The sequence below is a fragment of the Diabrotica undecimpunctata genome, chromosome 4 (assembly GCF_040954645.1).
Source record: "Diabrotica undecimpunctata isolate CICGRU chromosome 4, icDiaUnde3, whole genome shotgun sequence".
Classification (NCBI taxonomy): Eukaryota; Metazoa; Arthropoda; class Insecta; order Coleoptera; family Chrysomelidae; genus Diabrotica; species Diabrotica undecimpunctata.
Window position 1 is genome coordinate 4,087,826 of NC_092806.1, and position 144,179 is coordinate 4,232,004.

At 33.3% G+C, this 144,179-nt stretch overlaps 6 protein-coding genes across 9 annotated transcripts in view; 3 read left to right on the top strand and 3 right to left on the bottom strand.

Annotated features, from left to right (window-relative positions):
• The first annotated feature begins 6,009 nt into the window (after positions 1-6,009).
• On the top strand, positions 6,010-34,136 carry LOC140439056 (heparan-alpha-glucosaminide N-acetyltransferase-like). 2 transcript variants are annotated; one of them, XM_072528701.1, is made up of 10 exons: positions 6,010-6,158; positions 12,053-12,221; positions 16,385-16,640; positions 24,061-24,232; positions 26,604-26,808; positions 26,919-27,095; positions 27,405-27,514; positions 28,764-28,930; positions 29,683-29,869; positions 33,768-34,136. In XM_072528701.1, exons 2-10 carry the CDS (start codon positions 12,066-12,068, stop codon positions 34,084-34,086), a joined length of 1,749 nt encoding a protein of 582 aa, XP_072384802.1. In that variant the 5' UTR covers positions 6,010-6,158; positions 12,053-12,065; the 3' UTR covers positions 34,087-34,136. The 2 variants fall into 2 exon arrangements, with proteins under 2 accessions (XP_072384802.1, XP_072384801.1); XM_072528700.1 differs by lacking the exon at positions 6,010-6,158 and adding an exon at positions 10,752-10,901.
• Positions 34,137-42,364: 8,228 nt separating this feature from the next.
• Positions 42,365-71,396, top strand: crm (cramped chromatin regulator). Its single transcript, XM_072528702.1, has 5 exons — positions 42,365-43,212; positions 44,541-44,813; positions 45,092-45,506; positions 49,374-49,941; positions 62,528-71,396. The coding sequence occupies exons 1-5, from the start codon at positions 42,542-42,544 to the stop codon at positions 63,067-63,069; spliced, it is 2,469 nt and encodes an 822-aa protein (XP_072384803.1). The 5' UTR covers positions 42,365-42,541; the 3' UTR covers positions 63,070-71,396.
• On the bottom strand, positions 55,376-57,563 carry LOC140439058 (zinc finger BED domain-containing protein 5-like). The gene is made up of 2 exons (XM_072528703.1): positions 57,168-57,563; positions 55,376-57,102 (listed from the first exon to the last, which is right to left on the bottom strand). Exons 1-2 carry the CDS (start codon positions 57,214-57,216, stop codon positions 55,700-55,702), a joined length of 1,452 nt encoding a protein of 483 aa, XP_072384804.1. The 5' UTR covers positions 57,217-57,563; the 3' UTR covers positions 55,376-55,699.
• Positions 71,397-73,684: 2,288 nt separating the features above from the next.
• LOC140438095 (zinc transporter ZIP1-like) lies at positions 73,685-74,969 on the bottom strand. The gene is made up of 2 exons (XM_072527811.1): positions 74,873-74,969; positions 73,685-74,822 (listed from the first exon to the last, which is right to left on the bottom strand). The coding sequence occupies exons 1-2, from the start codon at positions 74,947-74,949 to the stop codon at positions 73,832-73,834; spliced, it is 1,068 nt and encodes a 355-aa protein (XP_072383912.1). The 5' UTR covers positions 74,950-74,969; the 3' UTR covers positions 73,685-73,831.
• A 3,677-nt stretch (positions 74,970-78,646) lies between these two features.
• Positions 78,647-94,300, bottom strand: LOC140439060 (zinc transporter ZIP3-like). 3 transcript variants are annotated; one of them, XM_072528706.1, is made up of 2 exons: positions 94,189-94,300; positions 78,647-79,742 (listed from the first exon to the last, which is right to left on the bottom strand). In XM_072528706.1, exon 2 carries the CDS (start codon positions 79,733-79,735, stop codon positions 78,689-78,691), a length of 1,047 nt encoding a protein of 348 aa, XP_072384807.1. In that variant the 5' UTR covers positions 79,736-79,742; positions 94,189-94,300; the 3' UTR covers positions 78,647-78,688. The 3 variants fall into 3 exon arrangements, with proteins under 3 accessions (XP_072384807.1, XP_072384806.1, XP_072384805.1); XM_072528705.1 differs by lacking the exon at positions 94,189-94,300 and adding an exon at positions 90,037-90,163; XM_072528704.1 differs by lacking the exon at positions 94,189-94,300 and adding an exon at positions 85,597-85,683.
• Positions 94,301-107,168: 12,868 nt separating this feature from the next.
• The window catches only part of LOC140439061 (zinc transporter ZIP1-like), a 78,468-nt gene continuing 41,457 nt past the window's right edge, over positions 107,169-144,179 (top strand). The window contains exon 1 of the mRNA XM_072528707.1: positions 107,169-107,429. The gene's annotated coding sequence lies outside the window, so the exon portion shown is untranslated. The remainder of the gene's footprint in view (positions 107,430-144,179) is intronic.

Here is a 144,179-nt window from a genome sequence, read left to right on the forward strand (position 1 = left end):
TTATCTTTCTATGTCTCTTCTTCTTCTTCTTCTTACGATGCGTATCCGTTCCGGATGTTGGCGATCAACATGGCTATCCTAACTTTGCTTGCTGCTATTCTGAATAGTCCGGTTGTCGATGTATTAAATCACTTTTTGAAGCCAAGATATTCTTCTTCTCCCTGGTCCTCTCTTTCCAAATACCTTGCCCTGAAGAATGAGTTGCAACAAGAATATATCTCTGTTCATTCCTCATAACATGGCCAAGACATTCTAGTTTGCGCTCTCGATTCTATGTCTAGATTTAATTAACTAGTCGAGCTCAAAGTTCATGCGATTTTCTATAGCCCTCAACTGCTCCTGGATAAGTCCTAAAATCTTTCTGATTACTTTCCTTTCAAAACTTTGCAGGATATCTTCAGGGTCCAAGTTTTACAAACGTAGGTCACAAGAGGTTTTATTAATGTTAAATGAGTTAGTTAAATTAGTCAATATAATTATATACATATATTCAGTAAAATCCTCCCATTTTCGAAAGTATTTTAAATAGAGTGTTGGGGCGCTTAAAAAAATCTAAAAAGATTTAGAAAGGGAGTTCTATTGACCACTAATGAACAAGATTTTTAAAAATTTTTAAAACAGTAGATTCATATATAGAATTATGAAGTATTCCCATTTTTGAAAGTAATTTTCACGGAACCTTAAAGTGCTATAAAAAAAAATTCAGGAAGAGTCGATTGATCACCAATTAGGTACCTTGATTTTTCTCAAATTTTTTGAAAGGGTATATTTTTCTGTAGAAACAGTTGAAAAATTAGTTTTAAAGACTTATTTTAGTATTCAAAGGAGTATTGGAGTACCAAAGTATACACCGGAGTATAAACAACAGTGAGATAATCCTCGCCTTGACTGATATTAAATTTTATGGATTTAAATTACAAATAAAGTTCATTTACAAAAATAAAACTTCACAAATAATTGTATTATTTTACATGCAATATGACTTTAAAAAAAGTTTGATTTAAAAACCTTAGGAAGGGCGTTCTGACACCTGTTTAGAGTTAAGGTTGGCGCCTTTTTTGAGCCAGTCCGCCACTGATAATAGATGATAACTGATATATTTTTAAAATCCACAAGGAATCTACGTTCCTGTATTTGGCTGTATACCATATATTAAAAAAATTTTTAAAAAAATCCTTTGTAAAAGGTATATATTTAAAAACCCAAATGGGCTGTGTTAGACAGAACGTTTTCGGAATACATCATTCCATCATCGGTGTCTAGGAGTACATGAATGTAGCCACTAAATATATGGGTAAAAACCCGTTAACAAATAATTAGTTACATTTGTTCGACATTATATCTTATAAATACTTATGATGTTAAAGTTTAAGTTAAAAAAAAAAAAAAAAAAAATTGATATATTTTTGATACAGTTCGATAATACTTTTGGATAAGTATAATTTTTTAAGCCCTTCTCTCTATTCGGATTGCCGAATATAGGCCTCTCCTAATTCTCGTCATTCATCTCTGTTATTTGTGAGACGTTTCCACATTGGTCCTGAAGTTCTTTCAACATCGTCGCTCCAGCGCATTTGCGGTCTTCCTCGTGGTATTTTGGCTTCATATGGCCGCCAATTCCCGATTTCTTTATTCCATCGGCCATCCTTAAGACTTTCGTTATGTCCAACCCATTTTCATTTCAGTTTAGGTGCCTGTTCCACAGTATCTTTTACTTTTGTTCTATTACGAATGTCTTCATTGGTTTTATGGTCTTTGAGTGAGATACCCAGCATCTATCGTTCCATAGCTCTCTGTGTTTTTCTGATCTCCATGTTTATTTTAGTGAATGTCCAGGTTTGAGCTCCATATGTAAGTACAGGTAAATTACAGGAATTAAACACTTTGGTTCACAGTCTTCCGAATGCTGCCCATCCCATTTTTACACGTCTGCTAACTTTGATAGTCCGATTTTCTTTGCTTACGTTGACATTTTGACCCAGATATGTATATTCATCTACGTGTTCTCTCTCTGTCCCTTGGATGTTTATCATAGGTTTATCAGCTTTGTTTGACATTAGTTTAGTTTTGCTAAAATTCATTTTCAGTCTTTTTTTAGGGATTCTGTGTGTAGCTCTTCAATCATCGTATTCAGTGCATTCCACGTGTCGGCTATTAGTACTACATCATCTGTGTATCTACGATGGTTCAAGTATCTTCCGTTAATAGGGATTCCCTTATTTTCCCAGTCAATTGACCTAAAGATATCTTCTAGGGCAGCTTTAAATAATTTTGGAGATGTTGTGTCTCCTTGTCTTACACTTCGGTTGATTTTTACTGGTATTGTTTCGATTCCATTACCCAACGTCACTATCATTTCAGCTTGTTCGTAAATATTATGCATTAATATTCTGTACCTGAAGTCGATCCGGTTATTGACTAATGCTTTTCTTATTGCCCACAGTTCTACATTATCAAAAGCTTTTCCATAATCTATAAAAGCCAGACATAATGGGAGATAGTATTCGTTAGTCTTTTCTATTAGGATTTTAGGATACCCTTTTCTAAATCCGGCTTGTTCTACTGGTTGATATCCGTCAAATTTAATTGTTAACCTGTTTATAATAATCTTTGTAAAGGTTTTGTAAAGTTGTAAAAGAAGTAAAATTGGTCGATAATTTTTCAGGTTCGTGGTGTCTCCCTTTTTGTGTATTGTTTTAGCAGTATTCCATTATTCGGGTATGTTGCCTTCGAATAGACATTTATTAAATAGTATTTTTAGATATGTGATGGCTTTTTCTCCGCCTTCCTTCACCATTTCTGCTAGGATTCCATCGCTTCCAGGAGCTTTATTCCTTTTTATTTCTTTTACTACCCTTTCTAATTCTTCGTGCCTTATTTGGAGCATCACTTTTGAGTTGTCATTTGTTATCTTCCTTTTTAATTTCTGCTTTGAGGAGTTAGGGGGATCGTTTCTGGGACAATACAGGTCGGCGTAGAACTTTTCAATTGAGTTTGCTATATCAGATTTACTTTTTTTTAGTTGTCCTTCTTCATTTTTAATGATTATTATATTTTTCATTCCTAGTTTCGGTTTGGTTTTGGTTCTATGCGGTCTTCTTGGTGTTTTTTAATGTCATCTTTTATCTGTTTTCTTATTGCTCGATTAAGTTCCTTGAAACCTGCAGTATCTCTTTTGTTTTATCTTAGATCTTTTCTTTGTTTCAGCATGTTTTGTGATTCTACACTTATTTTGGATTTTCGTTTATTGTTAGCGGTTGCAACTTCTGAGCTTGCATTTAATAGTTCTTTTGTTATGACTTTCGCGGGATTTAATTTGCTTTTATATTGTTCTGTATTAGATTTTAGTTTATCTGTGTCTATATTTCAAGTTTTTCTAAATTTATTTTTATTTTTATTATGTTTTATCTCTAATTTGGCTCTAACCATTCGGTGATTGCTACTTACTGACGCCGTATTTATTACTGTTACGTCCTGTATGATATCTGTTTTATTACACAGTATGTAATCTATTTCTTAACGAGTTAGTAAATGATACCTTCTAAACCGAAACTCATAATCAAGAATTATAAGTACAGAATTAGCAATGTATTAGTATATATTATAGTCATAGTCATAGTCATAGTCATCTTTATTGATCCTTTAAGACATTCAAAATAAATGTATAGGATACGTCACTACAGAATTTGGTATAAAAAACATTAATGTGTATAATACAATATTCACAGTGTAAAAAAAATTGACAAAACATAAAATATATAAAATAACATTTTTACAAGTAAAATATGAAGCTATTGCAGTTTGTCCTCAAGATATTCATTTATAGAATAATATGCTTTTCTTAAGAGTAAATCTTTAACATTTATTTTAAATTTAGAGATAAGTTGTATTTCTTTCACAGTTTTTGGCAAATGATTGTATAAGGTCAGTCCCATATATCTGAAGCAATTTTGAAATTTGGATGTTCTGTGTTTAGGAACTCGTAAAGATTCAGCACTTCTTGTATTGTAGTAGTGATTGTCTGAATTTACTGGAAATGAATTGATTTCCTCTTTGACATAAAGTAAACATTTATAGATATATAGGCAGTAGAAAGTTAAAATTTGATGTTTAATAAAAACTGGTTTACAAGACTGTTGATAATCCAAATTAAAAATTTTACAGATAATTTTTTTTTGGTTAATGAACAGTTTGTTACTATCTACTGAGTTCCCCCACAAAATTACATTGTAGCACATGTGGCTGTAAGCAAGGCTATAATAAACGTTCATTAATGCCGAGATTGGTAGTGTGTTTTTAATTCTAGATATAGCATAAAAAGCTTTATTCAATTTCATGTTCACTGAATTCACTTGCTCTGACCATTTGAGATTACAATCAATGAATACACCCAAAAACTTTGTAGAGTGAGTGGAAGATAACATATTGATTCTATCACGGATGGTTAAGATATAGTCATATTTAGATGAGTTGTATGAATGAAAATAAATAATTTGCGTCTTGTCAATGTTTAATATTAGTCTGTTGGTATTACACCAGCGTATAAAGCACTCAACAACAGTCTTCATTGTCATTTTTAATTCCTCTAGTGTACGTGCAGAGACTATTAACGAGGTATCATCAGCAAACATTGATATTATAAGTGCCCTTATGTGATCTGGTAGGTCATTAATAAAAATTAGGAATAATAATGGTCCCAGCACGGATCCCTGTGGTACTCCTTTATTTGTCGTGTATGGTTCTGAGCTTGATTCTTTCATCTTAAAAACACTCTTCCTGTCACTTAAGAAATTCATTATCCATTCTAGAAATATCCCTCTAAAACCAACATTATATAATTTATTGCGAATAAATGTTATGTCTAAGCAGTCAAAAGCACGTGATAGATCAAAAAATAGTCCTGCCACGTGGTTTCTACTATCTAATTCATCATAAATACGCTCAAACAAGCTGCATGCAGCCGTGAGTGTTGACTTTTTTGATCTAAAGCCGTGTTGGGTTGGAGTTAATAAATTGTATTCTTCTATAAAATTTAACATTCTGTTGTATACAACCTTCTCTATTACTTTTGAAATTATGCTAAGGACAGATACTGGTCTATAATTTGAAATATCATGAGGGTCATTCTTTTTGAAGATTGGAATAACTTTTGCCATTTTAAATATGGATGGAAATTGGCTGGTTGTTATTGAGAGATTAACTAAATGGGTTAAAGGAATCGATATATGATCACTTATCAGTTTTATTATTTTTACAGATATGTTATCAATACCAGTACTAGGCTTATTTTTTAGTTGATCGATTGTATTTTTTATTTCAATTGGAGTTACGGGTAAAAAGAAAAATGTTTTGTTACACATTTTTGAGGTAGTACAAGAAGAAGGTAACGATGTGCCAAAATGAGTTTGAAGATTGTATTCTGTAATTGTAGCAAAATATGAGGCAAACGAATTAGCAATATCACAAGACTTGGTAATAATTTTATTATATTATCATAATGTAGAATAATATCAGACCTGTTCTTTTGCCTACCAGTTTCACTGTTTACTAAATTCCAAATTGTTTTTGGTATATTGTAAGATTGATTAATTAAGTCACTATGAAAGTTTTTTTTAGTATTTATTAATAGAGAATTATATTCTTTTTTTGCCTGTTTATAGGTATCTTGAGACTCGAGACTCCCTATATTTTTTGCTATCCAGTGTAGATTTTTTAGTTTTTCACTAGCGTGTCTTACCTCATTATACCTCTATACATCAAGACTTTTACTACACACTGTATTATACTAGTATTCAAAAACTGTTATCGTTATATTAGCGATGACGATCGATTTAGTAACGAATTATCAGACACTTACGGCAGATGGTAAATGGACTTATTACATTATCTCGTGTCATATTAGTGTACATTAAATATGTAATTTATACATATTTCCAATTGGGTTAACGATGCACAAAACCACAAAACCGGTCCTGGTTATAATCAAAACCCAGCTACGTCACGGTACTTTCATTTCTTGTTATGCGTTGAGTGCCTCAACATGCTAAACATTTAAACAATTGGTAAATATGTTGTAAATATTTACAGTGTATATTGCAAATTAAAGATAAAATATAAAGAAAAAAATAAATATTTTATATTTGGTGACTATTTTTAAGGTAATATTTTTCTTTTAATTTTTAATTAATTTTTTAGTTAGTATGGCACGATCAAATAAATTTATAATAAATTATATTTGAACAAATAAAATATTATTCGATAAATGTGTAACAAATAGGGCATATAGCAGATATAATATTTTATTCATGTTAATCATTCATATTTTATTTTAAAAACTACTTAAATATTAAATTTTCTAAGGATCAAGGCTTGTTAGCAGGTTGCCTCCATTCTCTTTTATTTTGTACCCTAATATTCTAATTTCTAACTTTTCAACATTTTTATGCAGTGCTATCCGCCATTGTGTTCTGAACCATCCGCTTTAATGCTTTAAAGTGCTTTTCTCTGGCTTGGTACATTCTCTATACATTTTTATATATCTTTTGGGATCTAATTTAATCCGTTATCAAAGGATCGTTTAAATTTCCATTATTTCATTAGTTGGTCTTCTTTGTCACCTTCCATTGTTTTTCATGTATTATATTGCATTTCCTATATTCTGCGTAGTATTTTGCTATTCCATATTTCAATTTTCTTTTCTGGATTTTTTTATTATGGCCTATTTCGGCTAATTGAAATTTTCTGTAGTCGGAAATTGTTACTATTGAACCCTTTCACCACTTAATTTAGTTTTACATGTAAGGGACGGAAACTATTCAGTTTTATAATCAGAATAATTAATTTAAACAAATTATGTATACAATTAGTCGTAAAATTCACATTTGCCCGTTCTAAGGAGGTGGGAATTTTGTCTCTGAGCTGTAAGTTTCGAAAAATTGGATGAATTTTATAGCTATAAATTTCAACATAAAGTTTAAATTTTCGTTCAAAATTTGTTCAAATTTTACTTCTTAATGTTTATAAACAATGGAGATATGATTTTTTTTTTAAATAGTCCTTAACTTCGTTCCTATTGGTCATAGAAGGCTTTTTTTAATGTGAGTTTTTTTATCAGCTATCCAATGGTTTTACGTACAAGTCTGTAGCTTAAAAAATATAGAAGTTATTACAATTGTTTATCAGTAAAAAACATACCCCCTTTTCAAACGTTTATTTTGTAAATAATTTCGATGAAAACGCAACATGCATTTAACTTCTGAGATAGTTTAAGTCTTAAAGAATCATATGAAATTTGCTAAATGTGTCTAGCATCATTAATAGAGCAAGTTCAATATTTTAAATATTTACCCTGAGGGATAAACAAATTAAATAAATTTTAAACTATTTGACCGATCGGGGGGAAATTTCGCCAAATTTAAAAGAGAATTTTATTTTGTTATTTTATTTTGTTAAACATTTTATTCTGTCAATAAAATTTATAAATTAGTTAAAAAAACTGCTTTTTTGCAAGTATATCTGTAAATTATTTATCAATTTTAATTTAAAAAACGGGAATAAAAAAATATTCTTGATATAAAAAAATGATATAAATATTGTTTATGTAAAATATAAGGGAAAAAAATTAAAAAACCCAAATTGTGACCATAAATTATTGTTAAAAAAAACGCAATGTAAAAATACGAGTACTTTTTCATCTATTCGTCATCTAGTAACCCCCACCTATGTCTTAAAAGCTTCAGATATCTGCGAAAAATTAGATATATATATATATATATATATATATATATATACAAGGATTTCCACAGTTTTCACTGTATTCCTTCACTCAACCGTTTTCTCCAATTTTTCCTGTTTAGTCAGTCCCCTTCCTGTAGGTTTCTTCTACTCATTGCTTCGTCCACCTCATCTTCGGAAAGATCTTCGGGGTCTGCCTCTCTTTCTTCTTCCTATCGGGCTCCACTCTGTTATTCTATTTATCCACCGATTTTGGTCTGCTCTTCTGACATGTGCTCAAAAATTAGATTTTCTGTCTAAATCATAGGTCTAAATCATGATCTTTTGATCAGCCAAATCAATCCCTACCATATATCTATTGTAAAATACTATAGCTTCAGGCCAATCAAAAGTGCATTTTTCGCCTGTTTTTAGTTTTCTTTCAATCTGTGATAAAGATGGCTAGTGGCAGTTTGATAAAAGTAAAACTTCTTTAGTGTCCTGCCATCTAATTGCCATTACGCCTTTTACATTTACCAATGAATCAGATTCATCTCTAGATAGCTTCTTATCAATAAATTGTGGCGTATTCTTTCTGCGCTTCATGTATGTATCAACGTATGGAAATTCAAGATTATTCATGTAATTAACAGTGGTAAAAAAACTATCAGTACACAAACATACGTCTTTTGATTGAAGGGTTTGACATAGTGTCGCTAGCCCCTCTCTTCAAGAGTCCCCTCCAGTGCTATGAGTTTCTTACGGCAGTAGATGTTAAAGTCGTATAATATTTGATACCTCTCTTGATTGGTTTGTTTGAGAGATGATCGCCATTTAAATTTTACCATCGTCTCATCAATGGATTGGTAAGAAGATTCAAATCTTGCCTTTTGAAATCGTGTTTTTTAACAGTTTACGACGTCTTCTAAATTGGATGTTTTAGAATAATTTTGAGGTTTTGTAGGGTCAGTATAATACATTTTTGAAAGTAGGAAAATACACCGATCGATAGCATTTTTTATTATACTATTTGACAATGATTCATTGTTGGGCCAGTGATGAAAAAAACTCGGCACCCTGCTATAGGACATCACAAGAGTGCAGCCAAGTACTATCATAATTTCATACATCTCCTCGCAGTTAAGTATCAAATTCTTTTTTCCTTTTAACAGCTTTATACGTTTATTAGTACTATCAGCCATATGTGTAAACAAGGAAACTAGGAAATAATTTTAGAAACACATCTAGCTCAAAACACTGTCCGTTGAATTCCAAAAAATTGACACACTTCGTTTCCTTAGGCAATTTTCTTCTAGGTAAAAAATGTTTCGAATGTATTTTCCAAGTTACAACATGCGTGTTTACATTGGGACTCACCTCAGTAGCTTCACCACTCCCATTATTACCGTTTTCTTTGTTCATTAAATGGCGTTCATCATCGCTGCTTATATCTGCTTCTTCAGTACTGCTGTTACCTTCCTCCTCTTCGTCGCTCATTTGAACTCCTTCACTTCCATCTTCGCTTTCTCCAGGAATATAGTCATACTCATCAGATGCTGAAAATGGTTCTTCTTCAGAATCAGTTATATTATTTACAGCTTCTTTTAATTTATTTTTCACTAAGACGCCGATTTCGTCTCATATCTGAAAGAGAAAAAGTTTATTACTGATGGGTAATTTTGATCCCATATAAAATTACTGTACGGAACAAACGATCCCACTAGATTATTATTTGCTAAAATACTTGACACTTACATGTCACGCCAGTTTGGTGGGCGCTCTCACTTAGCGAGAGCGCCCACCAAAGTGGCAGTGACATGGCAGTGACATAGCACGAGCATGGCACTGGCGTAGCAGCTAGCGCACACTAAAGAAGTGTGACATTTAATACCGTTTTGGGTACACCCTTACCGGAAAGAGATGTTAGCGCATAGTGGATTTAATATATTTAAAGAATTAAATATGTATTCTGCAAAATTTCAATCCTTCTCCAAAATTCCGGACTTTCGTTGTCATAAATACCTGGAAATTTCTCAATGAGAAAAAACGAATATTAAATTCTGGGCTGCCTTCCATATTTAAATTTTTCAACAAACACATATACAAAATGCAAGTCACGTGGCAAAAAGTAGAACAAGCTCTATTTTTACGACGTGACTTAGCAAGCTGCATGACGCCACTGTCACTGTCATTTTGGTGTGCGCCAAATTATTCGTTTGCATTGGTTACATTTTAGTGAGAGTGCCCACCAAACTGGAGTGGCAAGTAGCAAATACAAGCGTCTAGCATGTTACTTAAAATGTAACCAATGAAAACGAATGATTTAGCACACACCAAAATGACAGTGACGTCATTAATTCTAATTATTTGTTTGCATTGGTTACATTTTAAACAACATGCTAGATGTGTGCTACTTGCTACTTGCCACTTGCCATGCCAGTTTGGTGGGCGCTCCCACAGGTTAGGAAATTCAATCATGTGATGACACCAGTGTTGCCTATTGACGAAAGTAGACTATAAATTACTTCATTTGTACGTAAAATCGGTTATATTTATATTCATCAGTAAACATGAACTAGCGGCCAGGAACTAAAGTCCCCCGCAATGGCGAAAGGGTTAATATAATTTCAATCTCTATTATTTGCGTATGTATATAGATCCGCTTAATCTCAAAAACCCTTGTATTAAACCTTTTACATAATGCACAATTGCACAATTAAATATGTGTGTCTTGCATTTAAGATTGACGTTAAAAAAACGTGAAAAAAACCGATACATTGTTTCAGTAGTATTGAAATGTCGTGTGGTCAGAGATCTGTTGAATTAATTCAAATAACCATAAAAATTATTATAATTAATAGTAGAAATCTTTCCTGGATTTCACATCTATAATCCATTCTATAATCTAGTACTTAAAAATAAAAAAATTTCACGGTTTTATAAAGCGATTACATTAAAAAACTTCAATAATCAAAGTCTAATCATTTTATCTGAGTATCATTGTTATTCTAATGTATTTACCGTTCATTATCAACGAAGACAAATTATTTATCAATCTTACTATTGATAAATTGACTATTCATAAAAAATTTAAGATTATAACAACGGTTTTTTCAATATCTATCTGTAATAATAATTACTGTTCCGTTTGTGCATCGTATGTTTCAATTATTTTAGTAATATTTAAGGTAAGAATTCATTGACATAAAATATTTTTAAAGAAATTGTTTCTTTCAACAATCGATTTTAATTATGTAAATATTTTTTTACCATGAGCTGATATAATTATAGTGGACGAGATGTAGGTTGTGGTAAGATTTATAAAATAGGCATAAAATAAAATGCATATCTTTACCGTGGCTCAGTGCTTACCAAAGTACCAAAGTATCTTGCGTAAACAAGTAATCACATGAATTAATTTTGTATGCCTACTAAAAAATGTACATTAATACATGTTTCCATACAATATTTATTAGTAATAAACTTTTCTGTTCTTACTGTATATAAGTATTTATATATTGATTTATGTAAAAACACATTTTGATACAATCCTGCTATTTTAAGGACATGGTCATCTCGCGTGGAGGTGATGTAAACTGGTCACCGAGATCGGACGATTTAACTCCGTTAGACTCTTCTTTATTGGGTTTTCTTAAGTCGCAGGTCGCATGTCTTCCATAGCCACCTCAAAGCCAATGTGAATCATGCCATAGATTAAATTTAGCCTGATTTATGCGCCAGAGTTATGGAAAATTGAACAGTTTGTATGAACGCCAACCAGCGGACACTTAATCGATGTTATTTTCCATAAAAAATTGCATAAAAACGTCTTTCAAACGAATAAAATTTTCTCACACTTTGTTTTAATTAAACTTAAAGGTAAAAAGCTTCCTCTTCTTCTTATATTAGACACTTTGGTCTTGTTTTCACCGGTTTTGAGCTTATATTTAAGCACCTTTGAATGGTCTTCCTAGTGATCTTCTGTCTGTTGGTTTCTAATTTCTTGAGATTCGAGCGATTCTCTCTCTACCCATTCTCATGCTCTCTATCAAGACTGATTCCATTCTCAACTTTACTATCTTCCCTAACATCATATGTCTTGTATGTTACAAAGATATCTTATTCGGTCGATCGGTATTTTATCTCTTAGTGTTTCCCATTTTTAACGTTCTTAATTCTGGAAGCAAAGATAGAAAGTGCTTGATTAAAAATTAATGTATTATATATATACATATATATATATATATATATATATATATATATATATATATATATATATATATATATATATAAATTACTTTATTACTATTTAAGTTGTAACCAAGATATGCATTTTCAGGTAGTCCAAGAAAATGAAATGGTGTTTTATAGATGACTATGATGTAAGTGACTACAGAGGATATAGTTTAGCCAATTTAACTTTGGATCAATATTATTTGAACATCGAAGTTGCTGAAGATATCGATAAAAACGTGTATTTATATACACTCAACAAAGAATGCTATCAGGTATTTAAAATTTTATACATTTACATGATTATTAGTATTTTTGATATACTTTCTTGAGATTCTTGCATTCAGGTATAATCTATTTATTTTATATATATTGAATATCTGGATTCTAATAAAACTATGAGAGAAATGCCCCAACAAATAGGTTGAGAATTCTAAAAATCGAATCTACGTCTTGAGATTGAGAACTGTTGAATTTAGAGAAATAAAAGCAAAAAAAAGAAAAAACAACGTAATTATCGGATTACAGAAAAACACTGAGGAAACAGAAGCTACACAGAAAGAAGAATTAAAAAAAAATAGGAAAGAAACGACAAAGAAAGCTCCTAGGAGCGTTGAAGTTAGTCCAGAAATGTTGAAAATATAAAAAAAAAATCAAAAGGATAACTATATGAAAGAGACTGAAAAGGAAACAAGTAATAAAACATCTGATAGAATCAACTAAAAGTATAACCGTTTTAAATTCGTTAAATCTGTATATGGAAATAATACATAAAATAAGAATATAAAATATGCAATCGCAACCATTTAAAATAACGCAAGGAGTTAGACAAGGAGGTAGCTTAAGCCCAATACTTTTTATAAATGTGATAGATGAGATAGTGAAAGAATGTATCAAAACTTTTAACAAATACTGTATAGAATGAAATAGAATGCAAATGGTAAATGCAAAGTGTTTTCTGTAAAATTAATGAGGTCGCTGGTTAAATGAAATTAAAATAATAATTGAAGAAAAAATGCAATATTTTGACTGTAAATAAATTAGCGAAAAACGCAAATATTAATTGTGAATAAATCACGAAAATTTGCTGGCTTTACTCATTACTGTCATCTGTACAAAGAATAAACTTACCTCTGAAATGTTGGTGTATTAATCGTGGTAGCCAGTGGAGTAGAGTTGTCTGTGTCCGTCGCGGCGCCATCTGAGGCACAAAAAAACGTAACCTATCAACTGGATACGTTTCGTTCGCTGTCTCGGTAGAAAGTGTTGTCTTGAGATGATCAAAAAATCTTCTGGCAGTTCCTGGGTGGTCTGTGGGACAAGTGCTCCCCCATAAATCAGCGCTATTCTATGGTGCTTTTGAATGGCGATAATCTTACTTAATGGTCACTGAAATATGATTCTTTACAGCGGTTTCTGTGTGCTGACCACATAATATCCAAAAACAACAAAAAATGTCAAAGTCTTTGAACTTAAAAACAGACTAAATGCGTTTAACCCAGTTTAACAATGCGATTTTACGAAATAACAGGAAACAATATATTTTAAAGCAAATAATGTACAATTAAATAGATCGTATTATAGTACAGTAAAAGACCAATATTAAATGTAAAATATGAAAATAAATACAACATACTTTCTTGCTCCAAAACGAATGTTATTAAGAACAGCTGAACGTATAAGTGTAAAGAATATACATGAAAAGATGGATATACTAAAAATATACTATAATAACTAAGTGAGAATAAAATATGGATTGACAAACAAGCAACGGTCATATTTTGACCACAGGACATTGTTGAATGCCATCTAAAGCTGAGCTCAAATTACCAGTGCTTACAATGCCATCACTTAAAAAGAATAGCGTCGATTTAGTAGAATTTTTCGACCTACTAAAATAGGAAGGCTGTATCAAACAGAATACCGTTGGCCTCCTTTATAAGAATTCCGTGGCGTGCGAAAAAACAAAAAGAACAACAGCGTCGAAATCTCGGCGTGGTGTCGCATTTCAGCAGAGAGTCCTTAACGACAGCCGGGGAGTAATAATATTTCGACGACCTCCACGACTAACACAATCAGAGAGATGATAAAACACGACTAACACAATCAGAGAGGTTTTCATTATAAGGCATATAATGCCGACTAGAGCGTGGTATCAGTTCTTATATGTGTTTAATACGATTGGCACTTTATGGGTAGAAAAATTAGCTCAAGGGAGCGCAATCGCCGAATCAGACCAAACATCGGAAGAAGAACCCTTTGACATATGTGACTAGATCAGCCAGCAATATGGCTGCCAAGAGCTCCAATCTTGTCGAATCAGAACAAGCATAAAAATTGGATGAGACTTGTTGACAAAAGTGACTAGATCAGTCAGCAGTATAGCTGCCAAGAGCTCTGATCTTGGAATATATGGTCTTGTGTGGAAATAACACTAGAAATGTAACACATATAAGTACAGAGGTCAGTTGTATCTGTTCAGATATTTCATCATCCCAGGATACATTGATTGCCACAACGGTTGTAGAAGACGTTTGAGTAGCAAAAAGACATGGAAAAATAAAAACAAGAGGATAAAAAAAATACGACTGATTTACAAACGAATAGCCCGCTTTGTACAAGATTTGTCAAAGGGACGAGAAGAATAAGAAAAGAAGTCAGTCGTAGGGTTCCATTTTATGCTCTCACCGTAACAATGGAAGGTTCCTCTTTGTCAACGAACAAGATGTCAAAATGTCTGAGCTAAAGCCTTGAAAATAAAAGAAGATGGTTGCTGACGTTGTTGATTTGTCTAGTGGAAAACCATCGAGCTTTAAAAGCTAAGCGAGTGCTCACTGCAGAAGGTGAGTAGATAAAAGAGAATTACTTGAAGCATGATTCTGACGGAAGGCCGTCGAGATGGTTGCTGGCATATTGCCTAGAGAAAGCTCAAAACAAAATTGCCTCCCCTTTTCTCACTTGCTCACTGCAGAAGGTGAGTAGATAAAAGACTTACTCTTGTAGAGGTTTTTTAAGAGAAATAAAACAAATAAGTATGTAGAAAAAGTCTTGAAGAGGTTTAGAAAAATCCGATCTCCAGAAAACTTCCAAAATTCCTTATTTACTTTAATTTGTCGATACGTTTGCTTTATATTGCAAATGAAATAACAACGAAAATATTGAAAATTAAGTAAAAAACGAGATGCCCTTTTAGGATCAGTATAAAAAGCGTCGATTAGCGACACACCTCGAACGTCATATAGATTGGCGTCGAAGCTAGTACGAATTTTGAAGAAAAGGAGATAAGAAGATAAAAAATAAAAATTCGTTTTTTTGAAATCTGTGTGTTTTTAATAAGAAGTAGTCGAATAAAAGTGTGTTTAAAATCGGATTCAGGAACCGGCATCATATGTTGGAAAGTAATAAAATCTTCCATGAATGCAACAAATTATGTCTCTTTGAGATTCGGGATTTTCCTGAAGCGGTTCTGTAGTATACAAAACGACGATGCATTAGAATAACTAATAAGTATCGAAAAGAAAAGGGAAAAAAGATAAATAAAGAGGATTTGGTTGTAAAAACGGTGGAATAATAGAAAATGGCCTGTTAACTTTCGGAAAATCAACAACTTTGACGACAGAAATATCCTTCACGGAAAAACTTTCCCACCTTACTTTCCCAAACACAGAGATATCCGTAATTGCAGATAACGTAGTACTATTTACCTAAACAGCATAAAGCTTGAAATACAATGTAAAAAATGGAACCCAGAATAAAAAAATACAACCCAAATGTAAATAAAAACAAAACACAGATAATAAAAATAACAAGGAAAAAAGGCACGGAAAACCTATTTGAAGTAGTGATAGATCATCAAAAAATAAAGTTTACTAACATACCAAATACCTGGCAAAAGTAATAAATAACAGAAAAAGCATCAAGGATTATTTCAGACACTAAATGAAGGACTCCTCAACTATAAAGAAATATCAAGAAAAACGAAGATGACAATATACGAAACAATATTTAAGCCAACGTTCATATATGGAGCAGAAAACTGAGAAATCGGAGAAAGGTAGACTGACTCAGAAATGAAGGAATAAAAGACAGACTTACAATTAAACCGTTATTACAATAAAGGAGAGAAAATTAGCATAGTTCGGTCATGTAACACGGTTGGACAATAACAGGCAAGTGGAAAGTACGAGGGAACCTAAACCAATAAGGAAAAAACAGAAGGGACAGACCAATAATTTCACACTTTCTTTTAGACCTTCCATATACCAATTATCTCAATCTTCTTCCATTTGTGATTAAGTATTTTCCTTGTGCTTGAAGATTCTATATAGGTGTGATTCTATATACTTCTGTTATTAATAACTACAGTACCTATATAAATATACAGTGATTTGTACTTGTTTATTTGGAAAAATGATTATTTACTTTTTTTATTTTGTAGTGTCCATATTTAATAACAAACTATTGCAAGGGTTCTGCTAAAGAATGTGACAATGATCTCACTAAGAATATATTTAGTACCGATGTTACCTTCAGATTGGCCACAGAACGGACAGAATATCTTCCGCAAGATCAAACTGAAAATGTTATATGTGATATAAAAGAAGAACTGGAAGAGTTCGGTGTATACAATGTAGATGTTAATAATTCTGGATGCTTTTTGGAGACATTAAAGGAGCCTGTTAATATTTATGCACGTAAGTAATTATATTGTAGCTGACATATTATAGAAGTAATTTTCGTCTTTAATATATACAAAAACTATACTTTTAAGAAAAAATTCAAATCAAATAAAAAATGAAGTTCGCAAAATCATAGTCTCTCCCTTAACCTTTATAAGTAGTAAAAATCTTTCTCTTACTACGTTTTTATCTTGAGATAGAACAATAAAAATCCCCTTCACGCATTGTGTAAGCGCCCTTTTAGTATTTTATACTAACACTACATTATCAGTATATTTATATTAAGTACCAGGAAATGTTACCCAGTAGTTTTCTTGTTTTCTATTATAACACTAATGAGAATAAATAAGGATTAAGCATCAAGCCCTGGTGCAATCTCTATTTCACATTAAATTTATCAGTCTCCCACATCTATGCTAACACTATAATTGACCACCTCAAACATTTTTGCTTCTATTTTCTTGACGTGGTTAGATAATTATGCCACTGTTCTTTAGATACGAGTTGGTAAGCTTCTTTTATCAACCGATCTACCGTTTTTTCTTTAAATCGACGTTGTTGAAGCCACATATCTTTTCCTTTGACTCCACACCATCTTAATCTGGTTCAGCTTGCATTGGTAAGGCGGCAGTCTCAAAATCTTATCGCCATATTTTTCCGCAATTGTTTCAATTTTGTACTTGTCGTATTCGTCTCTAAATGCGGCCGCAGTATCCAGTAATTCACTTTTAAGGTAATCTTCCTCGAACAAAATGTTATTTTCAATTAGCTAATCCTTGATTTGCCTTTTGCTCTACAATTTCTTCAGAAAATCAAGTTTGCCGGAGTGGTATGACACCTTATCCAAAACGACAACGTTTTCTTTGTCTTTCGGCAAGTTTGGAATTAACGTCTGCTCAAACCAATCTTTATATAGATCCCTGTCCATTTCGTCGTGTTATCAGCGGTTCCCTTCTTGACCAAGAAAGTTAAGTCAGCCCATGCCACAAAACCAGTTTCTCTTCCAGCATAAAGAAGAACAAACCGAGAACCTCTTTGGGTTGAAGCTTACAGTCCAGTAGAGAGCCCTTTTATGAAGGCATCTCGTGAATTCTTCATTGTTGTGTCCCTCCATTCCTTTTTGACTGAAGCACGGACGTTGGTCCAATACTTATCGGTATAAACAAGGTGTACATTATCCTTCTTCCTCAATGTCTTTATTTGTCTGAAGTACTTGTGTCTCCAGGATATGATATCTTTTTTTTTCCATCATTATCGAATCTTGACCTCTTTTAGCATACTCAAAACCCATATCATTTAGTAGCCCACGAAATGCGGTTTTTGAAAAAGCTGTTAGGTCTTCATCATTCTTCACTCTGTTCATTATGCTGTCAACAGCTGGTGGTATGTTTTCCAAAAAAAAAATCATGGGCAATTTTGCTTATTCGACATTTCACACCCTCATTGTAATTATTCTCACGTGAATTGGACTGGAATCTGTTTTTCTCATTTTTGAAGTTATACTTCTATACGCACGGTCGGCGTTGGAAATTTGCATGAGAGTGAATTTGTGAAACCATTACATATGTAAGATAATGAGTAAGAGAGAGACAGAGGATATATTTTCTCTCTCTTCCTCTCTCGAGAATAAAAATGTTCCTTTTGTATTATATATTTAATATTATATAGGTATATTATATATATAATATTGTATATATATATATATATATATATATATAATATTATATATAATATAATATGTATTAATATTATTATTTATGTGATGTGTTTTGTATTATTTAAAATTAAACGTTTATAATTATTTTAGCTTTTGTATTTCAAATTAATCACTGTTTTACAGAGAACTGTCAATTTTGAAATCCGTTATTGCCATGTCTAATTGGCAAATCCTTTACGTGTTTGGTTAATACGCTGGTGGTTGTGAGTTCGAATCCAATTATGAATTTCCTTTTTTATTTTTGAAATATTTAAAAACCTCACGTTAATCTTATTAAATATATGTAATATACGCAAAAAACATAAATTTTAAAATAAAATGAAAATTTACAACAAAATCCGAGTTGTTGGTTTTTTATTTTTATTTTCGTAAAGTAAGTTTTAAATATTGGTAGTTTTAAATACTTATGAATATTACATTTTAATTTATATTGTATTTTTATATTGAATTATGTTGCAGTGTATTTATTGTATTGTAATTTTTATATTAATAACAAAATAAACAATGAATTTTACTGCAGAGTGTGTGTAAAATTTATTTTGCATTCAACTCCTTTTATACATATATAAAAATAAAAATATATATTTTCATTAAAATATTGATACAATCCTTCATTTACTATACTCCTATTACAGGTTAAATGTTTATATACAGCAAAAGATGCACCATATACCTATATAACCAATTCTTTTTCTCTTTCTGCTCTCTCTTACCTATAGCATTACATATGTAATGATTGTGCAGATTGACTCCTATATAAATATTTAACGGCGAACGCGTGTATAGAAGTATAACTTCTACCGGCAGTCCCACTGGACTGCCACACCCGTTTTTTTTTACCGGTTTCAGTCCATCTTGCGATGCCATAAATTTTCGCCCTTTTGCAAATGTCATCGGAAGTCTATCGGAATTAGAGCATGGAGAAGAGTTGCCAGAGACAGGGGCGAATGGAGGATTGTTTCTGAAGAAGGCTTTGGCTCATAAAGAGCTGTAACGCCACTGATGATGATGATTGAAAATTAATAAATATATGTAGATAAGCTATCCACAATGAGTTTTTGATATATTTTACTTTATTTATACTTTTTTCTTCATGTTATTGTTTAGTTCGACAATGTAACTCTTTTATGTATACATCGATGATTAAAAATCATGCTTTAGTTGAAACAATAATAATGACAGTGTGCGGTAGTTTTCATCACATCTGGTAGTAGTTCCTTTTTTGTGTAGCGGTATATAAGTTGAGGTATACCAACCAGATGGCCATTTTCCTGAGTTCCAAACAGAGACACAGAGAGAATGGATAATATGTAATCCTTTGTTACCTATTAACTGTAGTATTTCACCTGGTATTGAATCAATGCATTGGGATTTATTTCTCTTTAATAATTTAATTGCATCTTTAACGCCAGCGAGTAAGACAGTAGGTTCTCTAGGGTAGTCAGAGGGCCACTGATTTTCTTCTGGTACCTCATTATTTTTATATAGCTCGCCACAGTAGTTTCACCATGTTTTCAAAATTTCGTCAGTATCGGTCTTTAGATTACCTTCCTTATCTATTACAGAGCACGTTAGAGATTTAAATTCTCTGGTAAGGAGTTTGATCTTCTAAAATAAATCCTTTAATTCATTTCGACAGCCATGCTCCTCTATCTCTCTAAATATTTGAGAGATGTAATCAGTTTTGTCTTTGCTGCACTATTTTCTGATTTCTTTTGATAACGCTATGTATTCATCGTTTGTTTCGTATCTTGTTTTATGTTCTTTTCTGTGTTGTATCGCAGTCCACGTATTATCGGATATCCACGGCTTACGATCCATGGAAACAGCTGCCTCACAGTCTTTTGCAGCCTCGATTACCTTATCTTTGAGATAGATCCAAGTGATCTCAGAGTCACTATATACTTAATTTAAATAAACAGCTTCTTCTAGGTTTTGTTGGAAGTCATTGATTTTTGATGGATTTGGAGACATGACTTTTAAGGGGTCTTCTTTTGGGGAATTTAAAACGAAGTGGAACGTTCAATGCTACGAGTTGATAATCGCTTCCACAGTCTGCGCCAGAATATGTTTTACAGTTGATGGCCGACGACTTCCATCTTGTTGATCTTCTTAGGATGTATATAGTGTATTTGATTTCTTGTTCGTTCATCTGGACTGCGCCATGTGTATAACCTCCGTGGATGATTTTGATAGAACGTGTTTGTAATTGTTACATGTTGTTCTTCACAGAACACCACTAGACGGTCGCAGTAGCGCACCTAGAATTTGTCTCTGGGGGGGGGGAGGTTTTGGTTGGCCACCAAAATTTTTTATGGGTTACCTCCATTTTGAGTCCTTAAAATATGTAAGTAACAGTGTCGGAATAGGGTCTGGGGGGGGGTTTAACCCCCAAAACCCCCCCTCGGTGCGCCACTGGACGGTCGCTATTCTCATATCTCTGTCCCAGTCCATTTTTGCCCAGCACTCCTTCAATATTTTCATTAGATGAACCTACTTTGGCGTTAAAGTAGGGTCATCAGCAGGGTTTATGAAGAACAACACTTGAGAAGAAAAATAAAACAACCTAATAACAACGTTTCTCGCTATATCTCAAGTCGTAAAATACTAGTCCTAGTTTACTATTTTATGTATTTGTTCCAATTTATTTTAAATGACCTAAATATTTGCGTATTGAAGATGTATCCTGGTTTATTATTGTTTATGCTCAAATACTCTGTTTAATATTGCGAACGACGTCATTATCTTCTATTTGTTGTACCAATATTTACGTAATGAGTTTCAAATGTATCGGACATACAGTTAATTCCCTATTAATTCTGAAAATCGCATACGTATCAAGATGGATTAGTTTCGCTATTAAATATTCGATTTGCATCAAAGGGATAAAATCCTTTTGAAGGGTAATTAAATGCGAATATAATCGATACTGTAATGTCGTGTAACAGTAATTGACTCTATAAACGGTTACAAACTCTTGTATATTGCATCAACATTTCTAAAGTAATTACTTGTTAGAAAATACGACGATGTAGTGAAAAATTCTTAGTCTAGCATAGAAGAAAATAAAATTTGTGAATCAAAATATTTTTTCCACGAGAAAAATAAGTTCCTGTAGCTGGCTGTATACCATGTATCACAAAAAATTTATTAAAATCCTTTATAAAAGGTATACAGTGTGTAAAAGCCAAATTGAATAAATTCATTATTTAGGTTACTGTACATATTAATAAAAAATCCCGAAACACTTCAAATTTAAATTATAACTTGACATTCTTTAACGTGAAAATGCAACCCCTACCTTTAACCCCCTTAGAATGACAGGTACAACCCCCAATTTTTAAAATAGGAAGTATAGGCTTGTGATATATCGTTTGAAAGGTCTTTTCATTCTCCATTCAAAAATGTTGTCGCTTTCAAGTTTATTAAGATTAATTAAGATAAAATAAATTAAAATCATGTGGTTAGGTTAGGTTAGGTTAGGTTAGGTTAGTAATTAGTTACCGAAATTCGCTACAATACAATCAAAAACTAAAATGTAATGCAAAACGTAATAAAATGTAGAACACGAAAAAGAACTATGAATGTTAATGAAGTAGATGTTCAAAATGTTCACCGCGAACGTCTTGGCAACATCCTAATCTCAAATAAAACTGTCTTCTAACATTATTTAACATAACAGTCGTGATCGGCCTAATCGCAAGCGTTATTCGTTCTTTTAAGTAATTTAAATCAAAAGATTTAGTTTTGTACACATGGCTCTTCACATATCCCCATAAAAAGAAATCTAATAATGTAAGATCGGGTGATCGCGCTGGCCATTCAATCGATCCTCGCCTCCCTATCCACCGATTGGGAAATATTGTATCGAGGTACTGCCGGACATTAAGTTGGTAATGTGGTGGTGCTCCATCCTGCTGAAACCATATCGTATTCGCTGGAACTTGAGGGTTTCCTGGATCAGGATATAAATTTGCCAACGTTGGAATGACATCATTTTGAAGTAGTGCCAAATAATTGTTGCCATTCAAGTTGCCCTCAATGAAAAAGGGACCAATGATATTGTTTCCTACAATCCCTGCCCAAACATTAACCTTTTGAGGGTATTGAGTGTGTTCTTCTCTCATCCAGTGAGGATTTTCCGTGGCTAAGTAACGGCAATTTTACCGATTAGCATGACCGTTAAGTGAAAAAGTACACTCATCAGAAAACATAACGTCTTCTAATTGGATAATATTGTTATCCAACATGTCCATCATTTGCTCACAAAAAAAAGTTCCCCTATCAAAATCGTCTTCCAAGAGTCTCCTCAGTAGGTATCATCTTATAGGGATGCAATTTATTTTCTTTTAATATGTTTACTATCGATGTATGGCTAGCATTGAATGTAGTGGATGCCTGTCTACTCGATGTATGTGGATTTTCCTGAAACTCAAGCAACACATCTAATTTGAGTTCATCACTCAGTGCATTGGAAGCTGCTTTTTTTATCAGCCTTACATGACCAAACTCTCGAAACTGCTTCTCTATTTTACTTATTGTTCCTTGTGATATAGGCGGTAAATTAGGAAATTTCTCATGAAATAGGCGAGTTACTTCCTGTTGTGTTCGGGTGTTATCTCCGTAACCAATCATTTGTAAAACTATTATTTTATGAATTTCCGTTAATCTAACCATTTTTCAGAATTGAATTGAACGAACTTTTTACTTAAATTAAAATACTGACAACTTAAATAAAACAATTTACTAATGCGTGTTAAAATAACGTTGCCACGGAAATTCTTTAAAGTTTTTTAATGGTTACCATCTAAAAACCACATTGCTATGGGTTTTGTTCACTTTCTTATTATCAAGACCTAAACGGGAAATAAGTTTTGAGTATATTTTAGCGAATTTCGTTAACCACATGATTTTAATTTATTTTATCTTAATTAATCTTAATAAATTTGAAAGCGACAACATTTTTGAATGGAGAATGAATGAGACCTTTCAAACGATATATCACAATCCTATACTTCCTATTTTAAAAATTGGGGGTTGTACCTGTCATCCTAAGGGGGTTGAAGGTAGGGGTTGCATTTTCACGTTAAAGAATGTCAAGTTATAATTTAAATTTGACGTGTTCCAAGATTTTTTATAAATATGTACAGTAACCTAAATAATGAATTTATTCCATTTGGCTTTTACACACTGTATAATTAAAAAACCCAACCGGGCTATATCAAAACAACAAAACGTTTTCGGAATCCATATTCCATCATCAGTGTCCTAAAAAGTATATAACCACTTTAATTAAAAAGAACGTGAAATTTAAATTTTGACCAAAGTTAATGCAAAATGTGGTTAATACTTACTAGGTGTACATGTTTTGAGCCACTAAATATCTGGGTAAAAACCCGGTAAAAGTTATTAGTTTAAATCTATTTTAAATTATTAGATCTTATATGTTAACATGTTAGAGTTACCAGTGGATTTGATAACATGGCAACTTAAGACTTTACATCGAGTTGCTGGTCCTGAGGCAAAATATGATTTATTCAACGTACTCTTCTTCTAAATGGATATACTTATTACAACGAATTTACAATGGTTCTACATCTTTCAAAAAAATTAATCTTGCTCTTTCGTAGTAGAATACATTATATAAAACACATTTTACGAAATAAAAAATTTATTATCTACTTATATTCCCTACCTAATTTTTGATTTTTATTTTAGCAATTTTAACAATAATTTTGATATATGTTGCAATATTTATATTAATTTATGCCAGCTGCCGACTTTGGAAAAAAATTGTAGCAAAGAAAACCGTTGATAGGACCAACACAGAAATTAATTCTTCCGCAACTCCAAAGAAAGAGAGAATTTCATCGTTGGATGCATATAGAGGGTAAGTATGCAAGATTATACAAGTTATAGAACACTATAAGTGAATATATATCGCTACCCTTGCTACAGGAAGGCTGCGACTCAATTAAACCAAAGTTTGTCTTTGACAAACCCCTGCAAAATCAAAACAAGACAATATAGGGAAACAAACGTGGCAAATGCGTATTGCATATACACCGATTGCTCCAGAATGGAAGAAAACTCAGGATGCGGGATATACTCCAGATCACTGAACTTAAGAATAAAGTTGGGTATGGGCAAAAATGCCAGTGTAGTTCAGACAGAACTGGCTGGTATCTCCATAGCCGCAAAAGAGATAACCCGAAAAGTATCGCCGGGAAAACTGTAATAACCTGCACAGATAGCAGACAAGCGCTACTAACCTTGAATAGACCACGTGTCACATCATAGTTAGTAATGGAGTGTCACGAGTCACTAACTCAAGCTTCGGATGTTAATACCATCATCCTGAGGTGGGTTAAAGGACACAATAGGAATAAAGGCAACCGCATTGTTGACTAATTGGCTAAGAAAGCGGCAGGCCTAATACTCTTAGGACCTGAGGATCTTTTTGGTTGGTCAACTACAACAATCGCAGAAATTGTCAAATGTCACATAAAATATGGGAATAAGAGCAAGGATGTAGACTTGCCAGGGTAACATTAAGTATCCTTGAAAATTCAACATCAAAAAAGTACTTGAAAATGACCAGGAAAAGCCTACGCTTGGCAGTTGTTTTTTTAAATGGTCATTATCAACTAAGCAAACACCTCCACACACTGGGGCTAGTAGACACACCTCTATGCAGGAAGTGTGAACAAGAAGACGAAATTGTAGAGCATGTCCTATGTGAATTCTCGGAGTTATCGGTAATACGAGAGTACGCGTTCGGCGAGTCCTGGTCTGCACCTGCCCACATAAGGGAGATGTCCCCTGGTGACTTATCCACCTTCCTAGAAAGTGCAACAAGAAAATTGGAACAAGAAAACAAGAAAATTGGAATATCTCGGACATATTACACGTGGAGAGAAATACACCTTGCTCCAACTGATTATGCAGAGAAAGATCCAAGGAAAGAGAAGCATAGAGAGGCGTAGAATGACATGGCTGCGCAACCTGAGAGAGTGGTACGGATGTACATCAAATGAACTGTTCAGAGCAGCCGTCTCAAAAGTCCGAATAGCTATGATGATTGCCGACTTTCGCCGCGGAGATGGCACTTGAAGAAGAAATGGCAGAATGCACAATGAGCTAATGAGACGACGGCTCCCTATGAGGATGCACAATGGGTCAATTGTGGCTCAAAAGTGCTCTGAAACTTAACTCGCCCTCCCTACTTTACAGATACAGATGCAAAAGTGAATATATGCATTATAGAATAATCTTAGATATGCAGACGGTACAATCTTCCTTGCGGACAGCAGATAATGGCTCTGAACATACAAAAAAAAACAAAAATCATGATTATCCCATATGCAATTACTTGCGATGTGAGCTAAATGAACAATGGGAACGCAGCCTTGAAATAAAATGATGCATTGAGCTGGCCAAAAGCACTTTCAATTATATGGAAGCAGTATTATGGAATGGAAAACTGGGAATAGAAATCAGAACAGAGTATTGAGCTGCTAGGTATTCTCTGTCCTTTTATATGGAAAGCCTAGACAATTACTGACGCAATTGAAAAAAGACTTGTCAGCTTTGAGATGTTATGTTATGATATCGAAGAATGTGGAAAATATCATGGATACAACACGTAACAAACACGGAAATATTAAGAAAGATTAAAAAAAATACCCAACACTATAAAAGAACGAAAAACAACTAAATTGGTCACAAACTAAGAGAAAAAAATATGAGTTATTGCGATTGGTTATTCAAGGGAACGTGGAAGAAAAAGAGGACCGGGGGAGACCGGGTTAAAAAATTTAAAGCGCTAAATTTAAAGTGGAAAAACAACAATAGGACTCTTCAGAACTGCTTCAGACAGAGTAAAATGAGCCGTGATGATTGTCATGTCCTTAAACGATGAGACACACGAAAAAGAAGATACAAGATTAAAGATAAATGATTATTACGGGTATTGGATAACCTGATAAAGTCGTCGAAGAATATTTTTTGGGAAATAAAGTTTCTCGATGAAAGTAAATAAATAGATACCAGATTCATCCTTTTCTGCTTTGTCGTAAATCAGCGAAATGATGATTTTATCAACATATTTACCTAAAGTAATCTAGTGATCCCTACTCCTTTGTCTTCTTGTTTATGTTCTGAATTTTGCTTCAATTATGTATAGATTTAATCGAGACCTTGTTCTTGAAGCTTTTATCGAATATTGCATACAAAACTTTATTATTTTTTATCATTTACAGCTTAACCATACTTTTTATGATATTTGCCAATTATGGACAAGGTGGCTACACCGTGATCGAACATGCACGTTGGAACGGCCTGCATGCTGCTGACTTGGTATTTCCATCTTTTTTGTGGATTATGGGAGCATGTATACCCATAGGAATGGTTTCGAATTTTAAGAAAAATATAAGTAACAGGGATATGATCTGGACCATTACAAAGGTAAGATGAAAAGCAATGTATTTGAAGTAAAGCTTTTTTCGTCTGTTCGATTAGTACAGTATTTAACGCATAGATTGATTTATTGAAAAAATAAAATTTAACTTTTCTAGAGGTCTCTAAAACTATTCTGCTTGGGATTATTCTTAAACGGTGGTTCCGATATAAATTATCTGCGAATATTTGGAGTGTTACAAAGACTAGGAATTGGATATTTTGTTGCAGCTGTATCTTTAGTATATTTAATGCAGAGAAAACAAAATGATGAAAACGAGGAAGGTTCGTGGTGGGTAAGTATGTTTTCAATAAATATATTACGGTGCTGTTATTGATCGGAATGCTCAATAAAATAATCTTAGAAAGAGAAACAAATCGCTTGCGCTTGGATATGTTCAACAAGGAAAATGCAGTATACCGTAAAATATACAGTATAGCGCTCCTATATGTTAGTCCCATGTTTTCAAATTTCGAAGTTTTTTTTGGAACTTTTTCAATTTTACATAATAAAGCGAATAAAAAGCATTGAATAAAGATCTTTTGTAACTTAACGCATTACAGGTTTTAGAAATACCCATTAATATTAAATACATGTATTGCAGAAATACTTTAAGGACCTAAAGAGAATTTATAAAGCCTGGTTACTAGCTCTTGCTGTCCTGATATTACATACAATATTAATATTTGCTGTAGCAGCTCCAGGATGTCCTAGGTATGTATAATTTCCTATCATAATGAGACTACAAGACTCAAAATTCTGAGATTACTCAGGTCGAGCGCACACGACGTAAGTATTTTAAAATAAGAGTTGAAAACTAGTGGGAAACTAGTCTCATGCGGATCGCCTTGTGGGCGAATCCTCGTGCAGTTACGACGCCGACGCTAATAAAATAATTACAAGTACGTTCAGACCGTAGTTTTTAAACAGTTGCTCCGTGGGCGCTCGACTTGGTACTTGAAATTGGTAAATTATGTGATTAGCAGGTCTTAATTTTTTTAATAAACTATTTATAATCTACTCGTTATAAGTTTCTCAGTGTTTTCTATAATATTCCACTTTTAAAGACAATCTTGAAGCAAATTAAGGCAGTTCTAGAGTTTTTCTAGCGCTTGTAGTTGATATTCTTTTATTGATATTGTCTCAGTATCGTCAGCGAAGGTCGATATAATAATGTAGGTAAGGGAAGTCGGCAAATTGGATCCGTAACTTCGGGATAAGGATTGGCTCTGAGGATCGGGGCATGTCGAACTTGGCGAGGAAGCGGGTCACGGCTGACGTGCCGAGCCTGGGCGAGGTGAAGTGAGCCTAATTCTTACGAGTTGGGTTTCATGGATCCGAGTTCGGTCCAGTGCCTTGGCCTCCCGCGGAACCGTCTTGCTGCGAGGCTCTGAGTTACTTTCGGGTGCTGGGATGTCATCTTCGGCCGCCAATCAACGGTCAGCTCAGAACTGGCAGAGCAGATCAGTTAAGTTAGTTATTGGAATATCAGCTTTATAAATTTGATACAAGTATGAGCCTGCATTAGCTATTCATAGTGAAACAAATTCTAAATTCAAATCGTGGGAATATTTGTATGTCTCTAGTATTTTGTATAGGTAATATTTCAATGAATGTTTAGTAATTATGTATGTTCCTGCGTGAGCCCTGGATTATTGGCTGAAGAGTCTAGTATTTTTACGACAGTTCTATTTGTAGAATAACTTTCAAAGAATAATATTATGTCAACGTTGTCAACAGCGATTTTCTATACGTGTCTTGGAAGGACAAAGCAAATCATGCTAATTTGGTTTAATAGTTGATTAAAAGGTGATATTGTAATGCTGATAATTTGTTCTGAGTTTTCATGATCTAGTTATTGCTGGATCTGTTTCGAAAAGATCTAATACTGTCATTAATTTGGTTAAGGACACACCCCTCTAAGGTCCAACAAAAAAATTGTGAAAACATTATTTGATTTTAGAGGTTATATGGGTCCAGGTGGACTGCATAAAAACAGTTCTTACAAACACTGCGTAGGGGGAGCTACCGGATATATTGATGGATTAATTCTCGGAAATCATAGATACCAACATCCTACCATTTATAAAACTTACGAATCCAAACCGTTTGATCCAGAGGGAGTAGTAGGTAAGATTTTCAAAAATATTCAGATTTCTGTAATACTTAATGGTGCGATTTTTTACTAAAAGCAAACTATGAAATAAACTTTGGCCATTTTAATTACGACATTACTATAGTAAGCAAAATTTTATTGGCAGCCACAAAGAAACAACAACATATAATACGTGTACAAAAGAAGTACGATTTTTTTATGCACAATTATGGTGAAAAATGTCGTCGAAAAAAAAGGAAAAATATTTTAAAAAGGACGTATGTTTGGACAGTGATCACATGTACTCAACAAGAGAGTTAAAAAGGAAAGGTTGCTATGATGAAGACAACGAGGAAAAAGTAGAAGTTTTCAAGGATACCACTAAAAAGCAAGCAAAAAATGAAGCAACAAAGTCGATTGATTATTAGGAATGATAAGCAACCTAGCAGATGACATTAAGAAAATAAGAAAAGACTCAAAAAACAAAGAACAAACTGAGAAGAACTGTAAACCATAATTTATTTATGTAACTTTAGAGGAAAAAGGTTCGTCATAGAATGTGAAAAAGGAATAGCAAACAGGAGTTTAGTCTGGATGGAAATAATCACGAAAGAAACAACAGAGATGAAAAATACTTAGAGCTATCGAGCAAAGAAAAAAAAGTAAAGATGTTCGAGAAAAAGAAGAGAAACTACTGTTTAAGAAAGAAACTTATTAAGCTATGGGTCATTATCAAATGCCTTTACAAATTTGTTAATTGGTTCCTTTATTAAATATTTTCTTTCAGGATGTCTAACTACAATATTTCATATCTTTCTTGGAGTCCAAGGAGGCATGATTCTTATATCATACAAATCACATAGCCAGCGACTATTAAGATGGTTATTTTGGGCGGTCATCCCTGGAATGATTGGTGGAGCGTTATGTGGATTCTCAAAGGAGGACGGTTTCATTCCAGTTAACAAAAATTTATGGTAAGTAAATCTATAAATTAAGTTTAATTCATTTGTATCTCAACTGAGATAGGATGATAAAGTTAACGACACTAAAAACCAACTAACTGAAATAATGGAACGTTTATCAGCAATTGAGAACTCTATCGAATTAGTAAAAGAGGTATTAGGTTCTTTAAAGACTACTATATCTGCTGGATTGGAGAATATTTCACCATTTTTATATCATACTTGTGCATATAGTTTCTTCTTCTTCTTTTTCCACTTTATAAGCGATTTAGCTTGTTCATTGGCAGATTAATATCCCTATGAAAGGTTGTCACTCCATCGTTTTGCGCGGTCATCTGATACTTCTTCTGCCGATTCGTGACTTATCTCTTGCTATTTTGACGACACGGGTCTCCTCCATTCTGCTTATGTGGTTACTCCATTATTTTTTTTTCTATTTTGTGTTCATTCATTTATACACTGTGCGTTACATTTTCTTCTAATGTCTTTATTTCTATTTCGATCTCTCTGCGTATTTCCTGTAATTCTTCTCAGTACTCTAATCTCTGCTGTTTCTAGTAGCATTTGCATTGTAGTATCGGGTCTTGTTTCTGGGGCATATGTCATTATTAGTCTTATACTGGCTTTATAAATTCTTGACTTCATCTCAGTGTTAATGTGCCTGTTTCGCCATATAGTGTTATTAAGGCATCCTGCCACTCTATTTGCTGTTTGTACTTGACCTCTCACTTCTTTGTCCAGGTCTCCATAGTTAGACAGTGTAATTCCAGGTATTTTATTTCCATTACTTGTTCAATACTGATGCCATCAATTTATATTTTACATCTGGTTGGTTCTTTGCTGACTACTATTCTTTTAGTTGTCTGAGATGAACTTGTCATATTAAATTTTTTTGCTCTTATGTTAAATCTGTGGACCAGTCTTTGCAGACTATCTTTATCTTGGGCTATCAATATTGCGTCGTCTGCATAACAGAGTATTTTGATTTCTTTGTTTCCCATTCTGTAATAAGTATCCTCTTCATTTTTTAAAGTTTTTGATGATGTTATCCATGATCAAATTGAATAGCATGGGGCTCAATGATTCCCCATGTGTTATTCCGCTGCCTATTTCTATAGGTTCTGTAAGTTGTCCATCTATTCTGACTTCCATTTTGTTGTTTTGGTAGATGTTTTTGATAAATTTTATAATATTTATTATATGTTTTGTTCTGCTGAAGATGGGGAAGGAATCTTCTTCTTCAAGTGCCATCTCCGCGGCGGAGGTCGGCAATCATCATAGCTATTCGAACTTTTGAGACGGCTGCTCTGAAAAGTTCATTTGATGTACATCCGTACCACTCTCTCAGGTTGCGCAGCCATGACATTCTACGCCTCCCTATGCTTCTCTTTCCTTGGATCTTTCCCTGCATGATCAGTTGGAGCAAGGTGTATTTCTCTCCACGTGTAATATGTCCGAGATATTCCAATTTTTTTGTTTTTATTGAATTTAAAATTTCCATTTCTTTGTTCATCCTTCTCAGAACCTCTTTGTTTGTGATGTGTTCTGTCCATGCTATTTTAAGAATTCTTCTGTACACCCACAGCTCAAATGATTCCAGTTTTTTCATTGATGTAGCATTCAAGGTCCAAGATTCCATTCCATAAAATAAGGTCGAAAAAACATAGCACCTCGCCAACCTAACTCTTAGTTCCAGTTTTAAATCCCTGGTACATAGAACTCTTCTCATTTTGTTAAAATTTGCTCTAGCCTTTTCTATTCTTATTTTTATCTCCTGATTGTAAATATTTCTTCTTTTGTAATATATGGACCTATTTCTTCTGACGTAAGTTCTATGTGCTCCAGATCTCCTCTTTCATCATCGAACAATTCATCGATATATTCTGCCCATCTTTGTATTTTCTCGTCCGTATGTGTTATAGCAGTACCGTGTCTATCCAGAATTGCACAAGTGGGATTTTGTTTTCTTAGTCCTGCCAGTTCTTTGACTTTCTTGTGTAGGTTAAACAGATCATATTTATTTTGAAGGTCTTCGATCTCTTTGCATTGCTCTTCAAAGTATTTTTCTTTTGCCTGCTTTATCGTCTTTCTAATCTCGTGGTTTATCTCTCTGTATTTATTGTTATCCTTGTTTTTAAATTGTCTCCGTTGTTCCATCATATTGAGTATCCCGTCATTCATCCATTCCTCTTTTCTCCTTGAGGAAGTCTTTAATATTTCTTTACAGGGTTCCAGTAGACAATCTTTTAGTCGATTCCAGTACTCGTCAATATCGTTGGTGTTTGTGTTCAATTTGTTGCAGTTCACATGCAGTTCATGTTGGAGGCATTATTTTACTTTAGGTTCTTTAAGTTTTCTTGTGTCTATTGTAGGGATTCTTTGATGTCTTTTAATATTTTTAAGGGTGAGTGTAATTTTGGCTATAAGTGGATTGTGATCTGAGGCCACGTCTGATCCAGGATATGCTTTTACGGCTTTAACAGCATTACGGTATCTTTCATTGATCATAATGTAGTCTATCTGGTTCCTGACTACTTTCTCCGATGTATCTGCGGGCGATCGCCATGTATACAGTCGTCTGTTTGGTAACATAAAAAATGTGTTTGTAATAATAAAGTTCTGCTCTTGACAGAATTGTAACAGACGGTCTCCTCTCTCGTTTCGATTTCCCAGACCATAGTTTCCTATACACTTTCCGCTTTGTCCCTTTCCAATCTTTGCATTGAGATCACCTAGGACTATCGTGATTTCTCTTGTTTTCGTTATTCTAAGTGCCTCTTCGATATCTCGATAAAATAATTCTACTTCTTCTTCGTCGGCATTCGCCGTAGGAGCATAAACTTGTATCAAATTCAGTTTGGCATGAGATGTCACTAACTTCAGTACCATTACTCTTTCTGAGATAGGGAAATAGCATTCCACCGCTCTATTAGATTTTTTATTAACTATTACTGCCACGCCGTGTCTGTGTTGGTTATTCTCGCTACCGGAATAATATATTGTGGCTTCGTCTGTTGAAAAACAACCTGAGTTTGGCCATCTAGCTTCACTGATACCCAGTACATCGATATTTAACCTGTTCATTTCTTGAATAACATTGTGCATTTTACCAGGCTGAAACATGCTCTGAACATTCCATGTTCCTATTCTAGTGTTGGACAGTCTTATTTTTTCATCTGCGTTCTTTTGACAAGGAATTCGCTGATTAACGACCTGAGAGTCCTTGTCTTCTTCTCCCCTGCCGGATCTTGGCTTCCGAGGGCCATGATCAGTAACGCCGTTATTAGTTTCTAAAACCATGATGATTTTAGGGGAAGGAATGCGAAGTCATAAAAACCATACAAACGAAAAAACTAGAATATCTGGGACACATAATGAGAGGAGAAAAGTATTCTCTGCTTAGACTCATTATCCAAGGAAAAATCTCGGGAAAGAGAAATGTTAGACGTAGGAGGATTTCCTGGTTGCGAAATTTAAGGGAGTGGTATGGATGCAGTTCAATACAGTTGTTTAGAGCTGCAGCCAACAAAGTAAAGATTGCTGTGATGGTAGCCAACCTCCGATAGGAGACAGTACTGCAAGAAGAAGAAGATAATATTAAGGGGAACTTCTCTATTATACAGAAGATGGATTACATCGTTAAATATTACTCTGTCAAACGCTTTCTTTAGGTTAATCAGACACAGAAATGCTTGTCTATTATACTCTAGTGATATAGTTTATTTAGTTTAGTACCTACAAATATTTTGTACTTTGGGCTACATAAGCTCTCTTTTGCCTTGATATCATTGTATATTAATATTAATAATTATAAACTGTTTATGATGCAAATATAAAATCTAGATTTAAATATTTAAATAACCATTAAACAACTCTTCACAAAAAATTATTAATTTTCTTTTTGTTTTAGGTCGTTGTCTTTCGTCTTGGTGACTACCTGTTTTTCATTCTTTATGTTGAGTCTTTTCTACCTTCTTGTAGATGCCAAAAAATGGTGGTCAGGTAAACCATTTACGTTCGTGGGCCAAAACGCTATATTGCTGTATATCGGACACGAAATGTGTGACGGGCATTTTCCGATAAGATGGTACCTCCACAATTATAGTAGCCTAACTAATGAAGAACGCAGAACACACTTTCTGGCTCTATTGTCTGACACATGGGGCACAGGAATGTGGGGTTTGGTCGCGTATTATTTGTATAAGATTAAATACTTTTTTACTATATAGCTTTGTATTTGATAAATTAATTGTTTACAAATAAATTTTTACCATTCTTATTCTGTTAATTATTTTATGGTTGGGCGGTGGCAGCAAAAGTAGACAACATAATTAGTAATAAACTGCTTACAATATGTTTCTTCGTCCTTTCTTCTAGGGATGTTGTTCATCGCTTTATGTATTTCTCTTCTGGTATAACCATTAGAGGTGAGCGCTTTTTCAATATGAAGAAAAGGTAGTACAACTTATTGGCTTGTAATTTTGCGGAATTATGCTGTCTTTTTCTGGCTTTGGTAGCATTAGAACATGGGTCTCTTTCCATCTGTTTGAGAATTTCTTGAATCTTAGTATCGCATTTATAATATTTGTTAAGTATACTATGGCTTTCGCTGGTGAGTATTTTAGAGCCCTGTTTGTTATTTGATCTGATCCAGATGATTGTTTTGGCAAGCTGTTTTTAATTAGCTCGTTTAACTCCTCCGGTGATGTAGGAGGGATGTTTTCGTTTGGATTCTTGGGTCTTTTCCTTTGTCTTTCCACTTCTTCTACGAAGTCGATGTCCTCGTCTGGGCAGTTATTTAGTGTACACTCTCTCTCGAGATTATTCCTCAATACCTCTGCTTCTTCCTCAGTAGTGTATACTATTCCATTTTCTTCGTGTAGTGGAGGAATTGGCTTTCTATCGTTTCTAAGTATTCTTTGGAGCCTCCAAATATTTTGCATATTTGGGCCTTGTTGCTCCATGTCTCTAATATGGATTTCCCAGCTTTCACTACGGTGTTCTTGTAGTACTGTTTTGACCTCTCTGTTCAGTCTATTTGTTCTGTTTTTATCTGCTTAGTTTCTTGTCCTTCTTGCTGTCTGCTTTGCTCTGTTCTTTTCCCTTATCACATCCTTTATTTCTTGTGGTATGTATTTAAATCTTCCCGTGTGTATTTCTACTTCCTCTTCCGTAGTGCTGTTTCTGAGTGCTTGTTGGATGATGTTTTCTAACTTTAGGACTCTATCCTCTATGTCTCGTGGGTTGTCTATCACTGGAACTATATTTATTCCAGTTCTCACTAGTCTTGAAGTTTGTCCAGTTTGTTTTCTTTTTCACTCTTTTGATTGTGCTTTCTTCTTCACAAGTTCCTAGTTCTAGTAGGATAGAGCTCTAGTCTGTTGTATTTTCATTTAATGTTTGTTGTTCCGTTTCTAGTCCTAGGTTTCTAGCAACTACAATATGTATGTGTGTGGGAAGTCCGTTTCCTGGATAACGTGTCGGGTCTATGGGGCTCATTGCGAAAACGTCGTTGTTGTTTTCTAAATATATATATATATATATATATATATATATATATATATATATATATATATATATATATATATATATATATATATATATATATATATATATAGTAGTCTTCCGTTTCTATTCGCAGCTCTGTCCTTCCAGTTAGGGGATCTCGGGTTCATCAATATTTATGAACATGTTTAGGTCTTGTTCGATTAGTGGATCTTGAAATATTACGTAGGCGGAGGTAATTCTGAGTTCTCCTTGCCTCATTTGTATTCTGATTGTTCTTGCTTGCATATTATTCGGTTGTGGTTATGGTTGTGGTGCCAGAATTCTGATATGTCTTATGGCTTTTTTCACTAGTATTGCAGTGCCTCCTGATCTTCCGGTGTTATCGTTTCTGTATATGTCCTATCCCGGAAACTTAATGTCGATATTGTTAAATGATGTTGTTAGTGGGCTTTGTTTCTTTCGAATCTTTCTCTTGAGAAACTTACAAAATTTAAATTATAGCACGCCCAAAAAACTTCAGTAGATACTATCCCACATTGGCTTCGAAGGCAATGAATGATTTGAACCGACGTACCGATATAAAAAATCAGGCTTGGAAATACCATGAGTGGAAATTCTTCTCAAGCTTGATTGAAACTAGTTAAAACTGACAGTACAGCTTGTAAATTCGGAACAAAAGAAAACGATTGGTGATCACTGATAACTCGGTTACGAATAAAAGTAATTATCAGTAGTAATATTCCTAGGACATTGATAACAGACGAGATAATTTCATGACAATCGAAAGCTCGTTCCTTGATTGCTGTTACCAAGCAACGAGCTTGAGAAATTTGTCATGAAATTATGAGGCAATCATCAATGTCCGAGGGATATTCGGCGGATAATTTTTCGAAAAAAAAAATCATAACTCAACATAACGAAACATTTATTTATTAAAAGTACAGTTAGTGAAAGTACAATTATTAAAATTTAAGTTAACATTAGATTCGTTGCTGTTCATTATTTAATAATTAATTAAATATTTAATATTCCCCAAATATATTTGTGACTGTAGGTTGTATTTCTGGGAATTTTTTCTTTGATTAGCGCATTTATACTTTGAACATTCTCATTGCCGAAACGTGACATTTTGAAATTTATTTGGATGAAGTTGTCAAACTCGATCGTGTTGTCATAGGGATTGAAAATTGCACTGAATGCAATTATCAGTCTAATGTTGACATTATTGGGTGAAATTGTTCCACATGACACAAAATGACGAAACTTGAATGGTTGTTAGAACAGTCGAAAAATTATCACATTGAGTATGTGAGAGACGTGTAATTTACAAGTTACTGTTTTTTAATTATTATGTCTTCGTTTTGCTAATAATCGAGTCTCATTTAACATACCTAACAGCATAAACAATTTATTGGTCTCCAATTTAACGACTGATAGTACTGCAATTTTTTAAAAATCTTCAGGAATGTCCTTACAATCTAGTATTGTATAATTCAGTCGCTGCTATTAACCATCCTGATGAATCCGGCTGTTTTTTTAAACAAAAAACAGCACATTGCTAATGAAACTTCAACATATTGCAAATATCACGCCGCAATCGGTTTCAATAATTTAAGTATAGGTATATTTACTCTAATTAAATCAATTTAATACGGAATTCAGAAAATAGGTTATTTACGCACGGATAATTACCTATATTCCCAGTAACAAATCTCCAAAAACAAGGATGAATTATTTCGTTATTAGGAAACAGTGTTATTTGTACGTTTATTATTATAATTAGAATTATTTATTATGTATTATTTAATTACTTAATTATTTACATTTAATTATAGAATATGAGCGAAAAAACACTAGGAATAGTGTTGTTGTTTTACCTTCTTTGTTTATAATTTTAGTCGCATCAGCTAGGGAAGACCGGAGTTAGTTGTTACAATTTTTATATTTTACTTTTTTGTGCATTCAATATGTAAAATATGTATGTAAAAAGTTTTTTCTGGGTACATTTGATATATCTGGAAAAAAGTTGAAACAGCTTTAAAAAAGTCAAAGTCGTCAGGTATAATATCATAGAGGAGGACAAGAGGTCGAAAAGTTCCTCCTAATAAAATCCCAGATAATCAAAAGGAGGTACAAATTAACCCTATAACGCCGAATTTTTAATGTATTCAAAAAAAAAAAAATTTTTGTTTCTTATTACTTATTTTGCTATTATTAATTTACAGATTAAAAAAAAACAGTTTTTTTTAAATATTAGGTGTTTTTGTGAAACGTTACGAAATCGTCACAAAAGTCCTTTGTTTAGAAATAACTCATGATTTAAATTTTGAAAAGTTTTGATTTTTTGCTTAATTTTACATACATAGTAATGCACAATATCGATATAAAAGACATAATAAATTTGAAAAACATCAATTTATTATAAATTAAATACAAAAATAGAAGTTATTATGTAGTGTGGAAATGTATAAAACAGTTCTTTTCCTTTGTAATGTACAGGTGTACTTTACATTTGGTGCACATATATACTGGAGCACTTCTACAATTGATATTTTTACACCTACCCCTATCTGTGACCATGGGCAAGTGATCAAGCCCATCTAGACGTAAGTCTGCTACCGGAATACTTTTAGTGGCTGGACCTAGCTTCTTCTTTTTTGAATATTCTGCATCTGTTCTGGTTTTTGATGGACGACCCCTTTTTGATTGTTGGGTTCTTTTCCCTTCCAATAGCAGTGCCTCTGCAATGCTCATTTTGAATTCTTGGAGATTAACTATGTTTCTTTTAGGTACCTGTAAGGATTCGCAGTCTCTTCTGTAAATGAGCCAAGAGTTTACCACAGTAACATCTAAAAAGTGAAAAAACAATTTGTGATAGAACTTTTTAGATCTAATATGAATTCTGTAAAGAGCAATTAATGCATCCATTAGGTCCACTCCACCCATAAATTGGTTATAGGTTTTGACAATAGCTGGACAGGTAATTGTAATATTCTGTTTAGTCTTTTTGTCGTATCGCTCGCATGTTTCAGTAGGTTCTGCAGACGAAAATGTTGATAGCAAATTGACTACCCGATTATCAGCCCATTTTACTGCTCTGACTTCAATATTATCTACTAGAGTCGAGACTTCTTGGAAGGATCCTTTACCTTTTTTTAGTAAATCTTTATCCTTGTTTAGAGGAACTCCCGATAAGCGATTTATCCTTACTGTTCCAAGGCAATAAATTTTCTTTTTTGCCAAATGCACCATCAGAGCTAGAGAGGTAAACCAATTATCGAAATATGGGAGATGATTTGCACCTACAGGAATATGAGTGGCTAATTGCAGTACCACATTGGAACTAGCTCCTAAATCTGGTTCTCCAGTTACTGGTTGGATTTTTTCAGAATATATAAAAAAATCATACATAATTCCTTTCTCATCACAAAGAGCAAATAATTTGTAGCCCCATTTGTGTGGCTTGCTGGGTACATATTGTTTAATGCTAGATCTGCCTTTGAATGGTACTATCTGTTCATCAATACATAACATTTGAGGCATTGGAATTTCTCTAAATTTCGCCTGTAAATGATTTATCAATGGCCTTATTTTGAATAGTTTGTCATATGTGGTATTATCTTCTGGTATTGTCGAATTATCGTTAAAATGGATTTTGGATTTTATTTCTTCCCACCGATCCCTGGTCATTACTTCCGATACAATTGGACAGTTTAACTTAGTTTTCCAATACAATCTTGAGTTGGATAGTTTTACCATGGACATTGCCAGGACCCTAAAAATTGTTCCAATTCAGGAATTGACAATGACAGACTTTTATTGGGATTTTCTTGAATGGCATACAAGTTTGACTGCTCAACTATGTGAGTCAGAATATCTTCCGAAAAAAAATTTCTAAAATATTCCACAGGTCGCTTTACAACTCCAGACGGCTCTAGTTGACCTAACCATATAGGAAGTGGTTTAGCAGAATCTTCAGTTGACACATGTCGCCAAAGTGGATAGGTTTTACGACTCTTTGATTTTAATGTTTCTGGTGCAGCTACTGTTTCTCCACTGGCTTCACTTTCTTCAGTGCTATCGTCAGATTCATCTATAATAAAAAAAAGAGTATAAATGAGTCATTTCAAACTATAATACAAAGAGGCAAAGCAGTCAATACAAATGAATAGAAAATTATAAAAAGAACTATAAAAATAATTACCCAAATCCTCGAAATTAATATCAGAACCTGTATCTGTACTACTCTCATCCATTAAGAGAAGACGTTTTTTGCCATAAAACGCTGCACAATCCATAATTATTTTGATCAATCTAAAAAATCCAAAAGACGAGAGTGACGATTTCGTAACGCTTAAAATTTTCAATAAAAATACAGAAAAATAATTAATTTTAGCACATAATTACCTTCGCCAAACGATAATCGTCCTTCTAGAAGTATGTAAAAAAAATCCAACGTTCATATGCTGCTTGATTCCAATTTATAACAATAAACACTCCACAGTACACTATAACCTAACTTTTCATTAGTGCACTGTCAAACAGAAACATCTCACGTGAATGTGCCGCGCGAACGTAATCAAAACGGGTTTGCTATATTTTCACTGAAATGTAACGATACCGATCCCGTCGGCGTAGCCGTTCTACATGGGTTATTTTGTGCATAAGACCAGTGTTTATCAAACGTTACGAAAACGTCACGCTCAGCGTTATAGGGTTAAATTAATACTGGTGATTGATTCTCACTATTGTCGAAGTTCAACCAAGAGGAAATACTTACCAACTTCGAAAGAAGGAGGCTAGAGACCATAAGAAAATTGACAAAGATCGTGCTAAAATTAATAATACTTTCAGCACCTTCACTATGGATATGGAAAAGCTTTTACTGACTCCCCAATTAGAAGTGGGAAAATTATATTATAAACGGAAACTAAAAACCAACAATTTTACGGTTTATAATCTCAAAACTACTGTTGCTATTAACTACATGAATTTTGGCATGAATTGAATGGTACAAAAGTATCATCAGAAGTAGTTACATGCTTATGGAACATGCTTTCTGAGCTACCATCTGAAGTGAGTGAAGTAACATTTTATTCTGATACTGCAACAGGTCAAAATAAAAATTCTATTTTATCTGCAATGTTTATAAAAGCTTTGTCTTCTTTTGATAATTTACAAATTATTATTTAAAAGTTCATGGAATCCGGACAATCCAAAATGGAATGCGGCAGCGTTCAATCTGCGATTGAAAGTAGGGGACGAAAAATAAATATATATTATGTGCCTGACGGGTGGTACACAGTGGCAAGAACAGCCAAAGTAAATCACCCTTTATACGTCGTTAAGGAATTAGATTACAGCCATTTTTTAGATTTTAAAACTTACAGCGAAATATTAATTATTAACAAAACGAAGACAGTCGATAGCGATGTTATGAAGTGGCTAAGTATCAAATGGCTGCAATATATAAAAGAACACCTTAATATAATCTTTTATAAACTGTATTCTTCTGCTTTAGGAATAGAGCTTAAGAAACTAAAAGATCTACAAGATCCTTGGAGGTCAGGTACTATCCCAGCCACCTACCATGATTAATACTTTCGACTTTTAAAACCAATAGAGAGAATCGCTGCAGACGATTCGGAATCCGAGTAGCGATAAAATAATAAGATTTCTGTATATTCAATGTTAAATAATATTCAATGTTAAAGACTAAAAACTAAATTGAATTTCTCATACTTTTGTGTTATTTTTGTATCCAAAATTAAACATTTTAAGCATAATATAACCGTGTATTATTTAATTTCGTAGACTTAGTTAGATCTTTTCACACAACAAAAAACAGTATGACTCGTGAAAAGTTATCTAGTGGTAAATGGAGCTAAGTGAACGAAACCCTTCTACCCTCATATAAATCAATGTTTTATTAGTGTTTGGTTCAGCACAAAGTAGGTAACATTTTGTTTAATAAATCCTAAAAAAATTTTAGGAATAGTTCAATGAACAGGAAAGTTATAAGCTAAAATGTATTTTTTCCTGGACATGGTAATCTAAAATGCTCATTATCTCGAAACTGATTTTTGTTCCCAAAGATTCTCAATTTTCCCAAGTTCTGAGGAAAACTCCCCAGACCTGGCATCCCTGGATGTAGTGAGGAACGCACAGCATTGGCTACGTCGAGTTAAAGGTGCTGCAATCTCGTTAAGTTGATTAAAATTAAATGTAACAACCTGCCGTGAACCTGCCCCGTGTAACAACTTACCCCGCTCTCCCCTACTACTGGATATTGAGCACATATCGTTTTACATTGTACTAATTTACATTTAGATTCAAATTACTTAAATAACTCAAGAACTAAAGGAAAAGATGACTTTCTTTAAAGCTAGCATTTCACTCACTACTGTTGCCTGTTTATTTTTCAATGCACCTCTGGTACAGGAATATGCATATTTGTGGATCTGTTACTGATATTTATATTTTAAAACGGTAAAAACAGTCGTGGAATATATTATGATTCCATTTAATAATTGTATCTGATGAAGACATTATTCTTGAGAAGACTTTAGTTGATGTATCTAAATTACATTTTAGTGCTTGATCATCTACTGATAATAGACTTCAGTTTAATTGTTGAATTAATTTTCTTTTGATGTTTTTATAAGTTATTCATTATTTTGTTTTGTAATAAGTAAGGGCCAACATAAATTATTAATAGTCAATACACAGTTGTTGAGGATTTTCTGTGTACTTCTTTGATATACTGAGTTTAATGGATTTTTTTGGATCGTATTGCATTCTCAAAGAAATCTACTAGCTGTAAGGAGTAAAGTTTCGTCATCAAATATTTCTTTACGAGATTCGTTAATGAAACAAAATTAGTCTAAACAAAATGAAAATATATACATGATTTGAAGAAAATACGAAATTCAAATTCAAACCACCAATATTTGTTGCGTTTGTAGTTTGTACTCCTGTTTTGAACAAGTTGATGTCAGTTGTCACCACAATGTTGACGTTCTAAATATAAACAAGTTATTTCAACTAAAACTGTTATTTTGAAGATATTTCTAATTGTTCTAGATAGATTAGTTTAAAAGTAATTAGTGTGTGTTCATTAAGTGTTTAAATATCGGTCATTGTATTTGATAGATGTGAAAAGATATTAATTTCAAAATGGATGCTAAAACTGAAACAAATCCTGAAGAGAAACTTAATACCGATATCCCAATGACTATAAAGGAAGAGGAACTTTTGGGTTCTTTAACAATTTCCGATGTACCTGAACTTAAGGGACAACAGCTAAGATCAAGTGCTAGAGTTTTTAAAAAAATGAGGCTGGACTCTGTTGTATTGGCAGTACCAGAAAAAAGTGAAAAGAAAGAGGAAAGTAAACAAGAGTCCAAGAAGTGTTTCAGGCCTCTGTGGTCTTCCGACGATAAAAACTTATTTTTCGAAGCTTTAAATGAATATGGTAAAGATTTTGAAAATATACAATTGTATATAAGTAGTAAATTCAGAAAGAAAGGTGTGCCAGACCATTTTATCAAGACAAAGGACCAAATCAGACATCTATACTATAGAACATGGCAGAAGATCTCAAAGTATTTAAAATTTTCTGAAGGTATTAAAAAGGTGACACAAGAGCTATATGGGTTAATAAACTACGGTGAGTTGAGGAAAAAAGTTGGTTCTGTAAATGAAAAGTCTCTGGTCAAACTCAACAAGCTCATTTATAAAGGAGCCATTATTTTAAGAGTTAAAGGAAAGTCTATCAAAGTGAAGACACCTTCATGTAAAGCTCTGAGGAAACTAAATCAGTTGGATGATAAATATGAAGAAGTTACGTAAGTATTTTTATTTTATAGATTTATGATGTCTTAACACAAGGTTCGAGGCTTTTATAAAAGAAAAGCACCTTAAATATCTTTAGTATATGTTTCCCTTTGTTGTTTTATGTACATAATATTTCTATTCTCTAATTATATGACCTAAATACTACAGTTTTCTTACAACATTGATTAAACATTATAAACAGTAGACTGTTTATTCCTGATGTTTTGTGAAGGTGATTTTCTTGACCTTTCTTCTTAATTTAGGGTCCCAATATACAAAATAACTGATCTGATGGTGGTCATACACTGATTTTCATTCATTTCACTGAAGGTTTTCTCCTGGACAAGACAAATATTTTCGGTTTTAGTAATTTTTAATTCACTGTGTAGTTTTTTGGGCTACAATGTGTATATTGTTGATGGATGATGTTCAGTTTTAAAGAGATACTGCCAGAAGAATAAATAAAAAAACTGGAACTTGATAATTATTCAAACTCCCTCTCTTCAGACTTCATGGGTATAGTCTATCTCCACAGTTCTCTACCTCTGGTCATTTATTTTAATTTTATGTTCTTTTTCACACTCCGGTGATTAGATTTATCCATGTTGTTGGAGATCTTCCTTGTGGTATTTGTCTGTCTTGAAGGATGAGTGTCCCCATATTTATGCATCATTCAAACAGAGCTAGAAATATTGGAACTGTTTAACATTCCCCATATTTTCCATATACATCATTCAAACATAAAGCTAGAAATATTGGAATTGTTTAACATAATCCAAAAAAATCCGTTTCGACAGTAGCATAACAAAAAAATGTTGTTATAAGGCACATTTGTTACATGCAAACTTTTAAAAAATACCTTAAACTAATACGCGAGTTAGTATTTTCAAGAGTCAGTTCCACAGAATCATTAAAAACTAGGTGTTATCAATGGTTCAACCTAAATAGGAAAGATATCCATAACACAGTGTTTTTATAAATTCAAACTTAATTTTTCTGACATTTATTCAGAGAATAGAGTAGAAGTATTTCTAACTGCTTGTTTCCAACTAGATCTTTAGATTTATAATTGACCACAACAATTAAACATTTAGTTTTACCATGTTGCAGAGAAGAGTTATTTTGTATTTAGACTTAAATGGTCAACAGTCTCAAGAATTAAGTTCATAAAAACAACTTGTAATCTATTTTATATACTTTTATTTTACTTTCTTGTGGCAAATGTGTATGTTTCTGCTTTAGTTTTTAACTATTTTTTTGACAAAATTCCTATCTATCTATCAAAATACCTACCTACCTACTAAAAGATCTATACTATCTAATTATGATATTTTTGTAGGCTGCCAAACAGATTAACTGTGGAGCTAAGACCAAAAGATATGGCATCTTTTCTTAAAGTACAAAGCACTGCTCAGAATCCAAGATTGAAGACTTACATGCCATTACAGAAAAGACTGAGTAGCCTGATTGAGTGTTTGAGTAAAAAATGGAAAAGCATTGATGCTAATATTTATGATAAGGTTCTGTTATCTGGGAGTTTGATTAAAGATGATGGTATGCCACCAGAAAAGGAAGTTGATGCATGCAAGGAAAAACTAAATCCACTTTTAAGGTATATAACATACAAGTTCAATTTAAGTATACATTAATAAACCTAGAGCTATAGCGGTGTTGGTTTTATAAGTACTGCATTAATGCAATAGTTTTACATTAAGTAGCTTAGTCGGATACTTTTGGTTACAAAATTTATTTTAGTTATCTTGTATGATCGTCATGTACATCTTCAGTCAATGAAAAGTTGATTTTCTTTATATAAAACAGAAAGTCTGTTTTATAAAACAGTTTCTGTAGCTATACAAAGACAATTTGTTTTGAAAATTACTTTTTTAGGATCACTCCACCGCCAGATATAAAAATAGAAGTCCCCTCAATCAGTCTAGGAGAATACTTCACCCGCCAAAGTATCTGCTTTAATTCCTACGAAACTCGACTGGGCATACAAAACTTTAATTCCTATACCAATTTTAAAATGATGAATAAAGTAACCAAGAAAGGTTCCAGAGTATGTGCCGATAGTGTTAGTGATAAATCTGAAAAATCACCCCAGAAAAGCAATTCTCACAATGACGAAGATATCTGTGATATAGTAGCTGATACTGAAACTAGTAATGAGGCTAGCAAAGACACTATTAAAGGTGTAAGTGCATTTTTTAAGACAGAAGTTGAGGAAGTAACTGTGGAAGATATTAAGGTTGAGGAAAAAGTGGTTCCAGAAGTTGATAATACAGCTGAGATGGAGAAGCAGGTGAGTTGTTTGATATATTTGTTTAATTTCCATCTGTTAGTTTATTCAAAGGAAATATACACTTGGAAATGGAAGTATTAACGCTAAATTTAATGTAGCCACTACTGTCTTTGTTTTGCTAAATATGTGTCACTACAGTATAGTATCTGTTGTGTACTGTGCTATAAATAGAATGAAATATACTCATAAATACTTATAAAACATGAAACAAACATAACATTTCCTCCCTTGACAATGACATTCTTTACAAATTCATTTTTACAATGGGTTTGTATTTTCTTGAAGATTTACATAGGGTAGATGTAACTTTGGTATCAGAAATAATATCAGATGTTATAGATGGAGATCCTGGAATCCAATGGTTGGGTGATTCTATGCTCACATTTGTTACATGCAATGTAATTTGTATTGGAAAGTGGATTTATTTTATTTTCAATTATTTTTATAGGAATTTTTGTTTCTGCTTTAAACCACGCCCATATCTTGTAATTACAGGCTCTGAAGGCAAGCTTACACCTGGTAATTTTTCTTTATAGATTTGCAAATGTAAAGGTGTTTTGAAAAATACATTTTAATGTTTGAAATGAATTTATTTACTAAATCAAATTCATTTCTAAGAACTTCTGCTACTCTGTTTATGCTATGTAGAAGACAAGTGATGTGCCCCATATTTGGATAAAATATTTTCAAATTTTGTTGTACCTTTACCATATATTTAGCTGCACCTGATAAAAATATTATATTAAAACTAATATTTTTATTTCTTTTGGCAAAAAGAAAGTAGAGTGCTTGCTGAATGAAATGTCTTACAGTGATATTATTGGATTTCTCCAGTTATTTTGCAACTATTAAATAAGGTTTAATAAGGTTTTCCTGGTTCATCCTCTGTTAAGGCACCGAATATAAGATCACTATATGTATATCAACCACATGCTTGTGTACCTTTATCAACACTTGCCTAAAAGTTGTTATTGCCTAAAGAAACTTTAATTTTCTCAATAGGGATGTTCACTAATTTTTAAATATAGTTAAATTTAATTAAATTCAATAGATTATAAAATATATAAAAATGAAATTGCTTAAAAATATATATTTTTTAAGATAAATCAATTCTTAATTTAAATTTTGATGGAGGCTAGAAAAACGGCTCCTCGCAGTGAGGCTACAGTGTGTGACGTCAGCAGTTGTATCAACAACTTGTTGTGTATATGTATTTACGAAGTGTAACCAGTTCTTTAAGTATTTATACAGTGATAATGAAGCCAAATAAGTGGTATTTTCTACAAAGAGAGGGAAAAACTAGAAAAGGCAGTTATTATGCAAGTTAGAAAAAAAATTAATGCAAATATATGTACCTCGGAAGGAATCAACACTGTTCATTTTTAAAACTTTACAGGAGAGCAGTTTTAAACTTTTTTTCACCAAAAAGTATTATTGCTGCAGCTATTTATTGAGATATCGAAACAATATTTTAATAGAACATTCTGTTTATTGTTATTTACATAATACATTTTGTTATAATTAAAAACAAATTTGTTCCTGTGTTTTTTAACCCTTTTAACGGACATGGTGTTGTATCCATCTAATAAAGTTATTGTACTGTAAGAATTAGTATGGGGTATTCAATAACAACTACAATCCTATTTGACTTTTACTGACAAAATTTATTTAACCATACAATTTATCTTTACAAATACAAATAATACATCTATGCATTTAACCAAAATGGCATTTTAGGTACAAATCACACAGTCATCCTCAAGTAAGTCTCCTTCTGGATAGTCACTATTAGTATTACTAGTAGGTATGCTTTAAGTTTTGATAAAAATCATGGCAAAATGTAGAAACATATGACAGTAATGCCAATAGATCGTTATACTTTTGTTGTGATATAAGTATTGGACTTTGTGATACCAGTTGCAAATCTTTTGGCAATGTAAGGTGTCGCTTCGAAACCTAACAAGGTCAATCTCCTGGTTTTCGTCATGAAAATTACTTTAAACATTATTACATTAAAAACAGAGTTCCAATGCTATTTTGTTTAACTTGCAGTTAAACACAGTTTGACAGAAGAACTTGTTGTTTGTTAACGTCTCTTTTCTATTAATCAAAGGCAGATTTTAAGATGTTTTGACATCATACAAAGACCTTAAATTTTTAAAATCTTCTAGTTCCATATTATGTACGGTATATTTCATTGAGGTTTGTCTGACTAAGTGCTGCCAGTCCCAGGGCGTGTAAATAGAAATGTTAAGTTTTTTCTCTTTCGCTCTATCAGCGCATGGACAGTGTCCGCCTCCCTGTGGGTATTACTCTTTAGTAGAAACTTCCGGATGATAATTTTTACTTTTTTAAACAAGTATTAATGCTAACATTTTTATTCTGGCTGTAACATTTGTAAGACCATAGTATGATTTCTTCTATGTTACTGTCAGGAATGACGGTATCTGCCCATTTTAGTAATGCAGATCTTATTTCATTTCCACTACGAATAGTTTATTAGAACTTTTGTCTATATCAGACCAATCTTCGTTATCAAAACTCAAGGTATCTCTCATAATATGCTCTTCATTTAAAACATCATTGCTTGGTGTATTATTTGATTCTGAAATTAAACAAGGCATATAATATTGGTTGCAAAAGATTTAATAATATTGCTAGTCTAAGGTTGGTATTAAATCACTACATTACCCTTTTGATGTTGTTTTTTATTAATTTAAAAATAATGAGCAAAAAGGTAGCTTACCTGTAAATGCAGTAGAAGAATTCGCAGAACTTTTTAGTAGGTACTTCAAGAATCTTTCTCCTACGAGAATTATGGTTCATTGTACTTATTATTAGTAACAAACCACTGTAAACACACCATAAATGGCAAAAGTATTATTATTAGATCACTAACAGTCTACCTCTCATCATAGAGATATGCGCGGCGGTAATTCACATGCGTAGAGGGACAAAAAATTAACTCCACATGGTGTTTTATCCCTCTAAGTAAAAATGGCCATGGTGTTCTTTTAAAGGTCACTTTCTTTATTAGCAAATGGTTTAGGATCTAGTGCTCTATTTCTTTAAATAAAGTTATAAAAGTTAATTATTAGTCTATAAAAGGGTCAAAATTGAAAAAATGGACATAGTGTTGTAGAGTATCCCTCCGAGGTACAGATATAAAAACCTGTGGTTTGACAATTTTAAGTGAATATGGTGTTAAATTGTTTGGAACTGTAATAAAAATCTTCTCAGAATTGTTTTTAGATGTATTTAGACACCCAGGAACAAAACACCACTTATTTGGCTTCATTATCAGTGATTAAATACTTAAAGAACTGGTTACATTCGTAAATACGTATACAAAACAAATTGTCGATACGACTGCTGACGTCACACACCGTAGCCTCGCTGCGAGGTGCCGTTTTTCTAGCCTCCATCAGAATTGAAATTAAGAATTGATTTATCTTAAGAAATATATATTTTTAAACAATTTTATGTTTGCTATGCTTTTATATATATTATAACCTACTGAATTTAACAATATTTAAAAATTAGTGAACATCCCTATTACTCCTTCATACAGTGAATTCACATTGATGTTTATTAGTGTTGGCTCATTAGGAATATTGAAGTTATATTTTTGAAAAAATTGCCTAAAATGGGTATTTGGCAAATATCCAAGTTATAAAATTCCAACAAAAAGAGGAAAATTTTAAACTGTTATATACTTAATTTATTTTTAAAATATACAAAATAAATTGTTCCGCTTAAATATGCATTGTTCTTCGAAATGAGCAAAAATATGCAATCTATGCATCCATATGCACTTTGCATCTAGTAATAATATATTCCTTTGCTTACATTATTTTCATATTTTAGGAAAGAGTCAATGCTATAAAACGCGGTTGGACTGTAATAGACAGTGAAAGTATAACCCTAGGAGAAATATACTTAATGTTCGGAGTAAATTCGAAGTTAATTTTGGAATACAGTTGGGACCCACCGGTCACACCTAAAACCGAAACTACCGACGATACAAAGACTGAAGTTGAAGACTCTGACGTCGCGGAACTCTCAGCCGCTAATCTCGGCAAAAAACTTAGTTTAAGCGATTCGTTGCTACAATTACTATCTGTAGCCAAGCTCCATTATAGAAAAAACATTATCAAATGCCCGTGCGGTCATGTGTGCGGGGCTAAAAACAATGTTCAGCTAAAAAGAGACGTTGAGACTAAAATTAGGAAGATTTTGACTGATATTGATAAGTGCGCAGAAGATAGCGAAGAAAAGGAACATTTATACGAGAACGGTACTAGGTTTGTGAGGCCTCCGGTGTATATCCAGCCCAAGAATCCGCTACCTTCGTACTTTCAAGCCAACGCTGTACATTTGTCGTCACAAATCGATTCCATTCAGAGATTAACTCCAAGATATTGCAACAGAAGAGGTAATCATACATATTTTTTAATTACACTTCATCAGTCATATTTTTTTATAAACACCAATAAGATAAAAATTTTTATTAAAAAGTCCTTTATAAAAGGTATATTTATTTAAAAGAACCCTTCTGGGCTAAATCACAGAACGTTTTCGGAATAAAAATTCCATCTTCAGTGCTGCTACCTAAAATAAGTATAACCAAACAAAGTTAAATTTTGTTTAAGGTTAAAGCAAGTCTGGTTTAATACTTAGTTTGATAAAACTAGGAATGACTTTGAAAATCCTACAATCGGTACTCTCACTTGATGCGCAATGAAATTATCGGAAATTATCTTAGTAAGAGAAGTAAACTTGATTTGTAATAGTGGAGCGCCTGGGGGTTTTCACCTCGGATTAGAGTTACAGTGAATGAATTAATATGATCGATGTGGGATATTGTTTTTAAAACTATAAATTGCAATGTTTACCCAAAAAATTTTTGTGCACTTTATTTTTTATTGTTTAAACAAATTATTATAAAAAATTAATGTTTGACATTATATTTTCACTTTAAACAGTATTTTTTTTTATTTATATGTTCTTAAATCTTACCTGAGTAGACATATAGGAAAATTTTTCAAAGATACCTGTATAAAAATAGCAGTAGGGATCTCGAACAGGCAGGAAAACCTGGAGGGGAGAGCGGAGCGACAGCTGCTATGTACAATGGAATTTCTCGGCCAGTTTATAGTTTAATTATAAATGTTTAATTTTAAAAAAATAAGGTAATTAATTACAAATAATGAAAAGAAAAAAATTATTAGTACAAAATCTGTTTATTTAAATATACAACATTGTTGTCTACATCAAATAATATTTTCTTCTACTTCATCTATCTGTATAATAGGTGAAGAGTTGGAACAACTATTTCCGCTGCACTGTAAACATGCTACACTGCAGTATAAACCACTTTTTCGGCATCCACACGCAGCTCCACATCCCTTTTTGCAATTACAAAATAACATTTGCAATAAATTATCCGGAGCTGGTAATTGATTTATTGTTATTGGGATGTACATGTTATTGGAATACTTCCATCCCCAATTTTCAATAACTACGTCATTTCCTAGCCATATCTGAATTTGTAGGTACACTCTTTTAAGGTGCTCAAAAGCTGCATCAGTTGTTGGAGGCAGTGATGACAAAAGAACACTCGTATTTTTGGCTGTTGCTCGTATTTTCCTTTATTGAAAAACGCAGAAGTAGTGTCACAACCCGTAAAGGCATGTAAAAAAAGAATATGTTCTTTACAATTTGGTAAATATTTTTCTAAACATTTCGATGAAAATATCTTTTGTTGAACTTTGCCTCAGGATGGTTTTAGAAAATATATTTCACGATCTTTTTCTACCAATGCCGTTAATATCACTAAGACGTCGATATCTTCTGAAACTATAACAACATCTTTTGATCCCAAATTCATTGCCGTCTCAACAATTAATTTGTCGGATTAATTTTCTTTTCAACATTACTGAGGTGAATTGAATTTTTCAGCAAATTATAACAATCCGAATGATATTTTGCTGCAAGTGTCTGTAAGTCGGTTATACCAGAAATCCTTTTATGGATATCTCGATAATAATCAGTTTTCTGGACGGCTATAAAATTCGTGAAGGATTCATTTAAAGTTGGAGTGTTGATGTATGAAATCTGCCTACGCCGAGCTTTATTTATTTTGCTTCTTTTGTTTTATCAGCTTCTTGTCCGCAAATAAAACAGTTTTTTTCCCAATTGAAATTATTGAAATTCATGCTACTTCGAAGTTTTTTTTTCGGAGGCATTAATGAGAGATTTTCACGGGCCTTATTTTTAGACACTCCAATATACTTTTTATTAATATATTTTTGTCGACAACTTGAATGAGCATAAATAAAAATTCAGTTTGTAGGTAAGGTAACAATCCATCTTGCCGTTCGGTTGAAGCAGCTTTTAAAGAGGTTGCTCCTCTACCAATTTTTATAATTTAACCTAAATTTGAATATGTTTTGGAAGATGAACCCAGATGTATACATATTATGCAGCTATTTTCATCAGGCATGCTGCTAGCCGTTGGTTTATCCATTGTTGGAAATCTAAAAAAAAATTAATATCTAATTAATTGCATTTGATTCATTATTATCATATATTTCTTTTTTTATTGAAACTGATCTTTAATTTTCGATTTATTTATTATTTAATTAATTCAATAATGAACTGTAGTTATCAATCTAATCACTTACCAAATTAAGCAATACGAAATAATTTGTAATAGTTCAATATAAAAACGTCGTCTTCAATACACCTTCCAGTACAAAAATATACAAGAATTTTTCACTAAAAAACCAAATTTTCACTGTTATAAAAGCACAATACTCACAGAACACGTGTTACTTGCAACTAAACCAGCTGAGACATTCCATTGTACATAGCAGCTGTCGCTTCGCTCTCCCCTCCACGTTTTTCTATCTGTTCGACATCCCTACTGCTATTTTTATACACAGGTATCTTTGAAAAATATTCCTATATGTTTACTCAGGTAAGATTTAACACGTAAATAAAAAAAATGTTTAAAGTGAAAATATATGGTCAAACATTAATTTTTTATAATAATTTGTTTTAACAATAAAAAAAAATAGAGTGCACAAAAAAATTTTGGGTAAACATTGCAATTTATAGTTTTAAAAACAATATCCCACATCGATCATATTAATTCGTTCACTGTAACTCTAATCCGAGGTTTTACTGTTTTGAATGCTCCAGGAACTCCACTATAAAGTATGTTTAAAATTCAAGGAAACGAGTCTCGCCATTCATCCATTTCTTTCTCCCCGAATACTTTCTGCTACTGTCCGCTCTTTGCACAAATGAGCAAAATTTCGAAAGTTGTTCCTAGTCTTGACGAATAATACTACATATACATCCAATGAGGGTTACTGGTCCGAAGAAGTGGTCTCTAAAGGATCTTAGGTAGCAATTGAATCAAAATGATACTGTAGTCAAAATACTATAGACTATTTGTACAAAACAAATAGTCAATGTAACTGGAAGTGTGTGTCTTAATGTGGCTCTAGCCAACAGTATTTAAAATGTATTCTTCCCTGTAGATAATTATAAATTATAAATAATGGTAGAACACAGTATTGATTGAAAGTAATTAAAAAATTATTAGAATTAAAGGTAGGCAAACATCAATACATGCATCTTTCAGATTGAGTATAAACTTGGATAATAATAAGGCCCTATATGTTTAAATCAAAATTTGGTACCTGGGGAATTTGATATATGTAAGATGTTAAGTTATTAATTATTGCAGACTAAGATGTAACCTGATTTATATGTATGGATTCACAAAATTCTCATCTGGGCTTTGGAGGTTTTTCGCTTGTCCTTATTTCTTGCCATAGTCATCTTCTTAGTATCAATCCGGTTCCGAGGCTGTCCATTGTTTCTTTGAGCAGTATTTGTTTTTACGATTGGTAGGTCGCACCTTGCCAATCACCCTCCACATTTTATCCGGGCTTTGTTACCAGCTGTGGTAACCGCAGAGCTACTCAATCCACCCCGCAATCACCTCAGAAAATCACCAGGAGGGGACAGAATACCGAACGAACTCCTAAAGTACGGAGGACCAGATCTGACCAAACAAATATTCAAACTAGTCCAAAAAATAATAGAACAAAACAGAATTCCTCAAGAATGGATACCGTATCCTAATACCTCTCTTCAAACAGGAAGACAAATCGAACCAGGAAAATTACAGAGGAATTAATTTACAGTGGGTGGCCAAATTATTAGGGACAGTAAAAGATTTCTTAATTTTTTAGTTTTACTGATTTTTTTTTGCAATTTGTTGGCTTTAAGGCTTGCATTTATTTTTTGTATAAGAGATTGAGAAATTAGGGTCACAAAAACATTAAGTTTTGTTAGTAAAACCAATTATTTTTTTTGCAAAATTTTTTTTAACATAATATGACTAATTTTAATATTTAGTGATGCCACCCTTTGCTGCAATTACAGCTTCTACGCGTCGGGGCATGCTCTGAATACAAACTCCTGCGTTGTGTTTTAAGTTAGGGTTATGATGCCATTCTCTAATAAGAGCTTCAATCAACTGCCGCTTCGTGGTGATAACATCTTTGGCGATCTCCCGTTTGGTTAACTCCCACATGCTCTCTATAGGGTTCATGTCAGGTGAGTTTCCCGGCCAGGGCAGAACTGCAATATTTTCTTTGATCAGATATGAAGTTACACTCCTGGCTTTGTGGCACGGTGCAGAATCGTGCATAAAAATGTAATTTTTTTCACCAGGGAACCATTCTTTGAGCTGGGGCAGTAGCCGAGTTTCAAGTACTCGCTTATACTGGTCCTGTCTCATTGTCCCTTCCACGATGTATAAGCGTCCCATACCCTTTGCCGAGATTACAGACCACACCATGACACTCACCGGATGTTTAACTCTCTCCACAATGCAATCTGGATGGAACTGCTCCCCAGGACGTGGACGTCGTCGGACAAACGCACTTTTATCCACCAAAATCTGAAATGTTGATTCGTCGGAGAAGCATACCTGTAAAAATGATAATATTCGCTGTTCACAAACTTCATTCGTTAAAAAAATTCATACTTACTCGACTCCAGTCTTCAACAGTCATACTTCGGTGTTCTTTGGCCAATTGGAGTCTCTTTCTCTTCATGGCTTCGGTGAGCCGTGGTTTTTTCATAGGCCGGCGACCTAGCAGATTCTCTTCGGCCAGTCGTCGTCGTACTGTCCTTCTGGAAACATTAATTCCTTCGTCATTAATCATCGTAGTCAGATGTGTCACACTCTTTTTACGATTTTGGAGACAAATATCCCTAATTTTACGATCAGTACGAGGAGTAGTAATCCTTTTCCTGCCACATTTTCCAACACGGCCCGGTTCCAATAACTCGTTTTAATTCATTTTTATTTTTATTCGATTAACTACAGACTTTGAAACACCTGCAGTAGTTGCTATAACTCTCTGGGAAAGCCTCGAGTGCAGTAATAATGTTTTTATGTCTCTAATTTTCCCTGGAGACAAGTCTGCAATTTTGCCCATGCTAAAAAAATAATTTTGAATTTAAACAATCTTTTTAAATAAACTCGTGTCATTAAATGTAGCAAAAATTACTAAATAACAAATATTACTTACCTGTTAAATATATCTGACACGAAAACCGACCAAAAACAATTTAAAACGATTTGCAAATATTTTTAAACCTCACTGCGGTGACAGCCGATGACCAACTGAGATGCAGCGTTGCCAACCTATAATTTCTGAAATCGGTAGATTGATACAAAAAAAATCGGTAGAAATCGGTAGATTTAAAAAAACGGCGGCAAATTTAAAAAATGTTATTTATTTAATAAAAAAAAGGTATAGAACAGTTAAAATTACGTTACAAAAAAGTTAAACAATTATAAAAAAAATTATAAACTAATCTAGTTTTCAGTTGATGATGAAGAATTAAATAAATTATGTTTATTCATGTAGGATAACATTTGTTTTTCAATAGGGAAAGTATAGCAGTAATTATTACCTATTAATTTTTTAGTATGTAACAAGCCTGATATACTTTCTGTACTTAATTTGTTTCTCTGTTTTGTTTTCATTAAATTTATAGCCGAGAATATTCGTTCGACATTAGCCGAGGAGTGTGGCAAAGATAATATATGGAAAGCAAACGAACTTACGATATTAAACAACTCGGAATTGTCACCCAATTTAGACTTGTTGCCAAAATATTATAACATCATCTGAGAAAGATTGAATTTCGTCAGTGTTTCTCAGTAACCGCCATTCACTGTCTAATGCTTGTAAATAATTGTCCTTTATTAAATTGGAAAATAAAAGTGCAACTTGAGTAATGGAGTTTATTTGGCCACCTTTCACTATGCTTGGATCAATAAAATTGAATAATTTAATTACATTTTCTTTAAGTGCAAATCTTCGAACTATTTGGCTACATGCTTCTTTATAAAAATTTAAGCACCTCAATCTAAAAAAATTTATTTGGTCACTTGTTAAATTCAACTGTAACAAAGATCTTGTAACATTGGCACCAAAATAAATTTCTTCAATAGGCAAATAGTTCGAAGGATCTTCGTATTCAACATTTTCGATTTGAGTTTTATTTAAATATTCCCTTTTAATAAAACAATCAAAAATAGATTTAAGCACGCTTGTAACCCTGTTATATAAATTGTATAATTTTGGAGATTCTGATTGCATTTCTTTGTTAATAGTATTAAAAAATGGTAAGCTAAACTCCAGAAACTGCAAAAATAACTTTGTGCAAGGATCGTTTAGTTTCTGTAAAATGTTTTCTGCAGATAATAGATCATTATTTGCTACACAGTCGGTAAAAAATAACTGTAGTGCTGAATATTGCTCTAAAATTCTACAAACCACACTATGTACCGATAGCCATCGAGTTTGCGAAGGATGCAGGATTTTATGAATTTTAACGCCACAAAATGTTTGAAATTCTGCATACTCGGCAATTCTTTTAGGGCTAGAACCAAAATAATTGTATATATCTCTGGTAAGATCTTCCACAAACCTCGGCAATTTTTCACATGAGTAAGATGCGCATAAATGGAAAGAATGGCATATGCATTTCATAACAAATAATGAGGGTATATCACGTTTTAATAATGTCATTAATGAATTTTTAGAGCCAAACATAACATTGGCACCATCCGATGCAAACCCTATTAAGTTATCTTTATATGGAATTGCATTGTCATTAAAAAATGTTATTACATGATTATATAATGTCACTGCATCCGCCCCAGTAAGTTTAATGAGACCCAAAAAAATATCCTGAATATTATTATTGTCATTAACATACCTAACCACTAAACATAAATGTTTTATTGTACTTCTATCTGTTGATTCGTCCACGATCAAAGAAAATTTCATTCTTCGTAATTCTTGACAAGTTGATTGAAAACTTTGACGTCCTAAAACATTTTTCACTATCGCTGATGTCTTTGTCCGACTACATGCTAGTCCCTCAGCAATTTTAGAATCGGGACAAATTTTTTTAATTAAATTTGGGAGATGTTCCATAGCGGTAAATGGTAAATTATGTTCTGCGATAAATGCTGCCAAACGTATTTCCGCTAAAACATGAATCCGTTTAATACCTTGAAAAATATACCGTTTGTAGTAAATAAGTATGACTTACCTTCTTTTATTTCTTGTTCTTGTGTTTTAGAAGATATACCCGTTTTCATAAAACAAGTAATTGGTCTCTGTGTAGCAATAGCCTTACATTTTTCTTTGTGAATATTTGTATTAGAATGTTTAATAATTGAATCCTTTCCACTTTTTATATTAATGTCTTTATTACAACTTTTACAAAATGCAAGTTCACCTTTGGTACTCTTTTTTAACCATCCTACAAACTCTGGTAATTTTTCCCATTCTTCTTTATACTTTTATACTTTTGGAAATATTTAAATTTTTTCATTTTCGGTTCACTAATTTCACTCTCACTCTCACTTGATGACATGTTTAATTTAATTTTAATAAAGTTAAGTTTAATTTTCACTCTGCTTGAATAAAGCCGAAATAAAACCGAAAGATAACTGATAACTATAAATAATATCCTTTTCAAGACCGGTTAAATACTTTTATACTACATAAATAGGGTATTCCCATGTATCAATTTCATAGGAAATTAGGCGACAGAGTACGATTTGCACGTGCTAATGATATCGAGTATTTCCAATAAACATGACATATTATGTTTCTCTATATTCGCATTTTTATTTTATCTCACATTGAAAGATGTAATAAAAATTTACGACTTCCCGTCTTCACTGCCGATAAGTGTAAAAATGTAAAATATTTATATTGCACTAATTTGACTTATAAATATACCTTTTCAGAACTGAAAAAAATCTAGAGGACAAATAAATAAATAACAAATCAATGTATGATAGAAAAATAATAGGATTTTGGTTTTAAATTCAGCAAAATATGTTTATACGAGACGAGAAAAACTATCTGCATAAATATGTTACATCATCCTAGTTATGTTATTTCAATATTTTGTGACTACATCCGAGATCGACACCTTGTTTTGATGCGTCAGAGGACTACTTACCAATAGTTTTAAGAAAGCATTTATTTGTTTGTATTATCGTTTGTACATACTATCGTTTATACATCAGCCGAAAACTTCTTAGAAATAATATCTAATAAATTAGTACATTTCCCTTCAGAAGTTTTATCACTTTCTCCACCGAACACATTTATATAAAATAAAAATCATATTACACAATACAAACAAAAATTAAAATAGTACAAGTATAATAATAAAAATCGGTAGATGAGGTTTCAAAATCGGTATATCGGTAGATTACTTCCTAAATCGGTAGATCTACCGAAAAATCGGTAGGGTTGGCATCGCTGCTGAGATGCAACAATAATTATTATTTTATAGATAAGCAGTCTGCCAGTGTTGCCGCTTATCAAAAATTTTAATAGTTATACCAGAAGAATTACCAAGTAAAATACAGATATGAACACCAATTTTTTTGGTCAAAAAAATAATTTTAAGTAGAAAATACAAAAATATATGCAGTGTCCCTAATAATTTGGCCACCCACTGTAATAAACACAACACTAAAATTAACAACCAAAGTGATAACAAATAAACTGAATGAAATTATAACACTAGCAGAAGAACAACAAGGTTTTAGGTCGGGAAGATCATGGGTCAACGCTATAGTTATAATGAGGCAAGTGCAAGAGAAATCATTAGAATACAACAAACAAAAAGACGTTATGCACTTACTGTACGCAAGAGAGATACCTCTAAGAATAATCAAAACGATCAGAATAGCTACCAAAACAACACAATAAAAGTAAAAGTAGAAGAAGAAATAACCGACCTTATTGAAGCTAGCAATGGAATAAGACAGGGAGATTCCCTGGGTCCTCTATTGTTCAACCTGATTATGGATGAAATAATAAAAAAAGTAAGAACTAAAAAAGGATACCAAATGGGAGAAAAACAACTTAAAATAATCTGCTATGCAGATGACTCAAATAATCTGCTATGCAATACTACTCTCTCAAAGTGAAGATGATTTACAACGTATGCTGCACCAATTTAATATAACCGCCACAAAATTTAACATGTTAATTTCCCCAAAAAAGACAAAATGCATGGTTACAATAGCAAATTTACTAAGATGTTAATTAGAGCTGGAAGGTCAGATAATAGAACAAGTGATGGAGTTTAAATATCTAGGCATCACATTATATAGTTACGGAAAGCTCAAAACCGAAGTGGAACATCAAGTGAATAGAGGAAAAAGAGCCGCAGGCTTCCTAAATGAAACAATATGGAGAAATAAAAATATCGGGAAAGAAACGAAAGCCAGAATTTACAAAACAGTCATCAGACCAATACGTGGCAGAAACAAGACCTGACACAGAGAGGACAAAAGGATGTTAGAAACAGCAGAGATTAAAACACTTAGAAAAATTGATGGTAAGACACTATGGGACAGAGCTAGAAGTACAGATATACGATGGAGAACATCAAGAACTGGATCAGAAATAGAAGAGTAGAATTGAACGATCATAATATATGCCGAATGACAACAAATAGAGTAGTAAAGACGGCAAGAGACGGTTCCCCAATAGGAAGACGATCAGTAGGAAGACCACGAAAACGATGGAACGACAACTCACTGGAGGCACATTGAAAAACAGACAAGAGTCATGTCTATATAAAAAGAAGAAGGATTCATAAAATATAAAAAACAAACAAAATTGATGAATTAAAGGGACTTTTTTTATTGAAGCACGGGATATAATTTTATATAGACGAATATGTGGCTGGTTTGGATGTTTAATGTAGCAAATCGGCTAAATCTAAGCTAATCAGTTGTGTCCCGATGTATTGCCTGAATTCGTACTCTACATTCAACTTTTTCAAGAGTTACTTTTGGTAAATTTACCAACTGATTTGATATTCCTAGCTCTTTCATTGCTTTGAACATTTCTCTTTTATTCACAGAGCCGTTATAAATATGTGATTGGTATCAATGACATATTCCAGTGTTTTTTCTAAAATTTGTTTCAGTAATGCAATCTGATGAATTGTCGATTTACCACCTCTGAAACCAGTCTAGTATTTTTCTACTATCCATTCTGCATATGGTGCCATACGATGACATAGTACTGTGAAAAATATTTTATACGCTGGATTTGGAAGCGTAGTTTACATTAGTAAGCTCCATTGGGGAGGGATTATAGTTCAGCTGGGAGATTATGTATTCCGGTTGATTTATTTCTGGCTAGTTTTTTAACTGCATCATCTTTAACTTCAAGAATCGTTGGTGGTTCCTCTTCTCTCTCGTCTGTTCTCCTTACCTCATCTCTTTCGACTTCCAGGTTTTGTTTCTTTTTCTTCTTCCTCTAGGTGAAGTGCCTGTTTTTTTTTGTGGCTTTAGCACTTAGCCATTTAGACAATTACGTGTTGAGAAATGATGAATGAAAAATTACTAATATTAATATTCTAATATAATTAATACTAAGGAAAATAAAAAAGTGTATATCTATACTATACTAATAAGTGTATTTATTTATGTGTCTGGTTAAAGTATTCCACCCATCTATTGAATACATCTTTCCTTGTTGTTAATAGGTCGCCATTCTGACTTTTGCATTGTCTTGTAGTTGCCTTGAATTCTCTTCTGTTGATGTTAACTTTCTTATAGTATGCTCTGAATTCTTTCTGTTCCTATTTCATCTTTCGCTGCTGCTTCAATCATCATCATCATCATCAGTGGTGCTACAGCTCTAGTTGAGCCTTGACCTTCCCCAGTCTATTTCGCCAGTCGTTTCTGTTCATCGCCAACCGTTGCCAATTTGCCGCGCCGATTTTCCTTGCGTCCTCGTCCACACCGTCCCTCCATCTCAGTCGTGGTCTGCCTCTACTCCTATTTCCCACTGGGACCGATAATAGAGTTCATCTGGGTGGGTAATTTTCATTTGCTCTTGACACATGTCCAGCCCATCTAAGCCTACCTATTTTTATGAAGGATATTACATCTCTACCATTTACTATTTTTTTTTTATACTTCTCGTACAATTCGAAATTATATCGCCTTCTCCAAATACCATTCTCACAGAATGCGCCCATTATTCTTCTTAGTATCTTCCTTTCGAAGACGAGCAGAAGATTTGCGTCTGTTTTGGAGATGGTCCATGTTTCTGACCCATATGTCAGCACTGGTAGGATGAGTGTTCTATATATTATTAGTTTGGTTTTCTGGCATAAATTTCTGTTTTTTAGCTGCTTGCTTAGTCCAAAATAACATTTGTTTGCTAGCAGTACCATCCGTTTTACTTCTTCAGATGTGTCATTATCGTTTGTTATGAGAGAACCCAAATATGTAAACTTATTTACTACCTCAAAATTATATTGGTCTATACTGAAGTTTTCTTCGGCGTTTCTAGCTCTATCTCTGTTATTTGGAATAGATGCTAACATTTTGGTTTTTTCCTCGTTTATTTTAAGGCCCATATTTTGTGCGGCTGTCAAGAAGGTGGAAGTCATCTCTTTAAGTCCTCGTGTAGTACGTGCGATCAAATCCAGATCGTCAGCGTAAGCCATAATCTGCGTTGATTTATTAAAGATTGTTCCCCTATTGTGTAACTCGGCATCTCTTATAGTCTTTTCTAACGCTATATTAAAGAGAAGGCCCGCCAGCGGGTCTCCCTGCCGTAACCCTGCATATGTTTCAAACGCTTGTGACATATCGCCTTGTATTTGCACTCTGCAGATCACTTTACTCATAGTTGTTTTTACGAGCCTTATTAATTTATGGGGAATGTTAAGTTCATTCATGGCTTCGTATAATTTACCTCTTAGGACGCTATCATACGCTGACTTAAAGTCCACAAAGAGATGGAACGTGTCAATATTAAATTCATTGGTTTTTTCTAAGATTTGACGTAGCACAAAAATCTGGTCAATTGTTGACCTACCTGGCCTAAAACCGCTTTGATACTCACCAAGGATTTCTTCCACGTACGTACTTAAACGGCTGTACAGGGTGTTGGAGAATATTTTGTACATTGTATTCAGAAGAGTTATACCCCTATAATTTTTACATTCCAACAAATCTCCCTTTTTGTGCAGTGGACATATGATTCCAGCGCACCATTCCTCTGGCATTTGTTCTTCTTCCCAGACTTTGACTATTATGTTGTGAATTTGGTGCATAATGCTGTTACCTCCATGTTTGATGAGCTCTGCGGGGATACAATCCACTCCTGGGGACTTGCTGCTGCTTCAATGTCTTCTTTTATTCTAGTCCAGTAAGCGTCTGTATATGTCTGGACTTCTATCCATTGTTGAGACTATATCTGTCACACTAGCAAACTCGACTCAGTTCAACTATAAAACTTAGTGAATTTAATAGTATTGTCTCTAATATCATTAATCTGAGGCACAAGTTCGATTGTCTTAACCGTGAATATATTTTCTACAGTAAATTTACATTTTTCATATTTTCTTAGGCCGTCGCCCCCGTTCTAAACAAGTGGTGGTGGAACGTAAACTACCGCTCCTGCCGAACAATGTCGAAAGTGGTCATCAGATCGTCAGGATGAATATAATATCAAAAGAAGAACCGAAGTTTGTACCGACTCTAATAGAGCCCAAAGCTGTTGTTACTACGACCAATCTTTTCATTCCACAAGTACAGGAACCGTGTACCTCGACCTCTACCTCAAATTTAGCCGTAAGATCTGACCTAATGTTGGCTGAGACACTAAAGCCAGAATTGGATATGGAACCTTCGAGTCCGTCTAGAATCCTGAAAGAAGCCGAGAACTGGATAAATTCGGAAGTAGGAGATTATTCTTTGAGTAGTTTGTTAGGTCATTTGGAATCTCCCATGAAATCTGGTTCTAACATCATCAACGAAGATTCTAGGATGTCACAAGACGTGGATGCGCAGTTGCATTCGATGATGACACAGAACAGTATAGACTTTTCGGCAAATTTTGCCGACTTAGCAGCTGAGGTGGCGAGAGATGCGAAGTGTGAACTTGGGTAAAGGTTTTTTATATCACTATATGTCACTATGTAAATACAACACCGGTCAGGTAAGGTCTACATCTTATAAAGCACATCATATATTTTATTTTATAAAGTTTTTTATTTGTGTAACTTTAATATATCGTATCTGTTACTTCTAAAATATATATAAAGGTGCACAATTTATATAAATAACTTATTTATAGCTGCTAAGTACCTTCGTTACATGTGTAAGAGCGAGACCAATATGTTGATGTCACAAGCCCGCCCCAATATGGCCGCCGCCAGTAATTCGCCTAACGTCGAAGGAATCTACATTATCGACCGTCCTAGTTCAACTTTTATCCGCTAGTTGTCATTAGTCATCCGTCAGTTTTAAATCAACATTAATTTATAAATTATTTAGCTGTCAAATATTTTTTTCATCTGTCATATTTTACATATATATGACCATATTGTCATCAGTAAACTTGTAAATAAACAGATGACAGCTCTTGTAATAAAAAAATTCATTTGAACATAAGTTAATTTAATAATCTCTTAAAGTGTCTCAAAAATTAAAAAATGAATATAGTAATGAGCTATAATCTCGTAAAAACGTAAAACTTTTCGTTTCTGCCTAAAATATGAAATAATGACGAATAACGTTCTTTTAATAGAAGAACAATACATTACTTTTCAATATATATTAATTGATATACAAAAAGAAATACTTAAATTATTTAAGTTACAAAACGTAATATATACCTAGATACTTCTGTAATTAAACGTAAAAAAATGAATAGTCAATAATAAAACTTAATTGTACTCACATTAATATTTCAATGACATTCCTAGGAAATATCTGATCCGACCAAAACAGGTGGATTTCGGTAGTATTTAAAAGAGCCGAAGATTGGTGCTCTCAGAAATTCCTTCATACCTCGTCGGCAAATAACCAGATGTTAATTTGCCCTCTTGACAAAAATTAAAAAAAGGTCTGTGAGTGTGTAACGGCATTAAGTGAATTGCCAGTTGGAGTCTATAAATATACAAAAAATAAAAAAACGGGTCTGCCGGTAGAAGTTATACTTCTATACATCCGTTTGCCGTTACAAATTTATATGGGAGTCAATCTGCACAATGATTACATATTTAATGCTATAGGTAAGAGAGAGCAAAAAGAGAAAAAGAATTAGGTATATAGGTATATGGTGCATCGTTTGCTATATATAAACATTTGACCTGTAATAGGAGTATAGTAAATGAAGGATTATATCAATATTTTAATGAAAATACATATTTTTATTTTCATATATGTATAAAAGGAGTTGAATGCAAAAAAAAATTTTTACACATACTCTGCAGTAAAATTCATTGTTTATTTTGTTATTAATATAAAAATTACAGTACATAATTCAATATAATAATACAATACAAATTAAAATGCAATATTCAAAAGTGTTTAAAACTGCCAATATACATAACTTACTTTACGAAGATAAAAATAAAAAACCAACAACTCGGATTATGTTGTAAATTTTCATTTTATTTTAAAATTTAGCATTTTTGCGTATATTACATATATTTAATAACATTAACGTGAGGTTTTTAAATATTTTAAAAATAAAAAAGGAAATTCATATTGGGATTCGAACTCACGTACACCAGCGTATGAACCAAACACGTAAAAGATTTGCCAATTAGACATGATACTAACGGATTTCAAAATTGACAGTTGTCTGTCATACAGTGATTATTTTGAAATACAAAAGCCTAAAATAATTATGAACATTTAATAAATAATACAAAACATATCACATAAATAATAATATTAATATATATTATATTATATATATAATATATATAATATAATATATTTATAATATTAAATATATATACAAAAGGAACATTTTTATTCTGGAGAGAGGAAGAGAGAGAAAATATATCTTATGTCTCTCTCTTACTCATTATCTTACATATGTAATGGTTTCACAGATTCACTCCCGTGCAAATTTCCAACGCCGACCGTGCGTATAGAAGTATAACTTCAAAAAGGATCTCTTAATATTGAAATTAAATAGCAAAGCAAAGGATGATCAACTTGCTACATAATATGTGAGTAAGCAAAACTTTAAACAACGATAATATCAACGTCTGAATGCATATCGATTGGAGACATAAAACTGACTGTGAACTGAAATCGGGCCTGGCATTTCTTTTATAACCTCCCAAAAGCTAAATAATTTTCGGGTAGTGATATACAGTTTTATAGCATTGGTCTCACGAGAAAATCTTACCATTTTTAGCTTTAATTATGACCAAAATAAAATTTTAAAAAGGGGAATTCAAGTACACATACTTGTCCATACATCGTGTGCCGTACACATACATGTACTCGTCTAATACAACCTCTTTAATGAAGATATATGCTTACGAAAAGCGAATGATCCTGTTTTTCCCTTGGTCTCTATTTTATTAGTAATTTTTTTGCCTTTTTTGTGTTATTTGTCTTTTTTTTTCTTACTTTTAAATTGATTTTATTCCTTCTTTATCTATTAATTATTTCGCTATAATATGGTGCGTTGTCAATTACAGTAAAAGCTGGTGCTTCTTAACTACGACATAATTTTGACTACCAAATTTTAATGCGAAACGTGTGCTTTATAAGATTTGGATATTTTGATATTTTTCCACTGTAGAAAGAAAAATTTAATATTGATACAATTAGTGTACAGGAATGGTATGTATTCAACATAAATGTATTATTATTTTCAAGTTAGTCTTAGCGGTTTCGGTATTAGATTGTTTTGGTTCCGTTTGAAATATTACTAGATTTTTACTGTGAAATGGTCGTGCTGCCAATAGCTATACAAATTCGAGAATTGTTCGATAATTACGTGATTTAAAGCAGAGTTTCACCTGCACTCCAATCCAAAACTGAACGGAAATGGTGGTTATCTACGTTTATTTCATTCGTTTCAAAGGTATTGAAGTGCCATTAATACAGTGACGATGAATCGGTAAAAAACAATAACGATGTTTCAGGCAACAGTTGATTGGACTTTGATCAAATCGGCTGAACGAAACCTTGCAGCTAATCGGCTTGAAGGACCATGGACAATGGTTGGACTCGGAATAAAAGTGTTTATAAGATGTTAAGATCGCGTTGTTGCCAAACAATCTTCGTATTTCGTAAAATAATCTACTAAATATGATTAAATGTACAAAAAATCTTATATAATAGTCTGGGGTCATTTTAAATGTGATGAGTAGTAAAACATGTTCTATTTATTAACGTATTGAGTGATAGCTGTGTAGACTACATTACTGGATTATTTTAACATTCTAAATATAGTAGGAGGTATCAATATATATGACCCTCGGATATTAAGAAAAAAATATTGTTTACTGCTGTGGGATCCACATGTAAAATAAAACAGTTTTTTTTAAATACCGGGAACATTTTAGTGGAACATCACAAATTAAAATGTCACTCAAATGTCAACTTTTTAATCACGTTTTAACAGTTTTTTTACTTTATATACTTTATTCAATGTGGTTTTGAAACTATTTCCTTGTGGCATGTTTTATTCTGAATATGTTATACCTACGTGAAATAAACCGCAATTAATTGTAGTAAAAATAAAATTTTTTGTTTTGATTTAACATTTGACAGGAATTTTTTTTTTTAAAACGATGTCCGGGTTGGAAGTGGAAACGCCAAAACTAAGTAATTTTTATTACAATTGATGGTGGTTTACTCTACCTATAACATATATGTTTTTTTGTTTTCAAATTTTGGAAGACTTTTACATTTATGAAATATATTTTTTTTAATACTTGTATGTCGGGCAATTTGATTAAGTTTTTTTTTTAATTACTGGATGTATATGTTGTACTCAATAACCTAATTCGGCCATTGCCGAAATGTATACCCACAACGCGTTTTGAATTTCGTTTATTTCTCACATTGCGTTTCGGGTATTTTTGACGTGCAAAGAACGCGTTGTGGATAAAATGCGAAGACCCACAATGCGAAACTACGAAAACCGTTAGACACACACGACGATTATGGGCAATACAAATACCCACAAAGCGAAACTTCTAATTTTATTTAAAAAATGTAAATAAAAAAACGTTGTCAAGAAGCGTAAAACGTCTTATCTTGGACACATATTTAGACACGACAGGTATAACTTCCTTCAGCTTATTATAGAAGGGAAAATAGAAGGCAGACGCGGCCCGGGTAGACGACAAATGACCTGGCTGCGCAACATCAAAGATTGGACAGGATTAGACTTTCAAAGTTTAATAAGGAAAGCCCAAAATAGGAAAGACTTTGCAGAGGTCATCGCCAACCTTCGCTAAGAAGACGGCACCTAAAGAAGAAGAAAAAAACGTTAATAAAAATGATGACTATAAAGATGAAAATGATGCTAAATGATGTATATAAAAATACAAATACCCACATAACGAATCTTCTAATTTTATTTAAAAAGTGCAGATAAAAATAAGTTTTAAACACAAATATTTTGAGAACCAAATTTTTTTTATTTATTTTTGCATGTCAGCGATCCATGACACTTATATCGTTTGTTCCTTTGTTTACAGGAACATTTATTGTCGCCACAAAACCTTTTACAGTTGCCTCTGAGAAAACCTTCACCAGAACTTCTGGATGACATATTTTCTGCAGTTCTCAAGGGTATTTTCTTACTACTAATATCATTTGATTCAAACATGAACTGCGAATCGGTTTGAAAGAGTTCATTTCTTGAAAATAATCTATCCAGTGGTCCATTCTCAGTACCAGAGTAATCAGAGTTTGTACAAGCCATCATTATTAATTTCAGAAACAATGGCTAATACATTTCTTGGAGTCAATCGGCCTCTATCAACATTCGACACTCGAATCAAACCATCCATCCCATCCAATGGCACTAGGGAAGACTTCGTCTTCCCATCTCTTTTTAGGTCTTCCAACAGGTCTTTTTCCCTGCATTCTTGCATTTAGTAATTTTTTGGGGATTCTATTCTCATGCATGCGTACCACCTGCCCTACCCACCGTAATCTCTGCAGTTTAGTATATTGTGCTAGAGTTGGTTCGCTATATTGCTCGTATATTTCTCTATTATACCTAATTCGCCAGTTGTTTTCACTTATGGCCCAGTATCCTACGTAATATTTTTCTTTCAAACACATCTAATGCATTGGCAGATTTCTGTGTCACCACCCATGTTTCACAACCATAACTTACTATGGGCCTGATTATTGTTTTATAGACCCGGAGTTTTGTTTTCTGGTGTACGTCTCGCGATTTGAATATGTGGCCCATCGCGAAATAGGCTTTATTTGCCAGCATATAAGCCTTCTATTTATTTCCGGTTCTTCTTCATTGCTTGCGACCAGATTCATTCCTAGGTATGTGAATCTATTCACATGTTCTATATCGTCAATAAAGTGTTGTTGCGCCGGTTTATTTGATCTGGTTTGTATGAGTAGTTTTGTTTTATTTGTATTTATTGCTAGCCCTACTGCTTCTGCACTCTGTTTCAACTCAACGTAGGTTTCTTCCGCTGCATTTACTGTTCTGCTCATTATGTTTATATCATCTGCGTATGCTGCTAATTGGGTAGATTTGTTTGTATCTTATTTCCGCTCACCGTCAACCGTCTAATTACATATTCAAGAACAAGATTAAAGTCTGAACAAGTCCGTCGCCTTGTTTCAGTCCTTGCGTTATCGTAAACGCATCAGTGATCTGTCCCTGAATACATACCTGTGCTTCTGTTTCATTGTCATTTGCACTAGTATTAATTTTGACGGTATGCCAAATTCTTCCAATATATTAGGTAGAATTGTTCTATCTATTGAATCATAGGCTTGTTTAAAATCTACAAAGAGATTGTAAACGTCCATGTCATATTCCCATGCTTTGGCTGGTATTTGGTTTAACTGTAAATAGTTGGTCAATGGTAGATCTATTTTGCCTAAACCCTGGTTGATATTCCCCGATGATTTTTTCCGTGAGAGGTTGGAGTCTTCGATTAATGATGTTTGTGAGTATTTTGTATTCGGAACGAAGTAAAGAGATGCCTCTATAATTCTGACACAACAGTTTGTGTCCTTTTTTATGAATAGGGCAGATTATACTTTTCTTCCATTGTTGGGGGATTTCTTCTTCTATCCATATCTCTCGTATTAGCTGGTACATCTGTTGTGTCAAATTCCTTCCTCCTTGCTTGAGTAGTCCTGCCGGTATTTTATCTATTCCCGGTGCTTTATGGCTTTTTTGTATGTGGACTGCCGTTTGGAGCTCCTCTAGCGTTGGGGGTCTAGTTAATTCATTTTCTTCTCCATCTTCCCCCAGTTCTTGTTGTTGTACCTCCTGCCGTGCCTGCTGCCTCTGTTGTTGTAATGGTGATTGTGTCTATTTGTTTAGTAATTCCTTAAAATATGTCATCCAGGTTCTCTTAATTTCGTCCATATCGCTAGTGATTTCACCCTTCTTATTTTTGCAGAGGCTAGTCTTCGGTTTGTATCCCTGTCTTAGATGTTTGATAAATTGGTATGCACTACGTGTTTCGTTTTCCTTAAACTTCCTCTCTATGTTTAGTATCCGTTGGTTTTCGTACTTTATCTGTTTTTGCCTGCACAGTTTATCTGCTCTTCATCTTTTGTTCTCAAGTTCTGTTTTTCTCTCTCTAGTACGTCTAAGTATATAACTTTTATGAGCTTCATTTCTTTCCTGTATAGCTTGTTTGCATTCTTCATCGAACCATGTTTCTTCTCTCCGGTGTGTCTTTGTTCCTAGGACTTATTTCGCTGTGTTGAGTATGATACTGCTCGAATCAAAACATTAGTCCCTTTTTTTAAAGGAGCAAATCAGTTATTTGACTCACATATCATCTTTGATGCGTGAACTCTAATCATTTTATGTGATTCTTCTCTCTCATTCAATATTCTCTTACTTCTTTGGGTTAACTGGTCATTGAAATTGCCGTCAACTTTGCCTTCTTGTATATTTGGTGCATCTTTATTATTTTTAATCAGGATATTATTGTCCAGGATTTCTAAAGATTCATTCATATATTTGTCTTGATTCTCTAAATTCTCTTGGCAGGGTTCTACACTGTTGCTTTCTTCCCCATTTTCTAAATTATCATCAGCATGTTCGTTTTCCATGCTATTTAATAAGTCTTCTTCAGTTTGTGGTTTATCTAGGACATCTTTCATCGCCTATATTTATGTGGGCTGTATGCATAATATCAAATAATTGCTCACGATGAACAAAAAATTTGATTTCCTCTTCGTTAGTGTCTATTTTGGCTCAGATATATTTTCTCCAGTGTTTAATAATTCATATTGATTGAGTCCTCGATAATGTTTAGATAATAGTCCTTTTCCGAATCTTCGCAATTCTTGTGCTTCTTTAACCTCATAAATTAGTGTTTTATAGTTGCCTTCTAAAAGTAGCGTAGACCTAAGACTTGGCTCCACGTAAAGTTTATTCGAACCATCCTCGAATTTCTTTTTAAGGTTTTCGATTGATTCTCTCATTGTATTAGAAATTATCAGGAACTACACTGAATAAAACTCGTGTTAACGGTAAGATTCGATATGCGATTTCTGTATTTCCTTTTGTGGGTATTTATAATGACCATAAAGCGAAATTCGTCGTGTGTTTCGCCGACGGCCTTCATAGTTTCGCATTGTGGGTTATTGTAATTTATCCATAACGCGTTCTGTGCATGTCAAAAATACCCGAAACGCGAAGTGAGAAATAAACGAAATTCACAACGCGTTGTGGGTTTAAATTTCGGTCATTGGTCAAATTCGGATATTGAGTACAGCATTTGCACACCGATTTTAACTCAGTTTTACAAATATATCTTTGTTAATCTAGTGGTTAAAGAGTTTTTGCATCGAAGACGTTAAGAATCGTGGAGTGAAATTGAAAGTTGAGAAATGACTCGCGATGTGTCACGCAAATGTATTACTTTTTCTAGGTTATGTATTACTATTGTCTTAAAACACACTAAATTCATTCACAACACTAAATTCGTTTGATTACTTTTAAGAATTATTTAATGTTTTATTTGAGAACAAAATTCCGCAAAGGAATTTTGGAATATTTTCACGCAAAGATTCTTTAATGGCTAGATTGCAAAATATTAATAATTATTGTATAGGTTAGTGTTTCTCATTATTTATTTATTTACATTTTAATATTAACCTGTTGGTAGTGTAATGAAATTGATTGTTGTTTTGTTTTTTTTTTTGTCTTTTTGTCGTATTCGTTATGATTACTTGAGTTTTATATAAAAATGTGATACAAATTTTGTTTGAAATAAATTTCATTATCAAAACCGTCTTTTTATTATTAATAAGCAAGTTCACATATAGGTACATTATGTTTCCTAACCTAACATTTTTTTTACGCGAGTGAAGAAAACTCTTTTAAATGCACTGTGCATACAGTACCGGATGGTATTTTTGGATTTCTACACTTCTTTTTTGTACTCACAGGTCATATTCAGAAAAGCCTTATGGGAAAGAAAAGAGGGAATAAGAATTGGTGGAGAAATCATAAACACCATGAGATTTGCAGATGACACGGTAATTATGGCTGAGAGTATAGAAGAACTACAAACTTTACTAGATGCAATAAATAGTGAATGCATTCAAATGGGACTTGACATCAACACAGATAAGACCAAATTTATGATAGTATCAAGGAGTCCAATAAATAATGAACAACTAACTCTTGGTGGACAGCAAATTAATAGAGAGAGTGACAAAATATAAATATCTGGGAGCTTACATCAACACAGAATTAGATCCAGACCAAGAGATCCGGGTACGAATAGAAATGGCAAGGGCAGCGTTCTTAAAATTCAAACAATTGTTCTGTGACAAAAATTTGAATACTGCGCTGAGACTGAGGTTTGTTGAATGTTACGTCTGGTCGCAACTATTGCACGGGGTAGAAACTTGGACACTAAAAGCGCAAATAGTTAAAAAGATTGAAGCCTTTGAACTTTGGATATACCGGAGAATGTTGAGAATCCCATGGACTGCCAGGGTCACCAATGAGGAAGTGCTGAGAAGGATGGGTCGAGACAAAAAATTGTTGAGAACGATAAAAGTACCTAAGACTGCATACCTTGGACACATACTAAGAAATAATAAATATAGACTTCTGCAGGTCATCATGCAGGGTAGAGTCGATGGCAAAAAGGGAATAGGTAGAAAGAGGAAGTCATGGCTGCGAAATATTCGAGACTGGACAAACATGACTGTAGACGAATTATTCCACGTTGCAAAAGACAGAGAAGCTTTTAAAAATGTGGTCGCCAACCTCCGTTGGGGACGGCATAGGAAGAAGAAGACTACGTCTTTAGTAGGATATGGTGGAAAACCAATGTGGTAGTATTTTAGCATGTCTCCTCTACTTTCTCATCGCATCTACTTTATTTTGCTACTTTTTTATGAATATTAAAACTCATCATGTTGTTATATTTCAATAGAATGTCTTCAGTAGGCTTACTCTTCAGTCTGAAAGCACTTACCGAGGCCGTGAAACGTTATCAAGGTAATCTCCTAATCAGAACCAAATTCTATATTGAATGTATTGAAGAAACAAGAATTCCTCGAAATTTGAAGAATTGGAGAACACGGCTAGTGTTAATACCAAAACCAGGAAAAACTGAACTGATGCCAAACGCATTCGGATGCCTATGTCTTATAGATGCTATATGTAAATTATAAATGGTGAAGAACAGTACTTGGAATCCGGAGAGAATATCCAAACATCAGTATGGATTTTGAAAACGACGCTTAACCATCCAAGCTGGCCAGAAAGTGATAGATCTGGCCTTGAAAACTACTCTACCCTATCTCTCGCATAAAATGCCTTCGAACACATTTGCCATTTTTAAGCTTTTTTATTGTTTTTCGATCATAATAAACTTTCCTCCCTTTCACAACATCGGAAAAATACCACACTAGTTTATTTAGGTTCACCATATCGGTTTTTCTTGTTGTTACCCTTCTGATTCTGGTACATTTCGTGTTACATGTGATTATAAGGATCATTAGAAAAGCAGATCTCAATATTAGCAGAAATAAAGCAGTCGTCGTGTATTTTATTTTTAAATACTCTCAAACATTCAAACCATAACTATATAAATTAATGATAAAAATTTTACACGTGGAAAGTTTATTGCATGTTTAATCCATTATTTGGATATTCTAACTTTTATACTAGAAAATAACTGCAAATACATGCCTAATTAATGTAGCTATATAAAAACTGGTAAATAATGCACACTATTTAGAAATGTAGGTATTGATATATACTTAGAGCGATATAATACACTTCTCAACAATTGAAGTGGATATTATGAAAATGTGTATATTATTTTTTATTCATAAGGTCAAAGAGAAAAATGAAGTGATAAAAATAAATATCTATTTTTACTTCGTATTTTCATACAGATGAACCGCAAGAAAGAAATCCTTTAAGAAAAAAAAATAAAAAATAAACAAAAATTGTAAAATTAACAACAAGAAGATAATGAATAACAGCGGGGATAAAACGCATCCATTTGACTCCCCTTTGAATGTAACATTCCTTGGTTAATCCCAATGCCTTTGGTTCTTAGTATGTTTAAAAGCATTCTATGTTGCACCCTATCGAAAGCCGCATATAAATTATATAAAGAGGCTCAAATATTTATGTAGGAATAGTTTCAGATCAGTATATAAATAAATACATCTAGTCTATGTAATAAGTCTAATATATATTTAATATATCTATTATTGAAACTCCTAACATCATAATAAACCCAAGCAAAACAGCCCCAAATTGTTTTAGACCACTCCTTTTGTCACCTTGTAAAAGCTCGAAATATACAACATACAGTAGAGTCCCTGCAGCTAATCCTTGCATTATTACAGATACCAAGGTAGCAGTATTATCAATTTTACTAACTAATATTCCTATACCTATTCCAGCTGCACTTACAAATGAAAATATAAATACATAAATAATAACTAAGTACGTTTTTATAGCAGATATCACTAATTCCATACCTATACAAAATGATATCACAAATTTGTGAGCACTGATAGCTGCAAACATATACCAAACATTACGGGGAGAGTTTTCCAAACCCACAGCAAGACCCTCGAATAGTTCGTGTATACAAAGGGCTAGAGTTATTAACAAACCTCTAATAATCGCTGCTGTGGTATGTTCAGTTATCAAATATGAGTCTCTAGATGTATCAACTTGTTGCTCTGTACACGAAGCTTCCACTGTTTCAAGTCCTCTAGAAATACTTGTCTTTAATGCTACTTCTATTATGTCCCGAGAATTTGAAACTGCCTTACAAGTAAGCATATACGTACGCACAAACTCTTCTATTAAGTACATCATAAAGAAACCGGCGCACAACAATAGCTCTGCGTACGGTACCTCAATTCCTGGAGTTACATTAAGAGCGGTAAAGTTTTTATTTATCTCTGGTAACATGTGTATGAATGTCGTGCATAAAAGAACACCACCTCCGATACCAAGAGTTATTTTAACGAAAGAGGTAGTCGTTGGATTGGAGCTCCAATTAAACCATTGATTTAACTTTATTGGTAACATTCCTACAATAAAGGAAGCGAGGAATAGTACGCACATTGCAGTTATCTTGGCTGTTGTAGCTTTTCCGCTGGTGTTTTTTTGATTGTCTGTATTGCGACTGTGCAGTAAAATCCTCGATGGAAACATTTTCCTAAAAAGGGAACTTTAATAAAAATAAATGATTTTTAAGAAAATGTGTACCTTAAAAAAAGATTCTGATTGTGAAAGCATTTCTTAAAAAAATCTGTTTTCCTTAATATTTGTATATAAACTGACATTCGTTATGACTGCATTGTTTATATTAGTGTCAATGATACACTGTCAAGTTTCAAAAAACTTCTACTTATTAACATATTATAAATTCTTCCCTCTGCGTCATTAAATTTGCAGACAATATTTTCAGAATGTCAACGACTTGTCGCTGAATCCAAAAATGTCTAAAACGAAAATAGAAAAATATGAATAGTAGTACTTACCCTTAAACAAAAATGCATAATTGACTTAATTCTGGAAAGAAATCAAAAAAATTATAGAAACGTGCCACTAATCTAAAATAAACCTGAGACTGAGGTTTGTTGAATGTTACGTCTGGTCCCAACTATTGTACGGGGTAAAAACATGGACGTTAAAAGCGCAAATAGCTAAGAAGCTTGAAGCCTTTAAACTTTGGATATACCGGAGAATGTTGATAATTCCATGGACTGCCAGGGTTAAAAATGAGGAAGTGCTGAGAAGGATGGGTCGAGACAAAAAATTGTTGAGAATAATAAAAGTACGCAAGACTGCATACCTTGGACACATACTAAGGAATGATAAATATAGTCTTCTGTAAGTCATTATGCAGGGTAGAGTCGATGGTAAAAAGGGAATAGGTAGAAAGAGGAAGTCATGGCTGCGAAATATTCGAGACTGGACAAACATGACTGTAGACGAATTATTCCACGTTACAAAAGACAGAGAAACTTTTAGAAATGTGGTCGCCAACCTCCGTTAATGGGGACGGGATAGGAAGAAGAAGAAGATTTCTATTTCAAACTTCTACCTTTTATAAATAAATGGTCTGTTCCCCATCGTTGCTGCACATTTCTGGCTCATAAGTCAGCAACCATTTATTTGTATGTAAAATTTACGGGTTGATCTCATATAACCAGTTATACATGTTGATTAATTATCTAATTTGATCTGAATTTTTTTGAAGTTTTCTTTAGGAACATTTCCGAGCTGGAAAGACTACAAATACAGCGTTTCCAATTCCGCAACGGTATCTAATTAGCAGAACATTTTCTAAACGGACAAAGCTGTAAACAGTGCTAAGGTTTTTTTTAACCGTAAGTTCATTATCTGCCTGAATGAATCAATAGATAAACAATAACAACTAGAATCTATAATATATAAGATATTGTAAATATTTAAAATATCTTTTTCATAGATAGATATTGTAAATATTTAGATAACACTATTAATGCTACTACACAGGTGTAATAAATATATGAAAGGTGTATTTATAGATAATAATTTTCCAGACACCTTGATGCATGGTAAAAAACATAGTAATTATGAATAATATATGTTATCTTTTATCATTGTTACATTTAAATGAAATTACTAAATTTCCTGAAACACAGTTTTATGGATTAATTATATTTATACATTGTAAACGGAATCTTGTTTTCTTTTTTTGAAAATCTTTTATAAATAACTGTTATCACTTATCACATAAAATATACAAAAATCGACGAAAATAATCTTCCTGCCGGGACAAAGACACTGTTGCCATGTGCAAACTGCTCCAAAAAGTTACTGATCAATTGCTTAAATGGTCTTTAGTACTTTAGTGAGTGGCTTTAAGTTTTGTGTTAAAAAGACAAAATTGATTAAGTTCTCTCGCAAGATAGCTAGTACTGTAAATCCTAAAATAAATATACACTTTTCCAAGAAATTAACGCACCACTTTGAAATATTAAAATATTTTATTAGCGTTAATAAAAATTTCCAGTGTAATGTTATAGTTTGCAAGCCCCTTGTATATGCTATTCGTACACTCTAAGCTTATTGACTGTGTTTTATCGGTATAGTTTTTTTTGCAACAAAACAAAAAGAAGCAAAAAATGTACTAATTCTATAAATATACTAATTTCCAAGTGTTCACGAATTTTATTCGGCTACTGTTTAATTGTTGATTATTGTTAATTGTGTTTATTATGGAGCGTCAATCACGTAATTTAACCCGAGATGAATGTGCCCAAGCAGTGATACTGTCGGAAGAAGGTTGGAGTTACCGAAGAATTGGTCGTCGGTTGAATGTGTCCCACACATCCGTCTCACGAGTGTTGGAAAGATTCCTCGAAACAGGGGATCATACTCGAAGACCAGGACAAGGACGAAACCGGGTAACTACCCCTATTCAAGATCGATTTTTAGGAATTTCTGCTCTTCGACAACGTTTTGTAACACATTGAAGTCTACAAATTCAGCTTCCAGACGTGCATGCTATACAAATTAGTACTGAAACTGTTCGCCAGCGACTTAGGGAATACAACAACACCTAGGATTGCCGCCCGCGGTCCTCTATTAACTGCTGACCATCGAAGGGGGAGACTACATTTTGCCAGAGAACACGTTAATTGGTTAGAGGCTGACTGGGAACGAGTGGTATTTACTGATGAATCCCGATTTTGTTTGTACAATAACGACAGGCGTGTTCGTGTGTTGCGACGACCCAACGAACGATATGCTCAGTGTAACTTCTCATACACCACATTTTTTGGTGGAGGATCCGTTATGGTGTGGGGTGGTATTTCTTTGACCGCACGTACGGACCTAGTGGTCATACAAAATGGAACTGTTACAGCTGAAAGGTACATATTGGAGATCCTGGAGCAACATGTAGTACCATTCGCACCTTATATCGGTGAAAATTTCTTACTAATGCAAGATAATACCTTTTCTCTCACGGGTTACTTTAGTCTCGCGTGATTATCTTAACTGTACCTTACCTTTCTTGTTATCTTATTCTATATGTCTTAAGGTTTTCCTGTTTCTCTAAAAATAGGGTGGTGCCCAAATATTTCCCTTTTCTTATCTTCTAACATCTCTTCTCTTTATCTTCTAACTTCTCTTCTCTTTATCCTCTAACTTCTCGTCTCTGTATCTTCAGCACTTCTCTAACTGATTCTTTATATTTGAGCTGTAATAAGAGCCACGACCAAGATACCTTTACCAGATTGAAGCCCGAGCCTAGTACCGTTCTTTGTGTAACCTCTAATCTGTCATTAAATAGGGTACAATGCAAAGACAACAAGAATTGCAACTAACCATGGATGTGAAGAAAATTTACGTGTGTTTACCGTACCATACAAAGTTTACCGTACCATACATCCTAAAAATAATGCACGTGGAGGTAGTGAGGTTATAATTAGAGAAAACCTTTATCATAACGAACAAGTCAAATTTGAAGCTGAATATATTCAGACAACGGTAGTAAACGTTGGGACCAAGAACTATGACCTGGCAGTTATTGGTATATATAGGTCTCCAAAACAATATCAAAGCTGAAATATACACTACATTTTTTGAATTTTGAGATCGATTTTTCATGGAAGGAGATTTTAACGCGAAACACAAAGAAAGAGCCATTTCTTTTATCCGACAGGAAGATTTCTCAAAGCGGTGTCCATTTTAAATAGCTTGAGAACCTTCTTGTATTGTATTTGTCCAGGAGATTCATGTAAGTGTGTAAGTGTAAGTTTCATTTTTGTAGTTGTCATAATTTAGTCCCCTTGTCGTTCACTTATCCACGACCCAGTTTTCCAAATAAACCCCGAGTGACCGTTCGCAACAGTTTCGTTTGATTTTGCTTGCCCTATCTCCACCTCAATAGTTTCTGTTCCAAATTTTCAACCCCCTATATTAATACCCTATGTGATAGGCAAAATACATCGTTACAATGTATTACACTTAACAAACAAAATCAAATTATTTGTCATCTTTTTATTTTTACAAAACTTATAATACATCTTAAGCTTCTATCATAGTTATACCAAACATAATTAAAAATCCGAGAAGTATTGCGCCGAATTGTTTAAGTCCATCTCTTTTATCACCTTGTAGAATCTCAAAAAAGACCACGTACATTAAAGTTCCTGACGCTAAACCTTGTAATATCACAGATACTAATGTAGTTGAGGAACTGTCAGTTTCGCTGACCATTATTCCAATACCTATTCCAGCTGGACTCACAACAGCAAACATAAATACATAAATAATCACGAGATACGTTTTTAAGCCGGATGTTACTAGTTCTACACCGATACAAAAGGCGATCACTAGTTTATGTGCACTTACAGCTCCAAACATATACCACACTGTACTGGGAGAACTTTCTAAACCGACAGCTAGACCCTCAAAGAGTTCGTGTACTGAAAGAGCTAATACCACTAGTAGTCCTCTAATTATAGCGACTGTGGAACTTCCACCGTGAATAGGTGTATGCGAATGATGGTGAGAATGTGAATGAGAGTGTCCATTGTGTTCTGCTTCTATAGCCAACTCTTGACGAAGTCTCTTCACGTCTGGAATTTCTCCCCTTCTGATGGAAATACTTCGTTTTAATGCCAAACCTAAATCGACATCAACTGGTTCTTTTAAAGGTATTTTCATATCTGGAGGCTTCTCTTTATATTCCAAATAAACATGGACGCATTCTTCAACGAGATACATTACGAAAAATCCAACACACATTAATACTTCTGCGTAGTGTATTTTGACGTTTGGAGTTAGATCCAACTCCTCAAAATTTTCACTCACTTCCGGTAATAAATGAATGAAAGTGGTACATAGGAGGACACCGCCGCCCAAACCGAGAAGAAGTTTTACGTAGGCGTTACTTTTGGCGTCGGAACTCCAATTGAGCCATTGATTTAACTTGATTGGTATGTTTCCTATAACGAATGAGGCTGTGAAGAGAACGCACATAGCTGTAGCCTTAGCTACGGTGGCGCTTCCTTCAGACTCATGATGATCAAGGTGATCATGATGGGAATGCAGAAGAATTCGGGGAGGCATTGTTTATCTGAAAAAAAAAAAGAAAAAAAATAAAAAAAAGTTTAAAACTGGTCTTCAAAACTTTATAACGATATATGTATGAAATTATTCAAAAAATCGATGACTATATAGCGATTTTTAAGAGGACATTGATCTGAGTGTTCAATAGTTAAATATCATAGAGTTTGGTGGGTGCCAAATTCAATACCTACCCAAAAGAATACTAACAGGAGGAATAAGAGTGTGTGTGTGTGTGTAGAGGAAAGTGATGGCCTTAGATATAGTCTATTAGCCACAGGATGGCGCTGGGCAGGTCACGTAGCCCGATACAATGACAACAGGTGGATACGGAGAATTCTAGAATGGAGACCAAGGACGACAACAAGAAGCATGGGAAGACCTCAAAAAAGATGGATAGATGACATAAGAACAGTGGCAGGCAAACAGTGGATTAGATTGGCGCAAGATAGAGAAATATGGAAGCAATTGGGAGAGGCCTACATTCAGGAGTGGATGGAAAATGGTTGACAAGGAAGAAGAGAAGCCACAGGATTCATTTTAATTCATACACATATAAGTGTATATTAGGTGCTTAAAAGGTTAAATATCTAAAGAAGAAGTAAGGTATACCGAAAAACAGGTGGAAGAAGGAAGTTAAAAAAGACATCTTCTTCTTCACGTGCCATCTCCTCTAAGCTCTCAAATTATTCAACCAGGAGATGCGTCTTCTTCCGCGACTCCTTCTACCCTGTATTCTTCCTTGCATTATTAATTGCAACAAGTTATAACGCTCGCTCCTCATGACGTGTCCCAGATATTGCAGTTTTCTGACTTTAAATGTATTTAAAACCTCTATCTTTTCCCATTCTTCTCAACACCTCGACATTCGTGACTCTATCCACCCCACTTATGCTTAATATCCTTCTGTAGGCCCATAACTCGAAGGTTTCAAATCTGTCCGAAACATCTTTCTTTAAAGTCCAAGCCTCCAACCCATAAAATAATACGGAAAACACGTAGCATCTCAGAAGTCTTATCTTTAAAGAAATTGAAATGTCCCTGCTGCAGAGTCCTTTTTTCAGTTTATTGAAAGAATTTCTTGCCTGTCCTATTCTTGCCTTAATCTCTTCTGATATTTATATTTTTCAACTTTTTTAATTTGTTCTCCATGTATTGTTATGTTTTTTTGGCGCTGTTGGGCTTTTGTTATTACAATAAATTGTGTCTTTATGGTGTTTAGGGACAGTCCGTTTTCTTCACTGACTTCTACCACTGAAAAAGACATAGAAGAACTTAAAATTCCAAACTGGAAAAATAAAGCTGCAATCAGGAAAGAATGGAAATGAATAGTAAACCAAGTCATGTACCCTTTTGGTGTCCTACTAGGAGTCCTTGTTGGCATTAAGTTACACAGTAAAACAATCACAAATAAAAGACAAAAATTGATTCCAAAACACCCGGAAAAGTTTAGAGAAGCATTAGCAGAAGCTGACCTACCAGTGACTACCGGAGACCCTGGCAAAACGTGGGAATACACAAAGAAATGAATCACTAAAGCCATCAACAATACTAATCCCCAAGGAAAAATAATTAGGAAAAAACAGTGGATGACTGAAGAAACTCTTAATCTTGTAGAAGAAAGACGAAAACTTAGAAACGGCACATCAAATTCAAAACAAAAAGAAATAGAGATATGCACTCTGCAGATCTGCTATAATATCTAATGTAAGAGTTAATAATGTGGTTTCGAAAAACTTCAAATTAAAATCCGGAATTCGACAGGGATGCCTAATATCCCCCATTTTATTCAATATATATAGTGAACATATTGTGTGTCAAGTATTTGAGGAATGGCAAGGTGGAGAAACGATAGGAGGAAGAAAAATCAAAAACCTACGTTATGCTGATGATATTGGCGTCATCACCAGAAACACTGGAACAAATTTCATCTCTATACAGATGATACACAAAATTACCACTCATTTTACCTGGTTCACAGAGCAAGTGCTATTGAGATTGTTAATCAAGATATTAAATCATTGATTGAATGGGCAAGAAATCATGCATTAAATATAAACTCTAAAAAAACTAATCTGGTGGTTTTTGATCCAAACAGGGTGTGTTTAGAGATGAGTAACATCATTGAAATATTTGTTGATACTGAAATCAATAAACCTGTAACTAGTGCAAAAAATCTAGGTTTAACTTAAGATAATCACCTCAAATTTACAAAACATATTAACACCTGTGTGAGTAAAGCATTTCTCAGTCTAAGAACAATTTACCATAATCGCCGCTGCCTGTCATAGAAAGTTAAAAGAATACTGTACGAAAGTTTAGTATTATCAAAATTTAACTATTTATATGTTGTGTATGGGCCTTGTATTAGTTCAGATGACAGGAGAAGAATTCAGGTGGTTCAAAATTCGTGTCTTCATCTGATCTGTGGTGTAAGAAGACACCAGCCTACTTCTCACAAATTAAAACATGTAAAATGGTTGAGCATGGAAAAGAGAATATTCACTCGGTATGTCATTAAATATTAAATTCTGTAAGTTTATTTATTAAGAAATCTAAGAGGGAAAGAGTAATTTATTCATCTTTTTTTTTGCTCTCAAGCATAATACCACTCATAAAGTTAATCTTTAAGTACATATCAGGTGATTTTTTTAATCTTCTTAATATCTAAATAAATCCAACAAACTCCAAGATTAGAACATTCATTTTTTAAAGGTTCTTCCCCTTTTCTATGAACATATTTACATGCATTTAGTGTGTATGAATTGGTTTTGACAAAACTTTCATCAATGTATAGATTATAATAACAAATTTTGCATCATATTCGTCGTACTAATAGACGATGCGATATCAAAAAATTATGTTGCATCAGATACTTACTACGTAGCTGACGCAACATCTGTAAAGTTGTTGAATATTTATTAACGCAATGAACAAAAATAAAAGCATAAAACATAAAAGCTATTACACACCTAATAAATGTATCTTTCAAAGAGGGCGTTTTGCTGACAGATCTAAAGGTGTCACTATAAATTCCCAGTTATAAAAGGGATGACAGTCAATTGGCCGAAATCTAAAATAGTTCTTTTCCTAAACTAAAACCAAGGAATACCTTTTGCGATTGTGACTGACTGCTCATCCTAGATAACTAAGGTATCAGAAGAACTGAGCCCTTCAGGACTCTATCTGTGTTATTAAGTTCTAGTTGGCCTGGTATGCTGGAATATCTACTAAAAATTGTTTGTACAAATTTAGACGTTGCAAATATTACCGCTTTTTGCGTGACCTTGGAAAAATTTTTACTAAGACCGAGCTGTTTAATGTTTTTTAGAAGATTGTTGAGAATGACATTAGTAGAACAAGGATAATTGGGATCGTCGGAATTCTTTCCATAATTATTAACCTTGCAATACTATCTATAAAAATATTAATAAAGTTTACAGTGATAAAATGCTCCTTTGGCACAGAAAATCAACATTGACCAAGCTAATATTTATATTATCGCCCACCAGAAGTTAAAACAAGGGAAGTACTATCAATAAAACAAGTTATGATAAGTAACAAAGAAAAATTCTCCTCCAGTAAGATGTCGTTCCATCTTGTTCGTGGTATTCGTTTCCTACTGATAGTCTTCCTAGTCGGGAACTGTCTCTTGCCGTCTTTTCTACTCTATTCTACTCTTTTATTTCTTACCCAATCCTTGATGTTCTCCACCTTGCATCTACGTCGTATATCTGTACTTCTAGCTCTGTCCCATAGTGTTAAACTAGTGTGTTCATCTCTGTGTCAGGTCGTGTTTCTGCCGCGTATGTCATTATTGGTCTGATGACTGTTTTGTAAATTTTGGCCTTTGTTTCTTTGCCGATATTTTTATTTCTCCATAGTGTTTCATTCAGGCAACCTGCGGCTCTGTTTGCTCTATTCACTTGATCTTCCACTTCCGTTTTGAACTTTCCGAAGGCCAGATAATGTGATGTCTAGATATTTAAACTCCAGAACAAATAAAAGAAGATAAATTTTACCATGAATAAGCAAGAAGAATGGATTTCAACATATCCATAGCTTGGTACAATATTAAATAACCTTCTTCTTCTTAACATGCCATACACCAAAGTGCGTAGGCGACTATCTCATTACTAGAATTCTGTTCTTGGCGGCGTGACACAGCTCGCCTGTATTGTGTATTCCTGTCCATTCTTTAATATTCCTTAACCAGGATAATTGTTTGCGGCCGGCTCCTCTCCTACCTTCGATCTTCCCTTCTAGGATTATCTGTGGTATTTCATATTTTGCTCCTCTCAATATGTGCCCAAGGTAACCAATCTTGCGTTTTTTAATTAATTCAAAGAGTTCTCTTTCCACGCCGGCTCTCTTAAGGACGTCATCGTTTCGAACTCTATCCACCCAAGGTATGCGCATCATTCTTCTCAATGACCACATTTCAAATGCTTCAAGTTTGTTGATAGATGTTTTTTTCAAAGTCCACGTTTCCATGCCATAAAGCAAGATGGACCATATGTAGCACTTGACCATTCTGTAGCGTATTTCGAAATTTAGGTTTTTGGAAAATTAAATAACCAGTGTAACCATTTCTTTGGAGTAAAAGCCAGAATTGAGTGGAAAACTATTATAGTAAGGATCAAAATGGCAAATGATATGCTTGAAAATTGACCGAATGATCCGATCTTCAAATTAGTTTAGTTTCGGCAGCCTTTGGAAAACTGCGAGACACACTTAGGGCCAAAATACCAATTACCCTCAAAAGAAAAGTATTTGACCAATGCGTATTACCGGTCAAGACCTATGGGACGGAAACTATGACTCTAACCAAGACTACGGCTTCGATATTGAGAGTAGCACAGAGACGAATGGAACAGTCTATGCTGGGAGTGACGTTGGGGGACCGAATAAGAAACGAAGATTTGCGAAGAAGGACGAGTATTGATGTTGTGAAACGCATAACGGAACTGAAATGGAACTGGGCGGGCCATGTAGTGAGAATGCACGGCTCACGATAGACGAGCAAAATTACAAATTGAAGGCCAAGAGCAGACAAACGTAGTAGAGGAAGACCACCTACACGTTGGGCTGACGACATCAGGCGTATCACCAAAAAAGAGCACAAAATCGTGAAGAATGGAGGAGTTTAAGAGAGGCCTATGTCCAGCAGTAGACGTGATAAATGAAGGCTAGATGATGATCAGAAATAAGACCTGACACAGCCAAAATACAGAGAGTGCTGCAAACAGCAGAAATGAGAATAAATTATCATCATTATAATTGGCTCGATAATCCTTTGTATATTTTGACCTGCTTGCAGAGAACTCGCCACTCCCGTTTCCAAAAATCTTTCAAAGAATTTTCCTTTCAAAGATATTAAGTAGTTTCTCATCGTTTTAGGATCAAGTACATGTTTCAGCCCCATATTACGAAACCGGTGACCAAAACCAGAAATGGGAATACCCAGAAGAATTGCAGGAACACACTGGAAGGCCGAATAAGGAGTGATGAGATTTAGAGAGTGACTTAGTTGAATAATAGAGGTCTTGAGCCATTGCCTTGCCAGATTTCCGAGATGATATACATAATACAATCATTTAAATTTCTTAGTCAGTTATATGTAAAATAAAAATTGTTAAACTTCGTCTTTACGATAACAAATATAAATATTTACATTTTAGTATAACGTGAAAGCAAAATATTACTAAAAAAATTGTACCTCATACAACATAAATCTTAATAATGACAAATACAATTAAGTAGACATGAAATTGATTGATCAAATTTTAAACTTCCAAAACACAATGCACCGAATATTTTTTTAGTGTAATTTATCAAGATAAGCGATTCTATAAAAAACTTACTTGTCTACAGCATTTCTCTCATCCGATAAAGAACACCAACCTTATAGGTTGATACACGTCACAAAAAACAATGTCCACAATTTCATTGTATCAGTACTTCATATTCTTATATAGCTCCAGATAACCATAATCATTTCATACAAGAGATAACGGCAGGTGGTAGTCATATTTAACAAAAAATCACGATATTTTTATAGAAATAACTATTGTTAATATCCTTTAACTATTGTCAGTTTTATTCTAAAAGCTGTTTACTTATTAACCCTCCTAGTATTAATCTTTTTTTTTAGAAACTGCCGGGCTCAACTTGTTAGTAAATGTTCGTATTTATTTTAATCAAACATTTTCATTGATTGTAAAACTTTACCAAAATACAGTAATATTTCTTCTTCTTTGTCTGCCGTCAATATTTTCAAGCGTAGTCTATCGTCATGTTATCAAGATTTTTTTTCGTCTTTATAGAGGGGGGGTCTGGAATCTTTAAAAGACATCTCAGTCCAGGACGCCGCCTGACTGGCCTTAGTGCAGGATTCGTTCTTCGTACTCCCGGCGATAGTTCCCGAGGTACTTTAAAATGCCCTCTCGTCGCCGAGTCTACGTCGAACGCCTACCTGCTAAACAGACCCTCCTCTGTCATCCAGCGATCGGGAAGCGGAATGGCCGCTGTAAGGCCGGCATCACTTCCGAAGCACTACCGTTATTCATTCATTCTCCATTCATACACATCCACACTCCATTCATCAGCAAGGAGGCTTCTTGTCTCGTTCCAGGTAGCGCGTAGAAGACCCTTATTGCTGACTCACGCTTATCTAACTCATACAGTGTGACCCACTTCTCTAGCTTCAACTTCCAGCATCTTTCACCCTTACCCTTGCCGTTGGTCCAGCTATCTTGCTTCCTCTTCCTTTTTCTTGATCAGTGCACGAGTATAGCTGTGTATTTTAGTCCAAACTGATTTATTTTCAATCATTCTCTCAATCATTTCTCTCACTGTAATAAAATTCACACCTCTCTCTCCCTCTCCATTTTTCTTCATGTTATCAAGCTAGGGAACGCTTCTCTGTCGGTAGCTCTGTCGGTTGATCTATCCATTGCCTAGTGTTACAGTCAGGATAGTTGTTCTCTTCTGACCAAGTGTTTGCCTTTTATTTTGTCCTGAATGATCAACTAGAGATAACTCGAACGCTTCTAATCTATTTAGATTTTTGACTTTTATTGTCCAGGTGTCACACCAATAAAGCAAATCGGACTATGTGTAGCATTGACTAGGGTTTGATTATCTACTTTTATTACTGAGTCCTCAATATGAATTTTCCAGCCACCATCCATTTTGTTTTTTTTTTTTTTCGTTGATAGTTAAGCCCTTTTCATAATGTGTTCAACAGAGTTTGAATATGTAGATGTCATCTGCGTATCTAATGTTATTAATAATTTCACACCTTTGAAAGAATATCATCAAGAACTTTAGTGAAAAATAAAATAAAGTATTTTAAGTGGAACTTTCTAAGATGTCTTCACCAATCCAAGCAGTTCTAGCAGAAGCCCAAGAACCTCTGTACAAATACGTAAGTAAATGTTAGCCAGCAAACGTCTAATAACATACAGATCGTTTAATACAACTATGGTTCACAAAATAGGTTTACTTTTGACAGAAAATTTATCAAATTCTTACTGGAGAATAAAAATTCTCCTCCTCTTGCAAAATCTTTTGTTTATACAAATTCATTTCAATCTTATATATTACAGCTACCAAAATTTCCTTTTACGAACATGACCTTGAAGTTCTGATAGACAAACCAACTGTTATATTATTGCCCTCTTATTCAGACTTGCCAATTTTAACTAATCTGATATTTAAATCCATACTAAGCAAATTAGGGGAAGATTTAACAATAATTTATACAGATGGATCAAAAACTGATGACAGTGCTGGTTTCGGATTTTTGTTTGAAACAGCAATTGTGTTGAGAAATATCGAATTCCTGAATGTTGTTCTATTTTTATGAATGAACTACTTTTCTACATGAACTAAAATTCACAAAAAAAAAGTTACTTTACTCTGGGTTAAAGGACACAGTGGAATAATTGGAAACGAAATACTTTAAAGATCTTTTTTCTATTATCAGGATATTGGCAGGGAAAGATGGATATCAAAATATAAAGAGGTTCAGAAGACTTCAAGAAACCATTACTTTTCTATTCATACATGCTTACTAAAAAATATTCTCCATATTCTCCAAAAGTGGAACTTTTTGCCCTAGGCCTACGTGGCCTACAAGACTGGTTGTTTACTGTAAATAATAATATCACTAAGAGATAAAATTAAAAACAATGATACCTGAAGAAGATGTCAAGGACGGTGTAAAGGAGGTGGATACGTAGAATCCTGAAGTGGAGATCAAGAGAGCGGGATATGTAGACTACATAAGAGCAGTGGCGAAAAACAGTGAGCAGACTGATGCAGAACAGAAAAGAAATCATACAAAGTACAAGAAAAATAAAAGAGGACGCTCAACAGAAACGTGGTAACTTTTGCAAGAAATAACCAAATTTATAAAAGAATGAGGTCTGATATACAGTCAGTAGCGCACCCAGAGGGGGAGGGGTTTGGGGTTTAAACCTTCCCCCGGGGCATATTAAGTCAAAAATATAATACAGTAGACTCCCTCTATAACGAGAACTAAAATGACAGACTAATTACCTCGGTATAAGCCGATCTCGTTATATCAGACAATCATAATACTGTGCATACATATGAATCTGTAGTTTTCTAAACCATTAACTTCCTGTAGTGAAGCCATTCGGAGCAATATAAAATGCTAATAAATATTGTTTGAATGGCGTTTTTGAAAAAACGTTATTTACTTTTATTGGATAACATAAACTATTGCTTCTGAAATTATAAGAACTCTGTTATTTTTAACTGCTTTAAATGGTCCAGTATCATTCTATCATATATTTTCTAAAGATGTGAAACAGTTGTATTTATTCATTGTAAAGAAGTTTATTGTGGGCTGCAGTTAAGTTTATTGAGGGGCTGTTTGAAAAGGTATTTATTTATAGATACGACCGGACTAAAAACGTAAAAAACACGTTTTTGGATCTTATTTTCTCTCGTTATAACCAAATTTGCCTCGCTATAGACGGTTATAGTTCAATAGAAATTTCACGGGACATCTAATATATCTCGTTATAAGCGAAACCTCGTAATAATCGTGTTCGTTATAGAGGGAGTATACTGTATAAAGAATAATAGGAAAATTTAACTTATCTTTCATACACAATACAAAAAATCCAAAACGCTAATTTAATAATTAAATTACCTGTAACGACCTTGTACATGTGAAAGGTTATTTTCATCGCTGAAAGTAGTAAAGACTTATTTAAGAGGTTGTATTAGCGAAGAGAGACTAAATGGTTTTGCTTTGATGTTTATCTATCAGGACATTTAAATAGATGAAGACGAGGTAATAAACCATATGGCTCAAAGCAACGCCGTTTAGACATTTTATTATAAAATTATTATTTAAAATACAATTAACGATTTAAATTAATATTTTTCATTATATTTAGATATAGATACCTAATAATAGGCTCATGATCAAAGTAGACAGAACGAGTCTGTTTCAAGTAGCGGCTGCCTTGTGGACTATCACGGGTTGTGTTCCTCTGCAAGTGTTAGCAGTAGAAAGGAGACATATCTATGAGAGAAGGGAACATTTGACAACAGCCATAAAAAGAAGAACGTGAAAGATCAATGGAAAGAGGGCAAGAAGAGTGGAACAATACGGGTGTTGCCCAGTGGACCAAGATGCTGATCACAAGCCTAAGGAACTGGGTAGATTGTCTGTTTTATTAGGGCATATCTTTATAGGTTCAGAAAGACAGATACAAGTATATGCCTAAACTGCGAATATTCCGACACTGTTACTCACTCAATGCTGGAGTGTAATAGATGTACAGTAGAGAGAAACAGAATATATAGAGAAATAGGTATGAATCCTGTGATTGTCAGAGAGATGATCGTGAAGATGAAGGGAAGTAAGGAGGTATAGAACAGTGTTTACAATTACATCCGAACAACAGTTAAAAAGAAAGAAGAAGAAGAGAAACACCAATAGGACCAACGACAGAGATCAGATCTAGATAACAGAAGAGAGAGTTACAAAAATGTCGTCAGCCTTACAGCGGCAATCCCTTTTGCACTGCTATCTTTAGTACTTTAAATTAAACTAAACCCAAATTTTAAGGACTCAAAATGGAGGTAGCATAAAAAAAAATTCGGTGCCCAATTACAGTAACTGTATGATTAGAAATCTATGGAAACTGGGAACAGGACGACGCGACGGCTACAATTGGAATGAACTTGGTTTGTTTGTATTTAGTGGAACAAACAGTCATAATTGAACACTAAGAAGAAGAATATGTAATAAAACTTACTTTTATTACGCCTGTATTTAAAACTCACGCTCTACACCATAATTTACTAAAATTCGCTTAACACAAGTACTTGTTCAGTAGGAAGGCAGTCGCGAAATGCGGTAAAATCCAAGATACGATCATTCATATTGTTACACCTATAAGCCGGTTTTATTTTAATACTACGAAGATAAGTACCTGCGTAATTACTTCTTCAATTTTAATTATAGCATTTTGTAGAATTTTGTCTCAGAATGTTAAAAAAACGCATACATGCAATAAAGGTTTATTGCCGGGGTTTTCCAACTTAGTTGACTGACTTCATTCTTAATTCTCATACTTTTAGTGTTAGGTAATAATGAATTATAAATTTTGCATTAAACTAAACTATGCGGACAAGTGTAAATTCCAGTTACCAATACATTATTTGTAGACTTTTTTATAACTTTTTCAATTAAAATAAATAGTAAAGTTAAAAGTTTATTTCTAAATAAACAACGTTTTTGAGACATTATTTTACGTTTGTACTTGATTTCCAAGATCCGTCCATATTACACCTGAATGTAGCAACAGTACATCGACTTGTCGATAACCAGAACGGGAACGTCGAAGAAACGATGTAAGGAAGCAAGATAGATGTCAATAGAATGCCATACTGGTGAAATGCGGACATTGAGGCACTGAAAAATGAATGAACGCGCAAGGAAGAGGGAACTTTACAGGAAAATTCGTACAGAGAAAAAAGGCACTGAAAAGAGCCGTGTGAAAAGTTTGATAAAGACATCTGGGGTTAGGGATACAGGATCGCCATGAAGAAGTTTTATACTCTCTCTTTCTCTTTTGTACTCTCCTTACGAAATGCCTATGGACAAGAAGCTCGAGCTAACAAGAGAGCTCTTTCCTCAAGACAGGGATGAGGGAGCTAAGCGGGCGGTACCCTCTACCATGGATGAAGTTGTCGAGGCATTGGACTCGTGGCTTCTGAAACACATGAATGCACCGCTGGAAACACATACCTTTCCTGAGCCTTGGAGGACATCGAGGTTGGTATTGCTCCCCAAAGTTGGGGAAAAGTATCCCCCTATCTGCTTCCTTCCGTGCATCGGGCAGCTGTATGAAATGATGCTGCAAAAACGTATAGACGACATAATTGATAGTTCAGGTAGTTTATCTCCGAGGCAATTTGGTTTTTGGAATCGTGAGTTTACTCGATGAACTATGCATCACAGGGAATGAATATTGCTGGGCGGCTCTGCTGTTGTTCGATGTTAGGAATGCATTCAATGCGCTGTAGTGAAACGAGGTAATGATTGCAATGGAGGAGAGAAAACGTCTTGGTTACCTGATGAATGTGATGGCGGAGTATCTGTCCGAGTGAAGGGTTATGGTGGAGAAGGCATGATTGGGTGGACTGTGGTCACAGGCGACTGGATTATTTCCTCACGCAGGTGCTTACAGGACACGGGTGTTTCAGGGCTTACCTTACTAGGTTCGGAAAGGCTGACATGGATGCCTATACTGCGGACACTCAGACACTGTGACACAAATTATATTAGAGTGCAACAGATGTATAGTAGAAAGGAACTGAATGGAAAGAGGGACATGTTTTAATTTTGTTACAGTGAGAGAAATGATGAAGAGTATGATTAAAAATTCAGCATGTTAAGAAAATAAACCAGGAAGAAAGACAGATGGAACAACAGAGAATGTAAGAGAGAAAGATCCTGTAAGTTAAAGGTAAAAAGAGTCACAGGGAAAAGAGGCATGAAGCATCATTTCTGACAGTCTGTGGATAAATAAAGGTAGTGTTTCGAAAGTGATGCCGGCCTTACTGCGGCCATTCCGCTTCCGGATCGCTAGACGACGGAGAAGAAGAAGACAAACTAATGAGAAAGTGTATCAATGTGTATGATAATTAATAAACCCAGCCTCCTAGAAAAAATATTGGTTGGAAGTTACCAGAAGGCAAACAAGAGAGATAGACCACAAAAAAAGTAGAGGGATGCAGTCATGATGGGGGATATCAAAGAATTGAGCATTAGAAATTGAAAAAAAAGGAAGGGACAGAAAAAGATGCAAACTATGCATTTACCAATGGGTTTAAATTAAGATAATCCGAGCCACAGAAGAATGTCCTGGATAAGAAACTTAAGAGTGTGGATTTTGCACCACAAGCGAACTGTTTAAAAAACTGCTGTAAATATAATTAGAATATTCACTCTTCAATAGAAAATGAAAGTGAAGAAGAAAAGGAGGGGAAAATAAAGAACTATATTGATTTCGCATTGCATTAAAATAGGTAATTCGGGCTGTAAAATACCGTTGTTAATACGAAATTGAGGATAATAGTTTCACTGTAGCAAAAGTGATCAAGAACAAAATGTCAAAGAAGTTCAAAATATAACAGTTAATAAAAAAAATAAAAAAAAAATTAAAAAAAAAATAAAAAAAAAGTAAAAAAAATAAATAAAAAAAAATAAAAAAAAAAATAAATAAATAAACCACTACTTGCGGATCTGGATAATACTGGAGAAACATAACCACTGGGCACTGGATGCATGGATTCGAGACTGGATACCTACTACTAGAAAATTGTATACAAAATTGTATAAAATTGTAATAAAAAAAATATATATGATTTTTGTAAGTTCACCAATTGTATAATGTAGAATTTTGCCGTAGTTATATTGTTTTTAAAATATTAATAATGTAAATTTTAAATATTAATAGATTTTATTTTAATCATTGTCAAAAATCAAAGTCAAACATGATTAGGCGAATGAAACTATAGGTTTCGCAGTCAATATCCCAACCACACACATATAACAGTTAAACTATGGGAATTATTTCAGAATGCAAAACAATAACAGAAATATATATATATATATATATATATATATATATATATATATATATATATATATATATATATATATATATATATATATATATCGGTTTCAAAACGTCTTGCGTCGTTGTCCGATGCCTAATTTCCACGAATTTCTATCATTCCATTGTTCTTCGGTCAAGTCTCGGGAGCTCATTGCCTTTGTTATTCCCTCCTTCCATGTTCTTTTTGGTCTTCCTCGTTTCTTACGATTTGGTGGTATCCATTTCATGGCGATTTTTGGTAGTCTTGTTTCTGGCATTCTTTGGACATGGCCATACCATATAAGTTGTTTCCTTTCTATGTCTGTTGCCAGTGATCCATCTACCCCCATCCGATTTCTTATTTCATCGTTTCTAATTCTGTCTGCTCTAGATATTCGAAGTGATCGTCTAAATACATCCATTTCTGTTGCTTCGAGTTTTCTTTTATTGCTTTCTGTTAGTCTCCATGTCTCTGTACCATAGGTTAAGCTGGTTTTTATGAGAGATTCATATATATTGTATTTTCGTCTTTTACCAATTTCTGAGCTCCAAAGAACTCCGTTAAGGCATCCAATTGTTCTACGGGCCTGGGTTATTCGTTTTCTAATTTCCCTATTGTCTGTGCCTGTGGTGTCGAAATCAATTCCTAGGTAGGTATATTCAGTGCAGAATGCAATTTCGGTTGTGTCCATCTGAATGTTGGATAGTTCTGCGCCTATTGGGAGATATTTTGTTTTTTGTGTATTGAGTTCTAAACCCCACTTCTTGTATTCTTCCTGTAGTTTTCTGGCCATATATGTCAGGTCTTCTTTATCGTTGGCTATAAGGACTTGATCGTCTGCAAACTGTAGGGTATATAGGCAAGTTTCTCCCAGGTCAATGCCCATTCCTCTGCACTTTCTTTTCCACTGATACAGTGCTTTCGCCACGTAGATTTTAAACAATGTGGGGGATATGCAACACCCCTGCCGGAGTCCCTTGTTTACAGGAAATTTTTTTGAAAGTCTATTTCCAATTTTTATTCCCGACGTTGATCCTTCATAAAGCTGTTTAAGGGCGTTAATTACTGTGTGCGTTAATCACACACACAATAACAGAAATACCTAACATTATTCTAAAATCTGAATTTATAATCGGAATATAAAATAAACACTTTTTGTGTAATAATAATTTGTCCTCTAACGGTGCAAGTTCCGTAATATCCTAATAAATATTTGTCACACTTAAAATTTTAATCCGTATAACACCTGTCAGTACAGATTAATCGTAGTTTTATCTTATTTTGCAAACAAAACAGCTTACCTTTTTTTTGGAACGAACATAACTCAACTCACTACATCGTTAAATAATTCTTTTCTACATTCGCGTTGTAAACTGCCAGATTTTGCGATGAAGTATTTTTATACCTGATACTTACCTCATTCAAGTCACGTTTTTTTTGCAAATTTACATAATTTAGCAGAATAAGTAATTCACAGTAGTACTTTCCCATTGTACCGGTATACATTGTACATCTTTAAAATTATTTATCAATTTCCAATTCAGTGTAAGGGAAGGGATAACTCTAGTGTGAAAAGTGCCTCCTAGTGTGCTATTTGTACTTTTTGCCTGTTGTAACATAATTTTTATTTAACGCTTATCTGAACTCCAAAGTTAAGCCAAAAGAAACTGATTCGACATTTAACTTATCATAAATTCATAAAAACACTTTTGAATTTTTTCTGTTAATCAATTCCTGTAGTTTGCTTCCAATTGCATATATGTTTTTCTACAGTTTTGCCACAGTTTTGTGTTTTCCTCTAATAATCTCGTTTTATCCTTCGTCAGCTATGTAATCTCTTTGGAAAGAAAGAGCCAGTTGTTTCAGTAATTGTTTTGATACGCTTTCCTCTCTGTTCTCTTCTTTTTCTTCTTTACTTTACGGTTTTACTTCATTTTCCAAAAGTACTGAAAAGAAATATAACCTATGTGGTATGGTTTTGTGTATGTGGTTTTGAAAAGGTAGTTTAACGAACAATAAAATGAGTTATCACTGTAGACTTCGGCAAATATGCAAATAAAAATGTAGAAAATATGCGCATAAATATGCACGTGTTTACCCGAAAATATGCAAATATTTTACAAAATATGCATACAAATAAATAAAAAAATCGTAAAATAGTAACAATTTTATTTAAAAAAAAAGTGTACATAACTAAATATTTCCTACTATTCATTAAGATTTACATTTATTTTAAGTAACTACATCATTTTTAAGTATGAATAAACTTATTTAGAATTATGGTAACAATAAATGACCAAGTGGTGTTCAAAATTTTCTAACAAAAACTTGTGGCTTCTGTCTGAGTACATAATATATTTATATATATGGAAAAACTTCGTTCAACATCAACTGATGTAACGGGAGCATTTTTCAAACTAACCAAAACATTTGGTTCTAAATTAATGGTTTCCGAAATATTTCCAGCTAGAACACTGACTACTTCAGAAAGAATATGGTAACCTTTATTTTTTTCCATAGTAGCTTCAAATTTTTTTAAAATATCTTTTCCAATATTACCTCTAACGTTCCGACAACATGACGCAAATTCTTTTATTAATGCTGTACTTTCGAACAATGACAGTTTTGGTGATTCTAACTGAGTAATTGTTTTTTGAACAAAACTAAAATTTGATTTTATAAATGAAAGTTCTTGTTGAAGCAAATTACTCTGAAAAGTTTGTTTAGAATCCAAAAGAGATTCGGAACTTTCATCTGTTAACGTATCAATTATGTTCTTTATTTTAACAAAATGATCTGCATAAAAATTAGCTGCTTCTAACCATGTTCCCCATCGCGTTAAAATAGGTTGTGGTGGAAGAGGAATGTTAGGTAGCATTTCTTTATAAAGTTGAATTTTTATAGGAGATTTAAGAAATACTTTTTTGACATTGGATATCATGGTATTTACAAGAGGAAACTTTTTTCGTATTTCCTCTGCAACTCTGTTTAATCCATGCGCTACACAAGTAACATGTATTAAATCTGGGAAAAATATTTTTAAATTTTGTCCTGCTTTCACCATATAAGGAGCAGCATCCGATAAAATAAGCAGTAATTTATTAGAAGGAATAGTTGTCGGAAGAAAAAAAGTTGCTAATGTTTCTTGTATAAAACGCGAAATTGTTAAAGCATTTGTTTTCTCAAGTTGCTGGCATGAAATAAGATGAGATTTTGGTAAGGTATCTTCTTTAAGAACACCAATCAATAAATGAGCAATATACTTTCCTGAGGAATCAGTGGTTTCGTCTACAGATATGTAAAAATAATTATCTGCAATTTCTTCCTTAATATTAATTAACACCGACGAGTATAGCCCGTTCACATTATTTCTTCTTAGAGACCGATCACTTGGAACATTAAGTTTGCAATATTTTTTTAGAAACGAACTAAAATTTACATTTGCTAATTTTGAAAGCGGTATGTTTGCAGACACTAATGCGCGACACAAGTCTTCATTAAAAGTTTCTTACTCATCTAATTTTTTTGAAGTAGATTGGAAACATTTAGCCATTGAAGTTTGATGTTTTCCTCCTATTTTTCCTTTTTTTGCAATGTGTGAAGCAGTTCTCACATGTTGGTCTATCTGAAATTTCTCACATGCTATCTATAAATAAAAATAAAAACCTTTATTTTAACCCAACCTTTAAAATATAAAAATATACAAGGTGTTTTTGGTTAATCAAATAACTGGTTTGGAAAAAAAAACACTCGCTAAGTGTTTTAAATGCAGTATTAATCCACAAATTAATTTTTGTTACTAACCATTAGTACATCATATAACTTATTTTAAAATTCAACAAAAGTTTTTATTTGTTAATTCAATTACAATAAAAATAATTGTGTTTTAGAATAGCTGACTTCATAAAAAAAAGTAAAGGTGAAAAATTTTTCTAAATACACACCATTGTATTGTACCATGGACAATTTTTTCTCACTAAAGGAAGCTATTTTTCATTTAAAAACAACCTACGAGTACTAAATTTCAAGTAAATACGTTTATTGGTTTTAAAGTTATTGTTGTTATTAACTAAAAGAATTTAATTTTTTTTAATTTTAACACCCTGTATCTCGAAAAGTAAATAAGTTTGACCCCTCATTAACTATATCGTTTTGTTCAATTTTTCGAGAAGTATCTACAGTCAAACGTTGTAAGTGTCATTTGGAAACACCCTGTATGTATGAAATATTAGATATTTAATAGAAAATATTAGATACTTACAATTTTGCCACAGACTGAACAGTAGATTTTTCCCATATCCATAGACAGCTCTTTATAAGGTTTAATCCAAGTTGAAGCACTCACGCATGTTTTAGGCATTATAAAATCACAATCTTCCTTTTTGTTACGCACAACGAGTGTTTACGCTTTGAATATCAAAACAAAAATGATTTACAAATCTGAGCATCAAATTAGAAATGTTTAGGTACCTAATTCAATAAACTGGGAGATTTTGGAAAATCCCTAAATTAGGAACAAAACTATTAGCCGTTTACCTGCTGTTAAGATACAATAAATTGTAGATAGATTTGGGGATTAGATCATAAAATGCAAATGAGCGAACCCTTAGCGATTATCCAATAACTGAATGCCTCAGCGACCGAGACTTTCTAAGAATGTTGAGGGCTACTTAAATTGATCTTCTTTGAAATTGTAAATGTTTTGTACCTGTAGAGATTACGTACTTAGATCATTTCTTGATTAAAATGACTACAAAATTTTATACAAGAATTGAAATAAATTGGTATGTTTAAAAATTTTCAAATACAGTATAAAAATCTGAACTTTTATGCACTTTATGCAAACTTTTATACAAATATGCCAAAATATGAAATATTTGCATAAAATATGCACAATATGCAAAATATGCAATATGCATATTTGCCGAAGTCTAGTTATCAGTTAACCCCCTTTCAATTAAAGATTTTGGTGGTTGTGTTCGCCTCTGCCAGAGAGTTGATGTAATTTAGTTAAAAACTAAGAATTTCAACCGTAGAAGATGCTGGAAGAATAGGAAATGAAGCTGAAATAATATTAACTATCAAAAGAAGAAAACTTGAGTCCTTAGGTCATGGTATGAGAGGGCAAAGATACTCATTATTGCAGCTTATTATGCAAGGCAAAATTCAAAATTTTTTTGTATAATTTTAATTTCTGTTAAATATTTTTGCTATATCTTTTTTTATTTCCAACTAGCCCTTAGTCTTTATTTAAAATTTATGATTATACAATTTTTTTATTTAGAATAAATATTAAATATTATATAAATTGATTTCCAAGTATTTCACTTCAATAAAAATTTTTTATATATATATTTTTTTATAAACTATTAAATTAATGTAAGGTCACCTTTATATTATGGAAATATTGTGACATCATCGTAGCATATCATTATTTGAATTCTATAAGGTATACCATAATGAATCCTATATTTTTTTGGGAACTAACCACAAAACTATTGTGATTTATTCAAAAAAAAATATAAATTTCAATGTAACATGCCACAAAAAATAATTTCAGAAAGATTCTATGAAACTGGTCAATAAAAACCAACTTTTTTTGTAACATGGATAAAGCATGGCGTTTGTTATTATACAATATTCGAAGAAAGCCGAAAATAAACTTGAATTTTTTCATCGCTAACACTTTATTTGCTACGAAGAATTGTATATTGTAGGGGAATATATCAATTTTAGTATGACCTTAGTGAGCGCCTATCTTAAAATAATATTGCGGATGTTTTACGGCGATATAATGTAGAGCAAAGTTCAGAGTTTTGTGCAATTTTTGTACCTTCAATAAAAACCAATATTTTAACTGTATACAGATCGGGTAAGTGTGACTTTGACTTTTGGTGAATTTTGAGAATGTCATAAAGTCCTTGCTTAGTAAAGCAGACAAACGGATTATACTTGGTCATTTTAATATAAATTTTAAAATTAAATCTGACCCTTTGTTTGATATTCAAAATCTATTAACATCTTTTGGTCTAAAAGTAACTATAAACGATTATACTAGAATCGCATCCCAGTCCCTTAGTTGCATCAACAACATTAAGACAAATTTTTCTGAAAATATCTACAGAGTGGGCCTATTTGAACCTTGTTTTAAATTTGCTGACACTAATCAAACCTTTTAACGGTCTATTACTTCTACTGGTTTACAGAAGCTTAAACGTGCGCTAGCTAGTACAAAAATTAACTTTTTCTATGATATTAATAATGATACTGATTTTTTGACAGTCTTTTTTACCAAAACTCATAACAATTTAATATTAAAGCTTTTTCCACTAAAAAAGTAAGACAAACTGCTAAAAAAACAACCGTGCACTGCTTTAATAATGAATTAAGGTCTTACAGATCTAATCTTTCCCTTATTAAACACATTGTAGATGCCACTAAGGAACCCAAAGTATATTATAAGCATTTGAATATAACCGGCAATTACAAATTGCTAAAAAGTCAGCTTAATATAATTTTATTACTAAATGCAATAATAAACCTAGAGACTACTAAAAAATAGAAAATTTCGAAATAAACAACACAAGATCCAGTTTGGTGCAACCTGATCTACCTCCAGACGAAATAAATAAATTTTTTACTACAATTGCAGAGAATATACATCTCTTCCCACTATTAATATCGATGTTTTCTTCAATTATAGCAATTAGCCTTCTTCGAAAAAGTCTTTTTTTCGTCCCGTTTTGAAAGAAGGGGTCTCTCAAATAATAAAGTCTCTTAGTAATTCTAATTGTAGGGACGTTCACGAAATTAATAGCAAAATTTTAAAAGAAACTTACCAAATAGTTTTAACACCTTTCACTCATCTTATTAATTTAATTCTATCAACTGGAGTATTTAGAAATACTAAAATACTCAAAAGTACTACCAATCTACAAAAAAGGTGATTCCTCAAAAACTGACAATTACACACCCATAAGCATTATTTCTACTTTTGGGAAAGTGATTGAAAAGGTTATCAAATAACAATTTTATTCCTATTTTGAGTCAAATAATTACTTTAGGAACTAATGATATGGATACAGAAGTGCTCGTTCTACTACGAACGCGGTATTTAATGTTGTGAACGAGGTGATTAAGGGGTTTGAACGCGGCAATCGCATAGCAATTTCTCTTTGCGACTTGTCGAAGGCTTTTGATTGAGATTCACAAATTAAATTACTAGGGAATCAGAGGTATAACTCTTAATCTTATAACTTCTTATCTATGCGACAGACACCAGGCTGTAGTATCTAAAGGTCATCTCTCCGATTTTCTATCCGTAAAACATGGAGTCACACAAGGTTCGGTCTTAGGACGTCTTTTGTTTATTATTTATGTCAACGATTTGCCTAAATTCATATCTCCGTACAAAACCATACAATTCGCAGATGATACGACATTCGTTATAGTAGGAAAAAATAATGATGATTTATAAATGTCTCATGAGGAAGTTTCTACTAAATCTAGTTCATGGTCTGCTGAAAACAAACTAAAACTTAACTCTGATAAAACGCAAAATTTGGTTATATCTGCAAATTATTTACACGATAATCCAGATAATAAAGAGACTGTTAAACTATTGGGAATAACCATAGATAATCGACTCAACTGGTCGGCTCATATCTCTCAACTTAAGAAAAAGCTATCAAGTTCATTATTTGTTATTCGCCAACTAGCACGGGTTGTCAACTTTGAAACATTAAAAATGGCATATTTTTCTTTGTTCCACTCTCATCTAAACTATGGTGTAACAATATGGGGCAATTCAACAAATGCACTTCAAATTTTTAGAATGCAGAACAAGCTGTCAGGATTTTAGCAGGGGTTAGTTATCTAGGACACTGCCGACCTTTCTTTATCAAGTTGAACATTATACTGCTACCTTTCTGGTATAACTTTCTGCTATAACTTTCTGTGTAATATGTGCTTTTGTTTGTATATATTTAAGTTACGTTTTATATACCTTTTTTATATACTATGTATTTGTTTTTGACTTGCCTCAAATATGTGTATCTACTATTTTTTATAGTTGGTTAGTGTGGTTACAGTTTGAAATCATATTTGATGACATAGCCAGACAAGATGCTAGAACAGAAGCAGAGAATCTTATAATTAATTTCCAATACGAACTAGGAATGTTGTGGAAAAAGGGAATACAGGGTATGGAAAAAACGATTCCCAATTTTTAAAAATCTAATGAGGTTTTTCTTGTTTTTTATAGATCATAATCTACATCAACAAGAAAACCATTTAACTTAAGCCATAAAGGAAAAAAGAAGACGACAATTTTACCTTAATTTCAAGGTGAAATTGAGAGAAAGTTATTGTGCATAATATATTAGACAACATTTTGCAGAACTAGATTCACAATTTTAGAAAAATATTTTCTATTAAACCAATTGCTTGGTTCATGTTTGTATTCCAATGCCAAAAATAAACCGTCAAGAGATTTCAAAAGAACGTCAAAACCAAAACCAAAACGTCAAAACTAGTAAAAAAAAATGTAATTTTATTAAATCTTGATATTATAGAAAGAAAAAAATTGATGGAAAGGAATAGTCATGGCTTTGAAACCTTTGTCAATGGACCAGCAGAGAGTAACTGATGGAAAAAAATATAGTAATGGCTTTGAGACCTTCATCGGTGACTAGCTAATCAGTAGACGAATTGTTGCACAATGCACAAGCTCGAGAAATATATCGTTAAATTGTCATGAAGGTTTCCCAACGAATAAATCTAAGCATGATGCTGAGAAAAGTAGGAGTATCATGGATTTGGTTGCAGTATTCTAGATATTATGATAGCCATATTTTATTTTATTTACAAATATTAAATTAATTTCCCCATATATTCTTGAAATAGTTGTTATCGAGCATAAATTAGTGAAATACTGTTATCACAAATTGTTTATTTTGATTCGTACATTATACGAGTATATTAAAGTCTTATCATAAATAAAAAATAAACAGAATAAACAAAACGTTAATTAAAAAAAAAACTGTTATACCAGGAGCTAGGTTTTTATAGTCGGAAATGAAGTTTCTATTCTTACCATTGATAAAATAAATTTTTGCAACGTATTCGACAGGATTTCCTAGTCAATTAATGTTGGAAAATCGGAAGTTCCAATTTTTTTGGTGTGTGAGTTAACATGCCAAATATAGGCATTAATAAAATATCGTGAAAATAATAATTGTTTTCAAGGAATTATTCTTTAAAGTGCTCTAAAAATTAAGAAGTAAGAAAGAGGTAGATACAAGAAGTGATTCCCACACTAGAAGTAAAAATAGCAAGATAGAAATATTATTGAGGCAAAGCTTCTATATTGGCGTTGTTTATGGGAAAGATGCACTGTAAATAGTTGAAAGAGTCCATTTACGTTACGAGGTGAGTCCGTGATACATGTAAACTTTTTCAATTTTGCAGAAAAATGTCTGAGATTTAATTTCAATGCCGGGTTACTGCCATCCGCTTATACGTATTTCGGCCTTCTTAGGTCTCCTCAGAGCGACAGGCAGAAGCTCTGGACTGAAAATAAATCTATCTTTATTTAGCAATTCGTCTTTAAAATTGTGTTCATTTTGATCCCTCGCTAGGTTATATAACGTTGCTGTAAATAAATTAATCGTATTATTAATTATATTAATATGTAGTTAATATAATTAGTATTAGTAGAAAATATGATTGACTCATTAAATTGACATTTCTTCTCAATACGATTGATTCAGTAGATTGACACGTCAGTTAGTAGTGGTAGTGTCGAGTCTTACTCGACAGTGAGGAGTAGGCAGATTGTGACCTCAGTGCCGTTTGACGGTTTTTGTATTCATACAGAACACGATGTTTCAGCACCCAAAACGTCGAGTATTAAATTCTCGACGCGGAACGGCTACACCTAGAATTTGATTTGATGATATGGAAAAGTCTTTTGACAGAGTCTTCTTTCAGTTCCATACGCTTTTAGCATGTAGACATTCATGTGACATTTGTTTGTATTTTTCTATCTTAAGCAAGTGTGAAAATTTCGACTTTCGCACCAAAGCTATATCTCGTATTGGCAAAGCTGTAAACGTAGATTTAAGTCATTCATATGATACTTCTCCTATATAATATATTTCGTTAAATACCTAAGATATATGTTCAGGTTTCATTAATTTCATTATCTTCGCATGAATCTTATCTTCCCCTGGAGTCTTTTAGTTTTTTAAATGTTTATGGCATTCGATACCAATAGGTGGTCTGTTTGTTTACCTACTCATTCATCCAAAAGAGTGCCTCATCGCTGAAGATGATTTTTCGATAAAAATTAGTCACTTCATTTTTGTACCGATGCAGGCCCAACTGACGAGGCAAAATTTGCCCAGTTGTGTTCCTATGAGCAACGTGAAATTGACTTCAACGGATTCTCTTGCACACTTTGACGGACAGCAGCGATGCTTTTGACATATATTGCGGTTCGTCAACGTACTGGCCTTGGCTGATTTTTTACCGAACCAGTAGACTGAAATTTATCCGCGACACTATGAATAGTCTTTTCGTTAGGACGATTATGGCCACCATAAAATTGGCGAGAGGCACGAAATGTTGCCCGAAGAGAACAACCATTTTACTGTCAAGCTGTCAATTGTCAAAGACCCTATTGCAATACCTGTATATATATATATATATATATATATATATATATATATATATATATATATATATATATATGTGTGTGTGTGTGTGTGTGTATATGTATATGTAAAGATTGAATTAAATTAGTATAAATTTAGAAAACAAAATAGACTTTTAGTCATATCAAAGTAAATATTCTAAATTTTTTTTTATTTAATTAAAACCTTTTTCGATAATAATAGACCTTTTTTTATTTAATAGATATAATGAAAATACATAACCCACAATAAAGTAAGTTGAGCAATTGATATGAATCAAATCGATATAAATAATTAATCATTTTACTAGTAGAAATTTACTATAAATTGCAATAATTTATGTTTTTACTCCATTATTTATATACTTACGCTCGTGAGTTATTATTTTAACAAGTGATAAATTCAATGTAGTTGTAAATACAATTTTTTTCCATTGAATAACAAAGTCCGGAAACTTCATTTACAAAATAATGGTCACAACTGTCTGACGAAATGGTTATTCGGCTTACAAAATAAATACAAAAAGAGAATTGTGTGTCATAAAATAATGAACAAATAATCAAAGCGAATCTAACACTATGGTTTAGAACGTTCTTAACACGTCTTGCCACCCTATCGAACATAATTATACTGTTTTCAAACGAAGGATACACTTTTTCTTTTTAATATTGTTGAATTTTGTCTGCACAGAGCTCTCTAAAAGAACTTTGATACCCTCAAAAATACTTGTAATGAGAGTCATATAACTCATTCAAAGGACAAGAAGAGATTCCTGCAAGGAGGCAGTATCCTTGCACAACGATACTTATCTTATGTGAGGTGATGCCCACTGCTGCCCTCCACACGTTACTAAACTTTAACAATTCCAAAAAGGGACCGTTTTCTTTATAGTATCCTTGAATTCAATGTTTGGTTTTAATTAACCATCTGATCATCACTGAGGAAGCTTTTTAGTATACCTCACAAAGTTTTTTTTAAATAGAGACCGCCCCCTCTCCCGCTGTCTTCAGGACCACAACAGTCTTTTTAAATCATTTCTCCTGAACCAATTCAATTAAGAATCCTATTCATTAAAAAGGCTTTAAACCTTAAAAAAATAATATTTTTTTGGAATATGAAACACTTCCATTTTCAAATCGAAGACAAAGTTAATCAACCGCGTCGCCATCGTTAATAACGATTCTGCATAGTCCATAAGATTCGTTAGTTTTGTCTGTTTACCTGCTTGTTTTATCTTAGATTTTAAGATTGTGAATATTTAAACATATCATTAGTTGGATTAAAAGGATTACTGTACTTATGTACAACGTATATAACTGATATGCTGTCGAATATCTGCTACATTCTTTTTTTAACGTACACAGATAACCTGTTTTCTCAAACATGACAAACTTCAATAAATGCTTATATTTCGATAATATTTTAAGAGTATATTATTAAATAGGTAAAAAGAAATCAAATAAGACTTACTCACAACCAATTTAATTTTACTACCAAAACGACTGGTTTCGCTTTCTTCGCTTTGCAAAGCATCTTCAGGTCAAACGGTACAAAGTAAATGAAATGCTGAAATTATAAAAACCCATATTAGGGTACTGTCTTATAAAGATAAAGATAAAAATTACAGTAATTATGCCAATATTACATGTCTATGTTTATTATTATGAATAAAATTGATTAAGTAGACAAAGTAAAAACCCACAAATTGGTATAAGATAATTTATTGAATTGTAATAAATTAGCAAAAAAACAAAATACTACTTACATGCCTGTACAAGAATTATTAGTTAATGATTCGGGAAATATAGTTCAAAGCCATCAACTACATCTCTCACAATTTGCTGTATAACCATTGTAGTGCTACACTTTTTTCTAAAGCCATATTGATTACAGTGAAATATTTTGTGTTTTTCTAGATATTCTATTAAACAAACATTTAGAATACTCTCAAAAATTTTGCAGAAACTGTGAATGATTGATAGAACGATAATTTCCAATTTCATCTAAAGTTCCCTTTTTGAACACTGGTAGCACTTTTGTTACTTTTAATACATCTGGGAAAATATCTTCAGTAAGACAATTATTATAAAGTATAATTAATTTGTCAATAATTATATGGATTGTTTCCACAATTTTTTTTTGTTTAAGAACTAAAAATTCGTACATTGTGAATTTTTCAATATATGCAAAACATTCCTGATTGCAGTATCACTAACAGGACCTTTCCAAAAATCTATGGCTACATTTTCATTTGTGGAATTAAAAGAACTTCTAATATGTTTAGCTACTGAAGTAAAGTAATTATTGAAATCATTTGATGTAAGCACGCTTCGACAGACTTTTTTATTTTAAAATTTACTTTTGTGATAATTTATAACTTTCCAACTGCCACAAGACAGATTAACTGAATTGGAAAAGGAATTCTCATAAGCCAGTTTTTTCTTTAATGATATCGTTGATTCATAGTGCTTCTTAAACTTTTTGTACTCACTATATTCCTTTGCAACATCAGCAATTATCTTGACTGTGGAAAGATTTTCTCGCATTACAATTAGTTCATCATCAAACTAAGAAATTGGAGCTTGACTATCAGTTTGTAATTTTTTTTGTTGGAAAATTACTTTCAGTTTACTTTACATATATTTCGGTAATAAATTAAGCTAATTCTGTTGCCGTTTTGCGTCTAACACTTTATAGTCTTTAACTGAATAAGTTAAGAATAACAGGAGAACTGTTTGTTTTAAGTTGATCATTTAGAATTATATATTTGTTTTTTAATTTGTTAATTTAAGGCCTTTATTTTGAATGTGAGGAATTAGAAATTGGTTATTAAAAGAATAATTAGAATCCAGAAGGTGAAGTGCGTAAGTAGAATCTTTTTTTATATTATTGAAAGCCCTATTGTGTTCTGCTATCCGTTTCTTAAGGTTCTACCCGTTTGACCGATGTAAGTTTCTGGGCAGTCGTCACATGAAAGTTTGTATACACCACTGTGTATATAAAAGTTCTTTTTCTTTTAGCTCTTCTTTTTCTTAATATATTAAAGTTATCGTCTGTTCTGAAAGCTGGCGTTATTCCTTTCTTTTTTATGTGTTTGACTATTTTCATTTCTTTCAAATTCAGACAGCTTCTTAAATATGAATCTGCATATACGTTATGCATTAAAAAAAAAGCATTTTTATTAACACATTTTTTTATAACACCGTATAATCGTCTCTTAGGTAATTTTTAATCAATATATTAATCACAACAATATGTTAGTGTTGACCGAATTTGATTAGTATATCTTCTCTCTCATTACTAAATTGAAATTGAATTGAAGTTGAAAAAAAAATTAGAAATTCTATAAAATTTCTACTTTTTAATTAATTTTTTTAACTAGGTACACCTTTCAATTTGAATTAGGTTATATTTTGTAAATATTATAATAATAAACAACAACATAAAACAATAGGCTACTAACTGGTCGATTAAAACTGACATACTTGCATACAATAGAAAATACCCGCAAAAATGTACGTATATCACGCAGATTACACTTTCTGCAAGAAGTACAAAAACCTCGCCGAGAATTACTTCATAATGCCATTCACCAAACACTAACTATGGGCTAATCTGTGCTACGGGTGAACCACCGCCCGGCGTTCACAAAACACTCAGTTGACAGTTGTTGTTGGCGCGCTGAAGACCAACGGTTGTCGGCGTATAATCAATTTAAAATATAAACCAGAGCCAGTGCAAATCGAGCGCGTTCTTTAGATAGAATAATGTTCGAGATAAAGGGGTAAATAGTTTTTAATCAGTTATTAGTGAGACCGTAATGGACTAATTAAAAAAGATATTTACGCGTAAGTATTTTTTTCAAGTCATTTTTTTATTTTAATTAGCATAACAGCTAGCAAATATACTTCGTTTCATATTTACAACGGAATTTAGTACAAACAGAAGAAATTTATAAAATAGAAATAAAATTTAAATGAGAAAATAAAGACAAATATTCTACTGTTGATATAAAAGTGATGGTGTTTAGTACCATACCTAGACAATGTCTATCCATTTTTGCAATTCGCAGTTTTGTACTCCAATTTTGAACACCTTTCCTTTCAAGGGAGGCCTTAATATCCTTGGTGTATTCATGTATTTTTAAGTAATTCCTTTTTTTCCAAGATCCTTCTTCTCAGTTTTTTCACGCTATGCTCATTCACTAAGTACATGTTCATAGGCTTTCCTACATCTTCCTTTAAGTAGCTTCTTTGATCCAAAATTCCCATCATTCCCTTTGATCATCAAAGCTATGTGTATTTTTAAGAGTGCTGCTTTAAACAGATGGTTATTGGTGATGTTGAGCCATTGGCGTAAATTTTATCTTAGTAGTACTTATCTTTTGTAGCAATATAATTTAAAGCAATTAATATTTTTCTTTTCTCGTGATTTGTGATAGGCAAAGCAAGCAGTTCCTCCTTTCTAATAGTCATTCAAACTTTCTTCTCAGTTTTTGTTTGGCTCAACAACTCGGCGTTTGTGACTTCTCTGCGCCCATAAGCTTCGTAGTATTCTGCGATAGACTCATCACAAAAGTTCCTATTTTTTTCGCATTGTTCTTCTTTAATGTTCTTCTTTAAAACAGTGACAAAACGTAACATTTCATAACCCGTAACAAATACTTGTTTGATTTTCGTCTATGTGCTTCTCATTTTTTTTAATACAGTTGTTTATTTTACGAGAACTGTCAACTTTATCAGTATAAAAAATGCATAAATGGTTTTATTTTCTCACTCTTTCAATAGGCTATTTATGTACATGCATACAAAAGCAAACATTTGGATTTGTTTGTGTTTAGTGATAGTCTATCTCCCTCTTTCCAATAGCACTACAGCCCAAATCAAGCCTTGGTCTTCTCCAAAGTATGTCTTCAACTATGCCGGTTCCATGCTGATCTTCTTCAAGTTCTCGCTGCCACATTATTCGTACACCTTTTTCGTGGCCTTCCTTTTGGTTTTGCGCCCTGAATTTTGCAATAGTTCAGCCTACATTCTCACTACATCACCTAAGTAGTCATAAACACTCCATCAAAGTCTCTGAAGTTCAACCAATTTTGAGAACGGTGCTTCTTTCAACAGTTGGTAGAGCTCATGGTTTACTCCGTTTTCGTTAATAGGTCTCATGTTTCGCACCCATAACATAGTATTGATCTGATAATAATGTTGTAGACTCTGATTTTTCCACATATGGGAGAGTGGAACTGTCTGAACCTTTTAAAACAAATAACGGGCTGCGCCAGAGCTCACTTCTGTAAACTGTTTAATCTGGCCCTGACGTAATACGTATGTCACAAATCGCAACCATTGGTTAAATATATAATAAATTAGTGCCAACCCTTGCCTATGCTGATGATATCAATATTGTTGGGAGAACCGAAAACGCTGCACGAGAGACGTATGTAGCATTAAAAGAATCAGCTACAAAAATGGGTTTATATACTTGTTATAGAAAACGACATCATCGAAGCAGTTAATGAAAATGAATACCTGGGAGTGCTCCTTAACACTGAAAGCAATACTACCGCAGAGATAAACCGCAGAATTTGCACCGTCAACAGATGCTATTTTAAGGAGGCTCAATATCCTCCTTAAATCCACAATTATATCTAGAAATACAAAAATAAAACTCTACAAAACAATAATACGCTCAGTCCTAACATATGATTCAGAGACCTGGACTCTAACAAAAAGTAATGAAAACATGTTAAGATGTTTCGAAAGAAAAGTAATGATGAGAATTTATGGAGCAGTGAATGACAATGGAGTGTGGAGAAGACGATACAACTTTGAACTTTATAGAATATACCAGGAACCAGATATCGTAAAACATATTAAGATAGGACGTCTGAGGTGGATAGGGCATGTAATGCGGATGGAACAAAATGACCCAGCTAGAAATACGCTCATTGATAGACCCATTAGTCAGAGAAGAAGAGGAAGACCCAGAACAAGGTTTCTTAAAATCACCGATGAAGACATGAGAAATATGGGAATACGTGCGTGGATGAGAAAGGCGATGGATTCCTCTCTTCTTGTATTTTGAATATTTATTACCAGTCCGGTCTCTTTTACCCCAGGTTTTAATTTTGAATATATTTCTGCCGCCTCTTCCTGTCTGCGAGACATACTTCCGATGTCATCGGCATAGGCGGTAATCTGTATTGATTTATTTGTTATTATATTAGCTCTTCCTACATTTAACTGATTTATCACATATTCGAGAGACAGCTGAAATAGTCTCAGTGCCAGTCCTGACAGTTACTGTTGAAGAGTCCATTGTTACTTTTACTAGTCGAATATATTGTCGAGGAATGTTAAAGCAATTGATAGTCTATACTTTCCACTAATTTTCACGACTGCTTTAATGAGCGTCTGTATGTCTTAAAGAGTTCCAGCTATCTATGAGTAGGTATCATCTGCTTGTTACTTCCATGACTTTTATTGCCATATTCCCAATCATCCAAAGCCTTATTTATAATATCTTTCGAATACATATTTAAAAGCATCAACGAAAGCACACAAACCTGACGAACTTTTTCTATATATTTAGTTGTCTTTTTTTTCTATATGTAATATTGTTCTTTGACCATAGTAGATGTGAATTAATGTTACTATCTTTTGAATCGAGGGTTTTTTCCTGTAAGAGTTTATAGAAGGCTTTACTTTAGTCAATAACACATAAATCCATATCTTGATATAGATCTTGGCATCTCTGGTACATCAGTTAAGTGCTTCATGGGTGCCTAAACCATATTTGATTCAATTTTGAGTTCCTGTTATATCCTGTTCTAACTTTCTATATGCTCAAGCATGTTTTACGTTTAACAATGCTTTCAGAGTAGGTCTCATTAGACTTATAGTGCGGTAAGTTGAATAGCGTTTAGAATTTGCTCCTCTTCCTTAAGTTTAAAAAGATTCATATCAGTTCTTCTTGTATAACTACTGTTATATCTGTCGAACAATATATTGGGTCATATTGTAACTCTTTTATTTTTTCACTTTGTTTTCATAAAAATCTTCTATAACTTGTCTCATGATGAACATATTGTCTAGATATGGTCTGGTTTTTCGGAATCCGGCTGGATTTTTGCTATAATGGTCCATGTATTGTTTTATTTTTTCTTTTATAACTGTGGATAGGATTCTTGCTATTGAAGGCATTACACTGATTCCTCTATAGTTATCTGCTGATCTTTTGTCACCTTTTTTGAAAATGGAGCATATGTATAATCGATTCCACGATCTGTAACACCATTCGTATAAAGGATATGATCCTTGCGACTCCATGTTTCAGCAGCTCCATTTTTATGTTCTCTAATCCTGGTGCTTCGTTTGCCACTTTGTTTGTTTTTTCCTTTATGTGTTGATCCATTTCTGTTGGGGTCCATTCTTCGTTCATCTGTAGCATATTCTAATATGGTGTTCGAATACTAAATTGTAATAGAAGTTCTTCTTTATGCTTCGTATTTGCGATAATTTGTTGAACTATATATTTAGTTAATATTTGATCTCTGTGAGAATTTTACCATTCGAGTTGGTAAACATTATATTAACACCATTAGTAGTTTCTTTACTTTTCGATGGACATTAAGTATTTCTTTTCGTATTCCTCAATTTCCCGACACTGCTCATTTAGCCTACAACTCCATTATATATTTATATTTAATTATTTCACTCTTTCACAATGAGTTGGTATTTACATTTAAAGATCAGCGTTTTGTAAAAAAAGAAGTGTTTATTTTCAAATAACTACATTAATAGATGCCTCTCTTACGGGGCTTGTTCGTCAAACATCTTCTTTGTAGCACCTGTTGATGCTGGCCTTGAAGCAGCAATATCGTGGTATATCTGGCCTAATTTGAATATACCAAAGAAAATATTCAATTCAAGGTTGATTTGGTACAAGAAATATAATAACTGTAGACGAGTGAAAGTGCTTATCGCCAGTTACAAATAAACAAATTTATGAGAGGTCTGATTGAAAATACTGTTAAAATAAAATGGAATGATATTTCAGAAGTTGTAAAATTATTATATTAAAAATGTCGTTAATCTTAATAGCATCAACATCGTTCTAAAATTAATGAGTTCGTTGGTCTCAATACAGGTAGCTACATTTTTTAAATATTGGAGCACTATAACTGTTGTTTTGTTATCAATCAAACTAAGCTAAGGATTACAGTACAGAAGTAAATTAGTTCAATGTGCTGTTAATAAATTGTTTAACTTGATCACACTTGTTTTAGTTTTTTATTGGTGTTAATTCAGGTTTCTCCTTTTTCTATCTTGTTTAATATAGTCTGAAAATTAGGTCAATATCTGACGTTCATATTTTTTAATTTTGTGTTATTTTGTTTCTTCTTTTTAGATTTATTCTCTGTGGTTAAATTATGATTTAAATAATATAGCACTGACTCTAGGTTTACTATTTTGCATATATTTTGCTCTGAATTTTTCCCCACTTTTTTTTCTTCTTAGGGTGCCTCTCCATTCCGAACGTTGGTCATCATTCTGGTTATGATTGGGTGCTATAAGGAATGGCTGTATTGAGGTACTGTGACCATGCTTTCAGGTTAGCAAGCCAGGATATTCTTCTTCATCCTGGGCCCTTTTTCCTTTAATTTTACCTTGCAAAATGCATTGGAGTAGCTTATATCTTCCTTGATTTCTCATTATATGTCAAAAGTACTGCAGCTTACGGCCCTTTACGATGTTGACCAAATCCGTGGTTGTGTTTATCCTGCGTAGTACTTCTTCAATGGTAACTTTATCGGTCCATTGTATCTTTAGGATCCTTCTGTATGATCCTAGCTCAAAAGCCTGAAGTTTTGATAGAGTTTTCGCCTTCAATATTTACGTTTCTACTTCGTAAAGAAGCACTACACGTAACATTTAAGGAGTCTTATTTTTGTTTCTCGGGTGAGATCATGGCTCTTGAACACACAGCTCATAGTCAAGAATGCACTTTTTACCTTTCCGATGCGACATTTAATCTCTTGGGTATTGTCCCACGACTCGTTGATTATAGCTCCCAAGAAGTTGTGCTGTGAGCCACGTTCAATATTCATTTGGTTCATATACAGATTTGCTCCAGTTATGGTTTCCTTGCTGATGATCATTAGCTTGGTCTTGCTGTTGTTTATATCCAGTCCATATATTCTATTTGTTTCCGTTATTTTGTTCATTAAGCTTTGCAGCTCTTCGATTTTATTGGCAAACACTATTGTATCATCTGCATACCGCAGGTTATTGAACTTGACTCCATTTATTGAGATTCCTTCATCAATATCTTTTGGAGCCTCTTCAAAAATGTGCTCCGAATACAGATTGAATGTCAGTGGTGAAATTATGCACCCCTTTCTCACTCCCCTTAAGATTTTGACCTAATCTGTATATTCTTTATCTATTTGGAGCACCGCTGATTGATTTCAATACAGGTTAGCTATTATTTTTAGGTCTCTTCCGTCAATTCCTATTCTCTTCAGCACTTCCATCATTTGTTCATGCCTAACTCTATCCATACCTGACTTTACCCACTTTTTCACTTCATTTTCTCTTCTTAACGTTATTTTACTCCTCTTTTTATGTAGGTTTAACTGTCCCCGCCAGTTACTTATACCCCAATAGTCGTATACATCAAAATGAACATTTCAAATACTCTGTTTTCGTCCTACTAAGTTTTAAATCTTTATCCTCAAGAGCTTGTCTCTACCATTCCAGCTTTTGTTCTAAGTCACTTTCACTATTTCCTACTAACACTACAGCATCGGCATACATTACCCACCACGGAATGTTACCTTGTGGTTTCACTTTTGCAATCCGAGCCTTGGTGCAATCCTACTTCTACAACAGGTACGATGGAAAAACTGATAATCGAGTGCAGAGCTGAAAGAAAAATATCTCCAAGCCAATTGGGTAGATCAAACAAAATGCTAATTAAATGAGGATTACACGAAGCCGAAAAACTAGGAGAGAGAAGGCTAGAAGAGAATTGTAATAAAATTATAAAAATTTGATGGTGTCATTACGTCTTTATAAAGGATTAGGGCTGAGGAGGAAGATTGCTTGCTACAGTTATGTTTTCTGTGCTTCGTCCGTTGTAGATTGTACTTCTGTTGTATAACCCTTTATTGTCCACTACACATTTTCATCCATTATTGTCTGTACTTCCTCTGTTAGGGAGTTAATTTTTAAAGGTGTCTTAAAGCTTGTTCAGCCGATATATATAAACCATCATAGATGTTTCTGTCTTGAAATACTGATTACACTGTATAAATATTTATTATTAATTATGAATCCTAACACTGATTAAAAAATAAGTACAAAATATTTAGTACGTTCTAAATTCACGTGGTCGAGAAAACATATATTTCGATTACAAAATCTATATCTTAATTGATGTAAGGTCAACCGTTATTCAAAACCATTTTATCAATTAGTTTAGGAGCAGGAAATAACTAAATTGATAAACTCAAAATCTTGGTACGGGTACCTGCGAAATTTCTGAGAAATTATAACTATTTGGAAAATATATACGCAAATAAATTTCTTTGATTAACTTTTCTCGATATTCAGAAATGTAGAATTATTTTGAACAATAAAGAAATAATGTGTAAGCCTAATTTTGCAATTGTTTGCATTTTTATGCAAAAATTCGAGAAATCAAAGAAATTATTTTCCAGTCAATGCAGAGAAATAGACCAATATTATCTTGGAGTCATTAATTATCTTAGAAACATGGAAATCCTACATAGCCAAAATTTTTGCATCGGACAGAACTGATGATCAGATATGTGAAGAAGGAGAAACAGGATCCTTTATCCTTAAGGCCAGCTGCTAAGTGTCACTTATAATATAATATTTCGAAATCAAACTTTTTACTTTACTTTTAGGTGAAAGTACATACATTAAAATACTTTTTTCAAAATGGCGGTTCTAAAATTGGGTGCCCAAAGTTGTCAAATTTGTTGGTGTCATCATTTATGGAAAGGAATCAGCCGAAAGCAAAAAACAAAATGGTTTTATATTCTGCATCGAATCGGCTGTGGTTGGTACTACAATGAAACATCGATCTACAACAACACTAAAGATAAAGATTTAGAAACTGAAAAGCTAAGCACCCTAATAGGGAATATCCAGAAATACGATATAAAGATAATCTGTGGTGACATGGATGCTGTTACGTCCCTCCACACATATTCTTAGTTTTTATTAATAATTTTTATTATTTTATCTTTATATTTAATTCTTTAATTAACGTGTGTGTCTGTCTTATAATCATGAATTAATACGGACCTGTACAGTCCGCCCCCTAACAGTCTGAAGGGAGCAAAACTACAACGCTACGCACTTCAATCTTAGTTTAAAACCAGTCTTGTATAAATCAGCGCGATAAACACTTCAGTATTTTTGTGTAACCTGACCACGCGACCCTTTTGAGAAGATTCTGTTCCCGAGTCAACCCAGTGCACTGTGGAAGAAGTAGAAGTGTTACATCAACATCACAGGTACCGTAATTTGATTGCATACACACACCATATTTATATTAATTGATAAATTTACATATAACTTATTTTCATATTAAAATTATACCAGCACCTAAATAAACAATTATGAGTGAGTGTTTCTCTTATAGAATTTAAAGCAACATTTAGATGCAAAAGTCGGAAAATAGGAAATATGTAGAAGAATAACAGGGGGACGAATTTTACGTAAGGAATCAAATGAAAACGGGAAAAAGTTAATAGATCGTCCAAAGTTTTCTACTAAGTCGATTATTTGGAATTATATATTAAAATAATATTGATATTATGAATTACGTTACTCCTGCTCGAGATAAGATTAATTCACTTCTTTTCTGATAACCCTTTGGACCTGATATTTTTAAAACAATAAATTTATTTCTTTTATTTAATGTGACACAACTCCAAAATTCTTACTAATACAGTTTGAAAATATCTAAAATTGTCTGCTATAGTGGCACAACTCAAAAGTGCCGGAATTTCATAGAAACTTGATATCGACACGGTTCAACTTTCACTGCACAACTAAAAAGGGCCAGTACTGCAAGAAAAAATTTATCTCAACCGACAATATATCATAGCGACAATAGTGACGTCTAGCGGACATTTTTGCTATTATTATTGTGCCAGTTTTGTAGGTCATAAATAAGGCTTTTTCAAGTCGTCTGGTGATGTTAACTCAATTTTCTCAATTTTGAGTTAGGTCACTATTGAGGAAAGCTGAGCAACTCTTTAGAATAGCTCAAGACAGAGACAGTATCGCCATGTTAATCGCCAACGTCAAGGGGACTTGATAGGGCAGGTTAAGAAGAAGAAGAAGTCACTATTGCATACAGATACACGGTCATTTTACCATGGTCACCATACAGACATATGGTCTTTAAACACAGTCTTAAGAAATGACTTATAAAGATCTAAGAAGATTTGCTGTAAGACCTTTATGAATATCGTATTAATTTCGTAATCCAAAATTTTGACGATCTTTAACTTAACAGCGTTGGCTCCAATGCCCATTAAATTAAATATCATTTATTAAAAGTTATTTTTTAAGTATTAGATATGAAAAACCATGCCTTTGCGATTATCTAGTATGAGAAATAAATTATATTCATAGTTGAATGGGATTAAGATAACATTATATTTGACTAATTCGACCGATAGATTTTAGCACAATATAAACTTAATTTTAACAAAAAACCTGTTGATAACTAATTATATTAAAACAAATAAAGTCATTTTTAAGTCCGTCCTTGACCTAAAGATTTTTAAATTCTTCGTTATTGACAATCAGACAATTTAAGTGCAGAAGGGAAATAACTGGCATTACCGTCCCACTCATTTGTTTTGCCATAAAGATTATTAAATAAATTACTAAATTACCTACTAAATAACCAAATTAGATGCTAATGTGTGAGACAGACGAGCCAGAACAAAGTCAGTGGGCATATAACCGTACTAACACCATGATGAGTGGAATCAAAACATATTATATATATATATATATATATATATATATATATATATATATATATATATATATATATATATATATATATATATATCGAGAAAAGGAGTACGACCGTCAATCCAAAATAAACTAAGGTACACTAGAAGAATGGTGGGTTTTTCGGTCAAAGTGGAGAAATAAAAGACAAAGAAGGTGGCTACTTCATCTAATAGATGAAGTAGCCACCTTCTTTGTCTTTTTTATTTCTCCACTTTGACCGAAAAACCCACCACTCTTCGAGTGTACCTTAGTTTATATATATATATATATATATATATATATATATATATATATATATATATTATATATATATATATATATATATATATATATATATATATATATATATATATATATATATAGACAGTAACGGGTTACTAGTAAACAACAGACAGTTGAAGGTAACCGGGAACGACCCAATAATAAGGAAGCAATAAAAAACGGGTGCTTCTGAGTGTCTTTTATTAAAAGTCAAGCTTTCGCCACATAATTTTGGGCTTCATCATAAGTTGCTGTAATGGAAAAACATTCTTTACAATCATCATAATTGAAGATGTTATTTTTAATCTTACCTTAATGTCTTACTTAATCTTACCTTAAGAGATATCGACATTTAGGTAAGATTAAAAATAACATCTTTAATTATGATGATTGTAAAGAATGTTTTTCCATTACAGCAAGTTCTGATGAAGCCCTAAATTATGTGGCAAAAGCTTGACTTTTAATAAAAGACACTCACTTAGAAGCACCCGTTTTTTATTGCTTCCTTAGTATTGGGTCGTTCCCGGTTACCTTCAATGTATATATTATTACGATAACTTATTTTTGAAATTCCATACGCAAAATGAAGTTAATTATGGCCTGCTCTTGTTTTTGCATAAATTTTCTATTTTCCTCTTGGAAAATATCTTTCTAGGCTTATCATCAACTTTTTATTTTCCTCTCTATTTTCATCTTGTTGTAATTTCATCATTAATTGCTGTATGGTCATCATTGTTTCCTGCTGTGCTTTTATCATTGTTTTTGTTTCGTCCTGTTGTATCTTCATTATCATCATTAATTTTTCTAACATTCCTGTTTCTTTTTTGTCCTCAACTACAGTATCGTTTTGTTCACTATCTGATCCTTCTTCCAAATTTGCTTCTTACTCTTTGTTATCTTCCTACCTTTCCTGCATTTTACTTTGTTTTCTTGTTAACGACATTTTTCTTTGGCAAAATTTATTCAGTATCCACAAAAATCTCTTTTATAAAGAAACCAAAGCAGACCTTTCACTTCGATTCAAGTTTTCCCAAATCTTATCAAATATTTGTAAATATACTAAATCCTTTTAAATAAATCTGTAGAATTTTTGTAAATTCACATGCATTACTTGTTTTAAAATATAAAGAAAAATAAGAAGAAAAAGAAAAACAAGGTTTTACTTTTGTATCAAATCAAGAATTTTCTTTTTCGAAAAATACATTTTATAAAAAGTTTTCAAAACGTGATGTACTTAGGTACTATCCGAAAGAATAAATATATTTACTGTATTAAAAAACATGTGAAATATTCAATTAAACAGAAAAGATAATATTAACTTAAGTAACAAATTTAAAACAACAAACTAATTGTAAGAGTACACGGTCAAACGCCGTCTGAGAATTCGACAGTTTTTATTCCTTCGACTGTGGTTTTTGTTGCCCAGTGAGGCTCTGCAACTTGGCCAATATGAATCACGCGATCGAGTTAATATTGTCCAATGAAACTGGATGGCCAGTCACGTATTCGCCTTCAGGCGTAGTAAATTCTGCCAACCGTTTCAACAAATTCACATATTGGTTTAGTTTTTAGAAGACGAAACCTGAAACAAATAATTGCCAAAAGCTCTTTAAAATGCAAAGATTTTATTGGTAGTAAGTATATATATATATATATATATATATATATATATATATATATATATATATATATATATATATATATATATATATAAGCGGGGATCCTACAGCTTCTGCCGCTTCCCGCATTTCGATCGCCATCTTTTTCTATCTCTCCAGGTGTCTTCATCAATGGCTCTATCTTTCATGGTTTCCATAACACCTTGTATCCAAGACTTGGCTGGTCTTCCTCGTTTCCTTCTATTACTTGGATTGTATTCCATAGCTCTTTTTGGCCATCTGTTGTCGTCCATCCTCTGTACGTGTCCATACCATATTAACTGTCTAGTTTCTATTCTTTCAGAAGTTGTATGTACTCTATCTGTTTTTCTTCTAATTTCAGAATTAGGTATACGTTCTACTCTTGATATACGGCAAGCTCTTCTTAGGTAGTCCATTTCAACCGTGTCAACTTTTTTCTTTCCTTTTACTGTCATTATATATATATATATATATATATATATATATATATATATATATATATATATATATATATATATATATATATAGTAAACTAACTTAATTCTTTAGATTTCTCAATTCCACAGAATACAAACGCGTCCCAAACGATCCCACTCTACCTTCAGACATCAAAAATCAGACATCTCTGATACTCTGAAAAAAAATCATCCAGAATTCCCAGGATATATGGCCTTCCAAAAGTCCAATGTACCCCTAAGACGCATCGTCAGTGAATACTCCCCCACACAACCATTAGCCGAAAACACCTCGTCCTTTGTCAAAAACTCTTTTCATTTCATTGATCTTTTGAAAAACATTTCCATTTCTCCCTTAGATATACTAGTTAGTTTTGACATTGTTTCTCTATTTACCAACATTTCTATTGATGAAACCATTTCCATTTTGACTCTAAACATTAAATCCCTTAAGACACATTCTTCTTCTTCTTCAAGTGCCCTGTCCGTTGCGAACGTTGGCTATTAACATGGCAATTCTGATCTTGTTTGCGGCGCTTCTGAATAGTTCGACCGATGTGAGCCCGAACCACTTCCTCAGATTTTGGAGCCACGAGTGTCGTCTTCTGCCTGACTCTCGCTTACTGTCTATTTTTCCCTGGACAATCAATTGCAGTAGACGGTACTTATCGTTTCTCAATATGTGGCCTAGATATTCAAGCTTTCTTTGTTTAATTGTATTCACGATTTCTTTCTCCTTTCCGATTCTTTGGATTAACTCTATGTTGATAATCCAAAGAATCATATAAGACACATTATCTTTTATAAAACACTGCATGTCTAATACATACTTTTCATTCCAAAATCATATCTGTCGTCAAATCAAAGATGCCCCAATAGGATCCCCTCTCTCCTGTCCTCATCAAATCTTAAGCCCACCTGCTGGTTAAGGTACGTTGATGATATCTTTGTGATTTGGCCATGGTAAAGACACATTAGATCTCTTCCTGTTCCACCTGAATGGAATCAATTCATGATGGAAGTTGAGACTAAAACGTCTTTGCCATTTCTTGATGTTCTTATTCAGAAACACCCAGCTCACAGTTTTCCTATTCCGTGCACCGGAAACCCACCCATACAAACCATTATCTTAATGCCCAGTGACATCATCACCCCCCCCCCCTAACTTAATTCAGTTATCATCACTCTTGTTTCCCTTTCCATAAGACTTAGCGACAACAATCACAGATGATCAGAAATGAATTCAATCACGTAAACACTCTTACAAAATGACTACCACAAAACCCAAATCAATAGGAGCATTCAAAAACATCTAAACTCTGTTCCGTCCAAAAAAGAAACCTTGCCGACTTATCAACCCAAAATCTTTCTACCCTTTATCAAAGGTGTCACTGATAAGATTAGTAGAACTCTTCCTCTAAACATATAAACCATCTTCACTACTCACTCCAAGCTGTCCAATCTCGTCACATCCGTAAAAGACCAAATCGTCAATGAAGACCATGGTGTCTACAAGATACTTTGTTCCAGTTGCCCATGAACATACATAGGACAGACAAACCGATGAATCCACAACCGTATTTACAAATATTCTATATATTTAAAATATTCCGATACTACTTCAGCACTAGCTTAACATCATATTCAGACAGACCACAAAGTAGATTTCGAAAAAGCAAAAACCATCTGAGTTCTAGACTACTTGCTTGCAAAACCCCCCTTTGCAAAAACCGGCTATGTGCAGTCCTTATAGTTTTGAGAAAAATGAAAAAAACGTTTAAGGCACGTAGTTTTATAAAATTCAATAATTTTATATTTTTTGTGGAAAACAGAAATCAAAGGCTTTTATATGTAGTACTTTTAAAATTTGACTTTTTGAAAATAAAGTTAAAATTTTTTTTGAAATTTCCGCGTGGACGGTTTTTGCCCCCAAAATCTAGAAAAACTGAAAAATTAAGAAAATACATAAAAAAACTAAAATATCAAGTAAATACAAAAAATAGTAGTATATTTTAAAGCAAAACAAAATGGCGGATAAATATAGTGTATTTTAGTCATAATCATTATTTGCATCATTTTGTTCTCGTGTAATAGCGTCGAAAAAAAGAAGATAAGCAGGAGATACATATTTTTTTACTACTGGTATAATACTGTTGTATTTCTTGTGTTTAAGTGAGATTTTTTCTTTATATGCCCATGGAATCGTATTTAGGTCTATGAATGTACCTGGGTTTTTAAATAAAGGGTAACAGGTTACTCAAGTAGGATTGTAAGATTCTGTAACGCACACATTTTCTGGCATTGTAGAATCATAAACAAATGTTCGGTACTTGGATATTATAAATGATTTTTTGATTGTTTCTTGACAACTGAAGTCTTTTTAAAGTGTGCCTCCAAAAATGAGTTAACATCAAAAATCATTTCTTGTGTAACACGCTCAACAACAATATTTTTACTACAGCTGTCTACCATAGACTACCACTCTTCAGACAAACATAATATTTCTTTTTTGCGTTTTTTTTTTGTTCTATTGTACCAAAGTCACGATCACATGGTAGAAAGCTGTGAGCTGGCTCTGGAAAATGATGTACCATTTTTAAAAATCGTTTATTATTAAATAAAATTGTTAACAAATGAACCATTACAGCATTTTTGTTTTGCCTGGTGCATTTGTCAAAAATATATAAAAGGTTTTTACTTGGTCGCTTATATATTTTTAATAAAATGCCATAAACACGAGGTAGTCTCTATGCTACCCTTTTTGATATAGTTTCATCTGACATGTAATTAACCGACTGAGTTTTTTGCACAAATGGAATAGTAGTTGATTATATACCCAAATCTGTCGTGCATAAAATATCTCCCCTGTTGTTAAGACAGCTACAGGTAGATTTTGTTGGTAGTCAAAACAGATTGTTTCAATAGATGGGTCAACTTTTGCCAGCTTTGGTAGAAGTTCTTTTTTAACTTTCAACCTTTTCTTATCTTCCTCAGTTGAGATAGACTCTATCTGCACTTTCAATGCATCGCAAGTTGAGCACGTGTCAGTTCTTGGATATTCAAAAGACAGGTTAAAATTTTCTTTAAAATATCCATAATAGAAATCATAGGTCTTTTAGGATTAATTTTTGTAGAAACTATAGAGATAGAACTCTCCTTAACACAGTATACAAATGATTTTCGATATGCTGAGATAGATACTGGAAAAAACTAACGAATTCAATATCTATACCTACCACCTCTTCATAAATTTTAAATCAGCTTACGATAGTGTCATACTAAGTAAATTATATGAACCCATGGACGAATTACTCGAGTGAAAACTAATCATGGTGCATTCCCAGCTCACTTGGCTAAGTTAAATATTATCCCTTCTGGGGTATGCTCATGCGATAATATATCACAATGTGACATCAACCATATTCTTTTTAAGTGCGATAAACATAGGTATGAAACAGATCAGCTGTATTTAAAACTATCAGAACTTAAAATTCAGACTCCCATAAACATCACCCATTTACTCTCCTTAGATAGTAGAGAAGTATACGAACTAATATGTAACTTTTTATTTAAAGTTGGTTACATTATTTAAAAACTAATATCTTACATTACAATTCTGTGGCTAAAGGACTAGTTTCCAAGCCAACTCACCAAACACACACACACACACACATGGACGAATTCTACATTCCCGATAAACAAATAAGACTGCTAATTAGACTATTTGACCACCAAATTTGACAGCGAAAAATAAGTGGTTTAAGGAACAAACCTGCTAGTTTTTTTTTCTCGGAATATAATCTTAAAATCTGCAAAATTTGTGTATTGTACGTACTAGATGATATCAAATCATGTGATTTCATCGAACGCGATTATAACCTTCCATCGAGTCAAAACAGGAAACTTCCTAAACGGATATTGATAATATAACTGATTGCCGAAATACGCTAACCCACTAATCAAATATTTATTAAAAATAATTTGCCGTTAGCCAGAACGCAACATATATCCGGTCTGGGTTGTCTTAGACATGATTGGGTAACAGTTCCTCTTCCTTCGGAGTACAGCGTTGGCGTATAGTCATTTGTAATCGCCACCTTCTTGACAACCGTGACCCAAAAACGAGCGGGTTTAGATATGGAAGTGCTAAAAATATGCAAATATTGTTTTTTGTATCTTAGGCTGGTCATGGTATATTAATTTAGGTGTTTATATTTCTATCTATCTTGTCAATTTTTTTAAAAATCATTTATCCAATTTTTTATAGTGTAGGATAGTTGGGGGCAAAAACACGCAGTTTCGTTATCTCGTGTTGTCTTCAGAAATTATAACAGTTTGAACTTTTCCAATGTTATTAAGGGAGAGCTTACATATTGTATTTACATTTTAAGTATCGACTATAAGTTTACTAATAAATTGAAAAAAAGTTCTTAAAAATCTTCATTTGCAGCAAAAGGGACAGTAGTACGTAAGTGCGTAATTTTGCCTTAAAACTAAAATGTATAAAACCCCAAATAAAAGAGATGATAGGCATCTAAAAGAATACAATCTTTATTAAAAAAAACTGAAAAAAAAAAGGTAATGTAAAAGAGACCTGTATTTGGCGAGGGAGTCAGAGAATCCTACTCAATTTGAAAATCTGAAAGAGCTGGAATATCGCCCTTTTGAAAAAAGGCATCTTTCGTTGTCTCACGAAAACAAAATGTTGTGAGCAGTCGCTTAAAAAATATTTTTTAAGCGACTTTTTCCAAAAACCTTCACTACGACAAAGTCATCAGGTAAAATATTTGGCTCTTCATCGTTATCGGAAAAATAAATGTCGCAGGAATCAATACTTTCTTGATCTTCTTCTTAAGGTGCCTTCTCCATTACTCAAGGTTGGCTATAACTACAGCAAATTGCTCTCTATCTTGAGCTGTTCTTAGTATCGAATGTGTGTCTATGCCTGTCCAGTCTCTTACATTCTTCAACTAGGAGCATTTTTTTCTTCCTGGACCTCTTCTTCCTTCCACTTTCCCTTTCATTGTAAATCGTAGGAAGTTATATTTTTCTCCTCTGTAAATATGTCCTAGATAACTCGTTTATCTGTTTTTTTACAATATTTAGGAGTTCTCTCTCAGTACCTATTCTTCTTAGCACCTCGTTGTTTGTCATGTGCTCTGTCCAAAAGATCTGTCAAAAACCCACATCTCAAAGGCTTTTATACGCCTCATACTTGTAATTCCGAGAGTCCATGTTTCCACTCCGTATAGCAATATGGAATAAATAAACGTTTTTACAAATTGGGATTGGATATCTAACGATGTCGTAGAGTTTATTAGGAATTTTTTTATTCGTTGAGATGCGGACCTAGCATATTCTATACGAGCACGTATTTCGACCTCGTGGTCAAGATCGTTTGTTATCCAGGAACCAAGATACTGGAATCTTTGTACTGGTTCTATATGTTTGTTATATATACAAATATTAATGTTGACATTTGATGCACGTGTAACAGCCATTACTTTTACTTGACATTACTTTTTTATTTGTGTTTATATTTAGTCCCAAGCTATCTGGTTATGACATTCAAAAGTCGTTGTAAACCCTCAACACTGTCCGCAATAACGACGGTATTTGATAGGAAAGTGCTACTGATTCATCAGATCATGTTCGTCGAAAACTTTCCTTTTGGCAGCACGAGCTTTAGCACTTTGAGATTTTATCTTTTGATTCTTTAGTAATGCTTTCCTCTCTTTCCCTTTTTCTGCTTTCTTCTTGTTTTTCTAAAAGTCGCTCCTTATTAGGTATCGATGTTAGTAGGGTTGGTTTCAAACATTTCCTGGTTCGTTTTCCTTTTATCTTAATTTTTGGAAAGGGAATAATGTCTGAAGGTGAAATTACTGACTGTTCTGATTTTAATGACGACTGAGGCTCTTTCGTGTCAGTAACAGTTTCTTTTTGAATATTTGAAGGACCAGGACAGAAATTCTGACTATGACGGCTGGGGCTGTATCACATCAGTAACAAGTTCTTCTTCTTCTTGCTGAAACTGATTAAAAACATGACCTTCATCGTCTGAATCTTCACCTAAATCTGGCTCTGTTACTTCCGCTGGCATCAAATCTACGTCCAAAAAAATATTGTTATCTAGTGAGTAGATTCCTGTAGACCGAAAGCCTTATCTTGCTATATCTACAGTAGCAGTTTTTGCAAATGCTGTGGAAAAGAGACCAGCCACGTGGTAAATGGAGAGAAGATGTAGTGGATGGAAACTGGTTCATCTATCAGCGACTCTCATAACAAGCCTTTAATGGTTTTAAAAATGCCCGATCGAGTGGCTGGGTCTTATGGCTGCTATGTAGTGGTAGAATTGGTGGTGATGATGGATGAAATTAACTTTTGCAAATGTTACTGCTAGAAGACTTGTGTGCGATACATAATTATCTAGAATCAGAAGAACGGGGCTCTTCTCTATTGGACTTGTATCTTTTTTAAAATGCTTAAGGATAAACGTGGGAGTGTTTATGTAACCACTATAAGTAACAGCCATGTCGTAAGCAGTGGACCCGTCTTTGATTAAAAGAAGATCCATCTGTTTTTTAGCAAATAAGAAAAATTAAGGGACATTGTGACCAGTTGCACTCATATAGCAAACCGTTCGAGACTGTCTGAATGCCCATTTCATCGACGTTATATATACAGTTGAGAGGTAACCTATATTTTTTTATAGTGTTCTCCAAAATTTCAAAATACTGAGCTAGTTGAACTTTATTAAAGCCCATAGTTCTAGCAATACTTGTTTTTCGTGGAACTCGTAAAGATAGTCGGTTCCTTTTCATGAAAGATATAGTGAAGTCCCGACCAGCCAACTGATTTACAGGTGAAAATCGATGCTCAATATGGTTTCTTACACAATAAGAGTAAATTAAAAAACGCAATGACTTCAGCGTCGTTCCAGAAAATCGTTTGTCGAGTTCTTTGCAATGCTGAATTATTTCGTTTTATTGGATCTTGGTTAGAACTGCTTTACATCTGCCTAAAGACTGGGCACCATTTTCTTTTTTTAACCTTTGCCGTAGTGTCGCTTCATGAAATCCTACAGATTTTGCTGTCGGACGTATAGAAATGCCATTATTTATAAGTTTACGAGCTTTGCACAATATAACTTTTGTCAAAGGCTTGCGCTCTGATTTTCTTTTGTAGTTTCTGGAAAACAGAAACCAAGATTTAGATGAATTGAAGATTTAATTACAAAATTAGTAAAAACAAAACTAATTTATAATAATGTTTTGTTATGCCAATATTACAGTATAATAGTAAAAAATAATATTTACCTCAAAGTTTGTAAACAACGCCTTGAATCAGCTTTAAACTCGGAACAACACATATGGCACACTGTTACCAAAGTTTGTAACTAAAATAGGTTTAAACTGGACATTAGCGGCAAATCTAGATGAGGTGCGTAACTTTATCAACTGATTTATTTATTTTGACTCTATAAGCGAATAAGTCACATTTACCTATAAGCTTCTATGAATAAGAATTCAAAATGCAGCTGAAATTTTTACACTTAGTAGAAAGGGACAATATTACAATAATTAAAATAATATTCGCACTAGTGTTAGAGGAACTTTAAGAAAATAGACGAGAATCGTTAAATAAATATCGGAAAAAAGGCACTAAACAAAATTATTACCTCTGTAAATTTCTTATTTTATATATGGAATAAAGCTCGCGAAAACGATAACAAGATTTGTTCACAACAAATTAATTCATCCAAAATAGATCGTAAGAACCATGAGATATATATCAGTTAAAATCTCAAATAAATATTTACAAAAAATATTTGTTTTAACACAAAAGCTAATGGCAAAAATAAATATGAAACTGTCATGAATTGATTATTTGTGTCACGTTTTTGAATACTATTATCGTTTAGATAAAATCATGTTAATTGAACACAACCTAACCGAATACTAAATAAACAATCTAGATTTTTAGTAAAAAGTTTTTAAATCCAAAAAAAGTAGAATTAGTTCATTAAAAATTTAATCCGTTAAAGTATCAATTATATTTTTTAGTCTTAAAACCTTCCAGCCTTCCAACCATGTTCCCCATCGTGTTAGAACAGGTACTTCTGGTGGAAGTGGAATATTTGGAAGCCTTTCTTTATACAGTTGAATTCTTATAGGTGATTTGAGAAATGAAGTCAAATGTTGATAGTAATTAAAATAAACTGTATACCCAAGCTTAATCAAGCCATTCAGAGCGATGCTAGGAATATTTATATTCCACTATGCATCAACAATTTACCCATATAAATTACCAAAGATCTGATCGCTTAGATCTTCTTAGAGTGCCGTCTCCATACGGAGGTTGACAATCTAAGTCGCTTAGATCACCAATCATTAAATGAGCGATATATCTTCCTGACGAATCAGTAGTTTCATCAATATACACTTAGAAGTAATTGTGATGTCGCCGTACTAGCTAGGGCCCTCTCCAATCAGCTTACTGTGCACATCGCTTATCACATTATATGGTCAATGAAAGTAATATTAATTTAGTATTTGTTACTAAAATATTATCAATCTGCTATTGGCCGATATTGTCTTGAAAATTGCCCCTACTACTTTGTGAGAAGGAACTCAAATGTATAAATACAGGTAATTTTCAAGCAATCGGCACCCTAATAAAACTCGGATGATTCTCTTTAGACACCTCAGTCTCAGCAGATTCACTTCATACAATATAGCCACAAGAAACAACCTTAGACTCTGGGGCGATCGACTCCAACTCCGTGACCGGATTGAGTACCTCGGTGTGGTGTTTACTCACACACTAAACTGGGGGGCCGATCTGGAAGTAGCCTGTAACAGGGTAAGGAGAAGAGTCGGTCTTGCCAATGTCCTCTATGGTAAGTTCGGATGGACGCACCCACATACACTCATACATACATTCAAAACATTTATTCAGCTGGTGATTGAGTATGAATTTCTTCTTCTTCCTAGTTTATAAATAGGCTTAATGCCTGTTTTACTTCGGTTTTTAGCCTCAATTGACGTTGTCTGACCATCTTTTCCTCGGTCGTGCCAACGATCTTCTTCTATTTGACGATTTGTCTCTTGCTATTCGTACTATTCTATTATCTGTCATTCTTTCGATGTGTTGATTGCATTCCACTTTTCTTCTTTTGGTCCACGCGTTTATTTCCTCTATACCACATCTTGCTCGTATTTCCTCACTTCTTACTCTGTCTCTTAGAGGTTGGTTTGTTATTTTTCGTAAGACTTTCATTTCTGTTGTTTCCAGTAGTCTTTGTGTTTTCGCCGTATCTGCTCTTGTTTCCGCTGTGTACGTCATTATCGGTCTTATTGTTGATTTATATATCTTGGTTTTTGTTTCCATTGTGAGGTATTTGTTTCTCCAGATTGTGTTGTTGAGATATCCTGCTGCTCTGTTTGCCATGTTTACTTGTTTTTGTACTTCTTCTTCCACTTTTCCGTAGCTTGACAGTTTTATTCCCAAGTATTCAGTTTTCATCACTTGTTCTATTATTTTGTTATTTACGACTAGTTTACATCGTCTTGTTTCCGCTGATATCACTATCGCTTTAGTTTTCTCTGTTGATATCTCCATGTTGTATATGAGCGCCGTATCTTCGAATTCTTTAATTAATCTTTGTAGGTCATCTTCATTTTCGGCTGTTATTATGGCGTCGTCGGCGTAGCATATTATCCTTATTTCCTTTTTTCCCATTCTATATTCTCTTCTTTTTTTAACTTTCTTTATGATTTCATCCATTATCAGATTAAAGATTAATGGGCTCAGCGAATCTCCTTGTCTAATGCCAGTTTCATATTTGATAGGTTGCGATAGTTTTCCTTTACATATTACCATAGCTATGTTATCTTTATATTATATTCTCAATGGTTTTAACTAAATCCAGTGATATTCCCTTTTTATATGATAAATGAATCACTTCCCGAATTCTCACTCTATCAAACTCTTTCTTCAAATCTATCAGACACATATATGCTGGTTTGTTGTATTTCAGCGACTTTTCTTTTATTTGTCTTATTACAAAAACTGTTTTGTCGCTATTATTCTTGTTGTCAATTTGAGTGTTGTATTTAATAAATTTATTGCTCGATAATTATTGGGGTCTTTCTTATCTCCTTTTTTGAAGAACATCACCATGATCGCTCTCCTCCATTCATCTAGTATTCGGTTCGTGGTGATTATTTTATTAATAAGAAGTTGCAGTTGTTGTACAAGGTGATCACCGCCATATTTTAAGAGTTCATGTGGTATTTGATCTTCTCCTGGTGACTTTCTGTTTTTTAATTTGTTTATTCCTTCTTTCACATCGTTTTGGGAGATTTTGGTCTTTTCCTCAGTTACTGTATTCGGCGTTTCTGATAAAGGTTCTTCGTTTTGTTTTTTAAACATTTCTGTCAGGAAGGCCACCCATGTATCCTCTTGTATGTGTATAGCCTCTTGTATGGGTATATCCACCACACATACAAGAGTATGAATTTAATCTTTATATTTTTATCAACCGCCACCTTACACTTAGACTGCTGGGATTTGAACGGAGAATCCTGCGTATAGTAAACAACAAACGACGAAACTACCCCTCCGCCCTCATTCATCAACTGTCGAACACCCAGCCCATCAATGAGAGGCTCTCCTCTCTGAGCAGGAGTTACACAATTAAAATCATCCATCATCCGTGACCAAAATTTCAGAGCCCAAAACATCTTGAAAACTACCTGCTCATCCATCGGCAATGTACTCAAAAGACGACTTAAACTCAAATTCCATTTCCAACTCACTAAATTACTGGCCCTTGTCAGCAACGAACTCCCTGATGAATACATTGACTTGACACCCTGGAGACAAATCATTTCTTTTATCGTCTTAATAATCAGTAAATTCTCACTTCCAGCTTGCTAGACAGGGAGTGATCTGCCACAGCTGCCCTCACGCGATTCACAATTTATATACTTATTAATGAAATCCAATAATTTGTAACCATATATTTTCACTAAAAAAATTCTGAAAACGATCGTTTTATCTCAACAACCCTTTCACCTCTGATTGTCCAGGATCCTCCTCCACAGGACACATCCAATGAAGCGAACCACCAGTAGAATCAATGCAGCGACAAAAGTTACCCAACAAAAAAAAAACAAACCACGTCCTGAAGAGGTGAAAGACCTAAACAGGACAACAAAACACAAACAAAGAGAAAATCCAATCAAAAGCAAAGGCCATCGAGACAATATAGCAATCGGCATCTCCCCGGCCCTTACAGTCTTACTGCTACTTAACTCTGTAGCTGGTATTACTTTGTTTTTATTCATCAACCAAAATTAGCAGAAGTTAGAGGTTATGTCTTACCACTATAACCGATAAAATGAATTTAAAACAAACCTTTGCGAATAAAAATACCTTATAAATAAACAACCGTTGAAAGCCTACATTTCCTTAATAGAATTTAGTCCAATTTAAAATATTCCCGAGTTTCCGAGTCAGGTATTCTCTATGTACCTTTTATAAACAGAACACCATTATATTTTATAGCATTTACCCATCCAGATAAAAAAATTTTGCATATGGAAACTAGATGATATCATATTACTATAATTATTATCAAGTTGATTGCTAATAAAGCAAAAACATTGAAGTCTCTTCACATGCATCGCATTTCTTACGTAAGATTTTTGCAACCTCTCGTAAAGCATACTTGACCTTTAACTGATATTTATGAATTACAAGTTATAATCAGTTAAAATCTCTGATAAGTATTTATTATCTCTGTCGCCCACTCAAATTTCTGCGAAAAGTCAGGGATACAATAGGTATTTAAAACATGCAAATTAGAAGCCTAATCTGACAAAAGAATTTACATTCACTTTTATTCGCGTTAAAAGTACGAACACAATGTTGGGGACGTTTTATATACTGAGTGCAGAAACTGATAAAAAGCAAAACAAAACACTTGACTCCATACTTTCTTTTAGTTATCTTTCTTCTATTTTATTGTAGTTTAGTAAAACTATCAAAACTATAATTATCAAAAACAATAGTGTATTTTTATGTATGAGAGAGTAATAAAACAATAAATTATGTATGCAAATCCCTAAACTGTTGATACGGGTGACTCAATGAAAAACAGATATTTGTCAACAAGTTTGCAGAAGTATATAGGAAAACAATTTTAAATTGAGTATGACCACCAGGTATAAAGGTTGGAGCAGAATAGAATACAATAGTTGTGAGGGTTACTCATCCCTAAATAAGGTTGCCAGTGTCGGAGTGATGGAGGTTAACAGGTACTGATGAATTTGCAAGAAATGTAAGATGTTTATTTTATTGGTTATATATAACCAATAAAAGTTTAATAAGTACCTACCTATTTGCAAAATAAAGTTTAATTCTTTAGATAAAATAAAACGTTTTATTTTATCTATTTGCAAAATAAAGTTTAATTCTTTGCCTATTTGCAAAATAAAGTTTAATTCTTTAGATAAAATAAAACGTTTTATTTTATCTGAAATGAGTGCATTCCACGAAGTAAGGGTTTCAACAATCAAACATTTAATTCTTTAATTCCAGGAATCTACGACAGTAATTGACTAGATAATTACCTTCTAAACTTATTCCACAGAAAATGTGATAGTGGGTTTTTCCATTTTGTATATAGGAAGGTCCAAGTGGCGTATTCAAAATTCTTAACAGTTCACTAAAAGTAGGTACTTCAGTTGCAAGGTGCAGTTTATTGTGTATACTAGTGTTATGGAAAATTTGGAAGTGCCGTGTAAATGCCGAAAAATTGGTCCTCTAACAGTTAATGAAAAAACATTAATATTTAATTGTTTTAAATCATTTACAGACAAACGTTTATGTGAAAGTATTGATGAGACCGTTGAGTTAGTTAGCAGTACACTTGGTGTTGGGAAATCTACGATTTACAGAGTTATTAAAGAAGAGAAATGTGGTAGTTTTCAAATGCCACGTAATGCTCCAGGGAAACCAAAATTTCAAATAGAATATCATTTTAAAGAAGGACTTCGACGGAAAGTGCATGAATTCTTCTTTAGACAAGAATTTCCAACATTGGATAAAGTTCTTGTCTCAGTTCGAGATGATAAGGATTACCCAGAAATGAGTCGAAGTACGTTATGGAAACTTTTAAAAGAAATAGGCTTCCGCTGGAAAAAGAATCCCAGAAAGTCTATTTTATTAGAAAGAAGCGATATTGTCATATGGAGAAGACATTTTCTAAGAACCATAAAGGAAATGAGAAACCAAAAAAGAAAAATATTTTATCTTGATGAAACATGGATCAACGAGGGTCATACACCAAATAAATGTTGGCAGGATGAAACTGTTACAAGTCAAAGGCACGCTTTTGTAAATAACTTATCTACTGGTTTAAACCCACCATCAGGAAAGGGACGCAGGCTGATAATAGTACACATTGGCAGTTCAGACGGTTTTGTTGAAGGTGGTTTATTAACTTTTGAATCAACTCGTACCGGTGACTACCATGAAGACATGAACGCTGATGTCTTTCAAGAATGGTTCGAACAAATGATAGATCTTCTTCCTAAGAACTGTGTAATAGTAATGGATAATGCAAGTTATCACTCCAGACTTATAGAAGGACTGCCCACAACCAAGTGGTTAAAAAAAGACTTGCAGAATTGGCTGAGTTTAAAAAATATTACGTACCATCCCGGATCTATAAGAAAGGAACTTTATTCGTGTGCCCTTCATAACGAAAAATTTAAAAAATACGAAATTGATGAAATTGCCAAAAATCGTGGAATGACAGTACTTAGATCCCCACCATATCATTGTGAATTAAACCCGATTGAACTGGTATGGGCACAGATAAAGAATGAAGTTTCAAGAAAAAATACCACTTTTAAAATTCATGATGTTAAACAGTTGTTTTTGGAGGCCGTAAATAATGTAAAACCTGAAAACTGGGAAAAGGCAGTAAATCACACTATTAAAGAAGAGGAAAAAATGTGGAAGCTGGACAATATTACTGATAAAATGATCGAGCCAGTTAATATAAATCTTGGTTCTGAAAGTTCATCTTCTGAATCTGATTTGGATTTGTAACAAGTAGCTGTAAGTTTTATATTAATATTTTTATTCATCTATTTAACATACCTTAGACGGTTTTAAAAACTCTTTTTCTCTTTTGTAATTTTTAAAAATTAAAAAAAATGTGAATTTTTTAAAACCCTTTTTAATGTAGGCCAGTCAGTTCTAATATAGTGTGTGATAAAAGAGGTCACTTTTGTTTACATACACATAACACTTTATAACACTGAAATAATTCATTTATTTTTTACAATTATTCAAAGTAATTTTTCAATTAATCTTGAGCACGCCCATGGAGTGGTCGGAGCTACCAGTTAAAATTATGCTAATTACTCTCTCGTTCATAAAAATAAACTATAATATTTTACAGTAAAACGTGTAAATAACTGTGCTAAAACTGACAAAATGATTGGTTGTTATACAAAGATGGATGTTATTGTCAGGTTTTGCATCTCACCAAGAAAAGACATACTTAATTTTTAGGATTTTTTATTTATTTTGTTAATTATATTATTTATAGTTTTTTACACTAATGTTTGTATTTTGAGAACGATTAAGTTAACGAAGTTAATTGTGGCTTATTATATTTAATATTTACGAATGCAGTAATTGCATAAAACCATCTACGATAAACACACAACTTACCATCCTACCTTTCTGCCTACCTGTCTACCTTTTCTGCCAATGTAATTCCACCTGATTTCGAGATTTTATACCTATCTAAAAAATTATACTTATTTTTCTTAATCCTACATATAGAAGTTTTCACTTGCTATACTCATATAGCAGAAACTGCTAGAATAAAACGAAAACTCCAAATTCAAGAATTAAATCAGGAACATCAACGATATAGCAGAAATCAGTGGTTATCGATTATGAAAGAAGATATTTATTTTTTCAATATCCTGTTTTTTATATGGTTGTTTTTAAACATATTTAACCAATTTCAAAATATAAATTAAAAATATTTACGTTTTCAATTCATAACAGAGATATTCCATGATGCTATAAGTTACTTAATTGAATAACTTGGAAATAATTTTAATAGCTATCATTGTAACAAAATTTTTTAAATATTCAAGAGATATACTTATTATAAGTATATTCAACGCAAATACAAGTATACATCTTCAAATATATTTAAATTTAAATAAATATAGATTTTTATCAAACTTTATTTGATCATGTTAATTTTATTACAATACAAAGCAAACAATGAGAAGATATATTTACGGGGACAGGATGAAAAGAAGGTTTATAAGTTCGGAATAGTGCCAGTATAGCAACAGTTCCACGAAATATGTTATCGCATAGATGATAGAAATAGCTGTGTAGTGTCGTTGCAATATTAAACAATTTGAGAAATATATTAATACCCTGACAAGAAGTATCCTGACATATGGGTCCGAAAACTGGACAATAAACAAGAGAAATAGAGGTAGAATAAGAGCAGTAGAAATGGAGTTCCTGAGGAGAAGCTGTAGACTTACAAAAAGAGACAGAATTGAAAACGCAGAGATTAAGCGGAGAATGGGAGTGCAATCAGACATAATCGACTATATAGAGGAGAAGAGACTATCCTGATACGGCCACGTCAGAAGAGCGGACAGAGGACGCTGGATAAACAAAATCACAGAATGGAGCCCGATTGAAAGAAGAAAGAGAGGAAGACCCCGAAGGTCATTCAGAGATGAAATCGACGAGGCTATGGAGAAAAGAACCCTGCGAGATGGAGACTGGAATGACAGGGAAAATTGGAGAAAACGGTTGAGTGAAGGAAGACAGTGAAAACTGTGGAAATCCTTAGTAGTAGTAGTAGAAATATATTGTATTACTTATCACTTAAATAATAAATGAAATTTGCTCTTAAAAGGCTTGTTTTATTGTTAAAACCGTAATTTTATAAGTAGTTATTAGGGGCATATAAATAACCGATAAGAATTAGTTTTGGGAATTCCTAGCCGTAGGATTTGAAACGAGTTTGTAAAACAGTCTCATATGGAAAATTGATGATAATACGCCTATTAGAAACTATTTTATAAAATAGAAATGGTTGAGTTTAGTACGAGTAAACTAATCATATTGACACCGGAATTCAAAGAGATAGTTTACAAAGTGTTTGAATATACAAACACTATTTCCATAAGATCCTTCTTCTTAGGGTGCCTGTCCGTTCCGAACATTGGCGATCATTCTGGCTATGATGACTTTGTTGGCTGCTATACGAAATAGCTGTGTTGAGGTCTTTATATACCATGCTCTCATTTTAGCAAGCCAGGATATTCTTTTTCGTCCTGGGGCCCTTTTTCCTTCAATTTAACCTTGCAAAATGCATTGAAGTAGCTCGTATCTGCCTTGATTTCTCATTATATGTCCCAAGTACTGCCTGCAGTTTACGGCCCTTCACGATGTTGACTACATCCGCGGTTGTGTTCATCCTCCGTAGTCTTCTTCATTGGTGACTTTATGTGTCCATGGTATCTTGAGAGTCCTTCTGTATAACCATAGCTTAAAAGCCTGAAGTTTTGATAGAGTTTCCGCCTTCAATGTCCACGTTTCTACTCCATACAGAAGCACTGAGTACACGTAACATTTAAGGAGTCTTATTTTTATTTCTAGGGTGAGGTCATGACTCTTGAACACAGAGCTAATAGTAAAAAATGCACTTTTTGCCTTTCCGATTCTACATTTAATCTCTTGAGTATTGTCCCACGACTCATTGATTATCGTTCCCAATTAGTTGTATTGTGAGACACGTTCAATTCTCAAGATAATCGAACTAATATTGAACGACGTATTACCGAAGTAACTAGAGTGTGTATTGTGTACGTACAGTAGAAAGAATCATTCAGATTGAAATAATTCGCAAGAATTTCTAGCTAAAACACTTGCTAAATGGAGACAGTAACTAAGACAGACTTGAGGGATTACGATAAACAGTTCATTAGAAATCAAATTTACTATTTTTATGAGAGTTAAGTTTGTCGCGTATCATTGAAGGTTTTGCAGAAACTCTCGAAGAGCCGTACAAGTGGACAGGAAGTGTGAGTTATCTCTACAGGATTGTAAAATATTTGGGATTTAAATGGAAGAGAACACCTGGTCAGATAATAGTGGTTTAGTCTTTAGTGACTGTTCCTTGGCACATTTGGCAAATACCTTGGCAGCTGGTTAAATGTAAATTGTGACTCTGATGAAGAGATAATAACCAGGATCGAAATATCACGTAAGGCTTTTATGACCTGGAAACCAGTTTTATGCAACAGAAATCTGTCGATGAATATTCGTAAGAAGGTCCTGAAAATGTTATGTGTGGTCCATCCTATTGTATGGTTGTGAGACATGGACGTTAAAAACCACAATGCTAAACAAGTTAGAAGCATTCGAATGCTTCTAACTGTTTTGCACACTTCCAATGAAGATGTTCTTCAAATGATCAATTCAGAACGTCTGCTCATAAACACCATAAAGAGGAGAAAAACAGAATACTTCGGCCATATAATTAGAGGACCTAAATACCATCTACTTCGCCTTATAATACAAGAAAAAGTGGAAGGAAAGAGATGGATCGGTCGAAAGAAACTTTCATGGCTGCGTAATATTAGACAATGGTGTGATTCCACAGTAGAAGAATTATTTCGACTGTTCTAGAACATTTTTCAAAAGGAAGTACGTTGGTTATCATACATGGTTGTCAGCAAATCGGTTTGATGCAGAATGTTCTTTTGATTTTTGTATCAGGTGCTAAGTAGGGACAGTATTATTACGAAAAATGGTTGAAGGAACAGTTAATCTCTAATTTGCCCATAGGATCTGTTGTTGCTACCAACAATGATCCATACATGTGGACATATTTTCTTAAAACTTCATCCATATCTCGCCACCGCATTTGAAATCAGTAATACGACTGGTTTGAATCTTTCTTATGATCATTCTAACTCTCGAGTATATACTTTTTTTTTGTTGACTGGCTTTACATCTCGGGGTGAGTCTTCGCCGCATCCACTATAGATCTCCATCTTCTACAATCTTACGCTCCCATTCTTCATCGTTGTACCCCAATCGCATATAAATCAGCTTTAATATCATCCTTCCATCTTTTTCTGGGATGACCTGATCTTCTACCGTCTGGTCTCTCAAAAACAATGTCTTTAGCACTCCGTCTTTCTTTGATGTTTTCACTACCATACAGAGTCGCCAGTTTAGCATTGCCGCGCCTTCTCTCCTGTCAATTCATCTCTTTAATGGCCTAATATCATTCTGAGAACGTTTCTTTCAAATGAGTCCATGTTTCACTTCCATATGTAACAACTGAACAAATGATTGACTTGTGCAATCTTAATTTGGGTTTTATTTTTAGCATCTTAGATCTTAATAATGATTTATTGCTCTATTCCCCGCAGCTATCCTTGCTGAGACCTCTTTTTCTGTGATTATCATCTGTGATTACCGCCCCTAAACTCTTTTACGACTTCGAAGTTTTGGTCATTGATAGGCATGTTCCGCCTAACTCTTGGTATTGGATTTTAGGTTACCAGTATATATTTCGTCTTCTCTTCATTTATTTGAAGACTTAGACTACTTGATTCCTCCTCGAGTTGTGAAAATACATCTCTCACGTCTCTTGTAGAATGAGCGACTGCATCCAGATCATCAGCAAAGGCCAACAATAGTTTTGATTCTTGATTCGCAAATCACTCTGTCAGCTTAGGCGATATTTTACTTATTGCATATTCCAAGACCAAATTGAATAGCAACTGTGATAAGGCGTCTTCTTGTCTAAGTCCTGATTTTATACTAAATGGCTACAATGTTCTGTTTCCTATCTTTATCTGTACATATGAATCTGTCACGCATATTTGAGTTGACTCAACCAATTTTTTGCTATTCTCATTTCTAGCAGTCTTGCTAGCCATAGTCTGTTTTTATAATATCATATGCTTGCTAGAGATCTACGAAAATTTGGTGTTAATCCCAGTTGACTTTCCAGTTTTTTTTAATATTTATCTAACCGTAAATATTTAATCTATTGTTAACCCTCCAGCACGAGTGAGCCTCTTTAGCAAGATAATTGATACAACTGTATATGTTGTGCTAATAAGCGACATGCCTCTTTAGTGTCAAAATTGTTCTTTATTGTATAATGTCATACAATTTTTTGTGTAAAACGTTTCCTTCTTTTTTATCAACTCTTCATTTATATCATCATTTTCTGGCGCTTTGTGATCTGTAAAAGATGTTATTGCATTCTTTACTTCTTGAAGTGTTGGTACTGGTATTTCCACATCTACAGAGAATGGAATGTTATATTTGCTTTCTCCATCTTAGTTTCTATATTAGTAAATTTCGAAAATATTTCCTTCATCGTTCGACGATTTTTGTTTCTATCGTTATTAGTTCACTTGCTTCATTTATTATAGCCTGTGTTACCCCAACAGTTCCACCTTGTCTGACTGTCTGTATTTCTCTCAAGAATTTCCTTACTTAATTTATCTCGCCACTTATGTCCTTTTCTAGTATTTGCTGTTCTATATAGTTCCTCTTTTTAGTTCTGAGTAGTCGCCTTGTCTGTGCCCCTGTTCTGTAAAAATCTGCTTTGTTCTCATCTTTAGGGTTTTGTATTAATTTCAATGTATTGTGAGTTTTTATTTCCAGCATTTCCTCGCTTTTTTTGTCAAACCGTTTCCGTTTTGAGCGAGCCCTATTTTTTCCAATGGTTTCCTTCGCTGCTTGTTCTATAACTGATGCCACTCGCTGGCATTCTTGTGCTAAGTCTACATCATGCTCTTCCTCTTTCAGCAATTGGAATCTTTTGCTTATGGTTACTTGATAATTCCCTTCTTTATTTGGTGTTTGAAGAGCTTCGATCTCTTTGTTTTTCTTTCTCCAGCTTCTGTGGATATTCGTGTTTTAAACTTAAAGTTTACTAGAAAGAGATTACTATTCACGAATCAATAATGCTACTAGAGTGTCTTGCATCAATGAGGATATAATCTATTTGGTTCTGTGTTCTTCCATCATTTGAAATATCCATATGACCTTGTAAATGTCCTTTTCATTCAAATTGGGTGGCTTTAACAATCATGATATTAGAAATTGCGAATTTTGTTCATAAACCACCTAATTCGCGGCCGGCATCTTCTTCTTCTTTCTACAGGTGTTCCTGTCGTTAGCTTTTAAGCAATCATGTTGTCAAGCATTCGTATTATGTGTCCGGCCCATACAAGTCGCTGTGTTTTAATGAACATTAAGACATCTGGTTCATTAAAGAGTTGGTATAATTCGAAATTAAATCTTTTCCGTCACTGCCCTTGACCGTTTATAGTTCCAAATATTTTACGGAGTATCTTACGCTCGAATATTCTCAGAAGTCTTTCATCCTTCTGCGTTACAGTCAATACTTTCGCTCCGCATGTGGACCGGCCTTGGCGATGTTTTGTATATAATAATTTAATTTTTCTTTGGATATTTCTTAAGTAGAATTATTTTTGGAGTCCATAGCATGTTCCCTATTTGTAAGGTTTATTCGTCTTTTAATTGCTTGTTTTATTGGTAGTAGTCACTAGAGAGCCAATTTATGTTAAGCTGTCAACACGTTCAAAGATATGACTTCCAAATGCTGGTTTCCGCGTCTCATTTGCTATAAGATCTTAGTAACCAATCCTTAGTAACATGTACTTGGTTTTGTCTTCGTTGATGACTAGGCCGACCTGTGTCGCCGACGTTTCCAATTCTAGGAAATATTGCTCAACACCTCGCTTGCTACGCCCTATTATGTCAATACCATCAGCGTATGCTAAGATTTGTGTCGATCCATTGTAAATATTACCGCCGTGTCTAATTCGTGTGTCTCGGACTGCCTTTTCCAAGGCAATGTTATATAGGAACCAACTTGTCTGAGTCCATCCTTTATCTGAAAGGTTCAAGAATTTTCTCCCTATATCCTAACGCTGGCTTTTAAGTTAGACATTGTCATTCTCATTAATCGGATAAGTTTTTCTGGTATATCAAACTCACGTATTTATTGGTATAGTACTGCTCTCTTGACACTGTCGTATGCGGCCTTGAAGTCGACTTATAAAAGATTTGTGATTTAAATGGAAGAGAACACTTGGTCAGATGGTAGTGATAAAGGACTGTTCCAAAACATTTTTTTAAAAGGGAGTAGGTTGGTTCATATAATTATGGTTGTCGACAAATCGGTTAATACAGAATGCTCTTTTCATTTTTGCACCAGGTGCTAAGTCGGGACATTATCATTACGAAAAATGGTTGAAAGAACAGTTAATCTCCAATTTGCTTATAGGATCAGCTGTTGTTGCTACTAACAATGATCCATACCATAATAAACAAATTAATAGAGCACCTACTAGTAATTTTTCTGGAGGATTTGTCTTATTGAATGAATCTGGCCAATTGTTGATTTTTCTGGATTAAATTCGGCCTGGTATTTTCCAACTATGCCAACTGTGTAAACTTATAAGCCTCTCGAAGAGAATATTTGCTAGTATTTTGTAAGCAGCTGTTAACAGGATTATATCTCTGTAGTTGTCACACTAGAGCTGATCGACTTTTTTATGTAACAGGCATTTCATGCCTTGGGACCGTTCACAGAGCATGGTCTCATTTTGGCAGACAAGAAGTAAAAGTTTATGCGGTGCTTGTAGCAAGGCGTCACCAACATTTTTGTAGAGCTCACTACCAATTTGATCAGTTCCTGGTACTTTATTATTTTTAAGCTTTTTAATGTCTTGTACAATCTCTTCAGAGGTAGGTGGTCTTTCGTTTGGGTTAAATAGATTCCAATCTATTTGTCTAAATACGACTACCATACAATTCAAACAATTCTAAAAAAAATTAGTCTCTTAATATACATACATACATTTTATTATTTATTCTAAAAATATCACGGTTGATATGTAATCTAGAGGCTAACAATATATTCTTATATAAACACTTATATGTTCTAGGTATATTTTAAAAGTACTACCAAGTACTATCAATTATCTAATATAAACTTTTATCAATAATTGGAATAGCCACAAGTATGTGTTAAGAACATAATTATATTTAAAGAATATCCGATAAAGGTATGTTCCAAGAATAAACATTTACAAATGTTTCCGAGATTACTACGTAGACGAATGTGTTCAGTATATTCGGACCGAGAATATTCTTTGAAGTATATCCAAAGAACATGAATTTTCGATTTTTTTTATGGTACATGCTATGATTGTGTTAAGCATACTAAAAGAATATACTTAGATGATTGTTGGTAGCGTATGTTTCGAACATGCTGCGAACATTATATTATTATTGTTATATGGGATATTAATGTGTCAAAATCTTCCACGTTTCAATATATTATTTATTTTTTCTTAATTTTTCTCATTTCGTGAGATATTTCGTATAATAATTTTTTTTCTTATAGTCAAAGTGATAAAGCCTTTGTATATTACATTTGGTTATATTTTTTGGCTATTATAATAATGAGAATTTATGCTATAGCGAGAACATTTTTTCTTGACCTTGTAGTTCTGTTTTTGCGAAATTAATCTATGAAATATCTTTAATTCATTTATTTTAAGAAACAATGTTGTGACAAAATGTTAATATTTGAAGATATCACCAACGTTATCAATAAAAATTGAACGCAATAACTCTGTTGGATTGTTTTCGGCGTCTATATTGACAAACTGTTAGCAATATTTAATTATTTTTCTCTTAGATTGGCACATACTAATGATGATTGCGTTAGTACCACACTATTTACTGTGTCCTACTTGTTTTCCTTTGATATATTTTCTGGACAATCCTATGTCGAAGCATTGAATGTCGTAATCGTATAAATCTTATTCCATCTTTCTTCTCATTGTTGAAATACTTATTTTCCTAACATTCTTGAATATACGCTCACACTAAACTGCAAACATAAAGCAAAAGAGCTTACTCCGAAACAGTCACACCACCTGAAACTTCTGAATGCTTTATACAGCCTACCAAGGATACACGTTCAAAAAAGTGTTCTTAATAACAAGAAATTATAACTTTTTTGTAGACGTATATGGTTCACCCGACCCATTGAGTGTTGCTCAAACTTTTACAAAAGATATTGAGGGGTTACTAAAAATATTAGATATCTACCCTCTGTTCAAAAAAAAAAATAATGAAAGCACGTTGCACAACAATTAAGCGCAAAATATCCAAATTGCTAGATACAAATACCCCCTCTGAATTAGACAATGATAAAGTATAATAATAAAAATTAACATATAGCACAAAAATGTCAATACTTTAGTGGAACATAAATGGTTATTATACACAACTAGAAATGTTTAAATTATTAATTGCTAAACACTTACCTTCAATAATATGTCTCCAAGAAACGAATTTTACTGGCCAAAATATAACAAAATTAAAGGTATTTACAGGTAATCATAAAAACAGACGTAATTTTAAAAAAGCCAGTATCTATTTATGTTAAGCAGTAGCAGTATCGATAAAAACTATCAAAATTATTAACATCTGTAACATTTTTATTTTCCATCGAATACTCCTATAAGTATCAAAGAGATTACTCATATTGTAGATCAAATTCCATCGCCTAAGATTGTAATAAGAGATCTAAATGCACGCTATCGACTTTGGGAATCTAATAGATAACAAAATAGGATACATAATAGAAACTGTCATTAATAACACCAATATTATTCTGCTCAACAATGGATCTCCAACAAGATTTGATTCTTTTATTGGAAACACTAGTTGTATTGACTTATCTCCCGCAGACCCTTCGTTAGTAAAAAACATAACTTGGGAAGCTAGTACACAATTCTATGGAAGCGATAATTTTCACATAGTGATAGATTTCGAAGGTAAACAAGAAATTCAATCTTACACTAGATGAAATACAAAAATAGAGGATTGGTCACCGTATGCACAATTTGTGGAGAATCAATTGAATTATTTTTCAGATCCATCTCCGAATGACAGTATAAACGACTTAGTAAATAAATTTTCCTATGTCATACTTTCCGCAACAGATCATTTCATCGGAAAAAAGAAAATAGTAAGAACTCGTATAAGAGTACCGTGGTGGAAAAAATCATTGTCAAAATACTATAAAGAAGACTAACAGAGCTTTCAATAAATACAAAAAACACAAGAAAATCTTCTGGAATATAAGAAGTTAAAAGCTATTAGTATAAAAATGGTAAAAGAAGCAAAAAAGGAATAGTTGAAACAATTTTTATCAACAATAAACAGTTCTACCCCAGCAGCAATAGTGTGGAAATAAATTTCAAGACACCACACAAACTCTGCAATAAGATATTTTGAATATAATAATAAAATTCATACATCCAGATTTGAGCTAGCCAGTGTATTAGCTTCATCATACGAGTCATATTCAAGTAATGAAAACTTTTCTCAAGAGTTTGAACAGTTTAAAACCAAAGAAGAATTGGTAGAATTTAATTATGATAAAAGCGATAACCTACCAATAAATGCGCCAATACCAGAAGAAGAATTGAATCTATAAATTTTATTAAAAACTATGATCCTGGTCCTGGTGGTTATTTTGGCCTGGGCCTTCTACTAAGAGCGAGAAATATGTCAATAGCAACAAAGTGCAAACTTTATAAAACAATAATACGCCCAGTGCTCACATACGGATCGGAAACATGGGCAATGACGACCCGAGATGAAGAGTTACTGCGAGTCTTTGAAAGAAAAGTATTGAGGACCATATATGGCGGAGTAAACGAACAGGGTCTGTGGAGAAGGCGATATAACTTTGAACTCTATAGACTTTTTGGTGATGCAGATATTGTGAAGACCATCAAAATAAACCGCCTAAGGTGGGTGGCCCACGTTATGCGGATGGATGAGAGTGACCCCACTAAAATAACTATGCTAAACAGGCCGGTCGGAAGAAGAAGAAGGGGGCGACCTAAACTCAGATATCTGGACGATGTACAGGAAGATCTGAGGGAGATTGGAGTAAGGGGCTGGAGAAGACAGACACTCGACAGGGAAGGATGGAAGAATGTTTTGAAGCAGGC

What these genes read in the sequence shown, in the direction of transcription:
- crm (XM_072528702.1), top strand. Translation starts at nt 42,542, where the DNA reads ATGGATGCTAAAACTGAAACAAATCCTGAAGAGAAACTTAATACCGAT. An exon ending in CAGCTGAGATGGAGAAGCAG is followed by an intron (nt 45,507 to 49,373) that starts GTGAGTTGTTTG and finishes TTCATATTTTAG; the next exon opens with GAAAGAGTCAATGCTATAAA. An exon ending in AAGATATTGCAACAGAAGAG is followed by an intron (nt 49,942 to 62,527) that starts GTAATCATACAT and finishes ATATTTTCTTAG; the next exon opens with GCCGTCGCCCCCGTTCTAAA.
- LOC140439058 (XM_072528703.1), bottom strand. Translation starts at nt 57,216, where the DNA reads ATGAAAACGGGTATATCTTCTAAAACACAAGAACAAGAAATAAAAGAA. An exon ending in AGAACAAGAAATAAAAGAAG is followed by an intron (nt 57,103 to 57,167) that starts GTAAGTCATACT and finishes TTCATGTTTTAG; the next exon opens with CGGAAATACGTTTGGCAGCA.
- LOC140438095 (XM_072527811.1), bottom strand. Translation starts at nt 74,949, where the DNA reads ATGTCAGTTTATATACAAATATTAAGGAAAACAGATTTTTTTAAGAAA. An exon ending in AATCAGAATCTTTTTTTAAG is followed by an intron (nt 74,823 to 74,872) that starts GTACACATTTTC and finishes TTCCCTTTTTAG; the next exon opens with GAAAATGTTTCCATCGAGGA.
- LOC140439060 (XM_072528706.1), bottom strand. Translation starts at nt 79,735, where the DNA reads ATGCCTCCCCGAATTCTTCTGCATTCCCATCATGATCACCTTGATCAT.
- LOC140439056 (XM_072528701.1), top strand. Translation starts at nt 12,066, where the DNA reads ATGAAATGGTGTTTTATAGATGACTATGATGTAAGTGACTACAGAGGA. An exon ending in TCAACAAAGAATGCTATCAG is followed by an intron (nt 12,222 to 16,384) that starts GTATTTAAAATT and finishes TTTATTTTGTAG; the next exon opens with TGTCCATATTTAATAACAAA. An exon ending in TCGTTGGATGCATATAGAGG is followed by an intron (nt 24,233 to 26,603) that starts GTAAGTATGCAA and finishes TATCATTTACAG; the next exon opens with CTTAACCATACTTTTTATGA.